Source organism: Haliotis asinina, chromosome 1 (assembly GCF_037392515.1).
Source record: "Haliotis asinina isolate JCU_RB_2024 chromosome 1, JCU_Hal_asi_v2, whole genome shotgun sequence".
Taxonomy (NCBI): domain Eukaryota; kingdom Metazoa; phylum Mollusca; class Gastropoda; order Lepetellida; family Haliotidae; genus Haliotis; species Haliotis asinina.
The window spans coordinates 16,945,911-17,074,592 of NC_090280.1; the positions used below are offsets into that span (position 1 = coordinate 16,945,911).

Consider the following 128,682-nt stretch of genomic DNA (forward strand, 5'->3'; position numbering starts at 1 on the left):
GAGCAATACTAAGCCAAATATTAGAATCAAATTGCAAAGCTGACAACGCATTTCTACAGGAACATAAGAAACCAAGAGATTCGAAATAAACAATTGTATGCATGCATAAATGCAATTCTGAAAACACACTGATATCTTAAGTTCGTTATAAGCGAAAACCTGAGACAGTCATATTTGGAAGAAGATATCATGCTTCATGAGACATTTTTGAAAAAAACTGTTAGCATATGGCAAGAAAATGACAAATGATACAAGAAATGATATGAAAAAGAAGCCGATCCATTGTCTTTTTTAATTGATCCATCAATCAAGAGCACTTTGCTCATATACATATGTACATGAACCAGTCCCTTCTGTCAGCGTAGCATCGGTTTGCTTTGTGTGAGTGAACATGATTATCCAAGCGATGGACACTGTATCGGACTTCAAGGAGCAATATGAACCTGCAAGTGGAAGCCACCAAATATCAGACGTATTAGACGCAAAGTGGAAGTTTTTTAATGGCAATAATGACATTTTAGTGATGATTAATTAATAGATGCGTGTCATAATTTTTCTCTAGTCTCAGTTTCTGGCTGAGGGCCGATTTGGAATATAATTGGGAAATGTGAAGATAAGTTTCAGACATTTTAAGAAATATCTGCTAAAAGAAGGGTCTAGTGGGTTTTGTAATGGGCATATAAAAGACACTAATAAGTAGGGACTATACTACAAGACTGTGGTTGTACCAACTACAAACACATGCAAAGGCAAACCAACAGTCTTCCTTAGAAAAAGTTGTAACATGTTTATTCAAGAGAAATTACTTCTCTAATTGTATCGATGAATATTAAATGCCATTTGATAGTATTAAAGTGGCATTAGTCGGAATAACTAAAGAGAATACACACAAAAAATTGTCGAACACTGACGTCTTACTTAAACTAAACAAATTAACATGAACCCCAAGCCCTTCAAATTCAACATCTGGATGCAGAGTCGATTCCACTGTATACTAATGGCTTGTTTTTGAATCGGTTTTAAATACGTGAAGATACCAGGTGTTCGAGAAATAGTGACTGTGACCAGTACTACCGCTACAAAGACGTAATTCCTACCCTCTAAGCAAGATCATAGGTCGACCATTCAACATTCTTGGCACGACCTTTCTGTGCGATTTCTACTGAAAGGTCTTGTCCTGTGTAGTTGTGATTTTGATCACATCTTGATCATTTACAATAATTATTAAAGTATTCCCCAGGAAAGAGGATCACACGATAACGATATCCACCAGACTAAGCCCCCTCCTTCAAACGATTTCCCGTTTTTGATCTTGTAGTATGCTTTACCAATATGTGGGTGGGACGGATTTTGGTAATCTGTCTTTGCCATGCTGGGCTGGGTTTATCAAATTTTGTGATGTGCGCTTGGAAGATATACATTATTTCTTGGTCTGTCACTTCAGGATTGCCCTCCCTGAACATCGGTACGAACCGATTCAAGCAAACCTTTGCTAGGCGATGTGGTACATGTATGAGACTCGAAGATTTGCATGTCATGGTACTCAAGCGTCTGCATTAACATCAACCACGTTGTGGTCCGAATATTTACGTACAGTTTGAAAGTCGCAGAAGACGGCGCTGAATGACAAACGAACAAAACATACCGCCATGACGTACACGACTCTGAAGTTTATAAATATTATTGCTCCAATGGGTTATTTTAATCAAAAGATAGAATATGCAAAACCAAATACAGAATTTGAAGACTGAACCCTCATGTTGATGCAAAAACCAAATATCAATATCAATAAAATAACCCTCACTTCTTGCTTAACGCGGCACTGCGCAATGTTCCAGTTAAGTTACAAATGATCATAAACATACATGAAGGCACAATATTGTTTACCAACAAATATGTGTGCTATTTCTTTTTCGAAGTTCATTTATCCAATCTGAATATGCGGAAATCAGTGTTAATAAGGCCATATGAACTCAACACTGCACACAGTGTACCTTCGGATGACATTGTTGACAAAGCCAGAATTGGCTTTTCTCATTAGCGAACAAGTACACGTTGTCTTCTAACCGCTCCCCAAATAAATACAAGTCTAATGTGTTTGCCCAGTTCATGTTGTCGAAGTCTTTCATCTAGACAAAACTTTATGATGTCGAAACTTCCAAACAGATGGCAAAAAACGACCAAATTCCTATTATACCGAGGCCACATATGCAGATAGACTCTAAAAACATCATTTAAGAGCTATCGTGGTCTTCGGCAACGGAAAGATGGATTTTGTATCTGACATACGCGTAGTCTGAAATCGACTGTGTGTGGTGTAGAGGGTTCACCGTTCCTAGAAGCCAATTAGCGCAGTATTAGCACCTGCGCTTTCGTTGCAAGAGCGGTAGGCCCTTATTTTGTCTATCGACCAATGTGGAACTGTCAGAGGCCATTTCGCTGGGGAGTCGTCTTTTGACGACCATCAGATTCTAAGGATCGCTTCAAACACTACCGATGATTACCGTGCTCTAATTAGTCACAATCGTTGGGAGATTAGTGAGCTGACTTCTTTGGGAAAGGCATAAAGCCAGAAGCGTTCCCAAGGAGGGGAGAGCTCCATCGACGGACGACCATAATATCGAGTTCTACCTGGTGATCTTTCGACAAATATTGGATTTCAGCAATAACATTTTATTATTTGTCATAATCGCTATATTGATTCATGCAGTCCTGCGTTTTGTAAACGACTGCCAAACATTTTCACAATGTAAAAGTCGTCTTTTAAAAAAAACGATTGTTTCCCGTGATTTATTAAATTTCCTATCATAAAACAATTGCACTATGCGATTTTATGGTTTTTTGGGTGGATTTGCGTTAAGAGCATGCTGTTATAAGCACGTTTTTCCAATTATATTTGCAAACCTCCGGTTCATTTGGTTCTTTTGAGATATCATTTTTCCACCGGGTTTTTATCTTGCACAAGTTCAATTATACCTTCGAGACAGAAAGAGTTATGTTATGGCAAGGGTGACTTTTCAGTTATTCAGTGACACTGTATTATGTATCCCAATGAGGCATTAACAGATGTTAAGAAAGGGTACTCATAGGTATATCATATTCTTCCGTATCATAAATACATAAATATAATCGACAACACCCTTTCCACGCCACAATGATATCTGTGCTAAATGCAGAATCGAATGAACAATTCACACTATGTCATGCACACGTGCTTATGAATCACCACCCTCCCCGTCTGTGCCAACAATCACAAATGTATGGGGAGGTACCCACTTTTGACTGGAAATATTGTTCACATGAAAAAGTATAATGCATACAAGCAATATTCAAATAAGAAGATCGTTTTGAAACTAAGAAGCATTGTTGATCATAACATGGTTTCGTCACACATGTTATAAGGAAAAATCTAGGAAATGTACATTTAACCTTTGAAATTAATAATGTATAATACAGCAAATGTGTAAAACTATTAGCACATATAAGGTGTAACAAAAGCAAAAAGTATACTTACGAAATGTGAAGGCAAATCCTGAAGATGTAACAAGCGTACACAGCTTTTGTGAAGTTACAAATACAGAAATGTCAAATGGAACAAATGTGTGAAACTATGCATCAAATATACTTTTTCAATTAATGTACAGTGCAACAAATTTCTATGAAAACCTACAAACATTGTATCACATGTTATTTGCAACAAACGTAAATACGTAACACTGTGTACTAGGTGACACATGTAAATACGTAACACTGTGTACTAGGTTACACATGTAAATACGGAACACTGTGTACTAGGTGACACATGTAAATACGTAACACTGTACTAGGTAACAAATATAAATACGTAACACTATGTACTGGGTAACACATGTAAATACGTAACACTGTACTAGGTGCCACATGTGAATACGTAACCCTGTACCAGGTAACACATGTGAATACGCAACACTATGTACTAGGTATCACATGCCTGTACGTAGCACTATGTACGAGGTAACACATGTAAATACGCGACACTATGTACTAGGTAACACATGTAAATACGCAACACCATGTACGAGGTAACACATGTAAAATGTAGTAAATGTATAAACTATGGAATGAATCTACATTTTAACAAATGTAAAAAGCAAAAAAATCCAGAACTGTGTACCGTGTAAAAGAGTAACAACTGTAAATGCGTATTACTACGTAGTTTAACAAGTGTGTAAAACCATTTAACGAATATAAAGTGTAACGGAAGTACAAATATCATAAATGCATTAAAAAGTGGCAGTAGAATAAATGTAAGTATAAAAGTTTTAACAAATGTAATATACTGCAAATGTCTAAGACTATGTACGGTACGTAAAGTGTAACAAGTGTAAATATGTAATCAGTGTAACTATTGTAATCTGTCACAAATGGAAATGCAGCAAATGTGATAAATTAATTAAAAAGAAGAGTGCCGAAAACCTATAAATATTTTGTACAAACTCCCGCATCCAAGCCAGGATCCCTAATTTTAACTGGCAAATTGTTGGGCAAATTTAACTACACTGCAGCTTAATGTTCTGCCAAGTACATTCCGAAGGTTATCACAACTCTCTTTAAATGAACATAAACTCTCACTGCCAACTCCATCCAGTACACAACAGTGGTACATGTATACGTAAGTCATTTTTGTATCACCATTAATTTCTCGACTGTTTCTTTCTAGATTCCACCAAGCATAGATGTTTCCTTGGACATGATTTCTCATAAAATGCCATAACTTTGAAAATATGTGTTGTGGCATACATGGGCATATCCGACCTCTCTGAAAATTGACGTACTGCTTCGATGAAGGCAGTAATTATAATGTTTATGTGTGTGTTCGTTTGCCAAAGCAAGAGTCGTTGAATATTTACGCTATAACGTTTAATATTTCCACATATGAAAATGAGCGTAGTATAATTTACCATTACCTCGCACATGATGTGTAATATTGTCTTTCACTATCACCATCTAAAAGGCTTTACTCCGTTATCACAGCTGTTTTTCCTTTAACGCCCCATTGAGGCTAATTCAGCAGACAATGGGGACTGGCATGTGTATGTTTGGATGGGCGGTGGGGTAGGCTAGCGGTTAGTTCGCTCGTCATAAACGAGGGTTTGATTCCCCTCATGGGTACAGTGGGTGATATTGCCCACCGCTGTGATATTGCTAAAAGCGGGGTAAAACTAAACTAAACTCAAACATATATCAGTCAGTGACAACCTCTTACAAACATTTCTGTTTTTCACCAAAGTTATTTATCATACACAAGGCCTTTTATACAAGAGATCGTTATTAATTTTAGTATAATCAGAATTGTTACACACCGTGATATGCACGTTCTTAAAATAGTATATTTATCTTGGATATCATGTTTAATGTATGTGAAACATTTAATACATCAGATTTGGGGTGTTTCTGTTTTCGTTAGAACTTATACAAAAACAATTATCGGTGACATCGATGTCAAAACTTTTGTAGGCGAATGTAAAAGAGACAGAGGTACACAGAAGTAATTATATTGTCAATATCAATGTTGCATATTTGGCAAATTATGTTTCGATTTTTCAGGAAATAGTTTTCTTCCTTCATATACTAAACATAATATATAAAGTCGATATCTGATTAAGTGTTTCCTTACAATGAACTCGTTTGATATACAAAGTTAGATATGTTGTTAAAATGTATGCTTTTTCGATTTAACAAGTGAAAAATATATTAAAGCGTGCACACGGAGACCGAATGAGACATGTTTGTCAGTGAAATCAGTTCTCAATAACTGATGATAATTACAAACCTTGGTGATGGATATTGTCGAAGGATTTGGTTGTTGTTTCGCAATCCGTAATAAGCCACCCATATGGCGACGGTCTACATATATTCGAGACTATACCAGAAAGTCGAGTGACCAACAGCATGAGCATCGATCTACACACAGTGACACATTATTTTTAAAACTAAAAAACGCCCCTAAAATATATTTTGATTTCTTCTGAGCTAAAATATTTGAAATAGTTTTTAGAAAATATATTTCAAAGAAACACCTTGTCCCCAGGTATGCAGTTTCTTCATTCTGTTGTTTTGTCGAACATTCAGAGTAACAAAAAGCTTTAAATGTCAAGCTGGAACAGAAAATAATATCGCGACATTCTTTGTAGTAAGGTTAAAACAAAGACGGGGAGCAGGTGCTCTACATTTTTGTCTGGAATGTCAGAAGAACTGTTTGAACGTGACTAGACACCGTGGGAAATTCAACCCTCTTTTCCACATTACAAGTTGAAATATCTGGAGATACCGGGTAAATTGTTGGTGCGCAATCATCTGTTTGCCCCATTCTTGCAATGATCGGGAGGTCAGACGTACCAGTATCGTAGGTCGAAGTTCATTACCTCAGTAAGTGGACTGTAAGGGTGCGGTGATCAGGTTTGGTCACTTGGCCGATTTCACTCGCTGGGTAATAAGGTTCAGACCAGATTATTCATAGCCGCCGAAATATCTTTTTGTTTCATGCTTAACGCCGCACACAGCAATGTTACAGCCATATGGCGGCAGTCTGTAAATAATCACGTCTTGTCAAACAATCCAGTGATCAACATCATGAGCATCGATCTACGTAAATTGGATACGATTACATAGGTCAACCAGATAAGCGAGCCCGGTCAATTCTAACCCGGATCTTCACAGGTTTGCAACTCCGAAAAAAGATGCTTCGTTTATAAGCAAATAAGCAAATTTATTCTTGGAATGATACAACATCTGAAGCTAAACTAAAGTCGGTGTAGAACCCATTCATTCACTAACATGTATAGATATTATGACTATTATTCGTCAACCGTCTGATACAGACATTGCTGATTTAAATTATCAGCGCGTCAAAAGGACAAAATGGCAACATTCGGTCTTTTGAACAAGCAGGCACACTGACCGACACAACCATCGCTAATCTTACAAATAAAGACATAGTATTACTGTCTTTGAGTGATGGCGTTTAACGGTTTTCCTTTCCATTCAGGGCATAAACAACCCCGTCTGTTGGATTTGCGTAGCCTGTAATTTTGTGCGTCAGATTTAATTACGACAACACACGGAGAGATTCGTATCTTCAGTGAAACATAACTCCACGTGCACAGCACGCGACCAAACGATGAAAGCGAGGTGAAAGGCGTGAAGGGCCCACGGGATGGTATTGTTGGGGAACTATTTACTTCCAATTGAATTGACGTTATCATAAAGTCCTCTAATACCTGCTTCATCCCGCCCCATAAACATCCCTCCCTACCTTCTTAACCCCCACCCCGTTTCTTCGGGGCCTCGACGGTCTCCGCTTGAATAGCTGAGTCAGGTTGGACAGGTGTATCGAATCAAGAACCCCGTCGTATCCTGTGAGCACTGAAGCGTAGAAAAGGTTCGTTTAGCGCTCAAGAAAACGAAGTGTATCTCTGATTTGAAACACGTAATAGAAATCGTTTGTTTCTGTTTGTTTGGGAGCGGTCGGGTAGCCTAATGGTTAAAGCGCCCGTTCATCACGCTGAAGACCCAGGTTCGATTCCCCGCATGGGTAGAATGGGTACCCTCTTTCTGGTGTCCCCGCTTCAATATTGCTAAAAAAGCGTACTCGCTGTTTATATTGTTTTACGTTGGTAGTTCACTATAAGCGAGCTCTCTGCCCCGAAGTTCCACGGGAAAATATTATAAATCCCTCCAATCTAAAATGGTTGGTAAGTATTACTCCACTTAAAAAGAAGCCCAAGTGAGCTAAGAGATTCAGAAACTGAAGAAACATAAGACTTGCTTCATTTGCCGAAAGAGTTAGGCGGAATTACAAATTATGTGGTTCATGGACTGAGTGAGACGATCCTGTACTCGGTCTGTTCAAATTGTGCACAAGATCCGCATTCAGAATTCGATCTTTCCGAAACTCGTTTTTCTTTCTTCCATATGGTTAACTTGGAGATGTTTTTCCCACGAAATATTTCAGTGTGTTATTTGCCAGTGACAGAAAATGTGTCTTTCAAAGGAAGCCTCAGCGGAGAAGAAATATATAAAACCATTATATTCATTTTCCTCCTGGACAAATCATTCTTTGACAGCAAAGTATATAATCTTTTGTAGAAGAAAATGTTTTCATTGTCCTCTAGTTTAGTAATTGCGACCAAGGAGCTTAAATTAAGTCACCTTGGGGTATTCTTCAAATCCGTCCTCAAATCCCATCCATTATTGGAACTATGTGGTAAAAGACAAATTGTCGCAATGAGCACTCCCTGCAGTGCGCGTGCTGTGATTGAACAAACCAAGCAGACGGTAACGAAAGGGAAGGTTTATTTCTCGTATTAGTGTAATGTATTCTGAATTTAGGAAATATTAATCAAAGGAAACAACGCTTTTAATACCGAGATTGATCACCGAGGTTTTCGTCCGTCCACCGTGCCTTGTAATTTTCCCTCCCCTGGTGCGCCATCTTGAATGCGAAAATGTGGCGGCCATATTGGACCGAACCCCAGCCCCTTGCAAACCCACCCCTGTAATCATAAACTCATTACGGAAACTCAATACTTGGACGGAGCCTTTTATAACAGACAATAGATTGTTGAAATTGTAGGGTATATGTTTTGGAGGGAATTATTCGTCTTTGTGTTGATGACATCTCTTTCAGTTTAAAAAACCGTTAGAGGTCTAAATATGGAAGGGAACACGTGCTCTCGACAGGTAATCCGACTTAGTTTGTCTTCAATACCGTCTTGTTTCAACACCTGTGTTTTGACGAGTCGAGAGGCGAGTGCAGAAAGTTAAATACACGAAGGCAGATTCTATTCCATGTATGAAAATCATAGTAAAACAGTCTCGGATGTTGAACTTCTGCGTTAGACGGACACTTTGGCTTACTGTACATTTGGGAACCTTCTCGTAGGGAAACTTAAAAAAACCACCTTGCAGCTGAGGTGTTGTTGAGTCATTAAAACAATGCTTTTGCTTGTTCCAGCTAAATATCCAGGTTAGGAGTTGGGCGACTGGCGAGATCGGATGGCCAGGCTTACGGACCGGCCCATTCATTGTTATTCATTAATCATTATCTCCTATCCTTGAAATTTTCACAAATTGTCTCGTGGAAGAAGCATGTGTCCGGAGAACACAAGGTCTGAAGTTCAATCCCGTCATATTAAAACGTTAATAATTTGTAATTATTGTTACCCAGCCATTACCCAGTTTGACATTAATCGATACCAGTTTTGAGTGGGGTATCTATGTTATAGGTGGTGGTGTTTTGTTTGATGTATACAGCAATATTGCAGCAATAAGGGAGCGGTCTGTAAATAATCCACTAACGTGATAGGAGGATCAGGCTCTCTGACTTCGTTAATGCGTGTCATCGTATCCCAGTTATGAAGATCGATGCGCATAATGTCAATCACTGTATTGTCTGATCCGCTGTAAAATGATATAAAACCTACTGCGCGTGGGTTTAAACAACAATAACAACAAAAAAACAAACAATACACACAATCAGGAATCCAAATGGTTTGTGGTCGGTTTGTTGTTTAACGCCATGCTCAGCAATTTTCCACCTGTCAATAAATAATCCAATCCCAACAACACACTGACCAACAGCATCGATCTACGCAGTTGGGATACGATGACATTTGTCAACCGTGTCAGCGAGTCTAACCACCTGATCCTGTTGGTCACTTCTTACGACAAGCACAGGTTGCTGAAGACCACTTCTAACCAGGAAGAGGAACAATTACCATGGCCGTCTTAGCTTCATTTCAGGATTAAGACGCATTTTGGATATAAATCATGTTCAGTGTGTTCAATAGTAATCAGATAAACACCCAAGCTTGGTGTTTTTTAATGTTTTACCAAGTGACGATGTTGCAGCAATGCAGCTGCGTGTTAATCTGATTTACACATCCCACTTACAACATATTCACATCTTATGCGCTCAATGATGTGCGATTCACCTAAACATATATAAAATTGGTCACATTGGAAAAAGTTTTGATTACCATGATGATACATACTTTTGTAGAAAACATGATCAAAGACTAAATAGTTCAAAATCCTATACACATGCTATAATGTTATAAAAATATTTTGACATGTAAAATTATGTAACTCGCTGTTTGCCGCTTATAAAATATTGCTAAGTACATGAGATCAAAATACAACTTTGATTCACTGGCACAGGCAAGACAACAGTTAACGAAAGGTTTACTCAGATGTCTAAAGAAATAATAACTGCATCGTTATTACAGCCGTTGCAACGGAGTAGTTTCTAACACCGTTATCAAGCAGGTGATGATCATTCTTCCTCGTTGTAAGTTGCCAATGTTCGAGATTCTGTACAATTTGAAAATGGTGCAACATATGTCATATTTGGGATTTCACTTTCTTAGTAAAGTACAAATTCTAGTACTTTTTTCGGTTGAGTCCCATCCGGGATTCGAACCCGCACCCTCAGAGTCAGGCACCTAATCGCCAGCACACAAACTCAGCCGCCTAGCCGCTCAGCCACCGCGACTTCCACTTGAAAATAGTGACCTGACACTTTCTAGGATATCTTCTACACATACACCACGTTGATGCGTTGTAACGAAACATAACTTATCAAATCTATCCACATCAGCTAAAGTGTCCAGACACTGAGAGCAAGGCATCTTGTCCATGCGATGCAAAACATCTCGGAGTCTAGTCATGTATGTGTTCTGCGTCACTTCCTCTAATGTATTATGAAATAGATAGATGCGACGTATAGGCTTGACGTACTCCATATGTCGTAATTCCATAGTGAAATTGTGACCATGTCCGCAGGTAATACAAGGATGTGGTGGGGGTAGTGGTGATCGCTGCTTCTGTCATCTGTATTTGCGATGCCGCTTACGTACATGTGAAGTGGATTTTGTGTCCTCATGGGGTACTCCTTGTTATTGCTTTTAATATGTCAAAATGAGTATGCAGCCATTATCACACTCGGGGTCACAGTTTATAAATTGAACCTAAGCAACCTTTGCTTGCTAAAAGAAGCAGGAACATACAACGTTACCTCTGTGGGTCGGAAGTGGTGACCAAAGAAAGGAAGATGTGGTCAGGCATAGCAAAGTTCACGGAGTGTCGTAACCCCACATATTTGATGGATAAACAGTTCCAGTCACCGAGTTTTCTTCCCCAAACTTCAATGTTTGCACATCGCGACCATATGCCCGGGATGGGTCTGGAACATCCCCGAAGAAAAAAAAAACAAGGAAAAGATATCACAAGCCCTTACTCTCGTCTGCCTTAAAATCCCGGACAAAAGAACACCTGCATCTGAAAAGTTGACTTAACCAACCCGTACAGACATTATCTAACGCATTCGCCGATAATCTGCACATTTCATGTCTATATTATAACGACGCGACATATGTGAAGTACATCACCATAACCGAATGTGGTTGATTCTTCTGTATTAAGCCACCATAAAAAACGGTGGTATTCTTTTCCTTTGACAGACAGCTCATGTTCTCTTGTTTCAGAGATTTTTAAACTCATAAATGTGGATGGTAGTGTTATATGTTCATGTCAATATTCAATGTATTCGATGTTTCTGCATTACAAATTCAAATTCAGCAGAGCAGAATGATCTTGCGCTTGTTACAGCATCATACATGAATATTCATAACGTGTCCTAATGCTCAGTTGAAGCGGTACTCCACTGCTGACAGCCTAATAGGACGTTCCCTTCATCAAACCGAGGCCAGTTCACGTGCAACATCCCATGTGACCGTGACGTCAGATGCACGCCGAATGTCGGCCATATGTTCGAGCATTTGATAACTCCGCTGAGAGTGGTCGAGTTTCTTTGAAACGAATCTTCATGTTCGAAGCGGAAACCGAATGACAGGGACAATTGATGTTATCAAAGGTCGTTTCCGCTTGGAAGTGTCTATTATCATTACAGGGGTGTTTCAGCCTTGTTGCAACTATATCAAAGAATAGAGCACTCTTGAATGCAAGTCCCTTTGGGGCAGAGCACGGAAGGTGGACACGGCCATACATTTTAATGACGTGGTGATTAACCGATGCTCGTGAATCTAATGACATCAATTAGTGATCTGAGGGAAATATATGACCACCCCACAAAGTAGCAGAGATACCCAAATACCGAATCGGTATCATATACCCAAGAAGGGGATTTTCCAATTTACGAGCATACCACTAGCCAATGCCAAAACATATGAGAAAGAGTAATATATATCTGTGCAGATGAAACATTTCCAAAGGAATGGAATAAATTGTCACATTTTCCGTTAGTTTCTCTTCATCATCCGATTCCTTCTTGGCTTTATCACGGTCATTTTATCAATCTTGTAAATATGCCAGATATAGGATTCACTCATCATACTAACATAGGGAATCGAACTCGACCTTTACCACCAGGCTACCAATCGTGCCAATGCCGTAAAGACTGTGAGGGTCAGATACAGGTTGAAGGCACAAGTGGAAGGAATGAGATGGACAGGAACAAAAGAGACCGGAAAGAACATGCCGGACGGAACGAGAGAATGGAGGGTGGGGGTTGGAATCAGAGAAATGGCCGCATCTAAGGAGAGTGCTGGATGGGGGAAGGGGTTGTGTATGAGTGACGGGTGGTGACAGAAATGGGGGTGGATGGGGGTAGAGGGAGATGACAGAGATGAAGGAGAGGTCGGGGAGAAGGGACGGGACCCGAGGAGGGGTGCAGTCTGTAGATAAACCCTTGTTTAGGACATGCAATCTGTGCGTAAACCCTTGCTTAGTACATGCAGTCCGTAACTAAACCCGTATTCATGATATTTATTGAACATGATTTATATTTGCTTACATTATAAGACGCTAAACATAACTGACCAACGGCTTTATAGTGTTTTAAATGATATGGTTTTGTGAAGATAATTGCATATTGCCATTTACTTCCATGTTTCGTGCAGCTGTTCATAAATGGTTGTGGCTTAAAATACGTTCATCTTCTTAAAACCTGCTAATAATGACACTTTAGTAACTAAACTAATTCCACTTTCTACACAAAATTGTAAATTGCATTTTGACTAATTTTACAATTTTGTTACAAAAATTGGTCAGGGATGTTAGTTTCCTTGGCAACTTCTCAACACTTGTTACTGTATCAAGCACATGCCTTAGAGGCCAGTTTTTAACAGTTGTGGCTTGTTTATTTTTGGCATGTTATTTTTTTCTCCGCAAAGTGTAAATTGGATTGAGACTTTGGTTTCGTGAAGAGGCTAAACACCAGACATATCTTTTAAACAATTACAGCGTTTGGTTCTCAGGAGTTGTGAATCTGATTTTAAGAGTGCGTGAGTGAGTGCTGTTTCAGCGATATCCCAGCAATACATATCACGGGGAAGCTTGGGCCAAGACTTTCGAAACTCTCTTAGTGCTAAGGTAGTCGTAAGTTAATGTTAATGTATGACACTTACGACTACCGTAGCGCTAAGAGAGCTTCGAAACTATAGGTCTTGGAATGGGCTGCACACGTTGCTCATGTTTGAGAAATCGAACCCGGCTTTCCGGCATGAGGAGCGAAAGCTTTAATCTCTAGGCTAGCCCAGCCGTTTTCTTGCTTTTCATAGCCAATATCCTCGTCACCATTTGCAACACGAATTATCTATCTCCCTTCTTTCAAGACATTCCGATCACGTGTTACATTGACTGAATTCCAATATGGCGGCCGCCATGGCGTTAGTTGATCAACATGCGAACATGTGAAGGGTAGGTTCAGTATTTCATGTTTGCCTGAAAAGCAGAAACAGATGTTTTGTTGATTAAGGCATATAATGGATAGCACAGTGGTGTCGTGGTTAGCATACATTTACGATTGCAATTTCTGGTCTTACATATGTGGACAGTAGTGCAAGAACAGGACGTGCATTTGGTATCAGACTTAATGGCCAAGAATGAAATACAGAAGATCACGCTGCCCAGCAGGGAATGATGGGACAAATGCTATGCTGGAACCATCCAGTATTTACTATGCATAAAAGGTCATATCTCTTTTTGTTTTGGTATCAAGATATGTCCGAGATGGGTACGTGTAGTAGTACTAAGTAATATACAGTTTTCTACTTTGGCCGTAAAAATGCAGGAGTGTATTCCTCTCATGTCTGCATGATGTAACACGTCCCGTCAAAAGAAACACCAATCGCCACCTTCAAAAAGTGACATTAAGGCCTATATGTTCAAGTGTGAATAAGCTCAGTAGCCACCAGTTGACTGTGAAGCGCCTTAGAGTGATGTAACTGCACATCAAGTAGGGCGTATATAAATTTTGTACCTTACCTCATATTACATAGACTCGCTTAAAAACTCACCATTCTCATCGAAAATTGATTTCTTCACTGACTTGGGGGAACGAACTCAAACTGTATGCAAATAAACTGCACGAGGGTTATGCATCAATTTACTGAAAAGCATGTACAAATATCGTGCATGTGAAGAGATTTTTATCATTTACTAAACTTCTGACAATAATATTTTCAACGTTATAAAGTTGTTTCACAATATATCAGTTCATGTGTAAACAATACCCTATGGTAAAACAGTATTGATATTTTGCAAAATTTAGTTTAGAAAGCTTGTCCCACGTAAGTGGCAATAGTTGCTGTGGTGACTCTCAACTTTTGATGAGAAGTATACAACAATATATTTTCATTCAAAGGTAAACTGCTGTTAATATCAGGTCCTAATCTTGCATGATGTAAATGTGTAAATGGCCCCATGAAAATTCAGACGCCAGTCGGAAAAGTGACTGTGGCGACTCTCTAATGGGACAGTGACTATTTCGCACACTCTTATGACAAAACATAGGTTATGCATACAACGAATTTATGGTGAAACTTTAGAGTTTACGGTGGAAAGGAAACACAGTGACTGTAAGTAATTACAGCATGAAGATCTGCGTCAGTATTGATCTTCAGCAGCGTCCATGCTTGTCTACGAGGAGCGGGCTGTCAGACAGGGTAACGAGTATGAGGCATACCATCCCTTCTAACTTTGTAGACCTATATACATAACAGGATGTCAGTCGGTGGATACACTGGTCTAAACGCGATCAGTTGCAGACTGAATGTAGTAATGTTGCTGAATGATACTTGAAAGGTAGTGCTGCTGTTTTGTTGCTGCCCTTTCTGCTACATTTCATCGTTGTAATATTAATGAAGCATACAACTACACCGATGACACCTTCCTGTTCTATTCTTCTATTCTTCGTCTATTCTCATCCCTTCAAGCCGTGTAAGAACCTTCATAGAACGGTCGCTCTATGCAATAAACAAGACTGTCATCCATTACGTTGTAAGATTCATTTTTGACTCACCAAATTCTAGAATGCCGATCAGACACGTTGTAATGTTGTATCTTGTTTACTTACTTATGTCTGGCAAAATGTAATGAAAAGCACTTTCTCGACATATGCAGGAAACGCAGTCCAAACATTGCGGTGAGGAGCTTTTACGTCCGCTTGAAAAGCTCACCGCGTTTTTCTTTCCCGTGGCGTTAGAAGTTGGAAATATGAACACAAACACTTTTTATAGATAGACAACTTCGTTATTGGCAAGTAATGACAATCCACTTTCTCTGTTGCAAGAAAGACGTTGGTTACCCATAAGGAGTGTTCGTCATCTTCAACATGCTCTTTCGATATATGTGTGTGCACGGAGTCAACTGAGCTATGACATTTCCCACAACGAGGGTTCGCTCGATTTAGCGTGGATCAGTTCAGATCTAGGACAACGTAACCTTTAGGGAAACCCAAAATACACAAACTGAAAACAAAAAATGGAACCTTTGAAAAAATAAGAAATTAGCTGTCGTTATACTGAGACAATAGTGCGCGTTTCTGTAACCAAAGTGTATGAGAGGTTCACGAGAGTTTCACTGCTTGTCAAAGCTAACAATGTAATCATTTCCTTCTAGTGCGGAAAAGAAGACATGGGCGTCCGAACGAACATCGAGCAGTGATGCAAAACCACCCTCAAACCTCATGTAATCGATCGACGTTCTATTTCCAAGAAAGTTGACTTGGATCGTACCTTGGTAAAATGGAATATTCAAACATAAATATCTCTTGAGAATTCCCACGTTCGTTTCCGAAAATATGCTGAGTGAGTGAGTGAGTTTACTGGTACGTCATTTTAACAATATTCCATCAGTAACACTGTGGATGGGCCCCAAAATGAACTCCGCTCATTTTACCCATGTGGGGAATCAGCATAGTTTGTTCTCACTAAGATCCTATGTTCAAACTTTCGCAGCTAATGTACTACCGCTGCATATGTGTTGTTCTCGTGGCGGCATGATGCCACTTAAAGAAATGTACTTTCCATCAAAAGCAGACTCACTTAAAATACTTACTATTCTCAGCGAAGACTGATTTCTACACTAACGTGAGGGAACGAACTCCTACTTTATGCAAATGAACTGCAGGACGGTTATGCATCACATTGTTGAAAAACATGTACAAATATCGTGCATGTGAACAGTTGCGTTTTGGTGTAAAGTTCTATTAAGAATTCGCCAATTCTTCCAAGCAGTGGAGAAAGCCTAGTGGTTAAAGTGTTGGTCCGTTGATTTTATAACGCTTTTAGCAACATTCCAGCAATATCACGGAGAGGGACACCAGTATGGGCGTCATACATTGTACCCATGCACAACCCCTGGTCTTGAGCGTCAGGAGTGGCTGCTTGAACCACTAGGCTACCCCACCGCCTGGTATCAGACAGGCCATGCGGCTACAGAAAACAGCATATAATTTCCAAATTACAGCAAAGTATAGTTTTACGCTGCACTCAGCAATACCTTAACTGCAGTGTAGCTATTGACACACTGATTCGTGGTATGAAGTCAGTACCCAGTGCAAACCGAGACGTTTCCAGCGATTCTGTTAGAAAACGCAAATTATTCTTTTATTTGCGCATTAATTATCTATATACTCATGGAAATAAATAAAGGAACACATGAAAGTACAAGCGTTCCTTTCTTCTTTTATAGGCTTCTTAATATGGTATGTTTAGCGCTATGAGAGGACTTCTGGAAGTGAATACAGCAACACTTGTACTTAATAAGTCAATAATAAGTTGTCTTTTATAGCGCACAGTGTCCAAACACCAAGTGATTACTTGAGGCGCTTTTGATAAGACAGCTAGTCTAGACATCAGGGTAATATTTTCGGAAGAGGAAAGTTTTCAGCTTTGACCGGAAGGTTGGCAGTGTTCCAGTGTTTTTAATAAAGACGGGCAGATCGTTCCGGGGAAAGGCGGTGAACGAGAAGCGTCTGTGTCCAAAGGTTTTCAGTTTGGCTGAGGGAATTGTGAGCAGTGAGTTGTTGGCTGATCTGAGACAGCGAGATGGAACATACTCTCTCACCAAGTTGGACAAGTAGGATGGAGTAGATCCTGTCGTACTTTACCCAGTAGACTGTTGCAGTAATCAACCGTGATAGGGTAGTGGATCTGGCGAAATGGCGTAACGCACCACATGTCAACAGGTGACGGATGTTGGCAATGTTCCTCATGTGGAAGTAGCATGTGCGAGATACGGTATGTACATGGTCCTCCATAGAAAGGTCCATGATGACCCCAAGACTTTTTTCATATGTTCCAGTATTCGTTTCTTTGAGGAAATTAATTCTCCCTTTGTAACAAAGTCAGGCCCAGCGGACTATTTGGTCAGTGATATCAGCAGCCAGGGATAGGACGACAAACAAGTTGTGTACTCTCCGAGTGATTTACCACCGAGTGACCACACGATGACCGGGGAGGGGCTCATGAAAGGGTTCATGGGTATCCTCTTAAAACGCAGAACAGACACAGTGGCAACAGCTGCCAGAGATAGGACGACAAACAAGTTGTGTACTCTCCGAGTGACCACACGATGACCGGGGAAGGGCCCATGAAAGGGTTCTTGGGTATCCTCTTAAAACGCAGAACAGACACAGTGGCAACAGCGGCCAGAGATGGGACGACAAACAAGTTGTGTACTCTCCGAGTGAGTTACCACCGAGTGACCACACGATGACCGGGGAGGGGCTCATCAAAGGGTTCTTGGGTATCCTCTTAAAACGCAGAACAGACACAGTGGCAACAGCGGACAGAGATAGGACGACAAACTAACTGTTGATCCACCGGGATTCCACAAGATAACCGGGGAGAAACTATGACTTTTGCCGGACCCCTTGTTGATTGGTTACGGGCACATGTACCACACATAAACCCAGGACTCCGAGCCCCAAGGAAACAAAATCTAGACACAGTCTAGACACGGTCTCGGAGACACAGTTACAGGGGCAGTCGGGTGCACCCCTCCGCCAGCTCAGGCGAGGGAGAGCTGACGTGGTCCTGACGTAATTCTGGGCCTGTGATGCGACAGACGTCCTGCTTGGAATAAAATACCCATCTCCTTGTACGCCGAGTGTTGTTCTCTAACTTTGTTACACCTAGAACAATACATGTATCAGTTTTCATATGTTCACATCTGGCAGAAACGTGATTCCATAACTAACAGCGTCCACCAAATATCAATCAGCGTAAAATAGTAAATATCAAAGATCTATGTCTTAGTAACATCAAAGACTGCGAATATCGAATGTCCACAAGCGTGTATGTATTAAGCAGATGTGACCTTTTGTGGAAGAATAGTGACTGACTTCGGTGTCCTCTGATTGCTAACTCGTAAAGATCCGGGGTACAGCTGGTCTTAGGCAACTCATGAGTGTCGTAAGAAGCGACTAACGGGATCAGGTAGTCAGATGATGTATGGTATGTGCCATCGTGTGCCAGTTGCGTAGAAAGATGTTCATGATGTTGGTAACTTGGTAACTTGGTAACTTGGTTGATTATTTAGAGACTGCCGCCATATAGTGGACTGTTGCTGTGTGTGGCCTAAAACTTAACTTACTCAGGCTTCTGATCGACAACTCTTGCGCCCTTAAAATAGCCAACCACAAATTTCGCTAAAACTTCGCCCTCGATGAAATTCCGGAAAACACACGGGGAAGTTAAAAAATCAAACACAACGATAAAACAACCCCGACAGGGAGTGAGCTGAGAATGGCAGGGTGTACCACAATAATAGTGTTGAGTGCAAAAAGGTACAACTATACTGGGATGGCTCATCACTCTCTTAAATGTTCCTAGTGTTGATTGGTGATACTTTAGGTAAAAAAGTAATTCAATGTCATTTGATAAGGTAATACATACTCCAGCAGCCTAATTTCAATATGGTGAACTCTGTATGGTGATTAGTTCTTTAGGGGCGTATTCGTCCGGCATCGGGTATTTAACTGAAATCGTTGAGGGCATCTCGTTATCTCTATGTTTACTAATAATTTATCACATGTATCAATTCTGATTTCAATGTTGAGGGAGTGTGTGAGTGCAGCATTTAAGCTTTCCGCAACATCCCAGCAATATGACGGCTGGGGACACCATGGGCTACACACATCGTACCCATTAATTGATTTCTACGGCGTGACAAACGGACGCGTTGTCGTTACCACATCCCTACTTTATCGCCCCAAGACCCTTGTCATAGGAGTTCAGTACGGCCAGTCTAGTCCGTGAGGAGCATGGGGTATAACAGGTAACACTTTTTCTTTGTGTGCAGACTCTTACAATGTTGTCACATGCCCTAGTGTACAGTGCACAGCCCTGTGCACTTAAACAGCCCACAAATCCGTTGGTATATGACCAGATGATGGCCACATGAATACGTGCAAACGCCGAGTTGCGGGTACAGCAGTAAACTTGGTAAAAAGTACTGTGACTATGTGTCCCAGTCTACCCAGTTGTCAATTGGCACGGTATGGATGGAAAAGTCGCAAAAACCTCGGTGCGCCGTAAGAGTTGTATGTTCCCCAGGGAGTTGATACGATGTTGCCGAGGAGATGGATATCCAATCATCGAGGGAAAATACCGGCGCCTGTTGCGTGGATATTTGAGCGACATCTATATGTCCTATAATAATAATAACATCATACACAATCTAACGCAAGTACTGTCTAATCAGGTGGACGCCCTTTACCACAGGTAAACGGTGTTTGGGATCTGAATTATCACAATGAGCACCCGTGGCTGTTATAGCCTAGGAGACGAGGAGACCGCTGTAACTTAAACATCGGTATTCCACGCATGACTGACATTAAAAATGTTCCTTTGATACACCTGTGCATGTCACTAACTTGAAAGAAACTAAGATACCGCTATAACATAAACATCAGTATTCAAACAAAGACAGACATGAAAAATGCAACTTGGTTACACCTGCTTTATAGTACAAAGATTAAAAGTGTCAGCACATTCACAGGTGCGTTTATACAGAGTGAGCTTTTCAATCTCTTGAAAAATATGTCCTATTTTCTCATATTTTGCTTTTATGTGGGAAAATCAGTCAGCTGGGAAAGTGAGTCTTTTGTGTTTCAATTCCGAGAAACGGCTATCAATATATTTAATCACGATTGGTATTCAGTGTTAGATAGTAGATCTGATTCCGACAGACAGATTAGAACCCTTCCCCAACCAAGTGTACCTATCACACTTAACATCCAAAAAGTGCTTTAAAAATTCATTAATACGACTTAGATAAGGCCTATCGAACTCAATGATTAATGAAGGAATACAATCACATTCCAGTGTCGAATAGTGATTATTCTGAGAAAATCATCTCTGTATTCAAACTGTACGTATGATGAATACTGCATGTACCTCCTGTCTATAGGCCGATGCTCTGAAATACAGTAAACATCTTTGCCTTGACTTGATAATAATTTATTATCCGGATTGACCAGGAAACATCTTACATAAACCGGGTAAAAACCTGTGATCAGATGAAACAACCATGAAATAACATATCCCATTACACAGTAATGTATTTGATAGGTATGTTTAGTCACTTGTTTTTCAAAGTGTCCACCTCAGTATCACTTTGACGACGATTATAATTTCATTAGTGACTCCACACGTGAAGAACATGGTTGTAATTTCTGTTTAGGTAGAATGATAAAAATGTGTCCATATATATAGAGCCATACTCCACATAAGGTATGCTCATAGGGCTAACAATGAATTACCCCTATAACTCCATCTAGATCCCATGCTTGACGTCAGCGGCGACTAACGTTGATCGAGTGGTGAAGGTCACCGACTTGGTTTACACGTATCCTATCCCAGTAAACTGATGCTTATGCTGTTGATCACTGGATTGTCTGGTCCAGACTGGCTTATTTACGATCTGGAATATAGCTATGCGATATTAACCAACAAGAAGCCAACCATTGGTGATTTAAAATGTCGAGAGTAAGGACGATTACTGCACATTCCAAAGGTCCCTTGATGTGGAATAAACATCTGAATGCACTGTCCTGAAAACATAATGCAGGTATGCACTTGGGGGGTATGTTTTGGTATCCACATGTACAAAATATTTTCACTAGCTGGCAATTCGGAGACTAATATTTTTTCAAGCTTCACATCCATCCAGTAGTTACTTCCTGAGGCAAAAACTGTATGAAAGCGACTACTCCAACGTCGAGTGAATCTTTCGCACTTTAGATAGTCAATCAATAATATCAAGTGATTCTCTATCTCTCGTAGGTTAGTTACTTTTGCAAATGATTGGAATGTAGGTTAGTTAGTTGATTTTTTTCTCGCCTATTGTAGATAGTGCAAGCAATTCGCAACTTAGTTACTTAAGTAGGTAGATGAGTAGGTTTAGTTTTATTGTTCAGCAATATTCCAGTTATATGGTGGCGGTATGTAAATAATTGAGTCTGGGCCAAACAATCAAGTGATCTACAGCATGAGAATCGATCTGCGCAACTGGAAACCGATGACGTATTATGCAAGTTAGTGAGCATGACCAATCCCGTTAGTCGCCTCTGACGACAAGCATGGTCGCCTCTTGTGGCAAGCATGGGTTGCTCAAGACCTGTTCTTGACGGGCAGGTAGGTAGGTGGGTAGGTGAGTGAGTGAGTGAGTGAGTTAAAATTTAACGCCATACGGGCAATATCTCAGCCATATCGTGACGAAAACAATGTATGTGAGAAAGAATGAAAACATACGTGCAGGGACCCTAGTTGAATTTACATCATACCTTCAACCGCTGGAGAGTGTATTAAACATTCGACTAGAAAATGCTAGTAAAAATTACAATAACAACGATTAAGACCTGGTTACATCGAATGTTTTGGGACTTACGTATCCTCTCAGGAGGACATTAGTTTTACAATACTTCAACTTCAACTTCAACTAATCTAGACGTACCAATATTAAATTATATCTATTTACAAAATTCTTTTAGCAAATCCAGTTCTTTTAAAAATGTAGTAACTAAATGGGAACTGATATTAGTAAAAAGATCCTTCATAGTACGTGATTTAAAATAGGTATGCCTTGTGATGGAATATTCAACACAGTCAAGCACAACATGCTTGACCGTGATTGTTTCATCAATATTGATGCAAGGTAGGTAGTTAGGTAGCTAGGTAGGTAGGTAAAGTAATTCTCCAGGACAGAAGACTGTCAGACAGATTTTGTATTCACGTGTCACCTTTTCGTACAAAAGTACAAACGTACAAAATTAGAGATTACACATAACACTATAGCGAGCCATCCCAAAATGGGCGATGAGTGACGACGTAAAAATGACAAAATATATTTACAGACAAAATACAATATTGTGGTTATCACAAAGTGCATTAGTTAATTGAACATAATTTGCAGGTCCTGGTACTAATTAACGAACGTAATGTGAGGAGAGAATAAAATCCACTGCTGAATATCACTAAAATCGGAGAGGTCAGTGCACACTAGAGGCCATGTCTGATATTTCCATATAGTGAACATTGTAGTGGACATGACTACACACAGGACAAGTCATGCTCCCCAGTGAGACTGGGCCATAGTGCTGGAAGAGTTGCTTCCCTTTCCATGTACACAACTGGAACACGATGGCACGAGTCTTGTGTATGTTTGTCATTTATAAGCGCCGTCTTGAAATTCATTTGTTTCACCTGAAGTCCTAATTATATATAAGTACGTATAGACCTAACATTCCATGATTAGGTCAACAACACCTCCTCTAAATAAGATGAAGATCAGGGTTAGAACTTGTCTTCATCAACCCATGCTTGTAAGAGACGATTCAGGCTGCGTAAAAACAATAAATGTTTTTTTTCGAAAAGTGACGAGAGCGGCAGAACGGTTTATTTTTATTTTTGATAGAAAAAAGTGACGGGAAGGGAACACGTTTATATTATTTTCTCCCAGGAATACAACTTGGGAGGTTTAGCACGTGTTAATGAGTAGTCGAATCAGTCACACTCGTTCTTACAGACACTCATTTTCATAGTGGACAAATGGATGATCGGGACGCGGCCAAGTCAAAATATTTTTTTAAATGGCGATAAAGAATTGTTACGCGCACAAAAGTGACGCGCCGATGCCTGAGAAACATTTCAGTTCTTTTATTTAGCTTAACGGGATCAGGTGATTGGCACTGTGTAGATCGATGCTCATGATATTGATCACTAGATTGTCTGGTCCACTCTAGAATATTGACAGACCCTCGATATGTAGCTAAGATATTGCTGAGCACAGCGTAAAACTAAACTCACTCACTCTTTATGAGCGCAAGTTAGTGAGGTGTATATTCGTGTTCTTAGAATTTGAACTAGTTCAGGTGGAGATTAAAACTATGGAATATTTTGATCATGTACTGATGCTAAACACCAAAAGCTGGAGATTGAGTTTTTAAAAAATTCTTTATTGTAATTTGGAAATTATATGCTGTTTTCTTAAACCTCTTGCTCCATGTGGTACTGGGCAATGAGGTAGTTGAAGTGGTTAAAGTGTTGGATAGTCACGCCGAACAATTATGTTCAAAACTCTACGTGGGTACATTTCTGGTGTCTCGCGCCATAACATTGCTCAAAGCTTCGCAAACCTCACTTACTCACTCGGTGTAAACTAAACAGGATTCGACAATAACTCATCGCCTGCAACCTTAAAAAGAAGATGTTTTACAAGCGATTCAGTGAATACTCGACTCCCGCATCTGTAAATCATCCTGTCCATCCATCCCGCCGCCCATCCACTCACGAATATGTATATGCTCGTCTTTTATCCATCCGTCCTTCCATTTATTCACATTATGTTTTTATCACCCTGCAATTCATCGTCAGTCCATTTATCCATCCATGTGAGTGTATTCCTCCTGTGTTACTGTATTTATAAAATCTAGCAATACGCTGACCAAGGAATCTGAATGAAAACAAATTCAGTTTAATAGATAAATAAATAAATGTGATACTGTTGAAATAAATACATACTCGACATATAGCCAGGATTCAACATACATGAGGACAGGGACTTGTGGATGTGGAACGGGTTTCGTGGCTTCTATACCATCTAAAGTTCAGACTCATCGAACGCACTCACTATATGTTATGCATATATATGGGGTTACATCAAAGATGAATTACTCCACTGTCTTAGGGGAACAAAGTGAAAGCCTTATGCAGATGAACTACATGAGAACCATGCATGAACCTGGTGAAATGTTCATGTATAATCAGAACAAGTATGAAATATTTTGCAAAACGTAGCTGGGAACAGCTGACTGAAGTGGCTACATTTAGACAAGCGAGTCTAAAGTACAATACAATACAATACAACAAGATATTTGTATAGCGCCGATATCCAATTAGTTCAACTGCTCAAGGGCGCTTTTTCACCCTCGATCATTGGATGTCCATAACAACGGCACATCGTATTTTCAATCTCAACTCCCTGGGGAACATACAACTCTCGCAGCCTACTAGACGCACCGAGTTAATGTGGCTTTCCCATCCTGACGAGGTACCCATTCACAGCTGGGTGGACTAGGACACATAGTCACAGTACTTTCTTCATGTTCACTGCACGTTTCTGTACCCGCAACTAGGTGTTTGTACGTATTCGTGTGGCCACCATCTGGTCATATACCAACGGATTCGCGGGTTCTTTCACTTGCACAGGGTTGTGTACTGCACACTAGGGGTTGTGACAACACTGAAAGAGTATGCACACAAATTTGACGCCACCGTGTTGATGTTTAGTATACATTATGAAACCAACAAAACTACTTTTTGGTACAATCAACATTTGCATAATACGAGTGAATATGACACAGACTGTCTTAACCTACGACCCACTCGCTAATGTCTCACACCAAATCATATCAGCAGCATTTCAACCATATCGTGAGTAAACCAAGGTCTAATTTCATGACAAATTCATACACAATATACACAAATAGCATATCACCGAACCAGAGCTTAAAACTAGCATCTATTACTAGGCTTTTATTTCTACCTAACAAACGAGATGGAAACTGATTATGGCAACTCATAATACTAGGAACCATGGGACTATACAGTGCATTTGCTACCTGCATGGACATATACTAGACCTACATCATCCCTTCAGTCGACTGAGACTGTACTGAAATTAAACCAGTATTTAATATTACCCTATGTTCATGAAGCTTGTTATGTTTAAATTGACGTTGAATGTTGTGGGGGTGTTGCGAGGGCTTTACGTACCCCCACTTCGGTACATCTGACGGTACCATTCGAGTTTGAAATGAGTCAAACTTTCACGTCACTTCGGCCATATAGTGACAATAAAGCATACTGCCTGGCATGTTACACTCAGTATATACTGAACAGCAAAAGACACGCAACTCCGGGTAACTGTCAAGGTTTTAAACAGAACACATAAACACGAATGTTTACTTTTATGAGATTTTTTTTTTCGAAAATTGCATTTCGTTTGCTGTTCAGCATATATACTTCGACTCCCCCTTGCATACCTGCTTAACAACGGTAAACGTGTCTGCATAACGTTGCCCACATGAAATAAAGAATCGGTTGTCCATAATCTTTGCCTGTATTGCACTTCCCAGCTTCTAAAATGCCACGATCATAACTACTCGTTCAGGGCTGCACCGATACTTCCCAGTGAATCTCTGTGAATCTCAGTTGCCTGGTGATATTGCAGGAACCGTCAGCTTTTCTTGCATTGGTTTGAGGTCTGGATAGATCTGTAGTCTGGGCCCTTCTTGTCATTCTCAATTATAATAGCTTCATCTCAGATATTCCGCTGTACGGATGGTTTATAAACAGAAGATATGTTGTCGGAGCATGTAATTGCAGTACCAGAATATCTATAACAATCTGAGCTAGAACTGGCCTTCAGTAAGCCATGCTTGTCGTAAGAGGCGACTGACGGGATCGGGTGGTCAGGATCGTTGATTTGGATGGCACATACCAATACTGAAGCTGTTGATCTCGGTCCAGACCCTATTATTTATGGCCCGCCGACATTTAGCTGGAATATTGCCAAGTGCGCAGTAAAAGTAAACTCACTCACTCACTTTACCAATTTTAGAGTTGTTATTGCAAGTTTATATAACATGCACCCAATGTTCGGACAGGTTGAAAAGTGTGATAATGCAGAAATGAAAACACCCCATGCATTGTGCATATATTTGTTATTTGCTTGTGGTAATGCATGTAAAGTAAAGGAAAATTGTTACCTAGCAATAAACAGCTATAATCACACGGAGATACCGGATGATGCAGTCCTAATTGGCCGTCCTGAGTAGACATCGATTTGATGGACTGTTTGGGCTCCACTTCATAATAGTTGTGATCAATCGATCCTTGGCTTTGATGTAAACACATATTTGCCAGTTATTCTTGAGTTCCAGCAGCTGAAAGCATGTCGATAGCCCATGGGATTTCATTACAGCGAGAATGACGCATTCCCTATCTCATCATATTACTGCATTAAAGACAAGGTGAGGGTTATGAGTAACTAACTGACCAAAGGAAATGAACAAAACGATTCAAAGTCGTATCACTGAAGTCATAAAAGGTTGGTGGGTAGCCTAGTGATTCAGGCGTTCACACGTCATGCCAAAGGCACGGGTTCGATTTCCCATACGGTACATTGTGTAAAGCCCATTTTTTTGTGTCCCCGGCCGTGATATTGCTGAATAATGCTAAAACTCTCTCGGTCAGTGAAGTCTTAAAATCAAGAAGGCTCGGATGGTCAGACTCATTGACTTAGTTGACACATATCATCGAATCCCAATCGCGTAGATCGATATCCATGCTGTTGATCACTGAATATATTGCCTGGTACAAAATCGATTATTTACAGAGCGCCGCCACGGAACTGTTGAATACAACGTTAAACAACAACCGATCAAGCAACCTTTGGTTTTCATTACAGTGAGGATGACGCACTACATTGCTACGTTAAAGAAATAGTGAAGAGATTTAGTAACCGACCGACAGAAATGAATCAAGCGATTTGAAGTCATTTTACTGAAGTCTGTGAATCATGAACGACCCTTACTGACACATGCGGAGGAGGTGCGTGGTTTCGATGTGTTGGGCGTGGTTTCTGCGCTATATCCATCTTTCGTCACCACTCGCTCCTTTCCGTAACCTCCAAGAACACTCGTCCAGCTCTCGATAAATGTTATGAGCGAAAATACGACAAACCAGTCAAAACGTACACAGTGATTGCGGTGCTTTGATAAAAATAATCGCACACAAACAGCTTGGAACACTCAATTGGTTTTAACAATATTTTTAACAAGGTTGCCTTTGTTAAATTTCATGAACGCAATCAGCTCGTTCCAAGTCAGGACTGAATTCATCTTAAAGAAACTTCCAAAGATACTAGTCATCCTTCAAAGATGTAATATTATTTGCAAATGCCTTTTGTGCAATTTTGCAAACACAGCAAAGAACTCTGTAATTTTCCTTTATTGTTTGTGCATTAAGAAACATAACAAGGAAAATTTGATAAATGATACCGACCAATGATTTTCGGTGCCTTATCCATTGTAATGAACCAATCATCAATTATGAGATTCTAACCAATAACCAACACTACATGTGGGACAGTTTTTAAATGAGATTTGGGCGCCATCCAGTCTCAGGCGGGTGTCATGATGTAAAATCGCCTGCTTTCTGAAGGGCGGTGCGGTTTGTCTTTTACGCTGGGGCGGAGTCCATTATACTAACGCACTCTCAGTTTAACCAATGGCAACCTTTATGTAAACAAACGCATGTGCATGAATTTAAATCTCTCACCGTCCTTGTCCTTGTTAAATATTTCAGGAGACACAAATCTGTGAACTGCTTTCTGTGTATCTTCAGTATGACGATATATATATTTCATGATTTTATAGACAATCACATAATGTCATAAACGATTTAAAGGCACGGTGTCACACTACATTTCCTCAAAGATGCATAATATATTTCTCTAAATAATATTATTAGCCCCATGGGAAGCTGCCATAGAATTTATTTATTTATAAATAATATAGACTTCTATAGTAACGTTATAATTTTTTTTAAAATCATACAGGCTATCAACAGCCATTCCATGTACACATGGGCACAGTCTGGCCTCTAAGCTTCAATAAAACACAAGTTGTGGCCAACTTGTCCAGCACATTTGCCAAGCACAGGAAGCGGAACACATCAACCCCCTGCTCCGCAGCAAATGTCACCTACTTCAAAATATATGCACATACATAAGCATAACCCATGGTGATAAAAATGACAACACTAAATGCTTAAAAATCTGGTCAGTTTTAATAACAGGGTGTAACATCTTACACTATTTCATCCAATCACAGCTGTCACAGGCCTGTGATGTTGATATAGTGTAGTGGAACCTGTAATTAAGCCAGTTCAGTGAACATCGCTAACACCGCATGCAATAGTTTTCGATGTACGGAGCAATCGTTCCACATACCACATACGGAAAGTGATATCTGTTTGGAATCTGTTCGCCTCGAAGTTTCATTTAATTCACGCAAGTCTTAAGGGATAATAAGTCTTTTATTATATTAATAAGAAGCTAAAGTGAGTGCATGTGCCCCAATTTGTATACTATAGTCCAAAATATCCTTGAAATGGCACGACATTGTGCTCCATTATTCTGGGCTAGGTACACATCACACTAGCAGCCAGGCCGCTGAGTCCCACTGTCCATCGTATAGGTCACATGGTATAGGCCCATTTTTATTCTATGAGTAGTGAAGTGTTTCATTGTGTCATTGTAAACAATTTTTTTTAAATATTCACAATAATTACATAGTTTATTGCACAAAATGAGAGCTGATGATTCCATATAACAAACGCACAAAGAAAAGAGGCAGAGTTAGTAATTATCGCGCGCATTATGACTCTTCAAAAACAGTTCTTGCATCCATAACACGAATATTTGATGGTAAGAAGGACTGTGGAGCTATGTTTGTTTCAGGGGACGGTAATCGAAACCGGTGTCCAGATGGAAAAGCTCAAAATGGTGAGATAAATTACGGAAGCTATCATTTCTAACTGTAGTTGCCTTTTAGATATTCCGACGCTCATAGAAAAAGGGAATGCACTCGAAAAACACTCGAGTATTTTTGCTGGCAGTATTAACAATTTGGAAAAGTTTGTCTTTGTTCGGATCCCCACACCAACATAAAAACTTGTAGTTCACCACACCTTGTTTGAAGGTTTGATAAAAAACTGTCTTTATGGCTTTATCAACAGAAACCAATAACCAACACTACATGTGGGACAGTATCAACAGAAAAGTTTCTTAAGCGGCGAAGAAAATGAAGTCGCTGTACGTCTTTCTTGTAAATGTCTACGATGTGTTTTGAAAACGAAAAGTTTTGAATATAAAACGACATAGAAATATTTGCATATGGTCCACACTTTCAGTTTCTGTATTATCAATTATAAGATGATGTAGAGGTTCCTTCTGTCTAAGAATACCAACAACCATTTCCTTGGTTTTCTTTACAGTTAGAAAAAGAAAAGTATCCATACACCAAGATAGAGATGTTTCAATGACTTGACGATAATTATGTTCAGAATCAAAAAATAGACACAGCAGCGCCATCTGCGAATTTCACTGTAAACTCGTCACTTAATGAAAGGTAACAGTCATTGGTATACAAAATAGTGAGGGTTAAAGAACACAGCCCTGTGGAGCTCCAGTACAGGCTGAGAGAAAAGAAGATTGATAGCCGCCGACACTGATATACTGAGTTCTATGTACTATGAACTCTTTAACCCATTTGATCATGTTGCTGTTAACGGCTCGATTAAACATTTTACTCACCAGAACGTGTGGTTGGATGGTAGTGAAGGCGGAAGAAAAATGAATAATTTAAAAAACGATTCCTACATAGTTGTTACAAGTCTCCATCCCACCCCCTGACCTATATGCAAACTGTAAAGGATCCAGCATATGACTTACATTTTCAAGTAACCGTATTCTCATGACCCGTTCTAAACACTTCATTCCCAATAATGTCAACGCAGCTGAGCGAAAGTCACTATTTACGGCGGATTATTCCTTTTCGAACAGGAATGATTTACAGAGAGTGTGTATTACAGCTGAACTAATTCACCATTGAAACATCTTCTGAAATATGAAGAATAGTTGCTGTCCACATTTTTTCAAAACAATACCAGGTAAGTTTTGAGGGTCGCAAGGTTTGCCTACTTGGGGTTGTTTAAATGACAACATAACATCGATCACTTCTTGAAATTACTACGTCATCAGATGAGGGTACAAATGAATACATGAAATCTGTATCGTTGGTAAAAATCATGATTTTCAAATCTGACATAAAACGAATTCAACTCATAAGCAAAAAACACTCGATTATCGTGAATAAAATAACACCCAAGCCCCTCCTCAATGAGCAATAACGGATCGAGACAACTGAACGAGACACATACGAGGGAGATAATAGGGCCCATATTCAGCCCAGGTCAGTGAGCATAACGTCTGGGGCTTGTTTAGATTGTACGTACGCTTTCCAACCTCTTTGTAAAACAAGTTTATATCGCTACGGGTTCGAAAACAATATTGTTACACCTGTATATAAATAATCAAGCTTAATCTTTAGTATTGGGGGCATATCTTGCATCTCTGGGAATAGTTTAGCCTGACCTTTATCCTTACTTTTTCTACAGTTTCACCAGGCGGATGGCAGCATGGTTACACGAATGTTCATATTTTCTAAGTCAGTGGTGAGTATCTGCTTTGGGATTTACTGTAGCTGACATTTTTCTATTGATATGCATATTCATTGACACACACGTTCCCGTGAGATTCTTAAACCCCCTTTAGAAATAGTCATTTGGAAATATCACAGTTGACAGGACTTATGTTAACATTTTTATGTCGCCTTCTGTTAGTTGTATCTGTATCAAATAGGCTTAATTCTTCCATGTAAGTAAATGAAAACAAAACAAACATCAACAAAATGTATGAATGCTTCAGTGACGTTAAGTACCATTGAAATCAATCAGGAATAGGGTTATCGTTCTTCATCAAAATAGTTCTGATAATCATGGTCCAGTTTGAAATCCTTCTATACGGATATAAAATGTTGTCTCAGATGTCAGAAAAGTGAGGTGTATTACTGGGAGACTTCAATCTATAAACTGATAAACACAAATTAGTTTCACCAAAACGATGACAAGATCCTGAAGCTGGAATCCCAAATGACCATCTAGTTTGTTTCCAGGAACATAACCATCAAGGCAACGATTTTGTTGACATTGATCGTGGTACACAAATGATCGATCATTGATGGCATCATTGTATTGGCTGTTTGTGACATCCTGCAAACCAGAGGCACCCGTGGAGAGCATTATGAGGACCCGTGGCAGGATGTGTCCACAGCGCCCGATTGCTGATCGTAAGAGCCGACTAAATTAGACAACCTGTTTGCCGTGGGTGCACTCTCATGTCGGTGGGAAAAAGATGATGCCGATGTGTGCACAGCATTCACGAACAATGTCCTTTTACCCAACAAACCATTTTTTACCCTGACTTCACCTTACGCTATGGTAGAGTGGGTCAGCTGGTCACGCTATGTCCCGTGCATGGAAATGGTCACGTTGGCATTATGGTTGCTTTAATTGGATGCTGACACTGTATATTGAGCTACATCTATGGTCAGTATAAAGTTGGCCTTGAGTTCTGTGCCAGACGATTGTGGCCCATTAACATATCTGGTGATATCAATCCCTGCATTAGATTTTCTTGAGAAAGCTGTCATGGCCCGGACCGGTCTGACACATCTTCTTTTGGATATCATAGATATCAACGTCTTTACATACAGCAGTATGGCATGTCTGAAACCCTGGTGTTACAGCCTGGTTTCTATTTGTTGACACTAGATGGCGGCTGGTGAGCAGAGATGTCTCTCCACAATCAATCTGGTTCTCTAAAGGCGAAGAAATGTCGACATTCTGATCAAATGTCGTTGATTCTGATCATCCGACGTTTATCGTTATTGCTTCTGCTGACGGTATTCCATTGCAATTCAACCCATTTAAGATGCATGGAGGGAAGTTAGTAATGTCATATGTCTCCATAATGGTTACTGTTAGTTGAATTTGCTCGGAGGCAACGTTCTCTCTATCTGCTTGAGCACGATGTTAATACTCAGGTTGTTGTCTCGGTGCACGGGACACAGAACGGGAATAGAGGAATGATTAGAGATCAAGCAAGTGATGAGGAAATTATATCTGATCTGAGAAGTCAAGGTGCTACAGCTGTAAAGTCTTTCACCCAAAAGACAGGAAACAATGTTATTTAACTGTCCAACCATTCCAAAGTCTATTGACCTTGATATTTCAAATTTGCAGTAGACATACAGGTACCAAATGCACTCACATTGCCAACGATATGAACATGGCGCTAAGTTTTGTCATGGAAAGAATAGTTTTTCTATCCTCGTGGTAGTACTCATGAGGGGTCCGAGCGCACAACTCAATCTGCCAGATGTGTCAACTGTGCGGGGAGCAACCTCTTCCAGATCATGTCCTGTCTTTGAACGAGAGTAAGCAATGCTCCGAATGGAATGTACTAACAATGTTTCACATGAAAATCAGACCTTATGATCCTAATCATTTCCTTTCAGCTCAAGGTTCACTAGGGGCTATTCAACATCTGTGTAACTAGGCATTATTCACAGTCCATTCGCTTCAACCTATCTCTTTTCTCTAATCACATGCACTTTCTCTTTTCTCTAATCACGTGCACTTTCTCTTTTCTCTAATCACGTGCACATTAATTTTACTTTGTGCTCTCTTTACACCATCACAGTTGCCTCAGCAAAATGAACTCCATGACCTTAGGGTAGTACGCATAACATGGATGTTTCCGTGCTTCTTTTGTTGACAGTTTTTTATGAAGAGGCCTGTGAGCCTACTTGAAAACGCTTCCGAATTGTCATAACAATAAGTGACAAAACTATATACATGTATATTCTAAAGAGTCCAACTGTGAGAGAATTTCTATAATAAAACACCTTCTCTTATTTCACCTCTTGGAATAAGAATTAAACCATTCATTTCTGGTATTGACCTGGAACAATATATCTCCATTTTTGTTTTTCCTTCTCGTCCTTGACATTGAGTAAGGTCACTTGCAAAAGATGGCCTTAGAGAGACAACACTTGAAAAATCCGAAATTTAATAATATTATAGAAGTTGTCATGATTGGCTAAGATCTTCTTGGGCATTACATTATAAAAATTGAAAAAGGGTTGCAAATTGTTGGACTAATCAACAACATACATTATCGGCTAAATACGGTTTTGAATTTTCTTTTTTCACAACAGCGTTGGTGTCAGTTTTAATGTTACGGGCCGAACATGTCTCATCACACAGATAAATGCAACTGGGCTCATGATAACACTCCTGGTCATAAGTCCACCTGCAGGAACATCAACCAAGTATATAATAAGTTCAGTGACAAGAAAACATGTTTTGAAAGCTATCAATACATACACATCACATGTTGACATGATTCCATAGACCCAAAAGGTGTATCTGCGCGGCAGTATTGAACATGATATGTGAACTGAATAGAAAATACGACAATGATATGTGAAATGAAGAGAATCTAGTTTCGTGAGAGCCCTGTAATGCTAGACACCGTATGTAGATCTAGCACGATGAAAGGTGAGCTGGTAAAATAAGAAGCGACTTAACACATTATTGACATTGCTGTTACACAGTGCGTCTACAAAGCATGCATATAGCTGTGGCTGATATAAACACATCCAGCGCCCGATTAGTTTGCGTTGCTGTCCATATTGTTTCCCTTGGCAGTGATGTGTTTGTTATGTCTTCTCTGATAGTCGTGCTGTCGGTAGTAAAGTAGTTATCTCATTCGTTACTGTGCGTTATCTACCCTCAGTTCTTGGAGATCTATAGCATGTTTTTATATAATGTATTAAGTCCAAATAATGATATCACTCTTTTTTCCAACTATGATAGTCTCCTTTGTTTTATTATGTTGACGATAGGTTAATGATATACTCATAATTGTTTATCAACGTCACATTTGTTCTCGTGACCATATGGCTGAATTCTTGCCAATGTGACGTTAAATATTAACTCATTAGTGTTATAACTTTAATTACGGTGATACTACATTTTCGTGAAAGACGCGATAAGAAAGTAAGTAGTGCGTACAACTGCTAGAACTGGACATGAAGAGGTTGTGTAAAACGTCATTTTCTGACATCTAATGAGTTGATGAATGTGATCTGTGACATTATTCGCGATTGATTATTCACCGTCGATAACAGGTCAATTCGAAGGCTCATACCAGCATGGAATAGGCGGATGGTAGACAGTGATAACCTATTGATTGATAATATGATATGTATTTACTACAAGAAGCATGCAAGTGCTGGTCAGTATGTCAACACACCCATAAATTACTGTTTATTGACGTGGACTGAAATTGAACACTGAAACGTCATTTGGAATTATGGATATATGGTCTCTTGCTAGGCACAGCTTGGTCATAGTGACTGTATATTCAGTAATAAACAAGTCTAATAAAAAGTGATTTGCGTGAAGATATTTCTGAAGGTTATACAATGAGTCAGAACAGCATGTTACGAAAGTCGTGTTTCTACATGTTTTTACGAACAAAATAAATAATCAAAATATGCAATTTTATCACGAATGTCGTACTGTACAAGGATGTATGATCTCTAGACGTGGTTTACCCAAATACCGGGAAATCCCGTTACATGCCTGGACCATGGTATCTCAATAAGCGTGTTGGAAATGAGATTCTAGCCTCCAGCCAAAGTACAATGATTTGTTGGTATAATATTTGTACTTTGTTGATGTGAATTTTGTAAAAGTAAAATCACACAAATCACTGTCATTCTATAAACGAATCTACATTAGGGTTGGCACTGAGAGTCTACACTTATCAGTGAAAATGATCCGAGTATTGATCTATAAACGCACTCGCGCTAAAGTGTTTACGGAAGTCATAAACTTCGACTCAAATTTAACCACCATTAGGTCCAATCTTGGTCATACCCAGAGACAAACTGAACACTCTCTGAAAGTATGACATGCACAATGATGAGACAGTCTATTCTGACTATCTTTGTTATTTTCATCATTGAAGACGGAATTTCACAAGGTAAGTTTTTTTCTTCTTTCAAAACTTCCTAAATTTAGGATAAAGTTTTAGAGTTAACATATACAGGAGTATCGAGACTTGTAAAATATTTTCTTACAATCTGCCACTGTTGAGTGACTAAACCTACCAGTTACCAACGTTTATTTTATTGATATAAAAGGTCGATCCGTCGTTAAATTACTTTAACCTTATAATTGGTCACACATTTCTGTCCTCCAAAATATCTTCACTAACTATCTCTTACATACTCTGGGGTGGTTTTCAAATGACCTTATTCACAATTGCCTCCAATTAGCTAGCTGTTTACGTGCGCCAGTTGACGTTATAAATGAAAATGTTTAAAATCATGGATCAAAACACTTGAAGCTTTTGGAAATTCCTAAAATGAAACCTTTTCATATGTGCAAAGCCTGCGTGTAACTAGCGTAAAACTAGCGTGAAAATCTAAAATATTTTAACTATGAATAACAATACAATGATATGAAAACGGGCCACAGATCGCCAACAACTGAAGGTAGATCACCATACAAGAGCTGTCTAGGACTTACGGTGCCTTTGCAGCCTGCAATGACCCTAGTTTGTCACCTCTTAAGCCGCTGGCGATTAAAGGAAACTGATATGTTAATCTACATAAAAAGACAAATACATAAACTACAACAAACTGACACTGTCAATCGAATGAACTGAAGCTCAGGCATTTTCACAATATTTACGTTGGAACAATGAGTGTAAGAACTGATATACCATGTTGTCAAAGTAATGTGAGCGTGTGAGTTGAAATTATAGTGAGTTAATATGTATCGTCACATCGGCAATCTTGCAGACATATCGTGACGAGAACAAGTAATAATGACATTGTAGAATGAATGAATATAAGAAACTAAAACCCTGTTGATGAAGAACAGTAAAACCACTAGTATATATCACAGATACCCATTTAAGACTACTAATTAAATCTAAAACAGTTTAACTACAGAGGGCAATACATTATAAAAATGGGCTGTAGATTGCCAACAACTGAAGGTAGATCAAGCCATACAGTAGAAAGACACTTCTTCTGCTATTAAAAACGTGGAACTTTTTAATTTACTTTGCATGTTTGTGGAATTACGTACCCTCTCAGGAGGACAATAATTTTACTGTACTTTAGTTTTTAAAAATGCTAGTATTAAACGAGAACTTATGATCCTTTATCCTCAACTTTCAATAAGTATTCATGAGTATATCTCGTATGGCCAATACGATATCGCCGCATGATGACCTCTTCAAATCTGGACTGACAAGACAAGTAGGTATAATTAATATACTGGGTAACCAACAGAAGACGATGTCGTATTGGCCAGTAGCAATATTATTATACAATTCAATAATTTCAATTAAAAGTGGATGTTTACAAGAAATATTTATAATAGCCTGAAGGCAAGAAAGAGAGTCTGAAAAGATTATATGCTGTTTATGTTTAGGTTGTCTTTGAATATGTTTAAGAGACGTTAATATGGCGTTAGCTTCAGCTGTGTAAATAGAGCTGTTATCCCGTAATCTAGAAAATATTGCTCTGGATCCAATGACAGTTGCGCAAGCTACTGCGCCACCGTCCTTTGACCCATCTGTAAATAAGGACTTGCTATTTTGTTAATTGATTGTATTCTTGTTTATATTCGAATTCATTAGTTTCTGATTTTTTAAAGATTGGTCAATGTTAGGTCCACTCGGGGCCTAACCAATTGCCACGGAGGAGAAGAAAGAAGACGTGAAGGGACTATATTATCAATGCTGGCAGCAGAAATAAGTGGTTTTATTCTGAAACCAAGAGGCAGAACAAGAGATTTTTTTATTGTATAAATCCTCATACAGATGATTGAAAACACACTAATATGCAGGGTTGGACTCACTGGAATATAGTTTTGTTACATACTGTAAAGCTAATTTTATACGTCGCTGCTCCAGAGATGCTCCATCAGCCTCGACATACAGGCTATAAACCGGTGAAGTTCGAAAAGAGCCAAGACAAAGTCTTAGACCTTGATGATGGACAGAATCTTAGAATTTTAAGTTGCTCTTGCAGGCTCCACCATAGACGATGGAGCCATAATCTAGTTTAGAACGCACGAGTGATCGATATTGATTAGAAGGGAAGATTGATCACCTCCAGATTTTGAATTTGAAACCACTTTCAACAAGTCAAGTGTTTTCAGATATTTAGTTTTAAGGGATTTAATATGCGGTAAAAACGTTAAGTGTGAATCAAAGATTAGACCCAAGAACTTAGCTTCCTTCACAACTTTAATTGGCGTGCCATTTAGAGATAGTTCAGGGTCTTTATGTGGTTTGTATTTACGACAAAAATGGATGCAAATAGGTTTCGACTTAGAAAATTTAAAGCCGTTTTCAAGACACCATTTATTAATCTTGTTTAAGCTCAACTGCATTTGCCGTTCAGTAGTATGCATATTTTCACCACGACAAGAAATATTAAAATCATCAACAAATAAAGATCAATTGAATCGTTCAAAACTTTTGATAAACTGATGATCTTTGTACTGAAAGGTGTGACAGACAAAATACTGCATTGTGGAACACCCTGATCCTGACTGTAATGATCAGACAGGGTAGAACCCACTCGGACTTGAGATTGTCTGTCATTCAAAAAAAAATGGCTATAAATTGAGGCAAACGACCTGGCAAGCCGAAGTCATGTAAGTCTCTTAAAATGCCATATTTCTACGTAGTGTCATATGCCTTTTCAAGATAAAAAAAAAGATACACACAGTGTTTTTGACAAATGATTTCAAACGCACAAAATGATAAAATGATCGACAGTACTTCTGTTTTTACAGAAACCACATTGTACATATGTTATAAGGTTATTTGTTTCCAAGTACCAAACAAGTCGATTATTTATCATGCGTTCCATGGTTTTGCAAACACAGCAAGTTAGTGAAATGGGCCGATAATTGGAAAAATCGGTATGATCACGTCCAGGTTTAGGAATTGGAACAATCATTGCATGAAGAAGGAAATTCTCCCGAGGTCCAAATATTATCAAATATATTTAAAAAGGTCCCTGAAAAAGATTCCGGTAAGTGCTTCAGACGTTGATATTGTATGTTATCAGCTCCTGTAGCAGTGTCGTGAGCTGGTCAAGAGCAGTACCTTACCCACTATCTGAACTATAAATTAATAGCCTTCTTTTCATGCTGGTTTTGGTATTTTTGGAATTCAGGTACACAATTAGATGAGGAAGAATGTTTGGCCAACGTCTCGACAGAAACTGGCTTCCGTCTTTAAGATGGTGGATGTCACATTTGGATCCCTTACCCATAATTTTCTGGATCATATTCCACACCGTTGGTTTCGGAGTACGTGAATTAAGTTTGGAGACATAATTTCGCCAAGATTTGCGTTTGCTTTGCTTGAAAGTACGTCTTGCTTTAGCATTTAAGATTTTAAATTTGTCTAAATAGTGGACCAAAGGATGGCGACGAAAATAATGTTCAGCTTTCTTCCGTGCCTTCATAACCTGTTTGCAGTCATTGTTAAACCATGGTTTTTGGATGTGAGGAACTGCAGAGGACGTTTGAATACATTCGAGAGTTATGCTCTTTAGTTCATCTGAAGAAACATTTTATGGCATCAGGAATATCAAGAAAAAGTTCAGGCTTGAGTTTAGCAGCACAAATAGCTTCAAATAAAGACCAGTTAGCATTTTTAATATTCCATCTTGACGAAGGAGGGACATCAGATGGTTTACGGAATTTAAGGTTGTTGGGAAGTGGTCACTTCCACAGAGGTCGTCGTGGACAGACCATTCGAATTCATTCAGTAGGTTAGATTCAGTAATAGAAAAGTCGAGAGCTGAATATGTTCCTGTGCCAGGATGTAAATATGTCTGTGAACCATCATTATAAATGCATAAATCATTATTCGAGATGAAATCCTTCAGTAATTTACCTTTAGTGTTAGTATTAGTACCACCCCAGAGTGGGTTGTGCCCATTTAAATCCCCCATGATTAAACAAGGTTTAGGTAATTGGTCATGAAAAGCTTGAAGATCGGATAGTTGAAAAGATTATGTTGGCGGTATGTATAAAGTGCACAAAGTAAAAGCATCCTGTAATGTAGGTCGTATTGCAATGACTTGGAGATTTGTTTTAAGGGGTACTGTGCTATGAATAACATTGATTTTCACCAGGATAGATAAGGTCATGGGATGGCGACGGAAATAATGGAAGTAACAAAACCGAGTTTTCAAGTTTTTACTTTACATTATGTAACACTCGGGGCTTGGCGTGACCAGCCGATTGGTTGAACCGGGCCCATTCAACCACTCGTCTAGGTGAAGTAAGGGTCGAAGGGGTGTGTTGAGCAAAGGGAATGCGGTTACAGGCTGCCAGTGCCATCAACCCCTAGAGTCCGGTCCTCCACCGACACAGGGCCGCAACCTACGACAAACGGGTTGGTGGACCAAATATGTCCCCGGGTCCAAAACGGGGGTGTTGGCGAGCTCTTGGCGTTACCCAGCACCCACCACGAGGCGGTGGCTCGCCACGGGTGCCTGAAAGTAGAGTCACAACGACAATATTTTAATCATATCGTGACTAAAACATTTCATTTATTCACGATAGATAACATCACAATAATTATAACATCTGTAGACAAAGTTCAATACAATAACAAAACAATCACAGATATAGACCTAACACTAGCATAAAACTTTAAAATGACACCTCTGTTATGGACAACACAGTATATAAACAGGCCTCACAACATACATTGACAAATATATAGATATATGTTTGTGCACAAGAACGTTTCTAATCATAAAGTGTTGATTGTTTTTTGCTCATTTTCTGAAAATCAGCATGCATCAAACATCAACTGCTGAATTCTCTCATTTTCTCAGGTCCTTCAACAATTATGCCTCAGGGGAAAGGAGAACTCTTTCAACATTTGTTACAACGACTTCAGTGGAAAAGAATTGCTGTTATAGTTCATGGACAAAACGGTAATTGCTTCGCCTTGTAAACATCTGGTGTTCCACTTCACTACCTTTCTGTTCACACCAACGCACATGACTGACGCACTTGGAATGCGAATGATCCACCACAAAAAACACAACAAAACATGAAACTAAATTGAAAGAGGCTTTACATTTGGTTCGTGTTTTAGTGACAGTCCTTAGTTGGACTATTGACACATATATTGGCAACGTATTCTCGCCACAGGTATATTGTCTATGATTTTATTTGCAGAGAATGACTGCTCAGTATCTACCCTGGCTCAGTCATTCACAAACAGTCCCCAACTTCTTGTGTTTGACCTCAGTGTCGTGGACACAAACAGAACTTTACAGACAATCCACGAGGCTCTTTTCCCTGACATACACGTGGTTGCTTCTATGCGTCAAGGCCATATGAACGAGCTGATGAAGACGGTTAGTATTTACCCTTTCTGCTGACGTCAGAACTACGTGAATGCACTTTTTTCTTACAGAAAATGTACATGAACTTCATTTATCCAAACCTACAGACGTCGTGTTATCGAAAACATAATGACTGTCATCATTCAGGTTGATAGCTTTGATGCAGAGACGAAGGGATTGACAGATTTTCGACATCATTCGAAGTGGCTGCTTCTTGCCGACGGAATCAAAATCGAGGAGCTACAGAAACTGGACTTGGAAAATGTGGTTTTACTTCGTCACCTTAAGGTGTGTATGTAAACAGGAAATAATATTTTTGACAATTTTCAGTTGAATAGTTTCGGGAAGTGTTACTTCCACTATGTTGACAGAATAGCTGAAGTCATCGCCCTGCTAGCTGATCGAACGAACTTTGCGGTGTTTGTTGTAGTAGAAGACGCTGCTTTGAATGGTGGTTACGCTTGGTCCACTGTCCGGAATGTTCTCAAATGGGTTTACTTATTATGTCACCGTTTTCCTGAGTGCTGGTAGTTAAGGTCTCATTGATCCCGGGGCGTCTTTGAAGTCTCGCCGTATATTAATATCCAGGGAGGTACGCAGTGCCATACCTAAATGTACCTGACACTAAATAAGGTCACATCTGTACCTGCAGAAATAATGTTTTCAACTGGTGATACGCATCTTAAATGGAGCATGTGAACATTGACAATGTTGGACTTTGTACATGCAAACTGTACCAAACAGATATCGTCATGGAGATCAGAAATTTTCATTCACTTCTCAATGCTCATACTTGCTACAGAGGTACATACAAACATTACTACTGAACTGCTGTAATTACAAAATCTTTGAGTGTAGATACGTTCATGATAAGTGAGTAAATATTTAACGTCACATCGGCAATATCTCAGCCATATCGTGACGAAAACAAGTTATATACGAAGCATGAAAAGAATTTGAGGATAAAACCTGTCAAGATACGTTCATATTTTACAAGTTATACTTGCACTTGTTTTCCACAATTTTTTTGTCCTAGTGTTGGATATTTAACTCTCTCACCTTAAGACGTCATCCAACTAAAACGGAGCTAGTGCCAGTGGCCGACTGTACTTCAAGAACCACCATGGAATGCTATTTTCCTAACGTTGCCTATGGTTACAACAACCGACATCTACTGGTGACCGTACTTGCTGAGGTAACATTGTAAATGGGTTTTGTATACTCACAGATGTTTTTATGAAAGGACCTCCATTCAGCATAATTTTCCACCAACACCACTCCATTCAGCATAATATTCCACCAACACCACTCCATTCAGCATAATATTCCACCAACACCACTCCATTCAGCATAATATTCCACCAACACCACTCCATTCAGCACCTTTCCATAGAGAAAGAGGTAGGTGCACCGCAAAGTCGTATTATGGTGTTCTTAATTTATTACATGTATCAGCAATTATCACAGTGAACTCAATGAAAGTATATTATGCATTGTTATTCAGATGAAGATGGAGGTCTATTGACCTTCTCTGTTTTAGGCATTATATCATAATAATTATTGGATTTTGAAAACGATAACATTGCGGTGCTGATAGTTATATTAACACAAAATATTCCCACCGCAAAGCTTATTGTAGAGAGTTCTTGTTTACATCAGACAATATGTACACATTTTGGGCTGCGCAGTTTTAATTCTTACAGTCAACGATCTACACCATGAAGTCCCTCAACAATGGAACGATACATTACAGAGGATATGCAATAGATATCTTGGATACAATCGCCAATATTCTTAATTTCAGGTGAGAAACAGTTATACACATTACAGTCTGCCAAAGGTTTCATTCATAATTAACTCACTGTAGTAAGTCGCGAGTGCATTTCGGATATGCTCATATACATGTACTGTATTCTGAAACATTCCTTCCTTTAGTTACAGCATCACTGAACCACAGGATCAGTCGTATGGACTTCCTGTCAACAACACGTATGATGGAACTGTAGGGCAGCTGAACAGAACGGTAACTGGGACCTACATAGAGGATCCTAAACGACCATCCATGTAATACCAATTTTATTACCGAGTTCATGATTTGGTATCAAACGAGCAAGGCGAGTTTGATAACAAATCTTTCACAAGTTTAATAAAAACTGGTATTTCAAGGCAGCAGGTGCCTCGTTACTTTAATACTGTCCAACATAATTGGATACAAACTGCCTACAGTGTCATGACCATCTGCTTTCTGCTGGGCATGCAAGGTGTAATATCACTCCGGTAGAGGCATTAACCTTGTGGCGTCTAGACTAACTATTGTGACGTCATATGTCTAGATAATCAAACTAGTGTAATATTGCCGTAACAATATTGCACTCCAGTATCTTCCAAGGGCGAGTAATAAAGTATATAATATACCATTTGGTAACATTGCCTGAACTTAGATTAGAAAGTGATCTAATGGTTGTAATTTCCTCAATAACATGATATGGTTTTAGTGACATTTTTGACATAGGTAAATCTACATGCTCATAATGTGTCAGGGCACAGTAGTTGCGTAAAACCAATTCCCCATCTGAAGCATTAATTCGCTAAGAAAACCGATTACCAATTTAAGTGAACAGTATTTATTAATCAATCCATTACAACTAAACACATATACTCATATGTAATCGAAGCTTTTAAAACCGTCTGTAAACATCATGAAGATATCGGCTGAAACACTGGTGGTGGATGTAACGGAAGAACGAAAAGGATTTCTTGCTTCATTCTAAACTGAAACACTAAAATCTTTCATTCTGTCATGACCAGAATATTAATGCAATATCAGTATATACCCTGTGTCGAAAGGTATCAGATAACTGGACGCCATGCTACAGTAACGTATCGTTCTTTTTCGGTCAGTATCTATATTTAAACGGTGAAGAAGAAGGATAAAGGTTCAAGAGATGTTATACTTATTCACTGAACTTGATCACAGAGAACGGCGAATAGAGAAACCCCACTTATATTACATATTATCCCAACATTTAAACCATTATTGAGCGACAATATTTATCTTATTTCTCAAAATGGATTATGTTAAAGTACGGCGAGTCTCTTTGTTTTATGCGTAGATGTCTCTCATGCAAGAAACAATAAGTATTTCTACAATATGGTATGAAATCGGTTTTGAATGGTCTATCAAACTGAATAGCATTTGTCGGAAATAGTTGAGTCTATTATATACACTCCTCTTGATACTGGCATAAGAGAGATATAAAAAAAGGGTATCAAAAGTTGAAGCAGATAGAGCTAGTGACAAGGTCTTTCCTACATTTACAAAATTGACAAGTTGGTAAAGATCGTGTGTGTACACGATGCCATTTAGAGAATGGGCAAATGCAGCATATGCCAACTTCCGGAAGTCGCGGTGGTTGAGCGGGCTAGGCGGCTGACTTTGGGTGCTGGCGATTAGGTGCCTGACTCTGAGGGTGCGGGTTCGAATCCCGAATGCGACTCAACCAAAGTACTAAAATTTATACTTTACTAAGAAAGTATGACATATGTTGCATTTGTAAAGATCAACTCTAGAAACTCGAAATTTTGTAAATCATTGAATTCATTCTTGTGTATAGTTTTCTGATTTCCCAACAATTTAAAACTTAATATTTATACTGACTGTACTCTGAGATGTATCTAAGTGAGGAAGAAAGAAAGGTTGTACATTACACTGACTAATTGTGTTTGTATTTTCGCAGGAGGTGGACCTTGCTGCTTGTGATTTAACAATAGAGGAAGGCCGTTCTCAGTTCATAGACTACATATATCCGCCAATCAGCACGGAATATTTTGATGTTTTGTATAAAAGACATGACAAACAACAAAGTAACTCCCTTTATCTCTTAGCTCTTCCACTCAGACCCGACGTGTACCTCGTTCTGTTTCTAATTGCCGGATTTTGCTCACTGCTGTTTGCCTTATTCCAAAGTATGGATGTCTCAGTGCTCAAAACATCAGCAGAGTCTGAAGGTGTCAGTCAATGTTTTCTTAGGAAAGTCAAACAGAACTTGCTTCATGCATGCTGGGTTGTGACTGGATCCTTGTTTAAGCAGGGTATGTATAAACTAGAGTTCATTATGAATGACAGGCGCCGTGTTAGGTCTGTGTATTGGCAAATAAATTGTATTGCAATTGCATTACACACACACACACACACACACACACACACACACACACACACACACACACACATGCACAAGAGTTAAGCGCCACTATTTTCATAGTGTCTTGATTTCACCACTGAAGATCAGAAATACAAACTGTGAATGTTTATGACTGAATCAGCTTTCCATAGATTCTTGAACCTAAGATTGTGAAGATATGACTAGGGAAACGTTCCGCCCGTGGAACTCCATTTCCCTACCTTCTGAATCTTGAAAATTTCACACAATTAGTTTCACCGGTCTGTTGTGAGATTCTTATATCACTTTAGAGTTAGATAATCAGTGAGGAGAGGTGAGGAGAAAGTTACTTACCGCTGAGAGATGGCAGGTGATAGGCATGAAAAATGCTGGCATGTCATGCAGGACCATTGCAAGGTAAATGGGTCGTCATCACAGCGTCATCACAGCGTCATCACCCGTGTAGTTGCCAAACATAATCAAACCAATGATGTGTCAACGACAGGCATAGGTGTGGTAGGCCGAGAAAGACCTCTGGCAGGCAGGAAAGACGTCTTCTCAGGTTAGTCAGACGAAATCCCTTTGCCACATCGACAGATTTACGAATGCAGTTGCCATGAGAGACCCTCGACGACGACCGTAATGCGTCACATCAGAATGGCTGGTTATGCTGACAGAAGACCAGTAAAACGTCCTCAACTGGCTGAGATTATGGTCTGGTGTCGTGGCCGCACGCTTTGGAACATGGCAGACTAGTTTTATAAACACTCAAATCCTGGTCGCTGATGAATTTGCATTACGCTTAGATTGATTTTGAACACAAGATAAGCATGCCTTGAGACAACATTTGCATGACTTAAAGTTTACAAAATCGCCTTAAAACAGTCATAGATCTCGTTGTGATAGTTACCACTGAGAATCCAAAGCAGCAGATCACAAATATAGTGGGTGGCACTTAACTTTTGTCCATGTGTACATTGCAATTCAAGTGCCAGCGATGTGACGTAACCTTATTAATACATTATAAGTCCCTTAATATATACTTTATGGTTCTGATAACAGCAGTCTAAAAAACGGTTGCATAGTCAGGGATTCTATTATATTTTTCTATAGTATTATAATATGCCGTTTTGTCATTGGATAAATAAGAAACACATCTGTTGTTAATGAAAGAGTAGTATACGTAATAGCGGCACAGGACCAGGTCAAACAATGAATGAAAGTCTGTGTAGATTTTCATTTAACCATAAAAAGAATCGCAACAAGGTCAGTTGTTGTTTACCATGTATACCGGTTTGCAGTAAAAATAATGCAATACATACCTTTTGAAAAGCGTATTTCGATATACAAGCCGTTTAAAATGACTACCTTGACGTTACAAATATATAGAACCCTGGCCACACGTATATGTTTGAAAATGGAAAAAAATCTAATAAATTTTATACTATATACTTACATAGCTCGATCAGCTTGACATACACTCATGCTGCTGATGTTTTGTGATATTAAATGCTATGAACTTTATCCATTGTGGGGTAATCAGTTAAAGCTCAACTGTTTTGACAGCACTCAACTGTTCGGGTGTAGAATACCACCAGACAAAACTGGTAATCAATCTTTAGTCCAATTCCTCAATGTATTTTCAGGCTCTAGTAAATATCCCAGTAACCTACCAGGGAAGGTGTTGATGACGTCGCTGTGGATGTTGCTGGTGGTGATAACTACAGTCTACTGCGCCAACCTCGTCGCTGCTCTGTCTGCACAGAAGGATGTTAAGCTGTTTTCTGACCTAGAAGGTCTTTTGGGAAGTGATTATGCTGTGGGCATGCGGCAATCGGGTATCACCAGTCATATACTGAAGGTATTTTGCTTGCATTATTCTATTTTTTTATTCTTACTTGGTGTATTAAATTGTTTTAATGTATCAACACCCTTCAGCATAACTTCCGTAACCTTCATGATCCAATCCTTCAGCTGTTGATGTGGACAAATGTAATCATCTATTAAACCGATGAATTATCATCAATTACTATTGGCCATACATAACCTCTCAGGGGGACAATAATTTCCCAATACTTTAATTTGGACTTTTTGCCTCAGCATCTGTGTAACATATATTCTTGTAGTGAGTGAGTGAGTGAGTTAAAATTTAACGTCACATCGGCAATATTGCAGCCATATCGTGACGGGAACATTCTTGAAAAAAGGAATTTATGTATATGGTAAAAACCGGTTGACAAAGGACAGTAAAACAACTAGAATATCACAATAAGAAATAAAACTAGCGTGAAAAGTTAAAACTAATATCACTATTCCAACAATACAATATACACACAGGGTACAGATTACGAACAACTGAAGGTAGATCGCCATACTAGAGGCCATGGGGACTTACAGTACTTCTGCTACCTGCATGGTCCCTAGCTGGACTTACACCATCCCCTCAGCTGCTGGCGACTGTATGCAAGATTAGCCACAAATTAAAATGGCAGAAATACTATGGCTAAACAAAATGGAAGATTAAATATGACTTCCAATGTTTTGGGACTTAGATACCCTGTCATCAGGACAATAATGTTACGGTACTTGAACCTCTCTTGAGGATACCGCCACTAACAATCTAAGTGATTAATTCAAACTTCCAATCATAAAATATTCATTTATTTACACATATTCTTGTAATCACCCTGGCACTCACTCTGTAATCACACAGAAAGGATATATTGTTGGTGTATATTTGTCCACTTTAGGAAATACATGTTGTGCATCTCCAGCTAATACTGTCACTGTTCCTTTTTGAGCAGAGAAGTGCCCCATCAAGTCTGTATGGAAAGCTATGGTCAAAGGTAAAAGTCAACGATCCAGCATCGTTCTTTGAATCTTCGAGCTCGCTGGCAAATCATCTAAGACGAGTGGAACATGAGAAATATGCCTTTTTGCATTACGCATCAGAATTAGAGAAGCGGATGGCTGATAACTGCCAGTTGGAGGTTCTGGGAGAGAGATTATTGTTTATTCATCAAGCATTTGGATTGCCCAAAGGCTCCCCTCTAAAGGCTGACATAGAGAAGATGTGAGTTATCCTATACCCCTTAATAAACATTAATAAACAAACTGCTTTTTCAACATCAATAAAAAGTTTAGATATAAATTTTGAGTGAATGATATATATATAATAAGTAAGTTGTACTCATTCTGAAGCACCTTGCACTTCTGCTATGTCTGAAAATCACCATGGTGCTATACGTGGTTTGTACATTATGGAATAGGACTTAGATACATTGTGCACAAAGTAATGGCAATAGTTCTATTTTTTCTCGGCTTCAAGCTGCAACGCTTTTATAGAGGTATGTTTGTCTTCTCTCAGGATGTCTCAGATGAATGTGATTGGGCTGTTGGATCGACTGTGGGAAAAGTGGAACGTCAAGAGAAACCTGACGCATTGTCCACCAAAGAGAAAATTGAAGTCAGTCACAGTGAACCAGATCGGAGGTGGCTTTATCGTCGTGTGTGCTGGGACTGCACTTAGCGTCATTGTGCTGTGTCTTGAAAAACTAGCACACTCGGTAACAAGATGAAGAATGATGGCAATTTTATGTATATACAAATTCACTACAAGACTATTACTGAGTCAGTAACGCAACGTGTTAATAACTTTGACTATTACTAGCAATACCTTCAGAGGGACTGAAGTTGCGTAGCATGATTGTCCTCCCTCAGAGCAAGTCTCATTTCATTCAAAGATTCTTTTCATCTGCGTGTTTTAGGAAGGACAGGTCTTTAAGGATGATCAGCTTATTTATTGCACAATAGCCAGATGCTTTTCAAGCATGAGGTGGTGAATGAGCAGGAATGCCTCTCTGACAGTACGTGTTTCTGATCGTAGAAGATCTGTTATTTAATTCAAATGTTTGGATAAATATGAACGATTCGGATGATGACAACCCATTACTGATCACGTTATCTCAACTTTCTCACTCTACTTCACAAATAGCGATCATCAGCCGACAGTGTACTTTTAACTGTGTCTTTAACCCTCTTTATGATGATTTGTGCTACAAACAGTCGTCTCTAGTTCCGCCTCTTGGACTCAGAATTAAGCCTTTATTACTGAGGCCGGCATTGAGCTGGAAAAAGCTCCTTGCCGACTTCTTTCTTCTCCTCCTTGGCAGTTGGATAGGCCACAGGTCTGTCTAACATTAACTTTAAAAAAATCACAAACTAATGACTTAAAATATAAACAAGAATACCATCAAGCAAATATAACAATTACAAATCCTTGTTTACAGATGGGCCCAAGGACGGTGGCGCAGTAGCTTGTGCCACTGTCATTGGATCTAGCACAATATCTTCTCGATTACCAGATAGCAATTCTATTTTCACAGATGAAGCTAATGCCATATTAATGGCTCTTAAATATATTCAAAGACACCCTAAACTTAAACAGTATATATTGAAAATTATTAAATTGCATAATTATCTTGCTGCTGCCCAATACGACATCATCTTTTGTTGGTTACCCAGCCACGTTTGCATTTCTGAGAACTCAATGGCTGATCTTGATGCCAAGGCAGCACTCAACATATCGGTGACACCACTTCTTATTCCATACTCAGATGTGATGTGTTCTCAAAGCTGGCATCAGATCTTACATCCGTGATCTTATGCAAAAGAAGTGTGACACCCAAGCTGGTATCAGTATATTACATGAAACAAAACCCTATATTGGTTACACCTACTTGGGTCGTCAGTCCAGATTTGAAGAGGTCATTTTGCGACGATGTCCTATTGGCCATACAAGATATACCCATGCATACCTGTTGAAAGGTGAGGATCCCCCGTTTTGTGTCCCTTGTGATGAGAGAGTCACAGTCAAACATATTCTGATTGACTGTGTTAAATTCTCCATCACAAGGGATAAATACTTCAATGTTAAAAATATTAAGGATCTTTTTACCACTGTTAGTACTCATTTTTTTTAGAAATCAATTTCATGGATAAATTTTGATTAATATGTTCTGTAGGTAGATGTATTTTTATGATTGGTAGTTTAGATTAGTAACTTGAATTGTTAGCGGCTGTACCGTCAAAGGGGGTTATAGCACCGTAAAATTATTGTCCTCCTGAGAGGGTACGTAAGTCCCAAACCATTCCAAGTACAATTAACCACAGCATATATGTACTTTATATTTGTGGCTAGATGTGACTAAACTGCTAACATCTGAAGGGATGAGGTAAATCCAGGATGAGGTAAATCCAACGAGTAAGTCCTCATGCTGCCTAGGATAGTCATCTACCTTCAGTTGTTGGCAATCTTTAGCCTGTATTTATATTGTGTTGTCCGTATCGTGATATTACAAGAAACCTGTCGACAGGTTTGTATGATATACATATATTCCATTTCAGTGTTAAATGTTCTCGTCACAATATGGCTGAAATAGTGCCGATGTGACGTTAAATATCAAGTCACTCAGGTACCATCACACCAACTATGAGCAATCTAAAGGCTCAGTTACAGGATTTTATCACTCCCTGTAACGTGCCTTACAGGCAATCAGAAACAAAGCCCCAGCTCATACAGAAACATCTAGCATAAAAAAAGCAAAAAGGATGATCTGGGGTAACTGCTAGAATTCTGTTGCTCGCAATAATACCACATTCAAGCTTTCAGACGTTAAAGAGCTTGTGTCTCCCTCTCTTGCGAGAATTAGCCCAAAGGGTGTAAAACTGAAGACCGTGTTCTAAAAATCGAGGACGAATACCGTCTGTGGGACGGCGTTAACGTCAGCTGAGATGCACCTGATGTAATTCTGTTAAATCTCCCGGTCCTGGTCGAACTACAATTGAACTGATAGAATGTTCGAAAGAGCTTTTACATTTCCTTCAAAAATGTTTTAATACCATTTTCGAAAATTGTACATTTCCAAAAAGCTGGCCGTGTTCAGTTATACTTCCAGTACACAAGGAAGGCTGTTTGATAATCCAAATAATTATAGAGGAATTTCCTTCATGAGCATCCTTGGAAGAATATTTTAATAAATAATGAATACAAGAATTACAAAATAGTCTAATCTGCATGATTTAATTGCAAAGGCTCAGGCTGGCTTCAGAAAAAAACTATTCTACTTGTGATCATATATTCACTTTATATGCAATAACCGAAAATGCTTAACGTGCCGTAAGCAAAAATTGTGTGTGGATTTTGTTGATTTAAAAAAGGCGTGTGATTCTCTCGATCGTCATAAATTATGGTAATGTTTACGAAAGGCTGGGTTTAACGGTAAAAATGTGTTATATTTTGATATCTATGTATTTTAAAATAAAATATAAATACAATATGTGTATGACGTGGGGACGATACCGGCAATTATTTTGATTGCCCAGTTGGCCGTCGACAAGGGTGTGTTTTAAGTGTAGCTTTGTTCTCTTTCTTTATATGTAAAATGTATACCGAGAACAACAAGTTAAGGGCCAGCCTATTTCAAAACTAAGATGTGAAACTGTGAAAATGTTAGGCTGAACTAACTTGGAAGACCAATCCATATTTAGAGAAGGTTCATCTGGTAAGTGTTTGGGCGATGTCATTATCATTTGAATTTACAAATAAGGGAGATATTGTTGAAGATATGATGACACTGCATTTTCAATCAAAATAACTATTCCTGTTGTGCGTATACAAGACTATTAAATTCAGGTGTCACTTGATCAAAGTGACAATCATGTGACCATATAACAGTCACTTCTGAGTTTCACTTTTCAAAGAAGGTACCCTTCTTGAGGAAAGCAAAATGCATGTATTCCAAAAGTGCGTGCATCCTTTGAAAGCAAAATATAATTTCCATTACGGTTTTGTTTTTAAATAAAGGTACTAAACCAAATATGATAGTTTTTTCTGAAAGACTTCCTATGTGCCAGCCTATATTTTTTGCAAAATGTACTGAGTGGCGCTTAACTTTTTGTTCACGGTATATTTTGAAATGACAAATAGCGGTAAGCGTGGACTTCAAATGTTTCCCGAGATGATTGAAGTATTCATTTCGCTATTGCCGATGACATCATCCTTGAATCAGATACTATTGTTGGATTACAAAATTACCTTAACATCTTAGAACGTTCTACACATGATCGGAAACTGTCAGTTAATATTGGCAAAGAAAATGTCAGTTTTAGAAGAGGAGGCCCTATTGCAAATAATGACAAATGGTTCCAAAATGGAAAGCTGATTACTATTGCTAATCACTATACTAATATGGGTGTACTGTTCACTCATGCAATGAATATATTTTCAAGGAAAGTGAACATATTGATTTGACATCATGAGCCAAGAAAACTTTAATCAGTCTCATGGCTGTATCTCAGAACTTAGACGTTTTAACACATAGTATAAACTTCATATTGTTTGATTCTCAAATTCAACCCATACTGTTATATATTGCCTTAGAAATTTGGGGATTCCAAACACATGACTGTATTGACAACATGCATCTATTATCTTGTAAGATTTTATCCGTTTGTAAACCATCGCCAAATTGCATGATATAACCCGAGTGTGGTAGATACCCTGTCACAGAAAAGATGCTTAAAGTATTGGTTTTAGATTCCAGGAATGCACGAGCCACAAATTCCAAAATTAGCTTATAATATGCGTATTAAGTTAGATAATACTGGTAAAACAACATGGGCGTCACATATAAAATACCTTTTATTATCTCACGGTTTTGGGTTTGTCTGGTTAAATCGAATAGCTGGCAGGGTTCCCCTATTTCTTAACAAATTTCGAGAACAACCATTCAACATATATCATCAAGAAATGCATTTCACATAAGAAACAAGAGCACGTTGTGATCTATATAGATTTTGCAAGAGTATCTTGCCGAGAAAGACCTCTGGCAGGCAGGAAAGACGTCTTCTCAGGTTAGTCAGACGAAATCCCTTTGCCACATCGACAGATTTACGAATGCAGTTGCCATGAGAGACCCTCGACGACGACCGTAATGCGTCACATCAGAATGGCTGGTTATGCTGACAGAAGACCAGTAAAACGTCCTCAACTGGCTGAGATTATGGTCTGGTGTCGTGGCCGCACGCTTTGGAACATGGCAGACTAGTTTTATAAACACTCAAATCCTGGTCGCTGATGAATTTGCATTACGCTTAGATTGATTTTGAACACAAGATAAGCATGCCTTGAGACAACATTTGCATGACTTAAAGTTTACAAAATCGCCTTAAAACAGTCATAGATCTCGTTGTGATAGTTACCACTGAGAATCCAAAGCAGCAGATCACAAATATAGTGGGTGGCACTTAACTTTTGTCCATGTGTACATTGCAATTCAAGTGCCAGCGATGTGACGTAACCTTATTAATACATTATAAGTCCCTTAATATATACTTTATGGTTCTGATAACAGCAGTCTAAAAAACGGTTGCATAGTCAGGGATTCTATTATATTTTTCTATAGTATTATAATATGCCGTTTTGTCATTGGATAAATAAGAAACACATCTGTTGTTAATGAAAGAGTAGTATACGTAATAGCGGCACAGGACCAGGTCAAACAATGAATGAAAGTCTGTGTAGATTTTCATTTAACCATAAAAAGAATCGCAACAAGGTCAGTTGTTGTTTACCATGTATACCGGTTTGCAGTAAAAATAATGCAATACATACCTTTTGAAAAGCGTATTTCGATATACAAGCCGTTTAAAATGACTACCTTGACGTTACAAATATATAGAACCCTGGCCACACGTATATGTTTGTAAATGGAAAAAGATCTAATAAATTTTATACTATATACTTACATAGCTCGATCAGCTTGACATACACTCATGCTGCTGATGTTTTGTGATATTAAATGCTATGAACTTTATCCATTGTGGGGTAATCAGTTAAAGCTCAACTGTTTTGACAGCACTCAACTGTTCGGGTGTAGAATACCACCAGACAAAACTGGTAATCAATCTTTAGTCCAATTCCTCAATGTATTTTCAGGCTCTAGTAAATATCCCAGTAACCTACCAGGGAAGGTGTTGATGACGTCGCTGTGGATGTTGCTGGTGGTGATAACTACAGTCTACTGCGCCAACCTCGTCGCTGCTCTGTCTGCACAGAAGGATGTTAAGCTGTTTTCTGACCTAGAAGGTCTTTTGGGAAGTGATTATGCTGTGGGCATGCGGCAATCGGGTATCACCAGTCATATACTGAAGGTATTTTGCTTGCATTATTCTATTTTTTTATTCTTACTTGGTGTATTAAATTGTTTTAATGTATCAACACCCTTCAGCATAACTTCCGTAACCTTCATGATCCAATCCTTCAGCTGTTGATGTGGACAAATGTAATCATCTATTAAACCGATGAATTATCATCAATTACTATTGGCCATACATAACCTCTCAGGGGGACAATAATTTCCCAATACTTTAATTTGGACTTTTTGCCTCAGCATCTGTGTAACATATATTCTTGTAGTGAGTGAGTGAGTGAGTTAAAATTTAACGTCACATCGGCAATATTGCAGCCATATCGTGACGGGAACATTCTTGAAAAAAGGAATTTATGTATATGGTAAAAACCGGTTGACAAAGGACAGTAAAACAACTAGAATATCACAATAAGAAATAAAACTAGCGTGAAAAGTTAAAACTAATATCACTATTCCAACAATACAATATACACACAGGGTACAGATTACGAACAACTGAAGGTAGATCGCCATACTAGAGGCCATGGGGACTTACAGTACTTCTGCTACCTGCATGGTCCCTAGCTGGACTTACACCATCCCCTCAGCTGCTGGCGACTGTATGCAAGATTAGCCACAAATTAAAATGGCAGAAATACTATGGCTAAACAAAATGGAAGATTAAATATGACTTCCAATGTTTTGGGACTTAGATACCCTGTCATCAGGACAATAATGTTACGGTACTTGAACCTCTCTTGAGGATACCGCCACTAACAATCTAAGTGATTAATTCAAACTTCCAATCATAAAATATTCATTTATTTACACATATTCTTGTAATCACCCTGGCACTCACTCTGTAATCACACAGAAAGGATATATTGTTGGTGTATATTTGTCCACTTTAGGAAATACATGTTGTGCATCTCCAGCTAATACTGTCACTGTTCCTTTTTGAGCAGAGAAGTGCCCCATCAAGTCTGTATGGAAAGCTATGGTCAAAGGTAAAAGTCAACGATCCAGCATCGTTCTTTGAATCTTCGAGCTCGCTGGCAAATCATCTAAGACGAGTGGAACATGAGAAATATGCCTTTTTGCATTACGCATCGGAATTAGAGAAGCGGATGGCTGATAACTGCCAGTTGGAGGTTCTGGGAGAGAGATTATTGTTTATTCATCAAGCATTTGGATTGCCCAAAGGCTCCCCTCTAAAGGCTGACATAGAGAAGATGTGAGTTATCCTATACCCCTTAATAAACATTAATAAACAAACTGCTTTTTCAACATCAATAAAAAGTTTAGATATAAATTTTGAGTGAATGATATATATATAATAAGTAAGTTGTACTCATTCTGAAGCACCTTGCACTTCTGCTATGTCTGAAAATCACCATGGTGCTATACGTGGTTTGTACATTATGGAATAGGACTTAGATACATTGTGCACAAAGTAATGGCAATAGTTCTATTTTTTCTCGGCTTCAAGCTGCAACGCTTTTATAGAGGTATGTTTGTCTTCTCTCAGGATGTCTCAGATGAATGTGATTGGGCTGTTGGATCGACTGTGGGAAAAGTGGAACGTCAAGAGAAACCTGACGCATTGTCCACCAAAGAGAAAATTGAAGTCAGTCACAGTGAACCAGATCGGAGGTGGCTTTATCGTCGTGTGTGCTGGGACTGCACTTAGCGTCATTGTGCTGTGTCTTGAAAAACTAGCACACTCGGTAACAAGATGAAGAATGATGGCAATTTTATGTATATACAAATTCACTACAAGACTATTACTGAGTCAGTAACGCAACGTGTTAATAACTTTGACTATTACTAGCAATACCTTCAGAGGGACTGAAGTTGCGTAGCATGATTGTCCTCCCTCAGAGCAAGTCTCATTTCATTCAAAGATTCTTTTCATCTGCGTGTTTTAGGAAGGACAGGTCTTTAAGGATGATCAGCTTATTTATTGCACAATAGCCAGATGCTTTTCAAGCATGAGGTGGTGAATGAGCAGGAATGCCTCTCTGACAGTACGTGTTTCTGATCGTAGAAGATCTGTTATTTAATTCAAATGTTTGGATAAATATGAACGATTCGGATGATGACAACCCATTACTGATCACGTTATCTCAACTTTCTCACTCTACTTCACAAATAGCGATCATCAGCCTACAGTGTACTTTTAACTGTGTCTTTAACCCTCTTTATGATGATTTGTGCTACAAACAGTCGTCTCTAGTTCCGCCTCTTGGACTCAGAATTAAGCCTTTATTACTGAGGCCGGCATTGAGCTGGAAAAAGCTCCTTGCCGACTTCTTTCTTCTCCTCCTTGGCAGTTGGATAGGCCACAGGTCTGTCTAACATTAACTTTAAAAAAATCACAAACTAATGACTTAAAATATAAACAAGAATACCATCAAGCAAATATAACAATTACAAATCCTTGTTTACAGATGGGCCCAAGGACGGTGGCGCAGTAGCTTGTGCCACTGTCATTGGATCTAGCACAATATCTTCTCGATTACCAGATAGCAATTCTATTTTCACAGATGAAGCTAATGCCATATTAATGGCTCTTAAATATATTCAAAGACACCCTAAACTTAAACAGTATATATTGAAAATTATTAAATTGCATAATTATCTTGCTGCTGGCCAATACGACATCATCTTTTGTTGGTTACCCAGCCACGTTTGCATTTCTGAGAACTCAATGATCTTGATGCCAAGGCAGCACTCAACATATCGGTGACACCACTTCTTATTCCATACTCAGATGTGATGTGTTCTCAAAGCTGGCATCAGATCTTACATCCGTGATCTTATGCAAAAGAAGTGTGACACCCAAGCTGGTATCAGTATATTACATGAAACAAAACCCTATATTGGTTACACCTACTTGGGTCGTCAGTCCAGATTTGAAGAGGTCATTTTGCGACGATGTCCTATTGGCCATACAAGATATACCCATGCATACCTGTTGAAAGGTGAGGATCCCCCGTTTTGTGTCCCTTGTGATGAGAGAGTCACAGTCAAACATATTCTGATTGACTGTGTTAAATTCTCCATCACAAGGGATAAATACTTCAATGTTAAAAATATTAAGGATCTTTTTACCACTGTTAGTACTCATTTTTTTTAGAAATCAATTTCATGGATAAATTTTGATTAATATGTTCTGTAGGTAGATGTATTTTTATGATTGGTAGTTTAGATTAGTAACTTGAATTGTTAGCGGCTGTACCGTCAAAGGGGGTTATAGCACCGTAAAATTATTGTCCTCCTGAGAGGGTACGTAAGTCCCAAACCATTCCAAGTACAATTAACCACAGCATATATGTACTTTATATTTGTGGCTAGATGTGACTAAACTGCTAACATCTGAAGGGATGAGGTAAATCCAGGATGAGGTAAATCCAACGAGTAAGTCCTCATGCTGCCTAGGATAGTCATCTACCTTCAGTTGTTGGCAATCTTTAGCCTGTATTTATATTGTGTTGTCCGTATCGTGATATTACAAGAAACCTGTCGACAGGTTTGTATGATATACATATATTCCATTTCAGTGTTAAATGTTCTCGTCACAATATGGCTGAAATAGTGCCGATGTGACGTTAAATATCAAGTCACTCAGGTACCATCACACCAACTATGAGCAATCTAAAGGCTCAGTTACAGGATTTTATCACTCCCTGTAACGTGCCTTACAGGCAATCAGAAACAAAGCCCCAGCTCATACAGAAACATCTAGCATAAAAAAAGCAAAAAGGATGATCTGGGGTAACTGCTAGAATTCTGTTGCTCGCAATAATACCACATTCAAGCTTTCAGACGTTAAAGAGCTTGTGTCTCCCTCTCTTGCGAGAATTAGCCCAAAGGGTGTAAAACTGAAGACCGTGTTCTAAAAATCGAGGACGAATACCGTCTGTGGGACGGCGTTAACGTCAGCTGAGATGCACCTGATGTAATTCTGTTAAATCTCCCGGTCCTGGTCGAACTACAATTGAACTGATAGAATGTTCGAAAGAGCTTTTACATTTCCTTCAAAAATGTTTTAATACCATTTTCGAAAATTGTACATTTCCAAAAAGCTGGCCGTGTTCAGTTATACTTCCAGTACACAAGGAAGGCTGTTTGATAATCCAAATAATTATAGAGGAATTTCCTTCATGAGCATCCTTGGAAGAATATTTTAATAAATAATGAATACAAGAATTACAAAATAGTCTAATCTGCATGATTTAATTGCAAAGGCTCAGGCTGGCTTCAGAAAAAAACTATTCTACTTGTGATCATATATTCACTTTATATGCAATAACCGAAAATGCTTAACGTGCCGTAAGCAAAAATTGTGTGTGGATTTTGTTGATTTAAAAAAGGCGTGTGATTCTCTCGATCGTCATAAATTATGGTAATGTTTACGAAAGGCTGGGTTTAACGGTAAAAATGTGTTATATTTTGATATCTATGTATTTTAAAATAAAATATAAATACAATATGTGTATGACGTGGGGACGATACCGGCAATTATTTTGATTGCCCAGTTGGCCGTCGACAAGGGTGTGTTTTAAGTGTAGCTTTGTTCTCTTTCTTTATATGTAAAATGTATACCGAGAACAACAAGTTAAGGGCCAGCCTATTTCAAAACTAAGATGTGAAACTGTGAAAATGTTAGGCTGAACTAACTTGGAAGACCAATCCATATTTAGAGAAGGTTCATCTGGTAAGTGTTTGGGCGATGTCATTATCATTTGAATTTACAAATAAGGGAGATATTGTTGAAGATATGATGACACTGCATTTTCAATCAAAATAACTATTCCTGTTGTGCGTATACAAGACTATTAAATTCAGGTGTCACTTGATCAAAGTGACAATCATGTGACCATATAACAGTCACTTCTGAGTTTCACTTTTCAAAGAAGGTACCCTTCTTGAGGAAAGCAAAATGCATGTATTCCAAAAGTGCGTGCATCCTTTGAAAGCAAAATATAATTTCCATTACGGTTTTGTTTTTAAATAAAGGTACTAAACCAAATATGATAGTTTTTTCTGAAAGACTTCCCATGTGCCAGCCTATATTTTTACAAAATGTACTGAGTGGCGCTTAACTTTTTGTTCACGGTATATTTTGAAATGACAAATAGCGGTAAGCGTGGACTTCAAATGTTTCCCGAGATGATTGAAGTATTCATTTCGCTATTGCCGATGACATCATCCTTGAATCAGATACTATTGTTGGATTACAAAATTACCTTAACATCTTAGAACGTTCTACACATGATCGGAAACTGTCAGTTAATATTGGCAAAGAAAATGTCAGTTTTAGAAGAGGAGGCCCTATTGCAAATAATGACAAATGGTTCCAAAATGGAAAGCTGATTACTATTGCTAATCACTATACTAATATGGGTGTACTGTTCACTCATGCAATGAATATATTTTCAAGGAACGTGAACATATTGATTTGACATCATGAGCCAAGAAAACTTTAATCAATCTCATGGCTGTATCTCAGAACTTAGACGTTTTAACACATAGTATAAACTTCATATTGTTTGATTCTCAAATTCAACCCATACTGTTATATATTGCCTTAGAAATTTGGGGATTCCAAACACATGACTGTATTGACAACATGCATCTATTATCTTGTAAGATTTTATCCGTTTGTAAACCATCGCCAAATTGCATGATATAACCCGAGTGTGGTAGATACCCTGTCACAGAAAAGATGCTTAAAGTATTGGTTTTAGATTCCAGGAATGCACGAGCCACAAATTCCAAAATTAGCTTATAATATGCTTATTAAGTTAGATAATACTGGTAAAACAACATGGGCGTCACATATAAAATACCTTTTATTATCTCACGGTTTTGGGTTTGTCTGGTTAAATCGAATAGCTGGCAGGGTTCCCCTATTTCTTAACAAATTTCGAGAACAACCATTCAACATATATCATCAAGAAATGCATTTCACATAAGAAACAAGAGTACGTTGTGATCTATATAGATTCTGCAAGAGTATCTTTCCACCAGAAAAATACCTATCAGTGTGAACATCCAAAGATCTCAGACTCAACTTTATTTAATCTGGACTTGGTCTTTCATATTCGTAAAAAAAGATAGAAGATTGTCAGTGGAGAAATGTTTATGATTATGTCATTTATGTCATCAAGCCATTGAAAATGAAATCCATTTTACATTTTCCTGTCCATTTATGTTAATCAAAGAACCAAGTATATAACAGTGCAACATCAGTCAAATATCCCCAAACGGCCTTTAAGTCACGATTTTCCTTAAATATTGAAAACGGTATTCTCCAACTTGCTCTGTATGTAAACACGCTTCATCTTGCAGAAATGAGCCATTAAGTATTAATTAACTTTCGTCCTTATATCACAGTGTGTATTTATAAATGTATACCACGTATCCTCCTTGTATGTGGGATGGATGCCTTAAATACAATAAAACTTTGCTTGGCATTTGCACTGACTTAAATCACACCTATTTCATTCACCTGTGGTCAGATGTTGAGAAGAGGACACAGGAAGTATCATTTGATGATTTTGTGTTTTAACTGACCCTGGTATGCACAGAGAATAATGACTGAATATGGAGAAACTCAAAGTATACTGAGTATATGCTCATCATAACATTTGCTAGTAGAATTGCAATTGTCAGTATTGTTTGGCACGTTTGACTGCAGTAGAAGTGGGTGTTACTGCGCCAGATGAAAAACGAATAATCCAAACTTTCCGTGCGTTGTAGCAGTTCTAATCAGTTTAGTCAGAAATATGGTAACAAATTGTTCAGATAATGTATCGTCTGCTGTCTGCACACGGAAGTGGGGCTGCTAGGAAAAGCTCGTGATGAAACACACGTGTAAATGGAGGCGAGCCGGCATGTTAGAATGTTGAGAGTGGTAGAGTGGTGTCTTGTAAGATAAGAAGAATATAGATGACAATGAGAATCAACACAAATATGGTGACAAAATCATGTTGCATACTGAATCGTTTGCAGCCTAAAAGACTTTAACGGCGACAGGCTCTGTTGGGAGTTTCAGCTGCATAATGGTTTTCCGACTTTCTTTAAGTATTCTGAGTTTAGTAAATATTCCCGTGTTTCAAAGGTTTATAATTCAGTTTCCGGTGCATGGGTTTGCGCGAATACACACCTTTGGAATAGGATACGGGTACATCTTTAGGAAAACCTTCATACATTTAAACCCGTGAAATCGCACAAACTGTTCAGCTTTGATGTCACCATTTACTTTAGCCTCCGCCATTCATCCACTGATGGGAAGCATAAAATTCAAGCGACAAAGAGAGAGTATGAGAATGCTAGAAATGCTCAACTGCACATAAGTATAAAAAGACAAGAACATATGAAGAATAGAATTGATCTTCAGTAACCCGTACTTGTCTCACCCATGAAGATCCGGGTTAGAATTGATCTTATGCGATCAATTCTAGTCTCCCTAATGACGAATTGGTCTTCAGCTACCATACTTGTCTCGACCCGTGAGGATGCTGGTTGGAATCGGTCGGTCATTAGAAACCCATGCTTGTCGTACTGGGCGACTGGCGGCATCGGTTCATCAGGCTCGCTTACTTGACAGGCACTGGCATTATCATTGTCTGGACTGCATACTTTACTGACCACCACCATATAGCTGGTGGTCGGCGTAAAAGATACAAACACTTGTTGCTCAGCCACTCAGCCACCCTTGGCTTTCATAAAACAAAAGATTCCACTTAACTGAGGAGAATCCACCATTTATTTTCATTAAGGTTTAAGAACATTTCTATCATTTGATTCCACATTCTGCTCAGAGAGATAAAGAGATTTAGGTTCTTCACTGTTCATCGTGTTACTGAGTAAGTCAATTTTTCAAGACACAGCACAATGATACTGAGTGCGGTTCCAGCACACACGACGATAAAGCCACCTCCGATCTGGTTTAGTGTGACTGACTTCAGTATTCTCTTTGGTGGACAATGTGTCCGGTTTCTCTTGACACTCCATTTTTCCCAGAATCGATCAAGAAGACCGACCGCACTCATCTGAGACATTCTGCCAAAAGACAATAAGATCGATGAAAAACTGCCTTACTTCACACATGCAACTTCAAAATCAGTTCATGTTACTTGAAGAACGTCTTTTAGTTTATGCACTCACAATTTGGATAGAAAAAGTTTACCAGATTGTTTGCCGGGAGCCAATAGCAAATATCTATATTACAGTTTTGTTTAAAAACCAATTTGCTCTGTTTATAAACTTTGCAGGTTCTAGCACAGCTTACGTCCTCTCTATGTCGGCTTTTAGAGGAGACCCTTTGGGTAATCCAAATGCTTGATGTGCAAATAGCAGCCTCTCTCCCATAGCCTCTAGTTGGCAGTCATCAGCCAAGTGCACCTGTAGTTCTGAATTGTAATCCAAAACGGCATATTTCTCACGTTCCACGCGCTTTAGATGATTTTTCAGCTCGGATGCCAAGAACATCGGATCATTGGCTTTTATCTTTGCCCATAGCCTTCCATACAAACTTGATGGGTTATTTGTCTGATGAAGAAAAATATATCAGCACTACAACACAAAGTACTAACAAGTAGGAACTCAAGGCAGGACCTTTATAACCAGCGGATTATACCCATGTGCATGAATGATTGTAACTAAGTAATAAGTTGTTCCATGACAAGATTTGAAAAAACTAATAGTAGTAGATGATTTGAGCGATACATTTTGAAACTTTGTGTTCGGAAGCAGGCATATACTTTTCACAAGAGTAACTGCCAGACTATTTAAAATAGATAAAGCTATAAGCTATATAAAGTGGTAGTTTGTCATTTAGCCCCATTTGAGATGTATTTATATGTGACTTGAATTTAGGCAATGAATGGACTTGTGAATTGTAAGATATTTGTATTTTTAAGTAATGGTTAAATAATTTTAACCTCAGTCACCAACGGCTGGTGATACGATTGTGTAAATCCAAGTAGGAAGCAAAAACACTGCAAGTCCCCATGGTCCGTAGTATAACTCTGTTGTCCTTCTATGCCAGAATGTGTCCCAGAAATTAAACTGACCGGCAAAAGAACTTTGCACAGAATTGAAATCAATTTAATTACATTCCAAAACTGAAAACAATTGAAGTTTGAGGAAAAGTATATTCAATACATCAACAATGCCAGAAAACATTGAAGAACAGAAAATCTGTGGTCATATATTGCACTACAGACATCCAAAGCAAGTAGGGAGCAAAATTTCGTTTATCCAGATGTCCAGTGCAATTCATTCAAACCCAGATAGTGGTTCCAGTCATAAAATGTGCCACTTTAATACCACGTATGGCCATCCCGTGCAGTCACACATGCAAGAACTCGACGTCGGACCGAAGACGTCAAACGTCTTATGAGGTTACGTGGCAAGCGGTTCCATTCAGCCTGTAGAGCTTGTAACAACTCTTGTCTGTTGGTGGGAGGGTGTTGTCGGAGCCTAACACGCTTGATCAAAATGTCCCAGAGGTGCTCTATGGGATTAAGGTCCGGAGAGCATGCCGGCCACGCTAAGACGTCGACGCATGGATGTTTACAACAATAAGAGCTGTGTGAGGTCTGGCGTTGTCGTGCTGGTACGGAACACCCCGGGGCTGTTGCCGAATGTAGGATAGTACCACAGGACGAAGGATGTCATCCCTGTAACGTTGTGCATTGAGATGTCCATTAATAGCGACTAGTGGCGTTGTCTGGTCACCACAAATTGTACCCCACACCATAACTCTGCCTGCACCGTACGGAACGACTTGTTATACGCAACAAGCAGCTGTGCGTTGACCTCTGCGATGGCAAACACGTTGTCTGTCATCAACAGCAAACAAACAGAACTTGCTTTCATCCGAAAAATCATGCGTTGCCTATCCCGACGTTGCCAACGTCGTACCGTATTTGCCCATCGTAGTCTCCTACGTCGAGGTTCAAGGGTCAACATCTGTCCAGTGAATTGTCGACAAGTCCCTGATACCCGCTGCCCGAAGTCTCCTAGTCACCGTAGTTATGCTTTACGCTGACCTAAAGCGTTCGCCTCCGATGACGTCATCGTGAGGAAGCGGTTGCGGAGGTGCAAAATACGCAGGTACCGGTTCTCCTATGGCGTGGTGACCCGTGGTCTACCTGTTCTGGGCCTGTCCAATGTCCGTCCGGTCTGCCTGTATCGTTGCAACAAGTTACAAATGGCAGCACGGTAACAATCAACGGTTCTCGCAACATGGGTATGCGCTGCCCCACGTGAATCATTCCGATTGCTCGCTCGCGTGGTTCTGCTGTTAGTCTTGGCATTTCCACGGTGTTCTTTTCCCAGTGGGAATGTGCAACATCGGTGCTGTGCAGTTTTTATACCCATTTTGCACGTGCAGTTCCGCCTGCCGTTCGGTCACGTGATTGCCAATGTTTCACAATTTCAACAAGACACCTGCATATTGCCGGTTCGACGTTTCACGTGAGCAAGGGTTAGGCTATGTCTTTATCACTATTTGGGTTTCAATCTATCTTGCTCATTTTTCGTAATATTATTTTCAAATGTGCAAAGTTTCTTTTGTGGTTCGCACAATCGCCAACGACTGAAGGAACTCGAAGTCCCTAGTATGATCGTCTAACTGAAGCCACTGGCAAACTCATAAACAGTGTTCTAACTCTATGTCTGTGTTCTTGCCAAGCTGGCTGACCATAAATCGTAAGATAAATTCGTAAATGGGGAAATGTCATCAAGGTCAAGTATACAAGTCAAGGTCAAGTTAGGAAAACACCCACAGTCATAAAAGCACGTCAACGTCGGAATGAACTGGCAACGTTTAAAAAAAAAACATGAACGAATAAATAGGAACACGCTTCGCCATTACCTTCAGTATATGATGTGTGATACCGGGAGTTCGCAAACCAACAGAATAATCACTGTCCAGTAGCCCCTGTATGTCAGAGAAGAGTTTAACATCCCTCTGTGCAGACAGAGCAGCGATCAGGTTGGCACAGTAGACTGTGGATATCACCATCAGCAACATCCACAACGACGTCATCAACACCTTCCCTGGTAAATTTCTAGGATATTTACTAAAGCCTGCAAAATACATGAGGCATTCTTCACTAAACACGCCCAACTAAAATAAACGTACAGCTACTGTAAGGGCTACAGTAAGTTATTAATCTTTCCACATTTGGGAAAATATAGTCAGAACTGAAAGCACAGGTTTAGTTATAATTTGCCAGAGCTAACAATGTGAAAAGGTCATTAATAATATATATGTAATATAAGTGTTTAAGCAAAATATTTTCGGCGAGAAACTAGCTATGTAATTTTGTGACATGCCATTTATAAGAAAAAAGTCTTTTTTCTCTTGTTACATAATCCCAGTTCAATGTCTTTTAAAAAGAATCATGTACCTACAGTTTATACATACTTTGCTTTAATAGGGATCCTGTGACTTCCCAGCAAGCAGGAAACAAATTCTGCTTCACTTTCATAAGAAAACAAAGACCTTCAGACTCTACAGATGTTTTGTGCAAGAAGATGTCAACACTTTCGAACAGGGCAAAGAGCAGTGAACAAAGTCCGGCCATCAGAAAGAGAAGGGGGTACAAGCTGGGTGTGAATGGGATCGCCAAGAGATAAAGAGAGCTACTTCTTTGTTTGTCATGCCTCTTATACACAACATCAAAGTATTCCGTGCTGATTGGCGGATATATATAGTCTATAAACTTTGAACGGTCTTCATCTATTGTCAAGTCACAAGCAGCAAGGTCCACTTCCTGGAAAAGCACAGACATAATCAGTCAGTGGAGCATGTGTCCTTTCAGTCTCACCACATTTACGAAAAAAGAAATCCTGCTGCGTCACGAAGCATTAAATTGTTGCGTCATCAGATGAATATACTAAGCGATACCAACGGCTTCATCATTTCAGTTTAAAAATATGCAAGGTGGTTTGAGAATGTACACATGTAATGTGTGTTCAAACGTTGGCAGAAAACATCAATCCACCAAATGTTATGTTATAGTTTCCATGTCCAAATTACCGTTCTGTTCAGCTGCCCCACAATTCCATCATAGGTGTTGTTGACGGGAAGTCCATATGACTGATCCTTTGGCTCAGTGATACTGTAACTGTAAGAAGATATGTTTAATATGGGACAAAAATATAAGCACAATAGAAACAAAACATACTGTAACTAATAGATCCTCACCTGAAATTAAGGACATAAGCAATTGTATCCAAGATATCAATTGCATATCCTCTATACTGCGTCGTTCCATTGTTGATGGACTTCACAACGTAGATAGTTGACTGAAACAGATGTAAACAGTTGTCCGAGGTAAGTAAACATTCTTTCAAAGGGTTTTTTCAAAAAGCATCAAAATATCAGTGTTTTTGCAGCACTGAAATATTATTATGATTCATAATGAGCATAATGTTTATTTACACTAAACTTCAGCTGAACAAACAATACCAAATACATTTCCCTAGGATTCTAGAAATGTTATTTTGATAAATCACAAAATACCAAAACAAATCATTGCTTCTCATCTTTCCGGTGTATATGGATTGAGATATTCAAATGTGTTCGAGGTGTTGGCTTAACAGACATTCTAAAAGGATTTCTGTGTATATATCCTGTTAGAATTAAAACACAGGGACCGGTAATACAACAAACTAAATCAAACTCATAAAGCAGAATTCGAACCTGAAAACATTACGACTAATACTCTCCTGTTTCTAGTATGGACAAACCTTTTAAAGGTCAGTTTTGTAGATTGCTATATTAACATTTGCAATATACATTCACATCCTTCAAATGGTCGGCCCCTGAGGCTGAAAACAATACAAACAATAGTTGTGCTTCATATCAGTTGAACGAAATATCATATACTGGTATAATACCCAATACCCCCGAACTTTTTAGCAGTTTATTCATTATTTTTGCTGGATGAATAGCATGTCTGAGTAAAAACAACCCTATTTGTATAGTTACCTCAGAAAGAACGGTCACCAAGAGATGTCGGTTGTTGTAACCGTAGGCAATATTAGGAAAGTACACAGTTTTTTCTGAAGTAGAATCGGCCACTGGTACCAGCTCGGTTTTAGTAGAATGACGTCTTAAGGTGAAAGTGTAGACTATCCAGCACTAGGAGACAATAAAGTGGAAAACACATAGGAGTATGGCATAGTATAGCATATACTTCTTGTTATTCAGAAGTACCATTCATATGTAACAATCGAGAGGTCATAATATGTGGCGAACGAGAGGTGAGTGAAAGGTCTGAGCCAGACAACGATCCACGTTTGGTACTCCCTCAACCGGTCCCTCAACCGTTTGCATGTATCAAGTGCAATACTTTCACTGCTTACAGTGAAACTGACTGTAATGACCAGAGTTATGTTTGCTGCTTCTTTGGATTAGAGAACATCAAAAGGTGTGAAGGTCCCAAATCCTTGGAGGTAAATTTAAATCTACTATCATTTTATCTTCTTTTATAATTCATGGCCAATTTGTCTTCAATCACCAACAGCTGAAGGGATGGTGTAATTCAGCTTGGGTTCATGCAGGAAGCAAATGTACAGCAATTCGCCATGATCCCTAATATGGTGATCTATCTCCAGTTGTTGGTGATTACTTTTTCCGAGTTGTATTGTCTGTAGTGATGTAATTTTAAGATGACGTGCTAGTTTTAAATGTTGTATGTGTAATACACTAGTATTTTCAGGTGTTTATTTTCTACCTTTATTGATTGTCACATTGATATGGTTTCGACATGGCTGAAATATTGCCGATGTACGCTAAACAATAACTGACTGACCGACTGACTGACTCACTCAAAAGGTGTGAGGCAAAGGGGTCATGTTGAAAACAAATTGTCATTATGCAATACATCAAAAACAGGCTCACCACTTGTAGTCACCTTTCTTTCTCACGTGAACACTGTTACATCTTCCATGGCAGTCTGTTGAATGTATCACTTGCACGAGTACCAGTGTGACGTGGTACTGATGTTGAATAAAGACAAATCAGAAGACAAACTTGTAGGACGACGCATTTCTGACCGTATATTGCACAGCTTAACTGTAACCAGCTTATGTTGTTGAAAAGGGCGCAGACTGTCACGGGAGGCAATAGAAATTTTCTGATAACCACACATGAAAATCGGCACAAATATACCCTTTAAAAAAGTAGGGGATCAACATTTTTTATTTACGATTAAAACATTTTGGAGATGTATCTGAATCAATCAATGTTGATATTACTGAATATTTTGAGAGATCATCACCATTTGCAGTTCCTTACAACCATAGGTATTTGGAATGTAGTCGCTTTTGAAAGATGATTTGTGTATGGCATCTAATTTGCATGTATACCATTTTCATTTTAAAACAAACGACTAGAAACAAACACTAACAAATGTGTGATGCAAGATGAGTCTCAAAATTAATGTTCTAAGTGATTTCTCGACTGTCTTGAAAAAACGTCAAAATCAAGAATGGGACCCCATGCACATGTATGTAGCTACTGCGTTGTGCACGTGCATATCATGTTCAGGGGTGGTAATAGAGGGAAACGGTTGCGCATTCATAAGATGTCGGTCCTTGACATCGTTGATAACTATTACAATTCCTATCCAAATTGAAAGATCATTATCCCCTACATTTTTAAGGGTATATAATCATAATTGATTATCTGGACAAATTACCTTATGGTGACAAAGAACAACCACATTTTCCAAGGACAGGTTCTGCAGCACAGGGACATTGGTTCCTTGGACAAGAAGCAGCCACTTTGAATGATGTCGAAAGTCAGTCAGTCCCTTTGTCTTTGAATCAAAGGAATCAACCTGAATGACAGAGACAGCTATTTTGTTGGCACTGTCCCGACATATGACAATCCATGTTTACATGAGTGAAACCCTTGTTTAGTAACTTAGTTCTCACGTCAAAAGAAAGGGTAAATACTAACCGTCTTCATCAGTTCGGTCATATGGTCTTGACTCATAGAAGCAACCACGTGTATGTCCGGGAAGAGAGCCTCGTGGATTGTCTGTAAAGTTCTATTTGTGTCCACGACACTGAGGTCAAACACAAGAAGTTGGGGACTGTTTGTGAATGACTGGACAAGGCCAGGTACTGAACAGTCTCCTCCTGCAAATAACCACAGCATAAAGAAACGTGCAGCTTTATGGATTACAACTTCTTTGTTAGTACGTTGAGCGACGTGTTGAGCGACGTTTCGATGTAGATTCTTACATCGTTATCAAGCTAAGTGTCAATGGAAGAATCTACATCGAAACGTCGCTCAACGTAATAAACAAGAAGATGTAATCCATAAAGCTGCATGTTTCATTTTTTACTCCCCAACTTCTAGAATGCCCATTAAACAAGTAACCAAAGCATACATTGTATATCTCTGTGACGGAAATGGGTTTTTGATATATTTATTGAGAGTGTCACGAATGTCCATAGTTTGTTACTGTTTCAGTGGTCAACCCAAATCATCACCAAAACATTAACGAAATGAAGACCCTTAATAGTATCACGTTATGTGGTCTTTCATGTATCTGGAACCAGACAGAAAAAAACTTCCTAAAATTCAAAAGCACTTCAGGAGCGTCAGTCATGCATTTTAGTGTTCACAGGAAAGCAGTAAAGTGGAACACCAGATGTTTGCAAGACGAGGCTATTACCGTTTTTTCCATGAAGTAAGATGGCAACTCTTTTCCAATGTAGTCTTTGCAGCAGATGTTGAAAGGTTTCGCCGTTCTCTGGAGTCATAACTGTTATGAGACCTGAGACAATGTACGGAAATTCAGTAGTTAATGCTTCAAGTATTTTGAGATATCTATACAGCATATATTTCTGTAAAGATATGGTCTGCTACGAAGACTACGTACTCATGCTCCTACGGACCATTTAGAACCTTTAATCTGAAAGTGTTTTAGCAATTACCAAATTGAGAAATGTCTCGGGTTGACTCGTTCCATGCCCAGATTGACAGTGTCAGTCTGATGAACTCTGTGTATTTGCCTTGGTTTCCATCTAACACATCTTTCTGTGATCGCCCACGTCAGCAGTGATTACTAACACCTGCTTCATGAACAGCGTTTGTAAATGTCTCATTTAGACGACGTTCTGTATATACTGAGTTGGTACTGACAACATTGTTGTCCTATTGAGATGATAATACCTGAATCCAATTATTGCGATTTTAGCACACACGATGCTGGCTATACGTGCACTAAAGGCACATCCTCTCAGAGGTAATTATATTCCGTAATAAACTGGTTGTTTTGGGTACTGGGATGCTAAGGTCCACTGCGCTCACATCTCAAGAAATCCTTCTATACATGAAATCGAAGGTTAAGATCGAAAGCACGTTGATGCACGACTCGTTTTCATAGCATTCGTGAAGGTATCCCAGTATCACCACAGAGACCCGACGTCCTCGTCCAGCCATGAATATCTGTACCCACCCTACCATGGATGGGAGCTACAATATCAGCCTTGGCAATGTGTGTCCTTTTCTAAATGTCTACCCAATAACAGACCCCCGTAATGAGTTCCGCAATAAATACTCTTTGGACAGAGAGATGGTATTCCTATATCAACAATACATGAGAGACAGGGGAGAGCGTAATTTCAGTCTTTGGGAGTGTGAATCATTGGCACTTTGCTTACGAGGTTCCACACCCCTGTCCCCATTTAGCAGGTTTCCCAAAATGCTGACAGTTTTAAGGTGAAACATCGACTAAATTGCAATCTTAAATCCCTACATATTGCCACATTTGTGTAACAGAAATTAATCATACCAGACCAGCTTCAATGCATTGTTTGCAACACTATTATTAATCCCCAAAATACAGTATTATTCATCAAAGAGTATGCTTGTGTTTCAGTTTTGGCTACCATTTCCGACAGTCTCCAGCAGCTGAGGGGACGGTGTAAATTCAGCTGGGGTCCACGTAGGTAGCAAAGATACTGTAAGTCCCCATGATCCGTAGTGTGGTGATCTACCTTCTGTTGTTGGTGATCTGTAGCTTGTTTTATATTGTATTATCCAAATAATGATGTTAACTTTCCACGCTATTGTTAATACTAATTGTGATATTCTAGTTGTTTTACTGTCATTCGTCGACAGGACTTTATAATATACATAAATTCCATTTCAGTAGTAAATGTTTTCGTCACGATATGGCTGAAATATTGCCGATGTGTCGTTACATATTGACTCAATCATCTTAAGGAAAAGTAGTCACGAACACTTAATCCTTCCATCTGGTTAGTGTTTTTTTTGTTTGGTTTTGGGGTTTTTTTCTGGAATATTTGTGATCCGTTATTCGTTGCATTATATCTCGAAAAACGTGGCATTTTGTTCTGCGGGCAAACATATATATGTACCTCTTTTCACCCTGATGAACAGGTACACAATTTAAAAGTTTGACACGTCAAGAGTGACTGAGACTGTTGTTAAACAAAAGACCGTTCGGGGGAGCAGGATCTGCACATATAAAAAGGTTTCAGTCTAAGAAGTTCTAAAAGCCTTGTGTGATCTAGCGTTCGAAGAGGAACATTTTCATCTGCTCGGCCAACGGTCACACTTGAACAGCTGGCTAAATGGAGGCAGTTGTAACTGAAATCCGTCAAAGATTATGTAAGAGGTAGGCCATGAAGGACGGGAGACATTTGTCACAGAGCATGGGCACAAAAAAATTCAATGACCTTACAGATTGTTCTTTTGTATCACAAAAATAAACGTTGCCAACTGGTAGGTTTAATCACTTAACGCTGACACATTTGAATGGAAATATTGATATTCTGAATACTCCTATGTTACGTTTAAAATTTTACTCTAACTTCAGGTATCTTTAAAAAGAAACCTTACCATGAGAAATTCCGTCTTCAGTGATGAAAATAACAAGGATTGTCAAAATAGCCTGTCTCATCATGGCGCATGTCACGCATACTCCACACAGAGTGTTCAATATGCAATGGTTATGAGCGCGATTGGACTTAAAGGCATACTAGTATATAAATATGACTAAATCTGTTACCTCAGTAAATATTTAACTGTCCGATTGGTTTTCTTTCTGTCCGTCGTGTGCATTTATAGATCTACATTCGGATCAATTATTCTGCTAAATGTGCAATAACAATGGCAAACCTGACTCGCATTACCAAAGCATGAATATTTTATTTTCAAGTGATGTATATTGACTGCCCATTTGCGGCGTCCCCCGCCGTGATATTGTTGAAATACTGGTAAAGGCGTCGTGAAACTCAACTTACTCACTTCCTGGAATCTCAGTTTAAATGCATGGTCTTGGCATGCAACTTGAGTTTCCATTATTTTCACCTGGGCAATGCACGCGTAGAAAACGTATATCCTCATACGGTACGACATCCTTGGGAAAATTATATATTTTGATTACTTATGACATTTTGTTTGAGAAAACAAGTAGATGCATATTTTTTAAGTAAGATGTTAGCTGTTCATTTCTTGTATACCCATGAGAAATACCTTCAAGGGAAATCATCATATTTATTATGTGTATTACAGCCTGACTATGAACATGTCTTGTCTTGTAAGACATAGAGCCCATTTCATCTGTAAGCGGCGTTCGTAGTGTTCAATTTCAGTTTGACACAATAAAAGTCAATAAACGGTTATTTATGAGTGTGTTGGCATACTGACAATCACCTTCATGCTTTTTATATTAAATACCCAGCCCGTATCATTTAATGAAAGTTTAACATCAGCCCATTTTATGCTGAGATGTTCCTTCAAAATGACTTGCCATCGCCACTGAACAATCAATTTCGAAGAATGTCACAGATCACATTCATCGTATAATTTGATGTCAGCAGATGGCGTTTGACATAAAAGTTTAAGCGATATCTTTGAACCAAACTGGAGCATCACTATAAGTCATGACTGTACAATAATGATTTATGTAACTACCGAGGCAGCATAGCAAACAAAGAAAGCAGAAACACAGATCACTTGTAATGATATAAGATAGAGACAGCAAAGTAAACCACGTGATGGTGGATGTGTTTTTGTTTGTAGAAACAATGTGTATCAGCAATGCCATTAATGCATTACCCCCTACTTGACACCTCACGCTTCATAGTGTTCGATCTACACATGGTGTTTAACCTGCAATACTAGGCGGTCACAAGATTTGGTTCTATTCAGTGAGACTTTGGATTCAAAATAGTTGTTTAAATCATTTGCTAAGCTAGAGAAACCCTCTGATTTGGGGTAAACACATTCTGTATCCTTGCAAAGGAGAATATTCACAAAATTATTGTCCCAGAGAATATTAATAAAATTATGAAGATTCTGTGGCTTGTTTGAAAATGTCATGAATTCATCTTTGCAAAATCGACACATATATTTTAATCATCTTATTGACCTTCTACCTGTAAGACAAATGAATTTGACCGACCGATCGCAAAATTTTACCTTTTCTTACACAAAGGATACATATTTCAATGTAGAATGGCTATTTTTGAACCATGTACATATTCATTTAATTACTGAGCTTTTAAAAAAATTAATCCATTGATAAATTTTCATATTCGTTGTAATTTGAATATGGATTTTCATCTGTGAGAATACATTAATGACTGGTGGTTAGTGGCATGCCTTCGTTTTCTTCACACAAGTTGGCTAAAGTGTACGATCCGATACCCATGCTTCAAACAGTTCAAAATTAACAGGCTGAATATTCTGATAACTGGAAGAGAAATACCATCCTGATATCATGGAGAATTCTAAAACTGTGTTAAGAGCTGTAGTTCCATCTTTCGTCACGAAGCTGCATTTCATAACCTTAAACTACACTTTCAAAGAAGAATTTGGCTAACAAACGTTAGGGAAACAGGCCATGGGTCACCAACAGAAACAAGGCGCTGGCTAAATAATTTAAAAGAAAACTGATACTGTAATCTGTGTAATCAAGCTGTATGTGACAATTTTTTCAGTCATATGTCCATCACATGTTGAACATGTGTCCTTTTTACCGCAATATTACTGTGTCAATCCTCCGAACTTATTACATATCCAATGAAATACGATTATCAACCTCTCCTTGTTACATCAGCAAAATTGCTAAAACACTGATTGTACCTTTTCAAGTGATAATGTCTTATTCTTATATGTGTAAGCCTGTATGTTCTCTATATTACTTTTGTTTTGTTTTGGGTTTATTGATATTGTTTTGTTTGGGTTTTTTTTGTTATTTGAGGGAGTGCTTTGTTTGGGATTTGTTTTTAGGGTTTTGTTGCTGTTGCTGCTGTTGTTTTTGTTTGTTTGTTTTTTGTTTGTTTTTGGGGTTTTTTTTAAAAACTAAATTCTGTTATATTATGTTCGCTAACTGAAGGTTTGATAACTTGATCGCTATTTAGGCTGAGTTTCAGATAAATGGATCTTATTGATCAGTAAGAACTGGGACTTTACAGCAGCAGAATACATCTTTACCAACCTACTAAAATGTTTCTAAGCATGACATGTTGATTAGTTAAGCATTAATTGTTGATTTCAGTTTCATTTTCTCAGGTCTTGCAACAATTATGACTCCGAAGAACAGCGAAACCTGTCATCTTTTTCACAAAGACTAGAGTGGAAAAGAGTTTCCATTATACCTCATGGGGAAAATGGGAATGGCCTCTCCTGGTAAACATCTTGTGTACCATTTTACTACTTCTCTGTGCACACTGAAATGTATGATTGCCGCACTTTTAATTCGATTTTTAGGAAGTTTTGTCTGTGTGTTTACACATACTCGAAAAGCCGAAAAATAGAGAATTGACCATTAGTGACAAACAATGACAATAAATATATTAGCACATAGATATACAGTGTATGTTTTGGTTATTTGCAGAGAATGACTGTTCAACACCTGCTCTTGCCCAGTCATTCACCAACAGCCCCACCCTTCTTGTGTTTGACGTAAATAATACCTTACAGACAATCCACGAGGCCTTCTTCCCTGACATACACGTGGTTGCTTCTATGAGTCAAGGGTACATGACCGAGCTGATGAAGACGGTTAGCGTTTACTCTTTTATGTTATGATTGTTGCTACAAATCACAATTTACCATGTTTGAAACCCACGAAAAATGATGAAAAATGTTTGGGGTCTTCTCGGAAGCAGTATTAGTGAAAACACTAGGGTGCTCTATGATATTATTTTAGAAACAGAAATTAATCAAGCCTTGTTTTGATACTTTCTCTAAGGGGTTTTTTATTTATATTTTTTTTATATTTTGACTCTATTACTGAACACATTTGTTTTTGGCCCAAACTGTATGCATCAAAAGATTATTTGCCTAACTGGCGTCGAAGAAATTTGACATTTATTGGAAAAATCAGTTTTAGAACTTTAGCAATGTCAAGTCCTTTAAGTTTTCTCTGCACTGCCCAAACCACCTAAATCAGAACTTAGTAAAATAATTTATAGGCTTTTATGACAAAATAAAAGCGACCAAATAAAGAGATGACCTATAAGCAGAGGTTATGGAGACGGAGGTCTGAGAATTATCCATACAGAATATTTCATTAATTAATTTCTGACACCGTTACAGTCAAAGATCCACGTTGTGAAATCCACCAGCAATGCGACGACGAAGTATAAAGGCTCTGCAATAGATATTTTGGATACAATCGCCGATGTTCTTGGGTTCAGGTGAGTTACATTACAATAGTTTTCATTCATAGTCCAGTCATTTTCTAAAACGGTTGAGTTTATTTCGGCAGTCCCATATAAAACAGTTCTCCTTACAGTTACAGTATTACTGAGCCACAGGATCAGTCATTGGGACGTCCTGTCAACAACACCTATGATGGAATTGTGGGCCAGTTAAACAGAACGGTAATGTGGACATGTAAACTGTATCATACAATTTGGTGGGTTTCTAGTTTTAAGCCGTGTGAAGATTAGAAGATGTTCAGTCAAGTCTTCGTTAGTTGTAAGAGGCACGTCCCTGGTAGATGCCATGGTTTACCCGGTTAACTTTATTGCCATTATTTATTGGAGTTATTCAGTCTGTTTTGATGACGCATCTATTTCGTGGTAGACCTACTGTAAATGTATGAGTAAGAAAGGATGTATGTTACCATAGATTATTGTCTTGTACGTGTATAGGAAGTGGACCTTGCTGCTTGTGATCTGGCAACAGAAGAAGGCCGTTCAAAGTTTATAGACTATCTATATCCTCCAGTCAGCACGGAGTACTTTGATGTTCTGTATAAGAGGCATGACAAACAACGAAGTACCTCTCTTTACCTCTTAGCTCTCCCACTCAGACCCGACGTGTACCGCGTTCCGTTTCTAATTGCCGGATTTTGCTTAGTGCTCTTTGCCTTATTCGAAGGTGTGGATATCTTCATGCGCCCAAGACCTGCAGGGTCTGATGGAGAGGGCCTCGGTTGCTTTATGAAAGTGAGACAGAATCTCTTTCATGCTTGCTGGAAAGTTACTGGATCTCTGTTTAAGCAGGGTATGTATAAACTGAAGTTCATGGTAAATGGCAGGCCAAGGATTCCCTTGATGTTACAACATGTGGAGCTGGGACCACAAGTATACGTAAACAGGGAAATAACAAATTCTGATAAATCCACATTTACATAGCTGAATAAGCTTGACACACAGCCTTGTGCATAGCTGAACAGGCTTCACAAACAGTCTTGTGCATAGCGGAGCAGGGTTGTCAAACAGTCTTGCTGTTAATTGGATGAACTTCACAAACAGTCTTGCGGACAGAATTAGTCGATAAAGTAGCACGTCGAGGTCATATAGGTAAATTAGTCGAAGGGAACTGTTTGTTTTCACCTTTGTTGCATATCACTCCATTGCAAAACCTGATAACTCTTAGATGAAACTGTTTGTACTGACTTTAACATTTTCAGCGAAAAATCAGATTTACAACAGGCAAATAAATCGAGGAGCATATTATTTGCAAAGTCAAATATGACTCATCTTTCGGCTTTTTTGTTTTTGTATTGTTTTTTTGTTTTGTTTTGTTTTTTATTTTCCCAAATTTCTAAAGATTAAAAAACTATAGTTGTAAGTAAATCTCAGTGGAGTGTGTTAAGTGACAAATGACACTTAGATAATTTTAAAAGAAATGAAGTTTTTCCTTTTGTTTGACCTGTGTTGTGTACAAATGTATGTTTTGACAGAGCTGAAGTGTTGGCTTGTAGCGTACCTGAAACTGTTTTTATTCGTTTTTAGGCCATCGGCCCATGTACATCTGTGAACATTAACATTGTGATATAGCATTAGTGACAATGATTATGCACTGCGGAGAGACAAACAATGTTTAACATATTTTGCTACATTGAGTATGGTTTGATGATCTTTACTACATACTAGTTGCTTATATGAGTAAGCAGTGGGGTTATCGGAAAATAGAGATGGTATATATCTAGCCCTTACCAAATTATACATTGGGCACACAAATAAGAAGTGCATAACATCTTCAACTATCTTATCATTACAATACTTACAGAAACACAATCGTTTATCGATACCATACCTTCGTCCAATGGTTGTTTGAATAGGCAACTCATCTAATCAAAGCAAACAAAAGCATCTCCTCAACTCCCAGTTTCTAATATTCATGACATAATATTCTGTATCAAAGCATGATTTTAACTTGAGATAATGTTTTAACCTATAAGATGTACTTATGTTATCAAACATTACTTGCACATTACACTCACATATGCGTTGCTTAAACAGCATTAAAAACCTATCCATATCGCCAATATCCTGAAACCACCACACATCACCAAATCCAAAGCTGGAAAGTAGCTGCCTTAGACCACTCGCCCATGTTGTCCTGCCAGATTCATCGAGTTGTTTCATTAAAAGATAACACTGCCTGGGATATCTGCTATTATCCATCCTCAAAAGTTTGCACCAATACTTAACACATTTGACATGATAATCTATATACAATCGATGTCTACCACACTCTGCCAAAACAGCATTACTAGAATTATATTTGCTAACGCCCAGCACAAACTTACAGAAATTAGAATGTAATGATTCTAACACTGGATATCTCTGAAATCCCCAGACTTCAGCACCATATAGCAACACAGGCTTAATTTTAATGTCGAATAGTTTAAATGCAATATTAGCTGGCAATCCCGGGAGCATAAAAAGTAACTTTTTGATGAAAAACAGCGCCTTGTTGCCTTTGACAGCTAACGTGTCTACACACTTTGACCAAGACAATCTATTTGAAAACAAAATGCCCAAATAATTATAATACGTAGTAACCTTTATCTGAGAGCCACTAAAGAACCATTTTTCATAATGCCTTAATATACCACCATTTCTGAAAACCATGACTTCTGTTTTATCTAAATTAACTTGAAGACCCCACTTATTACAAAAACTATCAAGGATATCTATCTTCCGCTGCAGTCCAATGACACTGTCATCAACTAAACATAAATCATCCGCATATAGTAATAATAATATTTCCATAAACTCTTGGCCAACCGATATACCTCTTAGAGTGGACGATTCTATCATATTCTGAAGTTCTAACATAAACATGGAAAATAACATTGGGCTAATAATACACCCTTGACGAACACCACTTAATGAATCAAAGAACTCCGACACTGTAGTGTTAGAGAGTTTAACGGCACACTGAATTTTAGAATACATGTTCTTTAACAAAACAAGTATACGACCATGAACACCATTCTTCATTATGGAGTACCATAGAAGTGTCCTGTTAATAGAGTCAAAAGCCTTTTTGAAATCTACAAAAATGCAATAAAATCTCATGCCCTTCTTAGATAGATATTTTTTAACCAAACATTGTAGAGTAAAAATATTATCTACAGTAGAGTATCCGCGTCTAAATCCAGCTTGTGCTTCTGGGCTCTTCTCATACAAATCGGCAAACTGAGCTAATCTGTCATTCATAACCGCAGTCAAACATTTTCCTAGCGTGTCTATCAAGGATATACCTCTATAATTATTAACATCTTTCACACTTCCCTTCTTATGTAAAGGTATAATAATACTTTTAGCCCACGTAGAAGGAAACACTCCCGTACGCATGATACAATTAAATAATACTGTCAAATATGGAACTAAAGTACTACAACATTTCATAATTATTTCCGGCGGTAGACCATCTTGTCCAGGTGCAGTCCCACATTTTAGTCTGTTTATGGCACTATATACTTCACTCTCTGATATATCTGAGTTCAAAATGCTATTTAAGGTTACATCTTGACAGAAGTTACAGTTCTCCTCAGTGTGGTTGCATTCATATAAAGTTGCAGACTCCATATTATCAGGGTCCACTTGAATATCCGTCAAATTAAGAACTCGTTTAAAATACTCAGTCAACTCCTCCGGGGGGATATTATCTCTATTTGTCTTATCCTTTGTCTGAGTTAATGATTTGAGCTTTCTCCAAAATAATTTACCGTTATTACTGGTGGCCACGAGATCATTTACACAGGCATCTTCATATACACTTTTCTTGTTTCTGCACACACGTCGGTATTCATTTCTAACGTGTTGGTATTCTTTAAGAGTTTTTTTATCCCCCGTTCTTCTGAAAATATCCAACGTCTTGAACTTTTTCTGTTTTAACGCAGTACTCGCATCGTCATACCATTTGTTGTTATTTTCAAATCTTTGACGATGTCGAGTAGATAAGTGCTTCTGAAGACCACAAAGTCGAGCAGATTCTTGAATAATGTTCACAAGTGTGTCAACAGCTACATCAATATCATTCAAACAACAGGCCTCACAATTCGCAAATGTAAAATTTTCAAGAAGATTCGACAAGTTAGTAACAAGAGAAGCAGCCGTACTATTATTCCATGTGAATACGGGTAAAGTTGATGTATTAACCGTTTCCTCCCGATTTGGTTCTATATAAACATTCGCATTCTTTGGCATAGTCATTACAATCGGAAAATGATCAGAGTCACATCGTGTTTCAACACAAAAGTCAATATCATACAAGAATATACTACTGGAACATAAGCAATAGTCGACTAAACTCGCCCCCTCTCCTCGGAAGTACGTGTAAGCGCCATTATAATCACCCTGATATCGGCCATTTAACATATGAATATTAAATGTAGCACATAATTCGGTTAGCTCCTTTCCGAACTGATTATACACCTCGTCTCTAGACCTACGTGGTATATTATAGGCGTCTGATACGTAGTCCATATCCTCCAGACATGGTATGTGTCTATTATCATCATCAATCACATAATCAAGTAAAGCACCAGTTCTTGCATTGTAATCACCAAATGCAATAATTTCATATCCGGGAAAATCATACACGACAGATATTAACGACCTTTCAAAGTATTCAATACCTTTATAAAGTCTGTTATCAGTTTGTACTGATGTGTTTATAGGATGTATATAAATAAATGCAAGGATAATATCATGAGTAAAGGAGAATACATTCCTGTCACACACAAGAAATATCATATCATTGAAATGGGTAATAACCTTTTTCACACCATTAATAACTGAAGAATGTACACATACTGCAACCCCTCCTCTTGGGTTATATTCTCTATAATTCACAAATACTGTGAACGAAGGGAACGCAGCTTCGATACTATCTTTGTCAACACTTTTCCAAATTTCTAATAAACCGAAGATATAATATTTGGAACAATGTCTGAGACTGATCAATATTTAGTTATGTATCTAAATGCATTTTGCAGGCTTTAGTAAATATCCTAGAGGTATGTCGGGGAAGGTTTTGATCGTTGTGGATGTCGTTGATGGTTTTACCTACAGTCTACTGAGGCAAATTTCTCGCCGCTCTGTCCGCAAAGACCGATGTTAAACCGTTCATTGACCTAGAGGGGCTACTGAACAGTGATCATTCTGCTAGGCTGCGAACACCCGGTATCTCCTATCATATATTGAAAGTATCTGGATACTAACTACTAGGTTTTGCCTTTTGTTTGGGTACTGTGGTGTTGCCAATATATTCCGACGTTGATGTGTTTGCTCCATTGGGTGTTAAAGGGAACAATGAACTTTTCTTTTACACATGGTAGATTCACTCTTTCATTAATGTCAGAATATGGATATGAAATACATGAAATCTCAGCAGTAATTTCCTGCAAACACAAATGCCCTGCGAATAAAGAACTAAATTCACTTTTCGGATGATAACTGTACGCAACTCGTGTTACCACTGCCTGATAATCAAGCAATGTGATATCTAGAAAAGCAGTTAATGGTGTTGCAACTAACTGCAAGAACTACTTGTTTTTAGAAATTGCGGCAAATTATGCAGCTGGAAATATTGGTTTTATATGAATGAGATTACAGAAATTACATTGTTTGGGGAGGCTCTGTACTCTGCCAAAATTCAAACATTCCAATCAATCAAAAGGATAGCTTCTAAAACGTCTGATAATGCCTTAAATCATATGTGGCAAAAATCAGAAGATTCCATGTTACTCTAGAGGTATGTCATGTGTATCCTTTCTTTAATGAGAATCATTAATTGTGTGGTGCTTGACATCGAAGTTGTTTTTATTTATTTATTTTATTTTATTTTATTCATTTATTTATTTATTTATTTGTCTATTTCTTAATTACTGGCTTGTTCTAACGGGAGCATGAGTTGCATCAATTCGAGTTGTGTACTTTGACAGGCGCACCCATAAGTATGATCTTCCAAAGAGGGTCACACGTCGATCACACACTCACTCACTCAATCAGAATGACGACAAAACATATCATCAGTGGGGATGTGTTGGGCGCAAGATGTGCTGTAATGACAAGTGAGAACGTTACACAAGACTTCATTTGATGCGAGTCAGTGCCATCACGTCACAGTAACAGCTCTGTTCAGGCTCAAAATAGCAACCGCTATTGACTTTCCTTAGTTACTTCGTACAGTAGATTACAATCACTTTCTGGATTAAGACAGTCCACAAACGACATAATCGAGTTTCATAATCGAGCATAATCGAGTACTTTTAGCGTGAACTTTGAATAATTCAAGGTTTTCCATGGTTCTAGCATGCCATGATAATATCAAGACGTAAAGCGTATTAAATGGTACACAGACTTCATATTTTCCAGGAGTGAGTATTACATGTATTCAAACTAACAACTTTCAGCATATCATAGAATAGAAATAGTGATAGTTATTTTCATGGTTCCAACATGGTGCAATGGCATCGAGATGATAAACCTGTTTATTGAAGTATGGAGGTGGTATTTCCAATGTATTAATTGTGATACAAACGTAGATAACTTTGCATAAGAAACTACACACTTGGTTTACCAAACTTTTAGTACAAAAAAAACCTTCATGTCAGAAATGAAAACACTGGTTAAATTTCTTTCTCTCTTGTAATCAAAAAGTACTAGCTTCGCATAGCAATACTGGTACTATCTGGAACATAAAGTCATTTGACAAATGCATAAGTACGTACATTATACAACGTTTGTATGCTGAACATAGAGCAGTACTGAATTTTCAGTCTTCTTCATGGGCTGTTTTCAGAGTTCCTTTCAGCTGTACATAAATAATATCGATCCGATGTTCCGCTGCATATCAATAATATCGATGCAATGTTCAGTTGTATATTAACAATAACGATGCAATGTTCAGCTGTATATAAACAATATCGATGCAATCAATGTTCAGCTGTATATTAATAATATCGATGCAATCGTTAGCATCTAGTGTCTTCAACAACCATATGCCCTTACTTTATGTTCGTGATGCGAAATAGAAACCAGTACATTTTGGGCCTGAAATAAGCAATCAAATATGTAATTAGACCAGTCTACAGTATTTCCGCTTGAGTGACGCAAATGAATTGTTATGATGTATTTATTATAACATTTTGCGCATTTGTTCAGAATTGAATGTTAAGTAAAATATCAATAATGGAATATATATGAAAACAATCTGTGAGCCTCTAAAAACAAACTTTAATTGTCAACAATAAAGGTTACATTATCCGCAAACAACAAACGAAATAACAGAAGTTCTGCACGGAACATGAACCTCGGTTCAGGAGCCAAATATAAACGTGTCATCGTAAAAAGGACTGAATTAAGAACTTTACATGTGTCATGGGCATTTAGAGACACACTTGAATATTGTGACAGTTTATCTTGTGACAGTACGTGTCTGTACACTCTTCTTCAAAACAGATTCGAAGTGAATCATTCAAAACATAGTGAGTATGGTTCTAAGTCACTTTATCAATATTACATCCTAAGCTATGGGAGCACATTTATGCTTTTAAAAGATTCAGCAAATCCGTAAATGTCAAATACATTAGATTTGTCATGGAATATCTAATTATTTGTTTGAAGCCATTTCAGTGATGAGCGTGGGGTAATGCGCATGTGAAAAACGCCCTGCCGTGGTGGCCTTACTAGTTCCTGCTTGGTAGCATATCGGGAATGAGCAGAATGTTACTTTTGCTGTAAATTTATTCATCGTCTGCCACTTTTATCTTTAACTATCAGACAAATGACCCAGCAAGTTTATATGGAAGACTATGGTCAAAGATAAAAGCCAACGACCCAGCATTCTTGAAATCCTCGAATAAAAACATCTAAAACGACTGGAACGTGAGAAATATGTCCTGTTCTCATCACAACTGGTGAAGCACATAGCTGTTGCTGCCTCTTAAAGGTTCTTGGAGAGAGACTATTATACCTACAAATATCTTTTGGATTGCCGAAAGGGTCGCCTCGAAAGGCCGAATGTCTCAGATGAGTGCGGTCGGCATTTTGGATCGACTGTGGGGAAAGTGGAGCGTCAAGAGACACCTGACACATTGTCCAGAAAAACGAACATTGGAGTCGGGGGTGGCTTCATTGTCATGAGTGTTGGGGTTGCACTCAGCATTATTGTCCTGTGTCTTGAAAACATAACGCACCCTGCAACAAGATGATCCTATGAATCAGAAGTCTTCAAGAAGAGAGCAGTAAAGTAACTGATGATGTGTCCTTCACTGAACAGACACTTTGCGTCAATGAGTTTAGTTTTACAGCAATATTCGAACTATATGGCGGCGGTCTGTAAATAATGGAGTCTGAACCAGACAATCCAGTGATCAACAGCACGAGAGCATTCATCTGTGCAGTTAGGAATCAAGGACATGTGTCAGCGAGTCTGAGCACCTGATCGCGTTAGTCACCTCATACGACCAGCATGGGTTACTGACGGGTACAGACGCCGTGAAAGAACGTGTTAGACACGTTCATAAAAACAATATAAATGAAATTAGGTGTTCAGTTGGGTGTTTATTTAAAAGCGTCTTCAGTGTAGGAGTCACTAAGTGGCGTATGCTGACACTAGTGAAGGTAGTCATTCCTATCGTTCTCGTTCACTAAATGACGGTGTATCGCGTGCGCGACGGAATTCGTTAGTCCATCAGGTTGTCTTGTAATTGCAACAGGTTTGTACGATCAGTGTGGGACATCATTACCTTGTCAGTGTCCGTTCTTACACCTCACATGTGGAGTTGGGGTAAAGAGCCCATGGAGACATATCCATATCCTGGCTCTCCCATATTGTACATAATTACCCATACGGGTGAGGACAACCCGTGTGATATCTTTTTATATTTGCACAATGTCCAATGTGGCCAACTAGGAAATAGCACGTTTGGTTTCAATGTGGTGGAACAACGCGGTCTATTTTGGCTTGAGATCCGCAGTATGCAACGGGGTGATGTATAACTAAACGTTGATTTAGAGAGCCGTGAGTATCTGCAGTATATTGAACGACAGTCAACACCCTGTCAGGGTGTTAAGTCTCGCGATCTTCCTCCTAAACTTCGCGCACAACCTGGGGATCCGTGTTGTCCAGTCGCTGTTTACAAGTCGTACCGTTACTTGAGACCACTTAACTTCTCGAACGTTGACCATCCATTCTATTTGGCTACAAAAAAACATAGGTTTGGGGTAGGAACCGGGAATACCTTGTTTAAACCGGTTGGAAGAAATACATTGGAATCACTGATGGAAACAATTACAAGTCAAGCTGAGCTTTCTGATGACAACTGGTTGACACACCGCAGCGCCATTAAACGTATGATTCAAACTTTGTCTGACAAAGGTGTTCCATCTCACCAGATCATGCAAGAATGTTCAGTCTGCATGAGTTATTCCACAATGAATTCAAAACAACACCAAAACATCAACACACTTCTGTCTACCAACTGGGATTCCACTCCACGTGACACAGGTCTGTCTCTCCCTTGTACCTAATGTACGTGGGGTTATCCGAGCCTTCAAGCATCAATAATTAAGGCAGTTTTTTACACATATTGTTTTTCTTCTATTTCCACTGGATTCAAATGTACTAACCGTAAAAGTAACTGTGCATAGCATACAATTGCATAAAAGTTATTTGGAAAGATGTTTTTAAGAACCTAGTCACCTGCTGCATGTTTTTTGACACCTTTGTATTTTGTGGGAAGAAAACGTTAGTTAGAACTTAAACTGTGTACATCATGCCGCAACTTGTTGAAAATCCGCGTCTCCGCGCATTGTGCGTGGGAATGCCGGAGACTGGTCTGGCCCAGAATCAAGTTTCAAGCAATTTTGGTGTCCATCTAAAAACAATCTCACATCATCTACATTTCAACATGATGGGAGAGATTTGCATCAGACCTGTCGTCCACGCGTGATGTCATATCAGCCAGACAACCACAGACCCATCTAAGGAATCGATTGCAGACTGCCAGTTTGACTACTCGGACCATTCCTGACTAATCAGTTCCAGGAAGCAAATCTTCCGACCCCGACGGCCTGCAATACGTCCAATTTTTTAAACGTCACTAACAGTTATGGCTAGCGTAGTGCATGCAGCATCTGCGCCACATGAGACAAGATTGGGATGGTGTTTTGTTCACTAACGAGTCGAGATTTCTTCTGGAGAGCTCAAATGGCAGGTCAAAGGTGAACAGACGACGATGCCAAACAGTATGCTGACGCAGGCGTTGTTCAGCATCGACAGTTTGGTAACGAAAGGCGTTATGGTATGGGATAGCATCACATATCATGGTCCAACACACAGCTTGTCACTGTATACTAAGCTGGATAGGAACAAGTGTTGGTTCAGATTTTGGTACTAACACCATGGAGTCTGTACGTACTGTATTGCGTCAGCTTGATATATCAACACAGGCAACTGTTTATTTCCCTTGATTGTGAAAATAACACTAAAGCGTGACTTGGGGTTATAGATAAAATAACAGACAAAACAGTCGAGTGTACATTCAGGAATGTACAGGTCCATTAAGAGGTGATTATTATTAAAATCAAATATAGAAAGTTAGTAAAACATTTACAGTTTTTATACATACAAACACAATACCGTTTTCGATTATACGTGTTGTATGTGTTTAACGTCCGTGTACATATGCATTGATCATGAACATTGATCTATTAATACACACGATGAACAGAAAGGCACCGAATGCGAAAGTGAAATATTTACAGAAGTCTCAAGTTTACATGTCATTAAGTTAAATATCGCTCATATCCAGGGACTTGTTGACCACTCTCTGTTCAAGATGGATGACAGGGAATCATGTGCCATGATGAGGCAGCTTATTCTCACAATCGTTGTAACTTTCATGACTGAAGACACAATTGTTCATGGTAAGTTTATTCTTTTCAAAACTGCCTACATTTAGGTCAAATTTGTAATTTATGTCAAGATGGCGTCTACGTTTATATAATCTGACACCGCCGGGTGACTAAACCTAGGTTGGTGTACTTTCTATAACTCAAATGTGCCAGAATTTAGGGATTTAAGATTCAAGGTTTTATTCAAAAGGTTTCTCCCACAGGCTCTTGATATTTACGACTGTACTTTTTACGACTGTGTTTATGTTTTCGTCTTAAAACTGTCAGCATTCAGTTTTGAGAAAGCTGTCAGCCGGATCCAGATCCTCACACTGGAGAGAGGTTTCTTACTTCGTCAGCAAAATGCCAATGTTTCATACTCTTCAAGACTGGAAACACGCTGGTTTTCCCTGGAACACGTTACGGGGATCAGTCTTCATTTAGAAGAGGGCACACACTGCCCAGTCCGATATTCCAGTTCTCATCCATTATACTGGGTGGACGATCGTGGAGGGGAGACACAGTAAATGGTGGATAGCTCACCTGCATGGTAGTGATTAGACAGCAGTGGATGGACAGTAGGGCCTCTGTGTTATGACGGTGATGTGATATTTTCACTATAGTGATGAAACCGGATTGTGTTTCCATATGCTTTTAGTTGTTATCTTCCATTTCATGTTTGGGACGTAAGAGTAGATCAGTATCTCATTGCCTAAAAACAATCGGCTGATCGGAGAATATAATTGTCACTCACAGGAGGTAACATGAGTACTTGAATAACCGACATTATATACATGTACTCAATTTGATAACTGGGCTCTGTACGTTCATGAACCTGTGGCGAGTACAGGTGTTAGTGGTCACTGCTCATGTGGACAGTTAGAGAAAGATGTGTTACCAAGATGCAAAGGCAATGGCACAAATTGTGGCAGACTGACACTGTCAATCTGGGTATGGAACGAATCGAACCTCAGACACTTCACAAATGTTGCTAAAATACCGACTTTCAAATTAGATCTAAATGATCAATAAATGATCTAATAAAGGATCTAAATGATCAATAAATGATCTAATAAAGGATCTAAATGATCAATAAAAACTGGACTGTATAGAGTATGCTGTCATAGTAGCAGACATATGCTATACATATACCTCAAAATATTAACAAAATATTTATCAAACATTAACTGTTGAATTCTCTCCTTGCCTCAGGTCTTTCAACAGTTACTCCAGAGAGCGGTGAACCCTTCCATCATGCACTCCAAAGACTTCAGTGGGAAAGAGTTGCTATTTTGCTTCATGGAAAGAACGGTAATTGCGTAACCTTGGTTCCGGGGTTCCTCTTCACTGTTTATCTGGACACACTAAAGTACTTGCCTAATGCAGTCCGAGAACATTTCCATTCAAAAAGGTATTATTTGTCTGTTTCCAGATACGCCAACGACAGAAAATCCATATAATCCATATAACTCAAAGCGAGCACAGTGTCATTAAGAAAACAATAAAATAATTATAACATGAGTCACACTATCAACAAATGTACCAGCAACAGTGATATACAGTGTACGTTTTGGTTATTTGCAGAAGACTGTCCAGTACCTGCTCTTGTGCAGTCATTCACCAACAGTCCCCAGATTCTTGTGTTTGACCTGAGTGTCGTGGACACAAATAAAACTTTACAGACAATCCACGAGGCTCTCTTCCCTGACATACACGTGGTTGCTTCTATGAGTCAAGGCCATATGACCGAGCTGATGAAGACGGTTAGTATTTACCTTTCTGTTGAAGAACAAAACTTATCATTTCAGTCTTGCCTCGCGTACCATAGATGCTTCCTGCATCAAACAAGAGGTGCCGGTCGGTGACGTTGGAACAAAATTGCACGTCACTCGTGGATCTCTCCCATCATGTTGAAAAGAGAGATGATATGAGATTATTTTTCAATGGACACCAAAATCTCAGGCCACTTCATTTTGGAACAATCTCCAGCATACCTACGGCTCGGAGATGCTGATTTTTAGAAAGCCTTGTTATGACATGTGCGCATTTTAGTTTGACATTGGCGTATTTTCCACCAAATTCAGAGGCCGGAGAATAATCGACCGTTCTCCAGTCAGGTGTCAAAAAGCATGCCAAAGTGATTAAATTCATTGTGCGCAAAGTTCATATGTTGTTACATGGCATCAAATTTCAAAATGCTTTGCTATATGCTTATTATGGGTTATTTCTACAACTAGTTTTAAATTTTAGTTTGTGCATTTTTTTTGTTGTGAACAATTGCATTTATATGCACTTCATTCATGCAAACCCACATTGCCATGTATCATATCATTGAAAACAAAACACCTGACTCTATCTTGCAGGTTGATTCTTTTGATGCAAAGACAAAGGGAATGACAGATTTCCGACATCATTCAAAGTGGCTGCTTCTCCATCAAGGAACAAATGTCCCGGAACTGCAGGCCCTGTACTTGGAAAATGTGGTTCTACTTTGTCATCATAAGGTGTGTATCTAAACAGGAAGTTGTGATTAGGTCTGAGATGATTTTCAGTAGATGGTTCTGTTTCCCTTGGGTGACAGTGTATGTCCTCTCGCTTTAGCAACGATATAAATTAGTTGCCATTGTGACAACACTGAAATATGTGTACAACAATTACAACATATATGTGTCATCCTGCTGTATGAATAGTACAACGTCACAGCTCGGGGATGTCATATATCCAGCTGATAACGATGAAACGTTTTGGTGGGGATGGCTGATAATCAGTTTACAAACATAACCTTCCATTTACAGTCATGATTCTCTTATATAATGGGCACATAAAGAAACTGTGCATACAAAATCTAAATTATCAAATCTGTGTAGACACATAAGGATTTAAACTCAGAGATAAGTGACATGTATCCAACATGCCTGCACGTGTCACGTTCCGTGACGTCAGTGGTTTCGTCCTTGAGACGTGCCATACGTTATTGCGCGTGCACTCCGGGACAGAGAAACAGAGTAAATGAATGCCAGACAATACTGTCACTTTGGAAAGCTCAACCCCTGCCCTTGCGACCGTTCAAAAACTTAAACATAAACATGACATCCCACAAGCCTTTTTTGCACGTTTGATAGGCTCTATGAGTCGTCGATGCACTGCTGTTTCCAGTGCCGATGGTGGAAAACGTCATTGGGCTTCTAACGTGGTCTTTAGACCTGTGTGTAGATAATGGACTCATGACGTCACTGCAATTGACTTTTTACTTGAAATTCTCCCGATCTGTTATGGTCTCATGATCCCTCCATTAAAGTTTATATGTACCTGTGACATTGTTACCTTGCTTATCAACTGGGATGATATTTTGACAATGCACAGTTTATTTATGTGGCTAGTATGTGTTGCCCATAATGGGTAGGTGTTGTACCGGTAGGATTTCATTGAATTGTCAGTACAGCTGCGGGTTTGTGGGATAGACTTTGCCTTGAAGGAAACACTTGACAATTCAGTTTTTCGGAAACTCGTGCAAAATCATGTCTTGCCACTTGTTTTGTATAAATCGTATGACACACGTACTCATGTAATAACCTCAACGTATTGTTATAATTGCATGTGTTTTCCGTAGTAGCTTATATGGGGTAAATGTTGGGTGTAGCATACACAGCACAAAGCTATCTGTGATCACAGATGACGTGACATGTTCATTCAAACATTGAAAAGAAGTGTTCGATATCTCACTGAGTGGCAAAGAATCTAACGACTGCGTATGCAGTCAGCCTCGACTGCTCAAGGATCACGGGTCATTCTGGATAAAAACAGTTATAATTATATCACAGAAATGTCCCACAATAGGATAAACTGTCGTGATCTGAGCCTCTGGTAATGATCTAAGTGACTGCCAACATGTCATGTGTGACAGCCACCTTTAATACTCAACAGACTACGTTTGCCGTAAGAAGCGACTAACGTGATCGGGTGGTCAGACTCGCTGACTTGGTTGACATATGTCACGGGTTCCCAACTCGCTAACTCTCTCATTTAAAATTGAAACATAACTATCAAACGAATAACACCTAAAACATCACTTGGCCACATTCCACTATTTCGTTTCCTAGTGTTGGATACAGAACGCTTTCACCTTAAGACGTCATTCTACTGAAACTGAGCTGGTACCAGTAGCGGATTGTACTTCAAGAGCCACCATGAAATGCTATTTTCCTAATGTTGCCTATGGTTACAACAAGCGACATCTGCTGGTGACCGTTCTTGATGTGGTAACAGTGTTTATTAATGACCAAATTAAATTTTATGTTTTATTCTACAGAGACGCATTGACGAACAGGCATTACTTCTAATGACTCACTTTTGACACTGTTCACCATGTATCAGAATAAGCTTTTAATTAGAGAAAATGTTTTCTATTTTGATGTTCCTTCAGACGGAATGTTGTTACTGAGAAACTCGTGTGAATGAGTCTTTGTTTACTTCAAACTTAATGTACTGTTTCGGTTACAGTCAACGATGTACATTGTGAAGTCAGTCAACAATGGAACGACACGGTATACAGGATATGCCATAGATATCTTGGACACTATCGCCGATCTTCTGAATTTCACGTGAGGATCTGTCGGGTCTATATCATTTTGTTAATAGTTTTAATTCATAGTGCACCCTCTTGGAACAAGGGTGTGTCTATTTCGCTTGTCCCAATTTAGTGTAGTCCCCGCATAACACAGTTCTGTTGACAGTTACAGTATCACTGAACCAAAGGATCAGTCGTGGGGACTTCCTGTCAACAACACCTATGATGGAATTGTGGGGCAGCTAAACAGAACGGTAATTTGGACATTGACCATAAATACCTCGCGGACTGCTGTTTTCTAGTTTTCTGAGGACAGACTAAACAAATAAGGGGCCTCTTTGTAAGAGTGAGTTGAAAGAGGAAGAAGAAAGTTTCGACACTTGCAAAGATAGATGCCTAATTATGTGCCATAATGGTCAGATAAATTATGAACCTGTCAGTAACAAGCCATAGTATATTCATCAGGTGACACAACAACTTACCCGTTCTGGGTTGTACTACCCATCGTACTCCTGAGGATGAGTGAATGGGTTTAGTTTAACGCCGCACTCAGCAATATTCCAACTATGTGCTGAGGAAAAACATGTGTTAGAAAGAAAAAGATCTATATATTACAATGCTTAATTGTGTTTGTACTTTTGCAGGAAGTGGACCTTGCTGCTTGTGACCTGACAGTAAATGAAGGCCGTTCTATGTTCATAGACTATATATATCCTCCAATCAGCACTGAGTACATTGACGTTTTATATAAAAGGCATGACAAACAAGGAAGTATCTCTCTTTATCTTTTGGCGCTCCCACTCAGACCCAACGTGTACCTCGTTCTGGTTCTGATTGCTGGACTTTGCCCACTGCTCTTTGCTCTGTTCGAAAGTGTGGATATCTTCTTGAACAAAACGCCTGCTGAGTCTGAAGATGTGGGTGTTTGTTTCTTAATGAAAGTAAAACAGAATCTGTTTCATTCCTGCTGGGAAGTCACTGGATCATTGTTTAAGCAGGGTATGTATTAACTTAAATGTATGATAAATGGCAGGCCAAAGACTCTCTCGATCAAGTAACCGGGACCTTTACGTCTATCTAAAAGAGGTAACTGATATTTTCCAATACATTGTATTTTCGTAACTACTTAAGCCTCTCATACATAAACATTTTGAAAGAATGAAGTAGAGTGATCAGTTTTTACTTATATTTCAGGCTTTAGTAAATATCCCAGTAACCTACCAGGGAAGGTGCTGATGACGTCGTTGTGGATGTTGCTGGTGGTGATAACTACAGTCTACTGCGCCAACCTCGTCGCTGCTCTGTCCGCACAGAAGGATGTTAAACCGTTCACTGACCTAGAGGGGCTACTGGACAGTGATTATTCTGTTGGTATTCAACAATATGGTATCGAACATCATATACTGAAGGTGTGTTGAATCTTCTAAATAGCGGGTTTAGTTCTGTATTTACACCGTGGTGTCTGAGCTGTTACAGACGTACGGCTCTTCTGATTAAAACCCCTCGCTCTTGACTGGGTTTGCAGTACTCTAAAAGTTTTGTCCCCTTAAGATGATTCAACCACAGAATATTCCTACTTAGCATCGTAGTTAATCGTAGACTATTTGTAGTTTTTAGATAAATGACTGCTATTAAATACCTACAGTCGCTAGTAGCTGACCTCCCCATGAGAATGTATGTAAATGTCATTTCAGTCAAAGGTTTTTCCTACAACGTGTTTTTAAATCGTGCAGTATGTTCTATTTTAATGTATGGCTGAGTTTCACTACAGTTGCCAGTGGTTGAAGGGATGGTATAAATCAAGCAGGGGAAGTATGCAGATATGTAAAGTCGTGACGGCCGTCTCTAGTAGCATGATAGCTTAACTTGCTCGTATCTTTAATTATTAGTGTAAGATTTTAATGTTCTTTGATCAACTTTTAACAAATTTGTGATCATCAGCTCATTTTACTGTTCTTCGTTGCCTGGCTTTTAAGTTATAACTAATAACTCAAATTATATTTATGACCTAAAATCACATCACGTTAATGTACTTTTCCTCCTCGTACTATCGATATTCCTATTTTGACATTCGGTTTAAATTGCATTTCATGTCATCGTTTTATTGTACATTTAGCTCCTACCATTCATACCTTACAACGGAAACAGTAAAAGGTACTTTTACGGTTCCAGCATGACATGATGACATAAAGATGTCATGTAATGAAAAGCTCTTAATGAATCTTGAAACACGCTCGGCCATCTTCGGTGATTCCTCGGCTCAGTTCCGTGATTTGTCGGTCGCGTCCTGAAACTCACACATCAAAACATGGCGTCACTGGAAGGAGCATCCGTCCCGGTGAGTACTGTTTTCAGTTTTTGCTGTTTTCATTTTCATAATTATCCATCTTTGACCACCCGTGTTGAGTGCGTTTAGGTATGAGGTGTTACGCGACCAACAAATTGCGGAACTGAGCCGAGGAATCACTGAAGATGGCCGAGCGTGTTTCAAGTATTACCGACATTGTTTCCGATAGGGGAGCTGTGTTTATGTTATTACCGCTTAACTACCGATATCGCTGCAATTGTTTCGCGAGTGGGCTATGTTTGTTTACATTTCAAATTTGCCGTAATTCCTTCAGTTACTGGGGCGGGGGGACTGATTAAGAGCTTTTCATGACATGACATTTAAGGATTGTTAACAGTCCCATAATTTGTATCTATAAATCAATATAGAAGCATGTTCCATGGTACTGTATCTGCTACAATTGTAACTTTTACACATGGTTCTCATTTGAAAGAGGCAGATATCATAATGTACCACGAGACCAAAGATGCTGTGTTATTACCGCTAAACTACCGATATCGCTGCAACTGTTTCGCGAGTGGGCTGCGTTTGTTTACATTTGAGATGCGATTCCTTCAAATTTGCCGTAATTCCTTCCATTACTTAGGGGAACCTGTTAATCATGATACAAATTCAAACATATATAGTCCTGTAGAAACTATGAGAATGTTCAGTCTGTTTACTAAACTGCCAAATTTCAGTAACAATATTGAAATATCTTAGCACGAAATCTCTCAGCATGGAATATGCAAAACAACACTTGTATGCTGGAATATATTATGGAGTCTCCACGAGCTCACAGATTATTATGGATGCTCACAGAATGATCGTTTCATTTCATTCATATAGTAGTTATGTAGGTGCTGTTATCCGGTAAAACGGTATGGGGATTTCTGTGTTAAAATTTTCGAAAAAAAAGAGTTCCCCCAATTAGCGAGCTCTGCCGCGGCCGAACGAGCACCGCCCACTAATTAAACACATCGCTGAGTTAGGCAAACACCAGTCCCGTGAAGCTACCGAGAAAAGTAAACAGATGTCCGACACCGAATCGTAGGTAAACAAAACATGCTTTAATACATATATTCCCGAGAACCATAAAATATACGGACATACAAACACCGAACTCAATACATATTTCGGAATGGATAGGACACAATATCAGTGGGTTATTATTGCCAAGCCGCCGCAACGACATAGACAGCATTTCGACGACGAAGTCATGTTGGGATGTAGTCAACGTTGGTATCAATCAAAAGGAGAGTGTGTGCGCCATCTGAAGGAGAAAATACGATATAACCCATTCGATATAACGGACTCATGGGGAAGCCCGTGCGTATTTATATATTCTCGTACAGCGTACACTCACCTAGTTCCTACATGGTCACGAACAAGAAATGAACTTACCAACAGAGGTGGACGAAGTAGATTCTGAGAGAATATCAAGCTATTTGGAATACTATCTATCGCGGGCTTATGCCTTAGTGTTACGGAAAGTTACTGAAAAGTATGAAAGGGAGTCAGAGCGCCATTTCGACACACTTTTTCATATATCTATGAAAGCGGTTAATGAAGACGAGGTTATTCTGAAGTGGCGTTAGTACGTGGATGGTGATCCATATCTACGTATCATCTCTCCATTATATTTCCTGAAATATCTATGTAAAGACTACCGAACTGTTTACCTCAAAACTGACCAGTGGATGAATCATATCAAACGAATCGTTAAACGTTCGCGCGGGGAAAAAATATTGTCATGAAAGTTGATTATCGACAGGAATACTACCTACCATCCAAGGAAACCCGGAGCAACTGCGGGTAAACAAAAATTTTATGCCGCTCTGAATCGTCGTAATCCTAACGTCTCTTCTCACAGTGTACGGAGATGGATGAGAACACAGGACGCCTATAACCTACATTGTTTACCGAAGAGACGATTTTCAAGAAATAAAGATATCATAGGAGGAATGAACGTACAAGCAGACGGAGACTTGTGCGACGTATCTGGGCTAGCGAACGACAACAATGGAATTAAGTATATCCTCATCCTAGTCGACTGCTTTTCGAGGTACGTCTGGATAGGACCTTTCCTCGTGGATGGTTATGAGCCCCTCTCTCGAACCTGTTACGAATTTTTTGGGTGTTATTTTTACGGCCATTCGTGCGTCGTGCAGAACGAGAAAGCCAAACTCCGATTTAACTGAACTGAAGAGAGAACGCACTACCTCAGGGGGTTGGGATACCTTTAAACAATAGTGGGCTGATTTCCTTGCTTCCCTTAGCACGCATAAATGTTCGAAATAGTTTTAAAACAGTTCTTTTCTTGGGTGTTTGATTTAATCTACATCCTCCCGCCTCGCGATACAGTTGATGATATGCTAGACATCTGAAAGCGCATAGCGAATCCACGTCACGGTCCCGGGTTGTGACAATGTATCTCTTGTTCTTTAACCACGCAGGCAGAGAATCTGTTTTCTTGCTGAGTATGTAATTAGTACGATACAGCCTGTATGCAACATTGGTGATGAATACGGGTTTCCACTTCATGTTTGGACGCTGTTGGAAGGCGAGTTCGTCTAGATTTTTCTTGTGAATTCTTTTCACTACGCGTTCCAGCGATGCACGATTGTGAATAAATGGAGCTCTGTCAAAAACGAAAGTGTTCTCGTATGGAATAACGTATCTGTATTCACCCGTTTCAATGTGACGTAAAATGAACCCAAATGATAAGTTCACTTTAAACGAATTTTCGCCAGTTCGCCATCAGCGTCGTAATGGTCCCGACGTTAATAATTTACGATTTTCAAATCGTTGTCGTGAAACGATCGTCGGCATCAGAATGTCTTGCCACAGGATTCGCACAAATACAAACAACTGTAACGTTTATTCTTGAGATGTGCGTTGAATTTGGTGGGAGTCCGGAATAGTTTATCGCACTTGGGTCACGCGTACGTAATAATACCGGATGTTTTCCCCAGGGATTACCTTTCACGACCCCGGGGTGAACAGTCGTGTCCGAAGCCATTGTCACAATCAACCAGTCCACATGACTTGCACAAATAAACGTTGCTGGGAGTACGTTGATTATTATTATGTTTTACAGATTAGAATTACAATGCAGCAGAGAGGGTTCGGGTGATCCTGGCACAGTCAGGCTGGTAAAGCTCATCATCAGCTCAGGGCCCTCGCCCCCTCTACACGCAGCCCAGACAGCGAATGGGACTTCTTCCAGGAAACACTACCTAGTCGAACCCACCAAGAACTTTCCGGAGAATATGGAGGCTCCCCAACACTGCAGCCTTCTGCATTACCCAGATTGTCAGAAGGGCTGTGCTCCCGGAGAACCCGGGCACTCTCCTCATCTGCGCTAAGAGATCAGGAGGTACCAAACCAAGGGCACCGAGAACAATGGGGAGCCTGACGACAGTGTACTTGGGATGCAATCGGGACATTTCAAAGGCGAGGTTCGCATATTTATCATGCTTTTCCTGAATCTTGCCAATCACATTGCTGTCAAAAGGGACAGAAAATTCTATGATATAATAAATAATTTCATTGGCTTTATCAAAAAGGACAAGATCAGGTTTGTTGGCTGGAATTCGTCTCAGGCTGTATATTGGCCTATTCCAGAGAAGTTTGAAAGCATCATTTTCCAGGACACCCTGGACATGTTCAGGGTCGTACCATGGATGGACCTCAGAGTCAAAGCCACAGGCATGGCGGAGACGATAATAAAAGCATTGAGCCATGCCATCATGTCTTTTAAGATATGCTGTTTGTGCCAAGGAAGGGCATCCACTGACAAGGTGTTGGACAGTCTCTGTAAATTTATTGCAAAGACGACATTTCATATTGATATTTTCTTTAAGAATCACATTCTGGCGATTGCGAGTGGGAAGTGACTGGTCCTTAGCAGCAAAAAGGAAGCCCTCAGTTTCACATTTGAGACCAGCCGACTTCATCCAGGCGAAGGAGTCGGTTGGATTGCTGTTCTGTTCCACACACTCCATATACACACGATGCAATGGCTTCTCAGACAGCTTCTCCACAAAGGACCGACTCTGAGCAGACTTGGTGAAAGACGTCACCTGGTTTACTCCCATCACTGTACCGTCCAGCAGTACATCGCCATCAACAAAATCAACTTCAAATTTCAAATTGTGTCCAACAACCTTGGCACGCTTAAAGTAGCTGTGGAATTCCTTGCTTTCATCATGAATCTTGACGTGCATCACCAGAGAATCATCTGACAAATAAATATGTGCAAAAGTACACAATAAATTTCTGTCATGAAGAGCTTCCACATTAATCAAACCCCGACCTCCCGAATTGATTGGCATATATAAACGATTAAGAGAGGAACGAGGGTGGTGTGCTCTGTTATCAGACATGATCCTTCTGGTCAGGCGGTCAAGACTCTGGATGTCTTGTTTTGTCCAATCAACTACTCCAAAGGAGTAGGAGAGGACTGGCACAGCAAAAGTATTGGTGGCTTTGACTTTGTTTCGAGCATTTAGCTCTGAACCAGATTTTCTTTAAACGAGATTTATACTCGGCCCGAAGTTTATCTTGAATCAGGGCATTCTGGAGCTTGTCTCGAACTTGCATTCCAAGATAGGTGTAGGCTATTATTATTATTATTATTATTATTATTATTATTATTATTATTATTATTATATTTTACAGATTATAATGAAAATGCAGCAGAGAGGGTTTGGGTGATCCTGGCACAGTCAGGCTGGTCAAGCTCATCATCAGCTCAGGGCCCTCGCCCCCTCTACACGCAGCCCAGACAGCGAATGGGACTTCTCCCAGGAAACACTGCCTAGTCGAACCCACCAAGAACTTTCCGGAGAATATGGAGGCTTCCCAACACTGCAGCCTTCTGCATTACCCAGATTGTCAGAAGGGCTGTGCTCCCGGTGGAGAACCCGGGCACTCTCCTGATCTGCGCCAAGAGATCAGGAGGTACCAAACCAAGGGCACCGAGAACAATGGGGAGCCTGACGACAGTGTACTTGGGATGCAAGCGAGACATTTCAAAGGCGAGGACCGCATATTTATATTTATTATTATTATTATTTATTATTATTATTATTATTTTTTACAGATTAGAATGAAAATGCAGCAGAGAGGGTTCGGGTGATCCTGGCACAGTCAGGCTGGTCAAGCTCATCATCAGCTCAGGGCCCTCGCCCCCTCTACACGCAGCCCAGACAGCGAATGGGACTTCTCCCAGGAAACACTGCCTAGTCGAACCCACCAAGAACTTTCCGGAGAATATGGAGGCTCCCCAACACTGCAGCCTTCTGCATTACCCAGATTGTCAGAAGGGCTGTGCTCCCGGTGGAGAACCCGGGCACTCTCCTGATCTGCGCCAAGAGATCAGGAGGTACCAAACCAAGGGCACCGAGAACAATGGGGAGCCTGACGACAGTGTACTTGGGATGCAAGCGAGACATTTCAAAGGCAAGGTCCGCATATTTATCATGCTTTTCCTGAATCTTGCCAATCACATTGCTGTCAAAAGGGACAGCAAATTCAATGATATAAATAATTTCATTGGCTTTATCAAAAAGGACAAGATCAGGTTTGTTGGCTGGAATTCGTCTCAGGCTGTATATTGGCCTATTCCAGAGAAGTTTAAAAGCATCATTTTCCAGGACGCCCTGGACATGTTCAGGGTCATACCATGGATGGACCTCGGAGTCAAAGCCACAGGCATGGCGGAGACGATAATAAAAACAGCGAGCCATGCCATCATGTCTTTTGAGATATGCAGTTTGTGCCAAGGAAGGGCATCCACTGACAAGGTGTTGGACAGTCTCTGTAAATTCATTGCAAAGACGACATTTCATATTGATATTTTCTTTAAGAATAACATTCTGGCGATTGCGAGTGGGAAGTGACTGGTCCTGAGCAGCAAAAAGGAAGCCCTCAGTTTCACATTTGAGACCAGCCGACTTCATCCAGGCGAAGGAGTCGGTTGGATTGCTGTTCTGTTCCACACACTGCATGTAAACACGATGCAATGGCTTCTCAGACAGCTTCTCCACAAAGGACCGACTCTGGGCAGACTTGGTGAAAGACTTCACCTGGTTTACTCCCATCACTGTACCGTCCAGCAGTACATCGCCATCAACAAAATCAACGTCAAATTTCAAATTGTCTCCAACAACCTTGGCACGCTTAAAGTAGCTGTGGAATTCCTTGCTTTCATCATGAATCTTGACGTGCATCACCAGAGGATCATCTGACAAATAAATATGTGCAAAAGTACACAATAAAATTCTGTCATGAAGAGCTTCCACATTAATCAAACCCCGTCCTCCTGAATTGATTGGCATATATAAACGATTAAGAGAGGAACGAGGGTGGTGTGCTCTGTTATCAGACATGATCCTTCTGGTCAGGCGGTCAAGACTCTGGATGTCTTGTTTTGTCCAATCAACTACTCCAAAGGAATAGGAGAGGACTGGCACAGCAAAAGTATTGGTGGCTTTGACTTTGTTTCGAGCATTTAGCTCTGAACTCCAGATTTTCTTTAAACGAGATTTATACTCGGCCCGAAGTTTATCTTGAATCAGGGCATTCTGGAGCTTGTCTCGAACTTGCATTCCAAGATAGGTGTAGGCCTGATCTTCCACAAGATGCTCAATAACTCCTCCCCCTTGTAACTTGACCGATCCATCATTAGTTACCTTGCCACGTTTCAAATGAAGAGTATTACATTTGTCGAGTCCAAACGTCATGCCTATATCATTAGAGACGGACTCGACAAGGAGAACCTGTTCTTTCAAATTGGTCTCTCCCTTGGCAAGGAGCTCGATGTCATCCATGTAGAGGAGATGAGTAAGAGGTGTTGGGGATCTGTGCTGAGGAGGTCCGGGATGATAGCCCTCCTCCCTATTGAGCAGAAAACTCAAAGGATTCAGAGACAGACAAAAGAGCAAAGGACTAAAGGAGTCCCCCTGGAAAATTCCCCTTCTAATTGGAATAGATTCCGAAGTCTGCACCTGCCCTTGTGAGTACATCTCAAGTTGAGTCGACCAGCAACTCATTAAAGACTTGAGTCCAGCACATGGAGAGGTTGCGGTGATAGGTTTTAGCCTCTTCCAAAATCATTTTCTGTACAAGAAGTTGATCCTTGCACCCCCAACATCCCTTTCTCGCCCCCTTCTGCTCCCTGTAAATTATCTCATTGGAAGAGCAGTAACATGACACGAGGTTTGTCAAACACCCTGTGAATAATTTATATTGAGTATTTAGACATGTATTATTATTATTATTATTATTATTATTATTTTTTACAGATTAGAATGAAAATGCAGCAGAGAGGGTTTGGGTGATCCTGGCACAGTCAGGCTGGTCAAGCTCATCATCAGCTCAGGGCCCTCGCCCCCTCTACACGCAGCCCAGACAGCGAATGGGACTTCTCCCAGGAAACACTGCCTAGTCGAACCCACCAAGAACTTTCCGGAGAATATGGAGGCTTCCCAACACTGCAGCCTTCTGCATTACCCAGATTGTCAGAAGGGCTGTGCTCCCGGTGGAGAACCCGGGCACTCTCCTGATCTGCGCCAAGAGATCAGGAGGTACCAAACCAAGGGCACCGAGAACAATGGGGAGCCTGACGACAGTGTACTTGGGATGCAAGCGAGACATTTCAAAGGCGAGGACCGCATATTTATATTTATTATTATTATTATTTATTATTATTATTATTATTTTTTACAGATTAGAATGAAAATGCAGCAGAGAGGGTTCGGGTGATCCTGGCACAGTCAGGCTGGTCAAGCTCATCATCAGCTCAGGGCCCTCGCCCCCTCTACACGCAGCCCAGACAGCGAATGGGACTTCTCCCAGGAAACACTGCCTAGTCGAACCCACCAAGAACTTTCCGGAGAATATGGAGGCTCCCCAACACTGCAGCCTTCTGCATTACCCAGATTGTCAGAAGGGCTGTGCTCCCGGTGGAGAACCCGGGCACTCTCCTGATCTGCGCCAAGAGATCAGGAGGTACCAAACCAAGGGCACCGAGAACAATGGGGAGCCTGACGACAGTGTACTTGGGATGCAAGCGAGACATTTCAAAGGCAAGGTCCGCATATTTATCATGCTTTTCCTGAATCTTGCCAATCACATTGCTGTCAAAAGGGACAGCAAATTCAATGATATAAATAATTTCATTGGCTTTATCAAAAAGGACAAGATCAGGTTTGTTGGCTGGAATTCGTCTCAGGCTGTATATTGGCCTATTCCAGAGAAGTTTAAAAGCATCATTTTCCAGGACGCCCTGGACATGTTCAGGGTCATACCATGGATGGACCTCGGAGTCAAAGCCACAGGCATGGCGGAGACGATAATAAAAACAGCGAGCCATGCCATCATGTCTTTTGAGATATGCAGTTTGTGCCAAGGAAGGGCATCCACTGACAAGGTGTTGGACAGTCTCTGTAAATTCATTGCAAAGACGACATTTCATATTGATATTTTCTTTAAGAATAACATTCTGGCGATTGCGAGTGGGAAGTGACTGGTCCTGAGCAGCAAAAAGGAAGCCCTCAGTTTCACATTTGAGACCAGCCGACTTCATCCAGGCGAAGGAGTCGGTTGGATTGCTGTTCTGTTCCACACACTGCATGTAAACACGATGCAATGGCTTCTCAGACAGCTTCTCCACAAAGGACCGACTCTGGGCAGACTTGGTGAAAGACTTCACCTGGTTTACTCCCATCACTGTACCGTCCAGCAGTACATCGCCATCAACAAAATCAACGTCAAATTTCAAATTGTCTCCAACAACCTTGGCACGCTTAAAGTAGCTGTGGAATTCCTTGCTTTCATCATGAATCTTGACGTGCATCACCAGAGGATCATCTGACAAATAAATATGTGCAAAAGTACACAATAAAATTCTGTCATGAAGAGCTTCCACATTAATCAAACCCCGTCCTCCTGAATTGATTGGCATATATAAACGATTAAGAGAGGAACGAGGGTGGTGTGCTCTGTTATCAGACATGATCCTTCTGGTCAGGCGGTCAAGACTCTGGATGTCTTGTTTTGTCCAATCAACTACTCCAAAGGAATAGGAGAGGACTGGCACAGCAAAAGTATTGGTGGCTTTGACTTTGTTTCGAGCATTTAGCTCTGAACTCCAGATTTTCTTTAAACGAGATTTATACTCGGCCCGAAGTTTATCTTGAATCAGGGCATTCTGGAGCTTGTCTCGAACTTGCATTCCAAGATAGGTGTAGGCCTGATCTTCCACAAGATGCTCAATAACTCCTCCCCCTTGTAACTTGACCGATCCATCATTAGTTACCTTGCCACGTTTCAAATGAAGAGTATTACATTTGTCGAGTCCAAACGTCATGCCTATATCATTAGAGACGGACTCGACAAGGAGAACCTGTTCTTTCAAATTGGTCTCTCCCTTGGCAAGGAGCTCGATGTCATCCATGTAGAGGAGATGAGTAAGAGGTGTTGGGGATCTGTGCTGAGGAGGTCCGGGATGATAGCCCTCCTCCCTATTGAGCAGAAAACTCAAAGGATTCAGAGACAGACAAAAGAGCAAAGGACTAAAGGAGTCCCCCTGGAAAATTCCCCTTCTAATTGGAATAGATTCCGAAGTCTGCACCTGCCCTTGTGAGTACATCTCAAGTTGAGTCGACCAGCAACTCATTAAAGACTTGAGTCCAGCACATGGAGAGGTTGCGGTGATAGGTTTTAGCCTCTTCCAAAATCATTTTCTGTACAAGAAGTTGATCCTTGCACCCCCAACATCCCTTTCTCGCCCCCTTCTGCTCCCTGTAAATTATCTCATTGGAAGAGCAGTAACATGACACGAGGTTTGTCAAACACCCTGTGAATAATTTATATTGAGTATTTAGACATGTATTATTATTATTATTATTATTATTATTATTTTTTACAGATTAGAATGAAAATGCAGCAGAGAGGGTTTGGGTGATCCTGGCACAGTCAGGCTGGTCAAGCTCATCATCAGCTCAGGGCCCTCGCCCCCTCTACACGCAGCCCAGACAGCGAATGGGACTTCTCCCAGGAAACACTGCCTAGTCGAACCCACCAAGAACTTTCCGGAGAATATGGAGGCTTCCCAACACTGCAGCCTTCTGCATTACCCAGATTGTCAGAAGGGCTGTGCTCCCGGTGGAGAACCCGGGCACTCTCCTGATCTGCGCCAAGAGATCAGGAGGTACCAAACCAAGGGCACCGAGAACAATGGGGAGCCTGACGACAGTGTACTTGGGATGCAAGCGAGACATTTCAAAGGCGAGGACCGCATATTTATATTTATTATTATTATTATTTATTATTATTATTATTATTTTTTACAGATTAGAATGAAAATGCAGCAGAGAGGGTTCGGGTGATCCTGGCACAGTCAGGCTGGTCAAGCTCATCATCAGCTCAGGGCCCTCGCCCCCTCTACACGCAGCCCAGACAGCGAATGGGACTTCTCCCAGGAAACACTGCCTAGTCGAACCCACCAAGAACTTTCCGGAGAATATGGAGGCTCCCCAACACTGCAGCCTTCTGCATTACCCAGATTGTCAGAAGGGCTGTGCTCCCGGTGGAGAACCCGGGCACTCTCCTGATCTGCGCCAAGAGATCAGGAGGTACCAAACCAAGGGCACCGAGAACAATGGGGAGCCTGACGACAGTGTACTTGGGATGCAAGCGAGACATTTCAAAGGCAAGGTCCGCATATTTATCATGCTTTTCCTGAATCTTGCCAATCACATTGCTGTCAAAAGGGACAGCAAATTCAATGATATAAATAATTTCATTGGCTTTATCAAAAAGGACAAGATCAGGTTTGTTGGCTGGAATTCGTCTCAGGCTGTATATTGGCCTATTCCAGAGAAGTTTAAAAGCATCATTTTCCAGGACGCCCTGGACATGTTCAGGGTCATACCATGGATGGACCTCGGAGTCAAAGCCACAGGCATGGCGGAGACGATAATAAAAACAGCGAGCCATGCCATCATGTCTTTTGAGATATGCAGTTTGTGCCAAGGAAGGGCATCCACTGACAAGGTGTTGGACAGTCTCTGTAAATTCATTGCAAAGACGACATTTCATATTGATATTTTCTTTAAGAATAACATTCTGGCGATTGCGAGTGGGAAGTGACTGGTCCTGAGCAGCAAAAAGGAAGCCCTCAGTTTCACATTTGAGACCAGCCGACTTCATCCAGGCGAAGGAGTCGGTTGGATTGCTGTTCTGTTCCACACACTGCATGTAAACACGATGCAATGGCTTCTCAGACAGCTTCTCCACAAAGGACCGACTCTGGGCAGACTTGGTGAAAGACTTCACCTGGTTTACTCCCATCACTGTACCGTCCAGCAGTACATCGCCATCAACAAAATCAACGTCAAATTTCAAATTGTCTCCAACAACCTTGGCACGCTTAAAGTAGCTGTGGAATTCCTTGCTTTCATCATGAATCTTGACGTGCATCACCAGAGGATCATCTGACAAATAAATATGTGCAAAAGTACACAATAAAATTCTGTCATGAAGAGCTTCCACATTAATCAAACCCCGTCCTCCTGAATTGATTGGCATATATAAACGATTAAGAGAGGAACGAGGGTGGTGTGCTCTGTTATCAGACATGATCCTTCTGGTCAGGCGGTCAAGACTCTGGATGTCTTGTTTTGTCCAATCAACTACTCCAAAGGAATAGAAGAGGACTGGCACAGCAAAAGTATTGGTGGCTTTGACTTTGTTTCGAGCATTTAGCTCTGAACTCCAGATTTTCTTTAAACGAGATTTATACTCGGCCCGAAGTTTATCTTGAATCAGGGCATTCTGGAGCTTGTCTCGAACTTGCATTCCAAGATAGGTGTAGGCCTGATCTTCCACAAGATGCTCAATAACTCCTCCCCCTTGTAACTTGACCGATCCATCATTAGTTACCTTGCCACGTTTCAAATGAAGAGTATTACATTTGTCGAGTCCAAACGTCATGCCTATATCATTAGAGACGGACTCGACAAGGAGAACCTGTTCTTTCAAATTGGTCTCTCCCTTGGCAAGGAGCTCGATGTCATCCATGTAGAGGAGATGAGTAAGAGGTGTTGGGGATCTGTGCTGAGGAGGTCCGGGATGATAGCCCTCCTCCCTATTGAGCAGAAAACTCAAAGGATTCAGAGACAGACAAAAAAGCAAAGGACTAAAGGAGTCCCCCTGGAAAATTCCCCTTCTAATTGGAATAGATTCCGAAGTCTGCACCTGCCCTTGTGAGTACATCTCAAGTTGAGTCGACCAGCAACTCATTAAAGACTTGAGTAAATCAAGTAGTCGCTCAGGGAGGTCAATACACTGAAGAGACTTCAGAATCCATTCGTGAGGGACAGAGTCGTATGCCTTTTTGTAGTCTATCCAGCACATGGAGAGGTTGCGGTGATAGGTTTTAGCCTCTTCCAAAATCATTTTCTGTACAAGAAGTTGATCCTTGCACCCCCAACATCCCTTTCTCGCCCCCTTCTGCTCCCTGTAAATTATCTCATTGGAAGAGCAGTAACATGACACGAGGTTTGTCAAACACCCTGTGAATAATTTATATTGAGTATTTAGACATGTATTATTATTATTATTATTATTATTATTATTATTTTTTACAGATTAGAATGAAAATGCAGCAGAGAGGGTTCGGGTGATCCTGGCACAGTCAGGCTGGTCAAGCTCATCATCAGCTCAGGGCCCTCGCCCCCTCTACACGCAGCCCAGACAGCGAATGGGACTTCTCCCAGGAAACACTGCCTAGTCGAACCCACCAAGAACTTTCCGGAGAATATGGAGGCTCCCCAACACTGCAGCCTTCTGCATTACCCAGATTGTCAGAAGGGCTGTGCTCCCGGTGGAGAACCCGGGCACTCTCCTGATCTGCGCCAAGAGATCAGGAGGTACCAAACCAAGGGCACCGAGAACAATGGGGAGCCTGACGACAGTGTACTTGGGATGCAAGCGAGACATTTCAAAGGCAAGGTCCGCATATTTATCATGCTTTTCCTGAATCTTGCCAATCACATTGCTGTCAAAAGGGACAGAAAATTCAATGATATAAATAATTTCATTGGCTTTATGAAAAAGGACAAGATCAGGTTTGTTGGCTGGAATTCGTCTCAGGCTGTATATTGGCCTATTCCAGAGAAGTTTAAAAGCATCATTTTCCAGGACGCCCTGGACATGTTCAGGGTCATACCATGGATGGACCTCGGAGTCAAAGCCACAGGCATGGCGGAGACGATAATAAAAAGAGCGAGCCATGCCATCATGTCTTTTGAGATATGCAGTTTGTGCCAAGGAAGGGCATCCACTGACAAGGTGTTGGACAGTCTCTGTAAATTCATTGCAAAGACGACATTTCATATTGATATTTTCTTTAAGAATCACATTCTGGCGATTGCGAGTGGGAAGTGACTGGTCCTGAGCAGCAAAAAGGAAGCCCTCAGTTTCACATTTGAGACCAGCCGACTTCATCCAGGCGAAGGAGTCGGTTGGATTGCTGTTCTGTTCCACACACTGCATGTAAACACGATGCAATGGCTTCTCAGACAGCTTCTCCACAAAGGACCGACTCTGGGCAGACTTGGTGAAAGACTTCACCTGGTTTACTCCCATCACTGTACCGTCCAGCAGTACATCGCCATCAACAAAATCAACGTCAAATTTCAAATTGTCTCCAACAACCTTGGCACGCTTAAAGTAGCTGTGGAATTCCTTGCTTTCATCATGAATCTTGACATGCATCACCAGAGGATCATCTGACAAATAAATATGTGCAAAAGTACACAATAAAATTCTGTCATGAAGAGCTTCCACATTAATCAAACCCCGTCCTCCTGAATTGATTGGCATATATAAACGATTAAGAGAGGAACGAGGGTGGTGTGCTCTGTTATCAGACATGATCCTTCTGGTCAGGCGGTCAAGACTCTGGATGTCTTGTTTTGTCCAATCAACTACTCCAAAGGAATAGGAGAGGACTGGCACAGCAAAAGTATTGGTGGCTTTGACTTTGTTTCGAGCATTTAGTTCTGAACTCCAGATTTTCTTTAAACGAGATTTATACTCGGCCCGAAGTTTATCTTGAATCAGGGCATTCTGGAGCTTGTCTCGAACTTGCATTCCAAGATAGGTGTAGGCCTGATCTTCCACAAGATGCTCAATAACTCCTCCCCCTTGTAACTTGACCGATCCATCATTAGTTACCTTGCCACGTTTCAAATGAAGAGTATTACATTTGTCGAGTCCAAACGTCATGCCTATATCATTAGAGACGGACTCGACAAGGAGAACCTGTTCTTTCAAATTGGTCTCTCCCTTGGCAAGGAGCTCGATGTCATCCATGTAGAGGAGATGAGTAAGAGGTGTTGGGGATCTGTGCTGAGGAGGTCCGGGATGATAGCCCTCCTCCCTATTGAGCAGAAAACTCAAAGGATTCAGAGACAGACAAAAAAGCAAAGGACTATTATTATTATTATTATTATTATTATTATTATTATTATTATTATTTACAGATTAAGATAGAAATGCAACAGAGAGGGTTTGGGTGATCCTTATTATTATTATTATTATTATTATTATTATCGTCCTCTCGAGTATCAGTAGTTTGCCGGTTACTACACGCGTCCATATGACGAATGAATTGATGGTGCGTGTCAAATTGAGTCTGCCACAGTCTACGCTTTTGTTGAGTACAGGCTCGATCTAGGATATAATTGTAAAACGTTTGTCCCTTCACCCGCTGATTACAAAGTCTACACCGCTTTTCTGCCTCGTGAATGTTGCGCCAAACACGCCATGCGAGACAAATGTACTCCGGGGCTATTCAAAGTGGAGAGCGAGGGTGATGAGATGGTATCGCTGAACTCCAAAACATATGCCCTTCGTCAGAGCGATAACAGCATGAAATTGATTCTTTGAATGTCATTTAGAAGTGAAAATACATAAGGATGAAGATTTTTTAAATTGTAAGAGATTGAACAAGAGAAAGATACACAACCCAATGACTCTCTATCGATCCGTGTTGCGCGATGTAAGTCGAGATCGATTGTCAATTGCAGTTTCAGAAGTAGAAGTAATACCATGTATATGTATCATCAAAGACGTTCGGGACTGTCGTATTTCTACGCCAAACGAGTGGTGATGTCTGACGGAGTGACGACTCGACCGTTAAGATTGACGTTAAAACCTCTATGCAGATAATGTTGTTGGGGGTGAAGTGTAACACAAGTGTAGATGATACAATTACACGAACTCGATGTTTTCTACTACATACGTCACCAAACACCAGTTAATAAAATGATTACATATAATCGATAGAACTAAATGGATCAGATACATAGACAGCGCAAAAACAGAATACATGCATATACACGAACAGATAAGTAGTGTTAAGGTATTTTACGAATGACCACACACACACACACACACACACTCATACACTGTATTCTCATCCACTGACAGTTATATGAGTACAAGATATAAAACTACATACGACTGATACATAGTTGTCCTATGCATACACTCAACTAGATAAGTAGCGCTGCGATTGTTCGTGGTGCTGTTTACAAATGGTATTCTCATATTCTCTATTCACGATGACTGAGAGGTTGGATATGGGATATGACTACATACGGTAGATATACATATGCACAAACAGAAAAAGTATGGCTTCAGTTTACAATATTTTTACAAAACTGTTATGCATATATATTCTCTCTTCACGATCATTACTGATATTCCTTCAGTATCATATCCACGGATGTCGTCCAACGTTATCATTGTAGATGATGATTATTCTTCATTCTTTTCTCCTTTGGGTTATGAGAAGACAATTCGCATGCTGTGAGTTTGCGTTTTTTCCCTTCGTTCTTGTTGTCCCGTCATAATCTCGTCGCATTTAGTTGGCGATGAGTTGCCGCTGACGTTGGTTTGTACGTCGCTATCATTCATTCCTTCCTCCCTTCGCTGATGAACACATCGTTCGTTTAGCGCTCGTTCATATTTCTCCTTCAGAATCAGAACCATCTCCTGTGCCATAGCGCACGTCTTGTTCTGATAATGCGTCGTCCTCGATTGGAGATTCGGTCCTAAGCTTCAACAGACTAATCACTAACGGCAACAAATGTCTGATTTGTAACAGTTTAGTGGTAGAGCGACTTATTCTCCTGTCGGCAATCTTCTTCAACTGGCCTTTCTTGCGTGCGAGTTTCTCCTTAAGATAGGATGGTATTGGGATGTTTTCGCATAAGATATTCATACACACTTCACTCAGTACGTCCATTTGTTCATTGGTCATTATGTTCAGTATTGACTTGTGCTGCCTGTCTGTTGGCGCATCTTTGATAAAGTGCAGAAACGCGCTCGCCAACGATAAGGTATGAGTGAGTGAGTTTAGTTTTACGCCGCACTCAGGAATATTCCGGCTATAAGGTGGCGGTCTGTAAATAATCGAGTCTGGACCAGACAATCCAGTGATCAGCAACATGAGCATCGATCTGCGCAATTGGGAACCGATGACATGTGTCAACCAAGTCAGCGAGCCTGACCACCCGATCCCGTTAGTCGCCTCTTACGACAAGCATAGTCGCCTTTTATGGCAAGCATGGGTTGCTGAAGGCCTATTCTACCCCGGGACCTTCATGGGTCCGATAAGGGATGAGACATAACGTGTTCTTTATCAGCACGCCTCGTATACCGTCAACACTTCACCTGGGAATATGTTGGTTCTGAGCTGATACCGTGGATCGCCTCTCGGCAACAGATCTATGACCAAATAACCAAACGGTTTCTGAATAGTACGATGTGATGAGAATTTAAAGATGTGGTCCTGGCATACTTTCCATACGCGACCGAGGGACTTTACACATTATCGGGTCACGTGATGCTTGGCCGATGAGATCATCGGCAATCATTAACTTATGTTGTTTGGGTTCAGTACCAATCGCCCATTCGTTTAGAGTCTCTTCGCATGGTAAACCTTTGTGGAATTCCAAGAGCGGATGATGCGTATTTTCTCAGGCATTTCTTTCCAAAGAGTCGTAAATGTCATGCCACGCGGAATAACAATATAGTATTTTCGTTTACTTTTCTTTCGAACATGAGATCAACATTTTCTATCAGTCTCTTGGTGAAAGTTTACTTTCCCGCTCGCGTAGCACCACTAATGAAAATCGTAGTCGGGGCGAGTAAAGGTAGGGCCGTCGATGACGATACATCATCATCTGAAGTAGCACTTATTCTGTTGTCTCGCTCTGTTCTCGACATATCGTCGTGGATGCACACGGTTTAGAGGTAGATGCAGTAGTGAGACAATACAGTTAATGCGTCAGTGTATATCGATATGCATAACATTCCTTCTGACTGTTCATTCTCTCTATCACACTATGACATTCCTGGTTTTATCCACCTGAAATCCATCTCCGAATTCCGAAAACGCAACACACGTGCCTGTTTCCGGGAGATCAGTGGCGAACTGAGCTTCCAGGCGAAGGTTGCCTTGTTTTTGTAGATTCAGATAAGATTGTTCGTGGTTTCGTCCGAAGAGGGGTTCCAGTGAAAAGGCGTACAGGGCATATCCCCTGTCGAAGTCCGACCTATCTAGATAGATGGTACTTTGCGAATCAATACCTCCTTCGTCAGCCGTCCAACACCCGTTGAACTGGTAGAGATTAGCGAATGCCATCATCATGTTTTGACCATTCGTTTTGTTAAACTGAAGTTTCATAGGACCTGATTCTCCGACGTTTCATCCATCGCAGTAGAGTGCTATCTGAGATAGATCCTACTTGACCTCTGGGTATCGACATCATTTTCACTTCCGTACGAGGGTAAAAATACTTAGCCGTTGTCGTAGAAAGAGCGGTGTTGTGACCATATATGACGCCAGGGTTCACCTCGACTCTCATGACATGAAGGACGATGTCGTCTATGTGTACCGTGTAATTTTCATCTGTTTTGGTGGCCATCAACAGGAAGTTCGGAGAAGATCTGTATAGTTTTCTTGCACGTCGATTTGGTTCATGACGTAGTGCCTGAGCTGAAAGAGATCGTGCAGAATGGGACCCTCTATGTCGAAGCTCTCTGACATAATCTTGTGTCTTTCGAACAATCCACTGTTAAAAGAGTACTGCTTTGTGACGTCCATGTTTTCTGCCGTGTCCTTGACGAATAGTTGTGATGTTTGCTTGGATTTGGCGTCGACTTGGTTTGTAATCAACAACGTTTTAATGATGGCTTTGTACGGATGATGATTGTTTGTGGAATTGTAGCCACACGTCCACTTGAGTGAACAGAGAATGTAAGAAAACATTTACAGGGGAGCATTCGTCCGTGGGCGCTAGACTTGTTCCGTCCGCTTTGGTCACGTGACATTTGACGTACAAAGACGAGCGTCTGAGATCTATGTAACCTAGGCTGTTTTGTCCGCTAATGTGAAATTCGATGGGAGCTGATCTGGACAATGGGGAAATGGGGCAACAGTCCTGAAGATTCATCCTTTCTACAGCCGTTTGCGTCGGAGGTAGGCTAAATAAATCCAGTTCTGGTGGTTGAGTTTCGCTGAAAAAACCGGACTCTGTAGAGAATATGGTAGACATAATTAGCTAAAAATATCTCTGTATCAGAACGATTTCCCAGTTTTTGCCTTTTTCTTGTATGTGGATATTTTCCTTGTCTTCCTGTTTCTGCTCGGAGCTTTCTTCTTTTTCTTCTTCTTGTGCGGATTTTTGTTCGCCGTACGTCTGCCTTTCGTAAGGGTCTTCTTCCAACTGCCTCCTCCTTGTTTGCACCTCTCGTTTTAATCCTCATACCATCGTCTATGGCAGCCTTGGAGACGGTGTCTGGGTTGTGTTCAATCTCCAATTTGGCTTGTTCTACTGCCTGTTCGGCCGGGCTCACGAGATTTATATCCTTTATGACGTCTACCGCTCATTTGATACACGCGCTCGGGAGAGTTGTCGTGTCATAAGGTGAGTTGACAATCATCGGATTTGTTGTGAATCCTGGTGACATGGTCGTAACATTGTTTCTGGAGATATTGTTTTGGTTAAAAAAAGGATGTATTTTCCCGTGCGCTTCATCGCCGTAATATTTCTTCCACGTGTTTGGATTCGGAACATACATGCTGTCGGTTGCGTTTGGTAGTGCGTTGTCCCCATCCATATCACTAAATTGTTATGTAATTAATGGTCTCAACTGCAGGGTGATAGACGAAATGTCCGTCAGAAAAGTAGCTGGATTGCCCAGGCGTCTGTTATGTAGACATCCAAGCGCTCCACGGTATCGTTAATGACTCTCACGTCGATGTCGTAGGGTTCAGTGAACGTGGACGTCGATGATGTGGATTGTAGCACTCGTCTCAACAGAGGTTGACGTTGTCCGTGGACTATGATGGGTTCGAAAATATAACAGAATATATACAACATTCCATTCAATACATCTCTTTTCTTATTGGTTTTCTTCCTTCTGGGATATTTTTCTCATAGCGATATGGTCCAATGTGCGCTCAGTCTTAGTGGTTGTTTCAGGTACACTGAAAATTTATAAGGTTTATTTTCAGGAAAATACTCGACGCTGTCATCGCTCTTAGTCACAATCCATTCCGTTGACATCATCATTTCTCTCTATACGTGTACGTTCTTGATTTGGTCAGCGCCGAGCCATGAATTAAATTTCTTTGGGTACCCCAACCACTTCACTAAAACACGTTTGGTACTTTTCTTATTTCCTTTCTTACCAACGTATTTCGTTTTGAGTATTTTTTCAACTATCCAGTTCACTTCGTTGGGATTGTGAGGATATTTCTGCAACTCCTTTAATGGGATCGGCTTGGAGGTCCTCTACCCAATACACGTGTAGTCTGTTGTCTCTGAGTTGACGCTGACGTATCTTAAATACTTCTTCCGACCATTTTTGTTCGTATTCCTTCTCGACCATTCTCTTGACCAATGATACTCTGACGTGGTCTCCTGCTTTAAATGCAAAGTTGCTGTTTTGTAGAGGTTTCACTTTGTTCGCGTATATATCCAACCATATGCTGGCTCCGTTTGATGGATTCACTTCCATGGGTGCTCTTCCTCTCAGGCTCCTATGCGAGCGATGGTAGTAGTTATAAACGAGGTCCTGTAATACGTCGATGTACCTATTGGTGTTACTGTAGGTGAGGAATCTATACAACATAGATCTCAAAGTACGAATGAAATGTTCGGCGTAGTTCACTTTTACGTCTGAGTTTTGCGTAACAAAATGATTAACTTTAAATAAAGTATAAATCCCTCTCACTTTTTCATTATTAAATTCCGTTCCTTTGTCTGTTCTCAGATTATATGGCGGTTTCTCCATGGATGACAATACTTCCCTCATCGCTTTGGCGCTCGTGTTTGATTCTTTATTTTTCATAGGTTGGACCCAGACGTACCTCGAAAAGCAGTCGATTTGGATGAGGATATACTTAATTCCATTGTTGCTAGCCTAGCCTAGATACGTCGCACAAGTCTCCGTCTGCTTGTACATTCATTCGTCCTATGATATCTTTATTTCTTGAAAATCGTTTCTTCAGTAAACGATGTAGGTTATAGGCGTCCTGTGTTCTCATCCATCTCCGTACACTGTGAGAAGACACGTTAGGATTACGACGATTCAGAGCGGCATAAAAGGACAAGGTATGATAGAGGCCCTTATTGGCCCACAACATGTCATGATTATCAAAATTTTACAACATGTTAATTTTAGCATAAAAAGGGCTAAATTAATTGTTGACGTTACCTCCAATAGCATTTTTATGTTTTTAGTGTTGTTAGTTTTCCTCTTTTGAAGACTTCAAAGTTGACATATTTTACAATATCTTCTAGAAACCTACATTTTCTGATTTTCAGAGTGATAGAAAAGTGTGAGCAAATGAGTGAGTGAGTGAGTTTAGTTTTACGTCGCACTTAGCAATATTCCAGCTATATGGCGACGGTCTGTAAATAATCGAGTCTGGACCAGACAATCCAGTGATCAACAACATGAGCATCGATCTGTGCAATGGGGAACCGATGACATGTGTCAACCAAGTCAGCTGGTCTGACCACCCGATCCCGTTAGTCGCCTCTTACGACAAGCATAGTCACAGTGTGAGCAAAAGCGTGACCCATCCCAATTTTTTCAACACATATGAAGCGAGTAAAATAGAATGTACACCTAAAAAATTGTGGTGGGTCACGCTTTTGCTCACATCAAAATCTTTAAAGAAGTACATTTTTTCGGTTTATGAAATTGCCCCATACAACATCTCAAAAAATAAACATAGACATAAACTAACATCATTAAAAACAATCCATCACATTTACACATCTGTGCCATGATAGATTATATTTTGAATGGTTTTGTGCTCTAAAATACACATATCAAACATCGTTATTAAAATTTTCAATATCAAAAGGCACTCACAAGGCAGATTTATGAGAGGTAAACGTTGGTGTTTGGTTGTTGGTCTCTGATAGAAAAGTAAGAAGATGTCAGCAGATTTTCAAAATATGATCAAGCAGTACTATAAAGGTGAAAATGTTTGTTATTATGTAAGAATTTGATCATAGTTTTTCTGTCATCTGTGTATCTAACACCTTATGTCACCTGCCACTGTCAAAATAACACTGTCATTCAACAGGATTGCCATGTATAAACATATGCATTTTCCAAGAACTTATGTACCTTGATGTTTCCAATGACATGTTAGATTTCATTTAACCAAAATGACTACACTTAACTGTATGAGAAGGATGTTTTAGCTAGAATAAGAACATTGTATCAAGGTCTAGCAGGTGATGAACACAAGCAGACGTCAAGTCATACATAGTTGTAAAGTGTAATATATAAGCTTAAATTCACACAGGAAGGCAAAGGAATATGTAGCCTAATGGTTGCAATAGTGGACTGTAGGTTTCTTTTGTTATAAGACATGCAGGTTCAAATCCATGTAACTTTTCTTTCTTTTTTTCAAAGTTTGTTTATCAAGCCTACAATGTTTAACTAAACTGTTTCACGTCAAATCCAAATATTGTATTTTTTTCTCTTAAGTTTGGTAATCTATGTTACAACACTGGTGAAACAAGCTTTAATTAACATCATGTAAATCTTTCCTTAAGACGCTGACCATTCACCTTTTCAAGTCGGTCTAGTTGCCTTTGCCAATATTTTAAATTCATATTTTATACATTTTGATCTACTTTAGGTTTATACACTTTTGAATACTGCGGTTCTTGAGAGTGAATCAGATACTGAGATTGATGACTGTGTGAATGAAGAGTAATAATGTATGTTTTATATCTTTAAAGTGGATAAGTTGTGAATAATTACTCTGAAGTCTTTTGAATACTGACTTTAACATGTGCATGGTGTTAATATGAACCTGCACTGACAATGAAATTTCACCCGAAATGGGCCCCTTTGAGGTCAAGACCTGTGATTTTTAGTGCAACATGGTTGGCTATTGTAATAACATATGATGATTGAGATGGTAACTGTATATTTGCTAAAACTGGTTGTAAATGCTGACTTGTACCACTTATTTGTTAGAATGAAGCTGTGCCCAAAATGAAGCTTCACCCAAAACAGGCCCCTGTGATTCTTAGTACGACATGATTGTTATCATGCTTACATGTTGTACAATGGACCCATGGATTACATTTGCAAAGAATGCTCTGAATAATGACTGAGTTTTGGGGACACAATTGGCCAGTAATTGAATTAACAATGTTTTGCAACCCTAATTGGGCCCCTTGAAGTTCAAACATTATGACTTTTTCAGCATGACTACCTGTCGTAAAACTGCTGTAATATGTATGTAAATAAAATAACAGTTGTAAATAAGCCATTATGACACACTGATATTTCAGACTTCTTGTTATTTTTCATGGGAACTGATAAAACCCATTTTGGGCCCCTCTGCAGAAAAATTACAGCGCAGGACATATAAAATATAGCGTTTTTATGCAAAGCTAGCTTGTCTCTAGACAAATAGCATGTTTTCAGCCAATTCTGTTAGTGGGCCAAAAACCACCCTTATCATACCTTGTCCTTTTTGTTTACCCGCAGTTGCTCTGGGTTTCCTTGGATGGTAGGTAGTATTCCTGTCGATAATCATCTTTCATGACAATATTTTTTTCCCGCACGAACGTTTAACGATTCGTTTGATATCATTCATCCACTGGTCAGTTTTGAGATAAACAGCTCAGTAGTCTTTACATAGATATTTCAGGAAATATAATGGAGAGATGATACGTAGATATGGATCACCATCCACGTACTGACGCCACTTCAGAATAACCTCGTCTTCATTAACCGCTTTCATAGATATATGAAAAAGTGTGTCGAAATGGCGCTCTGGCTCCCTTTCATACTTTTCAATAACTTTCCGTAACACTAAGGCATAAGCCCGCGATAGATAGTATTCCAAATAGCTTGATATTCTCTCAGAATCTACTTCGGCCACCTTCGTTGGTAAGTTCATTTCTTGTTCGTGACTATGTAGGAACTAGGTGAGTGTACGCTGTACGAGAATATATAAATACGCACGGGCTTCCCCATGAGTCCGTTATATCGAATGGGTTATATCGTATTTTCTCCTTCAGATGGCGCACACACTCTCCTTTTGATTGATACCAACGTTGACTATATCCCAACACGACTTCGTCGTCGAAATGCTGTCTATGTCGTTGCGGCGGCTTGGCAATAATAACCCACTGATATTGTTTCCTATCCATTCCGAAATATGTATTGAGTTCGGTGTTTGTATGTCCGTATATTTTATGGTTCTCGGGAATATGTGTATTAAAGCATGTTTTGTTTACCTACGATTCGGTGTCGGACATCTGTTTACTTTTCTCGGTAGCTTCACGGGGCTGGTGTTTGCCTAACTCGGCGATGTGTTTAATTAGTGGGCGGTGCTCGTTCGGCCGCGGCAGAGCTCGCTAACTGGGGGACACAATTTTAACACAGAAATCCCCATACCATTTTACCGGATAACAGCACCTACATGACTACTTCCGCTCCATATAACATTATTGGTTCCATTTTCGACTCAAACACAAAATACATTTTTTTTTGTAAGCAATATAAACAACAGAACAGTTGTGATGTTCCAGCTATTATACTGTCCTGTCTTCACTCTTGACAGGATTTCACGAGCTAAATTTTACTGTTGGCTCACTCACTCACTCACTCACTCATAAAATGCAATTGATACAGCCTTTGCCAATAGACCAGATCCATTCTGATACATGTGATTCATTTGTGGTCAGACATAGTTAAGAACTGTCGGGAACAGGCAATTTATGTACAAAGGAACATTTTGGTCGTGAAAACGACAGTTTTTCAGAATGCTGAGTGCAATTTAGGTGAACATTTATTAGTTTTTAAGTATATGGCGTTAGTTTGGAAAGGTCCTCTATTCCAGTGTTTAATATAGATCAGACAAACGATAACATCGGCGTCCATTTGTGCAATTTTCTTCACCTTACTCTGTCCCGTTTCGTCTTAATCATCAGACAAATCACCCATCAAGTTTGTATGGAAGGCTATGGTCAAAGATAGAGGCCAACGACCCAGTGTTCTTGGAGTCCCCGACGGAAAATCATCTGAAAAGGGTGGAACGTGAGAAATATGCCTATTTGCATTACACATCAGAACTAGAGGAGTACATGGCTGATGACTGCAAATTAGAGGTTTTGCGAGAGAGAGTATTATTTGTACAACAAGCATTTGGATTGCCCAAGGGATCCCCACTAAAACCTGACATGGAAAACATGTAAGTTAGGACAAAACCCTCTATTCGATCCTTCTAAGTTTACAAACATGATGCGAATTTAAGTCTCGTAATGGCATTGAAAAATGATAAACATAAAGGCAAGAATGTTTATGGATATCTACTTCGATATTTTGAGGAACACGACGTTTTAGAAAGTATATTCTTACTCCTTCATTCCTACCTTAATACAATGTTGTTTTTTAAACATGAAAACCCGTGAAGGTAACAGGGTAGAATAGGCCTTCAGCAACCCATGCTTGCCATAAAAGGCGACTATGCTTGTCGTAAGAGGCGACTAACGGAATTGGGTGGTCAGGCTCGCTGACTTGGTTGACACATGTCATCGGTTCCCAATTGCGCAGATCGATGCTCATGTTGTTGATCACTGGATTGTCTGGTCCAGACTCAATTATTTTCAGACCGCCGCCATAAAGCTGGAATATTGCTCAGTGTAGCGTAAAACTAAACTCACTCACTCACTCACTTTAAACATGAAAAGATAGGCGGGATATCGATTATCAACGAACATGTTAAATTCCTGTTCAATTCAACCAGCCTCGCTTTTCATCTGTATCTAAAAATACATATCTATGTTGTACTTTCTTTGGTTGTATTTCGCGTAATTGTGAGTTAAAGATGTTGTACACAATATAAATAAGGAGTACATGTAAATTGAAATGAAACCTGTATTGCGAGTTCATCTTTGTTTTCCCTTTTGGCAGAATGTCTCAGATGAGTGCTGTCGGTCTTCTTGATCGATTATGGGAAAAGTGGAGCGTCAAGAGAAACCGGACACATTGTCTACCAAAGGGAAAATTGAAGTCAGTCACACTAAACCAGATCGGAGGTGGCTTCATCATCGTGTGTGCTGGAGCTGCACTTGGTATCGTTGTGCTTTGTCTTGAAAACCTAACACATTTAGTAACAAGTATCAGAAGACCTCAACAGTAACTAAAGATGCTTTCCTTGCACAGACGCTTTGAAGTGTTAGACACGATCCTATAAAACCCAAATGTAGCTTCATTATATCATGTTTTAGTCTGTCCTTTCTTTAAAATGCAAGGTACTGCGTACAAAACCAACTCACTCAGTAACAAGATGATTCTCAAGAATCAGAAGAGAATAGTAATGATACTGAAGCTTTTTACTTTTCATGATGTATTGTTTATATCGGCATATGGTATAAACATTATAGTAAATATACTAGCCACACAAAGATTTTGGGCACAAATAAAATGTGAATATAGGCAAACACCGTCTATATATATAAGTACATATGTGAACACAGCAAGTATTGGAGACAATCCAACGCTCATGCACATATCAGACGACGTGCAGTCATTGATGGTGGCTAACAAACATGCAGTGTGTTACTGCAAGTGCAGCCCCTGCAGAAACGGTCCGAGGAAAGGCGTCATCGATCTGAGGTGACATGTTTCATTAATAGCCAGTGAGCTCCCTGGCTCTTTCTAGGGCGGGGCCAAGACCGTCAATGACAAACAGGCACGATAAAATACAATCCTGTGGGTGATGAATAAATGCACGTTCATGTCGTTTGTGTATAGTATGAAATAAACAAGTGAGTTACCGCTTCCTTTTATATATAATCCCTCACTGAGTGGAGGCATTCAGCAGACAATCATCTGCAAACTGAAAGCCCACCCCGATATCTCCATCTTGGAAGGCGTCAGTCGGCTTGCTGAACAAGCATGGAACCAGCTCTAAGCCCTGCTTTGCCCCGTTGGTCACAAGGAATGGCTGGGACTGTATGTTGTTGTTGTCCTGCAATCTTATGTTCATGCATATGTAGGGCTGTGGGACCATGAACTTGTCGGGGCAGCTAGACTTGGCCATGATCTTCCACAACTCCTCGGGGCAGACAGTGTTGAAGGCTTTCGTTAGATCCAACCTTCTGCTTCTGACTCGTCTGTAGTTGCTGAAGATAATTAACTACTGAAAAACAGTGATGCCATCAAGAGTTTTCTATCAACAGGATAATTCATACGATTTGCTTGGCAACTGTAAGTATTTCAGCACATACAGGGGCTTTCCTGCCACATGATGACCTGTGAACAAACAAGGCTACGAAACAGATATTACAGTTTTTCAGCATGACCGGAGCTGCCCTTCATACGCATGACCCGGGAGGTCAAATTGGAGTGAGTGAGTGAGTGAGTTTAGTTTTACGTCGCACTTAGCAATATTCCAGCTATATGGCGACGGTCTGTAAATAATCGAGTCTGGACCAGACAATCCAGTGATCAACAACATGAGCATCGATCTGCGCAATGGGGAACCGATGACATGTGTCAACCAAGTCAGCTAGTCTGACCACCCGATCCCGTTAGTCGCCTCTTACGACAAGCATAGTCACCTTTTAAGGCAAGCATGGGTTGCTGAAGGCCTATTCTACCCCGGGACCTTCACGGGTCTCAAATTGGACAAACGGCAGGTCGAGTTAACGTCATTAAATTGAGGAGCAGAGAATATTATTAATGTTGCGTTCGTGCAAAACATGTATACATCCGGAACATAAACCACATGAAACTTCTTTTTAAAGAACACTGCTGACGATTTCCCGACACTGACGTCACATATACTGGCGCCGATGAAATACAGATGACAGATTCTTTTATACCGATTAATGGAAAGGGGAGACAACTGAATACATATAAATCATGATCCGACACTGACGTCACATATACTGGCGCCGATGAAATACAACTTGGACTCCCTGTGGGGTGTGAATCCGTTTATATATATATATATATATATGTGTGTGTGTGTGTGTGTGTGTGTGTGTGTGCGTATGACAGCTTTTATACCAATTAACGGAAAGGGGAGAGAACTGAATACAGATACATCATGATCACATTAAACGATATGCACATCACAATGAAGAAAAATGACAACATTGATACCAAATAACTTTCCTTTGGTTATTTCACAAATACAAATAAAACTACTCTGAATTTAAAATAACGCATACGTGTTAGTTACACTTTCTAGAGGAAAATAAAATTCTAACACGTTTACGCCGCAGTCAATAGTTGTTCACCCTAGAGTGAGTGAGTGAGTTAACATTTAACGTCACATCGGCAATATTTCAGCCATATCGTGACGGGAACGTAACATTAAAATGGAATATATGAGTATTATAAACATCTGTCGACAAAGGACAGTAAAACAACTAGAACATCACAGAAAAGAATGTAAAACTAGTAATAATGCCTAAAACAATTTGTCTATAGAGGACAATACAATATAAAACTGGGCTATAGATTGCTAACAACTGAAGGTAGATCACCATGCTAGGGACCATGGGGACTTACAGTACCTTTGCTGGATTTACATCATCCCCTCAGCCGTCAGCAATTTCGGAAATCTAGCCATACAATAAAAAAACACTTATACTACGATTGAAAACCTGGAAATTTAGAATTTACTTTGAATGTTTGTGGACTTACGTACCCTCTCAGGAGGACAATAACTTTACGATATTTCAACCCCCTTTGAGGGTACAGCCACTAACAATGCAAGTCACGAATCTAAATTACCAATAATTAAAATACACCTATTTATAGATCATATTATTCAAAATTCGATCAAGAAATCAATATCCTTTAAAAAACCAATGATTAAATGAGAATTAACAGTGTTTAAAAGATCCTTGACAGTTTTGACATTGAAATATTTATACCTTGTGATGGAGAATTCAACACAGTCAAGCAGGATATGCTTGACCGTGACTCTCTCATCACAAGGGATACAAAACAGAGGATCCTCACCTTTCAATAGGTATGCATGAGTATATCTAGTATGGCCAATACGACATCGTCTTAAAATAACCTCTTCAAATCTGGACTGACAACCCAAGTAGGTGTAACCAATATACGGTTTTATTTCATGTAATTTATTTATATCTACTTGGGTGTCCCACTTCTTCTGCATCAGATTACGGATGTAAGTTCTAATGCTCGCTTTATAATCAGAGTATGGAATAAGAAGTGGTGTCACAGATTTGTTGAGTGCTGCCTTAGCAGCAAGGTCGGCCATTGCGTTGCCGGAAATGCCAACGTGGCTGGGTAACCAACAGAAGACGATGTCGTATTGGCCAGTGGCAAGATTATTATACAATTCAAGAATGTCAATTAAAAGTGGATGTTTACAAGAGATATTTTTAATAGCCTGAAGACAAGAATGAGAGTCGGAATATATTATATACTGTTTATGTTTCGGGTGTCTTTGAATATATATAAGAGCTGTTAGTATGGCGTTACCTTCTGCTGTAAAAATAGAACTCTTATCTGGTAATCTAGACGAAATTGTTCTGGATCCAATGACAGTGGCACAAGCTAATGCGCCACCATCCTTGGACCCATCTGTAAATAAGGATTTATAATTGCTATATTTATGTTGCAATTGATTATATTCTTGCTTATATTGTAATTCATTAGTTTCTGATTTTTTAAATGTGGTCAATGTCAGGTCTACTTGGGGCTTGACCAACTGCCAAGGAGGAGAAGAAATAAGACGGGAGGGAGCTATGTTTTTCAGCTGAATGCCGGCAGCAGAAAGAAAGAGTTTTATTCTTAAACCAAGAGGTGGAACAAGAGAAGATTTCTTGTTGTATAAATCCTCATACAGGGGATTGAAAACACAGTTATATGCAGGGTTTGACTCATTTGAATATAGTTTTGTTACATACTGTAAAGCTAATTTTATACGTCGCCCAAGAGATGGTTCATCAGCCTCGACATACAGGCTGTCAACAGGTGAAGTTCGAAAGGAGCCAAGACAAAGTCTTAGACCTTGATGATGTACTGAATCTAATAGTTTTAAGTTGCTATTGCAGGCTCCACCATAGACAATGGAGCCATAATCAAGTTTCGAACGCACGAGAGATCGATATAGATGGAGATAGCTTGATCCCCTCCCCATTTAGAATTTGAAACCACTTTCAACAAGTCAAGTGCTTTCAGGCATTTAGTTTTAAGTGATTTAATATGCGGTAAAAACGTTAAGTGTGAGTCAAAAATGAGACCCAAGAACTTAGCTTCCTTCACAACTTTAATTGGTGTGCCATCTAGAGATAGCTCAGGGTCTTTATGTGGTTTATATTTACGACAAAAATGTATACAGTTAGTTTTCGATTTAGAAAATTTAAAGCCGTTTTCAAGACACCATTTATTAATCTTGTTTAAACACAACTGTAGTTGTCGTTCGATGGTATGCATATTTTTACCACGACAAGACATATTAAAATCATCCACAAATAACGATCCATCAATTGAATCGTTTAAAACTTTTGATAAACTGTTTATCTTTATACTAAAAAGTGTGACTGACAAAATACTGCCTTGTGGAACACCCTGATCCTGATTGTAATGATCAGACAGGGTAGAACCCACGCGGACTTGAAATTGTCTGTTATTTAAAAATTTGCCTATGAATTCAGGCAAACGACCTCGCAAACCGAACTCATGTAAATCTCTCAGAATGCCATACTTCCAGGTTGTGTCATATGCCTTCTCCAGATCAAAAAAGATAGACACGGCATGTTGTTTATTAATCAGCGCGTTTTTCACAAATGATTCTAAACGCACTAAGTGATCGACAGTACTTCTGCTTTTACGGAAACCACATTGTATATCTGTGATAAGGTTATTTGTTTCCAAGTACCAAACTAGTCGATTATTTATCATGCGTTCCATGGTCTTGCAAACACAGCTAGTTAATGAAATCGGACGATAATTGGATGGATCCGTATGATCACGTCCAGGTTTAGGTATGGGTACTACTATAGCATCACGCCATGAAGAAGGAAATTTTCCGGAAGTCCAAATATCATCAAAAATTGACAAGAGCGTCTCTAAACAGGATTCTGGTAAGTGCTTCAGGAGCTGATAATGGATGTTATCAGCTCCAGTAGCAGTGTCATGAGCTTGATCAAGAGCAGTATGGAGTTCATGAATAGAAAACGTTTCATTATAATCTTCCCCATTATCAGAATTGAAATTAATAGTTTTCTTTTCTTGTCGTTTTTGATATTGCTGAAATTTAGGTGTATAATTTGAAGAGGAAGAGTGTTTAGCGAGAGTTTCGCCCAGTTTATTCGCAATATCTAGTTTATCAGTAAGTAATTGATCTCCATGATTAAGATGATGGACAGTAGATTTAGTACCTTTACCTTTGATTTTCTGGACCATGTTCCATACCTTGGACATGGGTGTCCGAGAATTTATTTTGGATACATAATTTTGCCAAGATTGGCGTTTGTTCTGTTTAAAAGTACGCCGCGCTTTAGCATTTACAATTTTAAATTTATTTAAATTATGCACCATGGGATGGCGACGGAAATAATGTTCTGCCTTTTTCCTTGCCTTCCTAGCTTGTTTGCACTCATCGTTGAACCGTGGTTTTCTTATGTGTGGAACTGCAGAGGACTTTGGTATACACTCATCAGCTATAGCGTTCAATTCATCAGAAAAACATTTAATAGCATCAGGAACGTCAATAAAACGTTCAGGTTTAAGTTTCTCCGCACACAGTGTTTCATATAAAGCCCAGTTAGCCTTTTTAAAATTCCGCCTTGATGATGGAGGAACATCAGATGGAGTTACAGATTTTAGTATAGTAGGAAAATGGTCACTTCCACACAGGTGATCGTGGACTGACCATTCGAATTCATTTAGTAGTTCTGAATTTGTGAGTGACAAGTCAAGAGCAGAATAGGTCCCTGACCCAAGGTGTAAATATGTGCTGGAACCATCATTATAAATACATAAATCATTGTCAGAACAGAAGTCCTCCAACAATTTACCTTTAGTGTTTGTAGTTACACTACCCCAGAGTGGGTTGTGCCCATTTAAATCTCCCATTATAATACAGGGCTTCGGGAGTTGGTCATATAGAGCTTGAAGATCAGTTTTAGTGAACGTCGAAGACGGCAAAATATAAAGAGAGCATAGCGTAAACGCTACATGTAAACAAATTCTCACTGCAACAGCCTGCATATTAGTATTAAGTGAAACAGGGCTTTGAATAACGTTTTGTCTGACTAAAACGGATGACCCGCCGGTAGCTCTATCACCCGGAGGTGAAAAACCATGATATGCATTAAAATGACGAAGGTCAAATGTATCTGTTTGTTTTAAATATGTCTCTAGGAGACATATCGCTGAAGGTGTAAAATCTTGGACTATTAGCTGTAATTCATGTAAATTAGTCCTCAATCCTCTGCAGTTCCACTGTACAATATTATTGGAATAAACTATCTTTTGGGGGGATTTATTGGGGATCTACCCCGCACTCTTTTGGAGGGCGACAAGCTATGTGCCCTAGAATGGACGTTTTCAGAAACGTCCATGTCTTCAAGAGACCCGTATTTATTAAACAATTGAACTTTATTTTGTGACCCCTTGGGAGCTCTGCCACTTTGTTGTTTTGAAACATCAGGCTTAGGCTTAGATTTACCTTTAGCAGTTTGTTGTCTATCAGTTGTAGATTGAGACTCAGTGCGTGACTGCGAAGATGATTTATGATCAGAAGAAGACTTTGATGTTCCAGGAAGTGATTCTTTAGTCTGTGATGACATAGCTGGGTATATAAGTTGTGGAGTCAAGGTAGTTTGGCAGCTTGTAGATGACTTTGTTATTTTAGAGCTGCGCACAGATGATGCGTTTGCTACCGTAGCATAACTGACTGTAAGGTCAGATCTCTTCACCAGTTTTTTTGCTTCAGAAAAACAGATGTTTTGGGTATACTTTATTCTATTTATTTCCATTTGCTCTCTCCAGATTGGACACTGTTTCGATGAAGATGAATGGTCACCTGAGCAGTTGGTGCATTTTTTAAAATCACTGTCACAATCTTCTGTTGTGTGTGTCTTCTCACCACAGTGAGCGCACACAACAGACAATGTGCAAGTATTTACGCCATGCCCATACTTTTGGCACTTGAAGCATCTCAATGGATTTGGAATGTACGTTTCCACTTTGAGTTGACAGTAACCAGCCTTTATTGATGTAGGAGCAGTCGGAGTAGAAAAAGAGAACAAATATGTGTTTGTTTGTTGGATCTCATTGTTTTTCCGGGTAGTGAAACGTTTTACATATAGCACACCTTGTTCCTTCATTTCTGAGGCAATATCAGTCTCCAGCATATCAGTAAAAAGGCAGTCTCGGTCTCTCACTATGCCTTTGCTGGTGTTAAGTGTTCTGTGGGCAGAGACTGATACGGGAATGCCAACAAAAGATTTAGTTGACAGGAGATTAGTTGCTTGTTGTCTCTTACTGCATTCAATAAGAAGAGACCCTGAACGCAAACGTCTAACGTTTTTAACATCTCCTGCTATGCCTTGTATGCCTTTTGAAATGGCAAAAGGGTTCAGCTTCAAGGGTGTCTTGTCAACAGTCTCAAGTACTATGAAACGTGGCCAATGGTCAATAGATGTGGAGGGTCTTAGTTCATTACTATCAGGTTCTGTGTCAAGAGGACGTTTTTTCTTGGTGACAGGGGTTTCGTAAGCCATGGCTAGTGCTTTAAGGTTAATCATCCGAGCTCCCCACCCACCACGGAGTATCACAAAGACAATGCTAATAACAAGTGGGTCTCCAACTTGCAGCACCAAGGATACTCGGATGATATACTCCAGCAGAAGAGTTATAAATAACACATCCACCAGATTGGCCCATGAGCCACCGCCTTCTGGGCATAAGACTCTAGGCAAAGTTCAAAACATCAGTTTGAAAAATCGTGAACATTTGATATAAACAAATGTACCAAGTCCAAAAGTAAAACCTTTGCAAATTAAATGTGTGTAATGACATACAAGTTCATACATAGAGCTTGGCGTGACCAGCCGATTGATAGAATCGGGCCGATTCTACCACCCGTCTGGGTGAAGTAAGGGCCAAAGTGGTGTGTTGAGCAGCAGGAACACGGTTCAGGCTCCTACTGCCCTCAACGACCAGACTACCGTCCTCCACCGACACGGGACGCAACCCACGGCAAACAGGTTGCCCAATTCGGTCACTCCTTGCGACCAGCAATGGGGTGCTATGGACCTAGTTGACCCGGGTCCACACGGGGGTTTGAACGGCTCTTGGCGCGACCCAGCACCCACCACGAGGAGGTGGCCATTCACGTGCTCACCCTAGACATCTGCTGGATGACTGATAGAGGGACATGAATACGTGAGATTACTACAAATTGAAAGTATGACACACAGTATGACAAACACTAGCACACGCAAACGAATATCATAGTTTCAACCATTTCACAACCAAATATAACTAACCTAATGACTTCTCCTCTTAGGAGATAAACATCACGTGTTGGCCAATTTCCGGGTGTTATTGAGTATTTGAAGCCCGGGAATGCATTTGGAACCGACGGCGTCAGCCGGAGGTTTCAAAGGAAACATTCCCGGGCTTCAAATACTCAATAACACCCGGAAATTGGCTAACACGTGATGTTTATCGACATTGTAAACACAAAAGTAAACCCCGAGGTCCACACGCGTTTTTCTGTCCGCACTCATTGACCTTGAGTACGGGCACAGCAGTGAAGAGGCGTCAGCCAGTCGTTTCAGCTGGTTCCCATGGTAGCATCTAGAACTGCTCATTGATACTGTCGGGGAGTTTCTCAAAATGGTCTTATTCTGTCATCATGACAAGGAATGTGGGCCTTTTTCTGTTCCTCAAATCATAGGAGCATTGTCTTAGGTCAAGACAATTACAAAATAAAATAATTTGTCTGCTTTGGGCAAAATATGAAAAAGAACAACCTATACACCCTCCAATCAAAGTAGTTGGAATCTTCCACATTCCAAGGTATCTCTACCAAGAGCCCTCCGTGGCATGCAAACATTGACACAACCTTAATCGAGATTACAAAATGGTTTAAAATGACAACAAAA

The 128,682-nt window shown here is 39.7% G+C and overlaps 4 protein-coding genes and 2 pseudogenes across 4 annotated transcripts; 4 read left to right on the forward strand and 2 right to left on the reverse strand.

Annotated features, from left to right (window-relative positions):
- The first annotated feature begins 34,090 nt into the window (after window positions 1–34,090).
- LOC137298037 (glutamate receptor ionotropic, kainate glr-3-like) lies at window positions 34,091–48,749 on the forward strand. The gene is made up of 10 exons (XM_067830115.1): window positions 34,091–34,097; window positions 40,842–41,023; window positions 41,159–41,299; window positions 42,048–42,206; window positions 42,715–42,815; window positions 42,947–43,034; window positions 44,749–45,103; window positions 46,818–47,032; window positions 47,976–48,244; window positions 48,539–48,749. Exons 1-10 carry the CDS (start codon window positions 34,091–34,093, stop codon window positions 48,747–48,749), a joined length of 1,728 nt encoding a protein of 575 aa, XP_067686216.1.
- Window positions 48,750–54,225: 5,476 nt separating this feature from the next.
- Window positions 54,226–56,101, forward strand: LOC137298112 (glutamate receptor 3-like). The gene is made up of 3 exons (XM_067830242.1): window positions 54,226–54,384; window positions 55,328–55,596; window positions 55,891–56,101. Exons 1-3 carry the CDS (start codon window positions 54,226–54,228, stop codon window positions 56,099–56,101), a joined length of 639 nt encoding a protein of 212 aa, XP_067686343.1.
- A 6,123-nt stretch (window positions 56,102–62,224) lies between these two features.
- Window positions 62,225–70,307, reverse strand: LOC137298179 (glutamate receptor ionotropic, kainate 4-like). The gene is made up of 10 exons (XM_067830371.1): window positions 70,289–70,307; window positions 69,358–69,539; window positions 69,095–69,235; window positions 67,381–67,533; window positions 66,595–66,695; window positions 66,427–66,514; window positions 65,812–66,160; window positions 65,257–65,471; window positions 62,665–62,924; window positions 62,225–62,435 (listed from the first exon to the last, which is right to left on the reverse strand). Exons 1-10 carry the CDS (start codon window positions 70,305–70,307, stop codon window positions 62,225–62,227), a joined length of 1,719 nt encoding a protein of 572 aa, XP_067686472.1.
- Window positions 70,308–70,614: 307 nt separating this feature from the next.
- LOC137298266 (glutamate receptor ionotropic, kainate glr-3-like) lies at window positions 70,615–84,352 on the forward strand (annotated as a pseudogene).
- LOC137258090 (uncharacterized) lies at window positions 77,694–78,971 on the reverse strand (annotated as a pseudogene).
- Window positions 84,353–86,983: 2,631 nt separating the features above from the next.
- Window positions 86,984–119,791, forward strand: LOC137298348 (glutamate receptor ionotropic, kainate 4-like). Its single transcript, XM_067830609.1, has 11 exons — window positions 86,984–87,071; window positions 88,251–88,349; window positions 88,623–88,801; window positions 89,402–89,542; window positions 91,139–91,294; window positions 91,539–91,639; window positions 91,772–91,859; window positions 92,250–92,604; window positions 92,800–93,014; window positions 118,501–118,760; window positions 119,483–119,791. Exons 1-11 carry the CDS (start codon window positions 86,984–86,986, stop codon window positions 119,709–119,711), a joined length of 1,911 nt encoding a protein of 636 aa, XP_067686710.1. The 3' UTR covers window positions 119,712–119,791.
- Window positions 119,792–128,682: the final 8,891 nt, after the last annotated feature.

Excerpts from the sequence above, each read along its gene's own strand:
- LOC137298037 (XM_067830115.1), top strand. Across the intron at positions 42,816-42,946 it reads GCCAATATTCTTAATTTCAG|TTACAGCATCACTGAACCAC; the intron begins GTGAGAAACAGT and ends TCCTTCCTTTAG. Across the intron at positions 43,035-44,748 it reads TAGGGCAGCTGAACAGAACG|GAGGTGGACCTTGCTGCTTG; the intron begins GTAACTGGGACC and ends GTATTTTCGCAG.
- LOC137298112 (XM_067830242.1), top strand. The coding sequence starts at position 54,226 with ATGTTGCTGGTGGTGATAACTACAGTCTACTGCGCCAACCTCGTCGCT. Across the intron at positions 54,385-55,327 it reads TCACCAGTCATATACTGAAG|AGAAGTGCCCCATCAAGTCT; the intron begins GTATTTTGCTTG and ends CTTTTTGAGCAG. Across the intron at positions 55,597-55,890 it reads AAGGCTGACATAGAGAAGAT|GATGTCTCAGATGAATGTGA; the intron begins GTGAGTTATCCT and ends GTCTTCTCTCAG.
- LOC137298179 (XM_067830371.1), bottom strand. Across the intron at positions 66,161-66,426 it reads TGGGGCAGCTGAACAGAACG|GAAGTGGACCTTGCTGCTTG; the intron begins GTAATTTGGACA and ends GTGCTTTTCCAG. Across the intron at positions 62,436-62,664 it reads AAAGCCGACATAGAGAGGAC|AATGTCTCAGATGAGTGCGG; the intron begins GTAAGCTGTGCT and ends GTCTTTTGGCAG.
- LOC137298348 (XM_067830609.1), top strand. The coding sequence starts at position 86,984 with ATGGATGACAGGGAATCATGTGCCATGATGAGGCAGCTTATTCTCACA. Across the intron at positions 88,802-89,401 it reads TGACCGAGCTGATGAAGACG|GTTGATTCTTTTGATGCAAA; the intron begins GTTAGTATTTAC and ends TCTATCTTGCAG. Across the intron at positions 118,761-119,482 it reads AAACCTGACATGGAAAACAT|AATGTCTCAGATGAGTGCTG; the intron begins GTAAGTTAGGAC and ends CCCTTTTGGCAG.